Source organism: Mustela putorius, unplaced genomic scaffold (genome assembly GCF_011764305.1).
Source record: "Mustela putorius furo isolate JIRA1106 unplaced genomic scaffold, ASM1176430v1.1 tig00000551_pilon_pilon_pilon, whole genome shotgun sequence".
In the NCBI taxonomy this organism is placed as follows: domain Eukaryota; kingdom Metazoa; phylum Chordata; class Mammalia; order Carnivora; family Mustelidae; genus Mustela; species Mustela putorius.
Genome location: NW_025421412.1, coordinates 1,154,522 through 1,296,409, shown reverse-complemented (window position 1 = coordinate 1,296,409; position 141,888 = coordinate 1,154,522). Strand labels below are relative to the sequence as shown.

The window sequence follows — 141,888 nt, the reverse complement described above, 5'->3', positions numbered from 1 at the left end:
TTTCCGTGCTCTGACCTGACCACACAAAGACAGCAAAGAGCGGGAACTTTGGTCTCCACACGAGCCGCGGCGTCTCAGCAACAAGCAGCTCTCGGAGGCCCAGGAGCACGGCCAGCGCGGAGGCTCTCGTCCTTGGAGCCGCGGGGCCCTCAGGCTTTCAAGGTGACGCCCACGGCGGGGAGCCGGCCGTCTGAAAGGAAGCATCGATCTAGTGGCTTCACCCCCAAAACATCCATTGTTTTCAGCCACAGGATGACAGAGTCATTTCAGAGATCCGTATTGGCCTCCCCTCTCGGGGGTCCTGCCCCTCAGAACCTCCCGTGGTTTCCTCTCGCGCAGCCGCTCGCGAGGGGCCGGGGGACCCTGCCGGCCCCCAGGCTTTAACGGCACGATGAGGCGGCGCCTGGACCCGGTTGTCAGAAGAGGAGAAAATCTTAAAACGCTTTCAGAAGACAAATCAGTGGGTAGTTACGTAAAATAGGAGGAGAGGGAGAGAACAGGTTGAGCAGGTAGAGAGAGGTTCTCGGTCAGACTTGCGTGGGACGGAGCGGTCGCGGAGCAGGGGAAGCCGACGGGAAGGCCGCAGGGAGGGACGGCGCCTGGGCCAGACGCGGGCAGCACCGAACACCCCTCTCCTGCGGGAGTGGGCCTGCAGGCACCAGGTGTCCCACTCTACAGGGGGAAACCAAGGCACGAGGAACCCAAACTCTAGCTGAGCTCACAGACGATCTGACCCTGGCGGTCCGGCTCCTGACGTGGCCGCCCCGCCTCTTCCCACACCCGCAGAGGCCGTGAGCCGTGGGCAAGATGGGCACAGCGTGCAGGGGGCTGCGGGGCTGGAGCAGGAGGGGCGGGCGGGCCCAGGGGTGCAGGGTGCTGGGGTACAGAGGAGGAGGAGGAGGGCCCAGGGTCTGTAGGGAAATGAAGTGCACACAGAAGTGCGGCCTGGAGCGGTGCGGTCGGTCCGCGGGGTCCCGGAAGCAGACCGAGTTTCTGCTTCCGAGCACCTACGCAGCAGTGTGGTCCAGTTCATGTGCCGGGAGAGGGTCCTCAGGCAGGTGCAGGTGCGGAAACGGAGGGAAACTCTGGGGGGCGTCGCCGCCGCCGGGGGCTCTGCCGGCCTCTCCAGGGGCGTCGCCTGCTGGCTCCAGCCCACTCCTCGTCTCCTGCTGGCTCCAGCCCACTCCCCGTCTCCTGCTGGCTCCAGCCCACTCCCCGTCTCCTGCTGGCTCCAGCCCACTCCCCACCCCTTCACTCCCTGGCTCCCCCCCGCCGCGCTCTTCCTTTCTCCATCAGTGTCTGTTCTCAGCGTCAGACTTATATTATGGGTATTATTACGACCTCACATGCACTGAATTACGTGGGGCTCCTGGGGGGCTCAGCCGGTGAAGCCTCTGCCTTCGGCTCAGGTCATGATCTCAGGGTCCTGGGATGGAGCCCCGCGTCGGGCTCTCTGCTCCGTGGGGAGCCTGCTTCTCCCTCTGCTGCTCCCCCTGCATGTGCCCCCTCCCACTCGCTCGCTCTCCCCCATTTCAAATAAATAAACAAATAAATCTTTTAATAAATAAAATAAAACCCTAACAAGACCAGACTTGGATGAGGCTTCACTCCCTTCAAGTGAAATGAAATTCAGAAGCTTTCAAAGTAAAAAAAGTCATAAGGTAGTTCAGGTTTTTACTCACGTAGATATTGTTCATTTTGCTGAGTCAAGGTTTTCTGTCCTTTGGGGGGGCCGCTGAGGGCTCTAACCCGCCATTCGCGCGAGCAGCCCTAAGTGTGGCGGCTGTGGGGGGCGTCCTTTCCACAGCGTCCTTCCCCCGGGGACTCAGCAATGCCTCTGTGAGACGCAGAGTCTGTCGCTCTGCGGCCAGGCCACGGCGACTCCTCAGCTCAGGAAGTGGCGTTCAAACTTCACTTGGAAAACTGGACTCCATTATTTCAAACAAAAGTTACAAGAAACATGCAAATGGAACGGTGGGTTGTTGTCTTGCAGCAGACGAGGACAGTGTTTCGGGGCACCGTCGCCCGAACATGGCCCTCCACTGCGCACACGACGACGCGGCCCAGGCCGTGCAGCTGCTGCATGAGCAGAGGCTGGGGTACGTTCTCCTACACATGCCCGTGCTCCGGGGCTCCAGCCGCAGCCCTGCCCGTGACCCGCTCAGGGTTGGCACGACTTTGATCTCGGAATAGAATTAGCCCCGATCCCTCTGCCCAGTGGACACTGTATGACCCTCACTCCACTGTCTTAATGGTTCCTTCACTACAAAACCACAATCGAATGACCGTGTCAGCCATCTCCGAGGTTTGGAAGTAGATGTTCCTAACATAAATCGATAGAAAGGAAACCAAAATGGAAGGGCCCATTATTGTTGCAGATGTCTTTGTGCAACACAACTTTGCACCGAACTCCGGGCCACCCGGAGCCCCCAGCAGCCGTCCCCCGTCTCAGGCACTCACCTAACGAGGATGTTCACAAGCGGCTCTGCTGCGGGACCATCGGACGGACCTGCAAGGCTGGCCCGTCCACCCCCTAGAGCGGCTGGCTAGCAGAAGTGGAAAATTCAGACTTCTGAGTGTTCGATTCCAAACAGACACAGAGGGGTCCCGGCCACAGCCTGACCGTTCCCTGGACCACAGAACTGCGTGTTCCTGCGACTTTCCATTGCGTGACTTTTCAGTTAAACAGGCAGAGGCACAAGAAAGCCCCGCACGCACGTTTAGAATTGAGTGAAGAGCACCTTTAGGGAGCCAGTCCTTTCTGCCTCCAGACCAGCTCTCCAGGAACCCTGAGCCTCCTCGGCAGGACATGGCAGGCGGGCGCTGGTCTGCTCTGCTGCTGTCCTTCAGACTGACCATGCCTTACCGCACTCCCTGAAGCCGTTTCCTAAATTAATTAGCTCTTGGGTGTCTGTGGCTGCTGACTTATTAACATGTTATTCCTTCCAAAAGTATTTAATTCTTAAATGGTGCCCCCAATAACAGTATTTCAAGCAAAGGAAGAAGTCTCTAATGGTGAAAATTCAGCCACGGGAGCCAGTAAGGAAACCACCTGGGTCCCTGTGGGTTTAAGGAGCCGCGTACTGTGTCGACATCTACGGTCGGTTCTGGGAACTGCAGCCGCCCGCGGCACTTCCTCGGGGGGTCGCCGCAGCCCCCCAGCGTCGTGGAAATGCACTTCTCCTCTGAACACGTCAAAGTCCAAGGAGAACCGCTGCGCTTCCACCTGCGCCTCTGGCTCCAGGGCTGTTACCTGCGTTGTTAGAAGACGCATGAGCTCTTACTTACCAAGCACAGGCTTGGGCGAGTGGCTGCTACAAGACTGATTCCGGGGAGTCCAAGACGGACCCAGCCCCGGCCTCCAGGCTCCAGGGTCGTCTCTAAAAAAGCAGCCAATGAGCAAAAACATCTTTCGCTCATTTGCAAAAACACAGCAGCCGTGAGCGTGAACTGGTTTGCTAAGGTGTCTCCTCTCTGCAGCATTAGAGACCCAGAGAGCGCCCTTTGCGCTTTCCCGAGAGGACGGGTCCTGCCGCTCTCCGGACTCTCGTGAGTGAAGAGCAGAAAAGAGGGGCACAGGAGCCGAGCAAGTGCAGACGGAGGGAAAACGGCCGGAGGAGAACAGCGTGCGAGCGTGGAGACAGGACAGCGTGACCGGTGAGCCCGGGCCGGGTCCCCGTGCCGCCACCGAGAAGCCGGTAACTGTCCTCTCTGCGCCCAAAGAGCGCGACCCTTGCTATGCCTCCAGGAACAGTTTCCGGGGAAAGGTACGTCCCCCGTGGAGGCGAAGGTCTCACCAAACGCACGTGCGATGTTCCCGCAGTTCCCACGTTCAGCCAAAAAGTTCCTCAAGTTAATTACACATTCTCCGAGCGCGCGGCCTCGTCTCTTCATATCTGCACACGTTTCCTCGCACTTTTGTTCTGATTTTTAAAGAACCTTGACTAATTCACTTTAGTGCAGAGCTAATCCCACACCAGAGGGCTAAGTATAAAACAAGTGACATCCTCAAATGGGTGACAAAAACGAGCAGACTGGGGGTCATTAAGTGCTCATTAGCCGCGTGTTGTCACGTTAACTACGGGGTGTAGCGCCAATTTTCTCTTCTCTGTCAGGCGCTCACGCGCCCCGCTTTCAGGGAGCCGCTGGGTGGTGTGGTGCCCGGAGCACGGCCCGCTCAGCTCTGCTCCCTCAGGATCTCGAAGCGCCGCCGCCGTCACCACAACTTCCCAAGTTTGCCAGGAAGAAGCTGCTACGCGCGTCTGTCGGCCGCAGCGAGGGGCCGGCGCGATCGAGCCTCAGAAAGGAGTTCTGGGCACCCGCGCCCCACGCACAGACTGGCTTTGTTTGAAGTCGTGGTTTTAGAAGCTGAACAACGGTCACATGATCCGGACATTCGGGATTTCTGGTTTCAAGTCCCGGTCACACTTTGCTCCACGAGGAGCGCCCGAGACACGTCTCCAGTGCCTGCTCCCAGCCGTGACCGAGAAGGTCGGAGCTCACGCGAGCGCGGCTGGTGCCCCACTTCGCGGCCTCTCTACCCCGTCTCCCTGCTCGTCCCTCCGGGTGACGCTCTTTTAAGATGAGAGACTGAAACCCTGCATATCAGCCGGGCTTTGCGTCGCGGTCCGGCGCAGCCTTCCTAGCACGATCGAGGGATGAGGCCACCCCGTCCTCCAACAACACCGCCTTCTGTCCCGCATATTTGCTTTTGATAAAACAACGTCGCAAAGCACCATCGGGGCCCTCGTTTGAGTTCCAGAGACTGACTGAGTCCAACGGGACAGAGCCTGAAACCACCACGCTGGTCTCGGGAAACACCGGCTGGGCTTTTCTAGGTCAGCCCCCGCTCGCAGCATTTCCGCCGGGTGGCCAAAGCCGCGACGCACGGGACCCGCCCCGGAAACGCAGTCTCTGCGGGGAAACAAGGAGTGGTCCGGGGGGCTCTGAGCGACGCCCGGAGCTGGGCAGACCTGCCCTGTGGCGTCTAGCTTCCGTGGCCCACCCTTGGGACTCCCCGTCGAGGCACCCGAGACGCAGAGCTCTCGCCGCCTGTCGAGGTCCTGTGAGCGCCCCCGGGGCCCGAGCCTGTGTGGACAAGGCCTCAGCCTGGTCCGCCCAGGAGGAAGGGCCACTGGCACCCCCCCACAGTGGCCTCTGTGCACACGCCCCCCGGCAGATCTGCGGGGCCCCAGAGCCCTGCGCTTCTGACACAGCCCGTCATTCTATTTAAAGCGATCTGAAGACAAAAGTAAGAAGACAATCGCGCAGATTGCAGAGACCAAAGAGAGGAGCAGGGAAGGGAGGCGCCGAGAGCCGGCAACCACGCAGCACAAACAGCTCCGCAAATGACCGAGCCCCGTCCCAGCTAACAGCGCGCTTTAACACCTGAATACATTCACACGCCTGATTAAGCACTGACAGCATACGCCCGTGCAGGCAGATTACACGCTGTAATGTGTCTTTGCAAGAGGCAGCGTATTAATCACTGTTTGTATACTTCTCCAATTACGTTCCTTTAATTCCTTCATTGGGAGAACAGTTTACATTACAGCAGCAGCGTCACTTCTGGTTTCGAAACAATGGATTATACGTATATTGCCAAATTACGGGTCTCCGGGACATTTTCATAAGTGAAAACAACTGTAAAGGGGCTTCAAAAACTCGATTCAGTTGGGGCGCCTGGCGACGTGCAGACGGACTCACGGTCACCTCCTCCCGCTGCCCCCCGGGCCTCCCGGTGGACGCAGACATCCGACTCTCCCCCTACTCCACTTTTCTGGGGGCAGAGGTTGGAAACCAGTGCGGGCCACAGCTCCCTCCCTGGCCCCGGGGCTTTCTGTCCCCCCCACTGACCCCAGCGGCATTTGTTCCGTGCCCGAGGGTGCCTCTTCCCTCCCAGAACCCCCAAATCCTGCCAACCCCACCCGTCCAGGTCCGGCCAGCAGGGAGTCTGGCCTGTGACCATGTGACCGTGCAGAAGCCACGCAGCAGCAGCAAGCAGAGCTCCTGAGACAGGACGTCAGTGAGGGGGTCAGAGAGCCGCTGAAGGAGGGGCAGGGCCGGACACAGCCAGGTGCGGCAGAGAGGCCCCCGGGGACCGGACTCAGCCCAGTGAGCAGGGGCGAGGAGGCACCAGGAGGGGATAAAGGACTCAGACCATAGAGCGCCTGTCCTGGCGGGATTCTGTGGCAGCCGAGGAGGCTCCATCTAAGTGACTTGTCTGAGGTTGCCAGGCAGGAAGGGGTTAAGCTAGCAGGTGAGTTGGCCTATTAACCCCGTACACGCCATGTCTCCACAGCTTGGCCATGCTGGCTGTGGGCCCCAGTGTTCTCCAGGTGAGCCCCAGGGACGTCCAGTGGGGACTACTGGAGCAGACACCCCTCCCCTACTCTTCTCACGAAGCACAGTGAAACCCACTGACATCGTGCATCAAACAAATGCGAGAATTCTCCAGAAGACAGAGAGAAGGCAGAGGACAAGGGGCCTCAGGACCCAAGGAACAGCCTGGCAGTGAGGCCCCTGGCTCCTTGGGTTGTCTTGTGAACCCCAGAGGGTCCAGCTAGAGACGCCGGCACACAGAAATACCACAGACCCCGATGAGAATCCTCATTCCCTCTAACCAAATGACAGCAGCACGGGGTGGGCTCCTACTACAGGATTAACACTGTAGCGGCTCTAATCCAGCCAAACACCACAGGAAAAAATGTCACCCTGTCCCAGCCACCGGCCAAAGTTGAATGGGGAGCCTTGCCTTGCCCCCTCACTAGGCTACTCTACCACCGCCCAGCCCAGGCAATGGTGCAGGAGGCCGAGCAGGGAAGCCGGACTCCGCTCACCTCCCCCCTCCTCCCCCAAGCCCGTTGATGTGATGGTGACCCTGGAGCAGTGTCAGAGGCCAGCCGGCAAAGGACAAGGTCCAAATGAGACCCAGAGTCTTACACCACGAGGCACGCACTGACCAGGTGTCAGAGACCACAGGTCACATGGGAGCAGGGAGAGAACGTGCAGAACGAGAAGACGTGAGCACACCCAACACCGAAGTCACGCGGGTGTTAGAACGAGAAGACGTGAGCACACCCAACACCGAAGTCACGCGGGTGTTAGAACGAGAAGACGTGAGCACACCCAACACCGAAGTCACGCGGGTGTTAGAACGAGAAGACGTGAGCACACCCAACACCGAAGTCACGCGGGTGTTAGAACGAGAAGACGTGAGCACACCCAACACCGAAGTCACGCGGGTGTTAGAACGAGAAGACGTGAGCACACCCAACACCGAAGTCACGCGGGTGTTAGAACGAGAAGACGTGAGCACACCCAACACCGAAGTCATGCGGGTGTTAGAACTGTCTGGTGAGGGTTTCAAAGTGGTGAGATCACACGCATCCACAGGAATCAATACAAGTGAAAATAGGAAGTCTCCATGAAGATAGGGTTTCAGCAAATAAACAGAAAATAGGAAGAACCAAATGGCTATTTTAGAACTAAAAAATACAGTGTCTGAAGATTTTTTAAAAAACTCATAAGGTGGGGACACCTGGGTGGCTCAGTGGGTAAAGCCTCTGCCTTCAACTCAGTTCATGATCTCAGGGTCCTGGGATCGAGTCCCGCATCAGGCTCTCTGCTCAGCAGGGAGCCTGCTTCCTCCTCTCTCTCTGCCTGCCTCTCTGCTTGCTTGTGATCTCTCTCTGTCAAATAAATAAATAAAATCTTAAAAAAAAAAAAAAAAAAAAAAACCTTACAAGGTGGACTCTGTAGCAGAATGGAGTAAACAGAAAAGCACCGTGGAGGGGAAAAAACATAAGCCAGGAGACACTCCGCATTGTATTGACCACATCAGCACGCTAGTGGGGAAGGAGTCACATGATCACATCGATTCTCGCAGAAAACCGTTGGACAATGCCCCAGACTGACATACAGGTTTAACACAATTCCCATCAAAATCCCAGCAAAACTTTTCTTCAGATATAAAAAATATTATCCTAAAATCCATATGGATTACAGACAACAATTATAGGTTATAAACATAAAATTTTTAGAAGATAAGTGAAATCTTCAAGACCTGAGACTTGCTGAGGGGATATGACACCGAGAGCGTGGTCAGTGGGGGAAAACAGTGTGCTGTGGGGGGCGCCCGGCCAGCTGAGATCAGTGGGACTCACTCAGGGCAGGACAACGGAGCGGAAGCTTCTTGGGTGCACGGGAACAGAGTGGCGGGCAGGGCGGCGAGGGAGAGACCGTCTGCCACAGGCAGTTGACAGATGCTCCAGTTACAGGCTTACACGGCAGACTGAAGAAGTGTGGGATACTTGGCTCATCTTAGGAACTGTGGCTGGCTGTACATAGCCCATGGGTCAGCCAGGGCTGGTGGCTTTTTCCAGGTGGGTCACTTCATGGGCCTGTTGGTGTCAGCCCGGCGGGCACTCTGGTGCTTCACTCAGATTTCCACTGCTCAGGCCTGTCGCCTAGCAGCAGCCTCTACACGCTGGATTCAGCAAAATTACAAAGAAATGTTGCTCTACAAAAGACCTTGTAGGGAAGAGGAACGACGGGCTGCAGACCAGGAGGAATGTTTTACGCATCGAATATCGAACAAAGTACTCATATTTAGAATAAACATACAAAGAACTCTCAAAATTCGACAGTAAAAGAATAAGCAATCCAGTCAGAAATGTGCAAAAGACATTGTTTTCAGTGGAACAATGGTCCCACAGAGATGCGTCTGTGTGCCCGGCCCAGAACCTGCAGAACCTGTGAGCATGTGTTGGCTGGCGGAGGGCAGCTGTGGTTGTAGACGGAATTAAGCTTGCCAATCATCTGAATTTAGATGGAGAGATCGCCCTGGACTGCCCATGTGGTCCTGCATTCGGTTTCTCCAGAGAAACAGAGCCAATAAGTGGTGGATAGAGAGACAGATTTATCTCAAGAACTTGGCTCCCAGGATTGTGGCATGTCTCAGATCTGCAGAGCGGGGACAGGCTGGGGACCCAGGCAGGAGTGGTGTTGCCAGTCGCATCTGAAGGCCATCTCCTGGAAGAGGTCCCTCCCTCTTAAGGGAGAGCAGTGCCTTTGCTCTAATCAGGCCTTCCACTGATTGGATGAGGCCCACCCACATTACGGAGAACAATCTGCTTCACTCCAAGACCACCAATCTGAACATAAATCCCAACACACAGAAAAATCTAGGATAATGTTTGACCACATAACTAGGCAACATGGCCCAGCCAAGTTGACACATGAAATCAACAATCACAGAGGCCACAGCAAACCCATACAAAAGGGAGAACCAGAGACAGGACGAGCTTTGAGGACATGGGGGGCCTTCTGGAAGCTAGGAGAGTAAGGAAAGAGGTTCTAGAGCGCTCCCAGAAGGCACGCACTGCCGCCAGCCACCGCGGTTTTAGCCCAGTGAGACCGAGTGTAGACTTCCCACCTCCAGAACAGGTTAGATTATTAACCTATGAGGGTTTTTTTATTCTTAATTATCTACTTGTCAGAGAGAAGAGAGCACAAAATAGCAGAGGGAGAGGGAGAAGCAAACTCCCCGCTGGGCAGGGATCTGGACTTAGGACTCGATCCAAGGACTCTGAGATCGTGACCTGAGCCAAAGGCAGCTGCCTGACTGGCTGAGCCCCCCAGGCACCCCGGTAAGGGCACACTGTTATGAGTGAGTGCTCGGGTCTCCCCAGCTCGGCCTCCCACACCCTTCCAGGGAAATGCCGGGAGCTTCCTTCCACAGGTGCCACCTCGCTCTCTCGGTGGTCGTGTGGAGGAAGTTATGGAGCAGATCCAGGCCGTCCAGGGCCCGTGGTTGGAGGGGTTGTGTAACTACCTGGACGGCTCCCTGACGGCAAGCGAGAGTTTTCCGTCATTCCTGCTGCTGCTCTCCATCTGTGGTTCTCCCCACCGTGCCAAGGACCACGTCTGAATGGCCCAAGTCCACACCACGGTCCGTGTCCTCAGACCACACATCACCAATGAACTCGAGTGGGACATGAGGACCACCGGGCCACCTGCAAACGTAAGCCGAGCGCACGTGTGGGATGGGCACCGCAGATGTTCTCAGTGCCCGCCACGGTCCCTCCTCGAGGCCGATGGCTTCCTCGGCGTCCCTCAGGAGGAGAACAGCGAGGGCTGTGGTCGGGGCCTATTCCCGCGATGAGAACCCCGAGACACGCCCGGGGCACCTGTCATCCTTACGGTCAGTGCCAGGTTCGAGGAGGCATGGTTGTTGTCTCCTTGTATGACCACCCCCGGGACCTCACCCTGTCCACACCAGCGCACTGGCTGGGCAGACCAACGACCCTACTCTAAAGTGGGGATAGGCCTCAGTCCTACGTGGGACGGGCTTGAGGCCAGCCAACCGGGTGCTTCCTGGAGGAAGTACCAGAACCTCACTGGTACTGACGGAGGGAATGAGCTCCTGTCTCGTGATCAAAGTCCACCACGGCGAGAGAGCCGGTCTGAGTCTGAGAAGGAAGGAGGGGCAGCAGGGGTGCGGGGCGACAGCGGGGGTGTCTCACCTGCTCTTCCCAGACCCCTGGGACTGGGGGCTCCTGCACGTGCCGTGTAACCAACCAGCTCTCCTTCCAAGGAAACTCTTCACGTAAGCTGATTCCGGCGGGGTCGGCTGCTCGCCCTCGGAGTCTTGACGATTATCCCACCGCTCCGGGCTTCGGGATCCGCAGGTCGGGCAAGGTCCAGACCAGGCAGGGAGGGTACCAGGGGGCATGTCTGCTACCCTACTGCCGCAGCCAGATTCCTGGCCTCTTCTTAGTCACAGGTCCCCGGACTCCACCCCACAGAGGACAGGACCCGGGTCACTTCCTGCGATGACATCACAGGTCCCCAGACACGACCCTCCCCATACAGAGGACAGGACCCGGGTCACTTCCTGTGGTGATGTCACAGGTCCCCGGACATTCCACGGTCTCCCGGAGACCAAGCGGAGGGCCTTAGGGGAAGCTCGTCCTCCTTGGCTGGAGGGAACATGGCAGGGAGCAGAGGAGTGACCCTGTTTGTCCTGCTGCTGTCCTGCTGGCGAGAAGCCAGGCTCCAACCCATCAACATGACTTCAGGTTGGTCACAAGTGTATTGTCGCGGCGGTAGAAACGCTGGCTTCTGGGGGCAGGATCCGGCCACCACGGCTCGTCCCTCGGGTCCTTGGGATTCCTGGTCGACCTCCTCATCTGTTCTGGGGGAGGACGGAGCGTGTGGAACAGGTTTCCGTCCTGGAAGCCTTGTCGATCCAGAACTCCGTAGGAGGGGGTGTGCGCGACCGTTTTCATTACGGAAAATGTCTCACTTACCCAAAGCGCAGGAGGAGCCGAGAGAAGCCCAGCCCGGGCCCCGTGACACGCGGGGGGGGCGTCCCGCACTTGCCGCGCACATGCCTGCTGCTCCCGGGAGGGTGGAGGCCGCCGCGGGCCACGCACACCATTGCTGGCGCTATGAAGGCGGTTTTCCTGCACTTTCCAGCGTCCTTCACACGCGGACGAAACAGCAGCCACCTTCGCAGCCGCTGCCCTGGCCGGATTCAGTCCCCGCCACCCCAGAGGCCCTTGCTGGGGACGGTTCCAGTCCCCCCCCCGGGCAGGTCCCCACGCACCTCTGGCTCCGGTCCTTCCATCCTGGCCCCTTCTGCGTGGGGGTGACTGCGGCCCAGTAGGCCAGGACCGTGGGGCCACTGCGACTCGCAGGACGTGAGGACAAAGGACTGCAGGAAGGGGGTGCCCTGTGACCCCCCACTTCCCACCAGGAAGCTCCGTGCTCGGGCCACCTGCCTCCTCACCCACCTTCTTCGGAGGTCCCCAAAGACAGAAGGAAAGGGGACGGGACGGTCCCCAGCCCCAGCTCCTAGAGGTGGACACCCGGGCCCTGGAGCGTCCTGCGGGGGTCGGTGCTGCTCTCCTGGGAGCAGGAGCAGGGGTGCTGGCCCCGAGCCCCGCAGAGCACTCCCCCTCCCGCCCTCGCCCCGTCCACAGTGACCCGAGGGCTCGGGCCAGCAGGCCGGGCCGGGGTGAGAAGGCAGGCGGTCCGGGAAGAGGCGATCGCTCCCAGCTGCCATTCCTTACGGAAACGGAGTCTCGAGGCGTCTACAAAGGACAGTGTCCTTCGTGCGGCCGTGGGTGCGGAACGGTCTGTGACGGGGGTGGGGCCGAGCGTCCCACAACGGTCCCGAGCCCGCGTCCCCAGGAGCGGGCCCCAGTGCAGATGGACGGAGCGCCCACGGCAGCCGCAGCCGGCCTGTCCCCTCCCAGACCTGCCCCCTCCCCGTCGGGCCGGGGAGCCCCCAGGTGACCCCCGTCGCCTTCCCCCGCTCGGGAGAGCAGTGAGGGCCATCGTCTCTCCGTCGTCTATGATGGCCAGCCCTGGGCCTCCTCCTGGCTCGCAGCCGGGGCGCAGCGGCCCCACGCAGCGCAGACCAGCGGTGGCCCTCGCGCTGCCCAAGTCCGCAGGCAGGGACAGTGGTGGGGACGACCCTGGGGGGCGGCGGACCAGCCTCTCAGAGACCGGCTCCGACCGGCCGAAAGCGCTCGCAGTTTCTAGGAGGAAACGGGACCAGAGGCCGGTGCGGGCAGGTGGGCGGAAAGGTCAGGCGGGTCCCTGTCGCAGGGTCCGTCCTGGGCGGGGTCCGGCCGGCTCCGGGCAGGCCTCACCCTTGAGGAACCGGTGTCGGTGGCCCTGCTCTCCACCACGCTTGCCTGAGAGAGGAGATGAGCCGGAAAGAAGCTCTTCATCAGTTAGACGGTTTGAGGCCAAAACGGAGGTAGTTGTCGCCGCTCGTGCTTCTGGGGGTTATCGTGTCCGCAGACTCCGCTGCCGTGGGCCACGTGGCTCGGCCTGACCCCGGGGAGAGATGGGGGCGGCAGCCGCGGGCCGGGTTTGCCTGTTTGCCCCCAAAGAATTAACCGAGCACGACCGCGGAGGTCCACGGGGAGCCCTTCCCCGTTGGCCGGCATGGACACTGTGCAAACGGGGAGGAGGAGCGGTCAGCGGATCCTGGTAGCTCCGGCGCCGGGGGTTCGAAGCCCAGACACCGCCGGTCGGGTGACGACAGGCGAGCCACAGCCCAGCCGCCACCGTTGACAGCGCACTTCAGAAACCGTGCGGATATTACAAAACATAAATATTTTTCTGCACACGCTCACTGGCTGACGCGCACAAAGCCTCCCTTATAATTACGGGACAGACACAAAATGAAAAGAGTATTTTTAACAAAGTGCTTGCCGGCGCAGCTGGACCCATTCTTAATGACTCATTAATGCCTCATCCAAAGAGAACCGCACTGCTTTGCCGCGTTGCGGAAGGTCAGCACACTGCGAAGCGATTGTCATCTCCGCGCAGACCTTCTCACAGACATTTCCTGCATTGTTCCGAGCCCTCCGCGCGCAGATGAGTCCATTGGTATGCAGATTGTCCGTCATTAAACCCATTTGAAAATCAGCGTCGTCACTGGTTTGCTGTTGGAACCCGAGCGTCTCCAGACGCCGCGTGCACGCTCCGTCCGTGCAGCGGGCCTGCGGCGGTCCCCGGTCTGCCCTCTCCCCTCCGGAGGCGCCGCGACCTCGAGGCCTGATGGGAGGCTGGCCTTGACCTCAAGTGGAGGACAAGGACCCGGGCAGCCCTGCTCTGAGCCAGAAGAGTGGGAGGGAGCCCCTGGCTGGTGCCGCCACAGCGGGGAGACGAGCATCAGTCACCGCACACCGCCGGGTCCCCAGCGCAGCGGGTTCGGGCCCGTGAGGCCAGGAAGGCGGCAGGTCGGGGTCCAGGGATCCCATGGAAGCCGCAGCTGGCCCGGCCGCTCCCCCACGAGACCCCGCGTCTTCCCTGTAGGCAGACCCTCCAACTCGCTCTGCTGACGAAGGGAGAGCGCGGGTGGCCGGTGTGTCTGGGACCCCTCCCCACCAGGGAACCCCAGAGGGAACAGCAGTCCGCACTCCCAGTGCCCCAGATTCCTATCCCCGGGTCTCCCCAAGCACCTGCTGCTGGAGCCAGAGAGCAGGCAACGGTGTGCTTTTCACAAAAGGACACGCGTGTCCCTCCTGGTCGGCTGTCCTCGGAGCCCCGGCAAGGGCGACATCCTTAGAGCCAGGACGACGGTTCCCTTCTGAGCGACGGTGCCTGTGAGCACTGCCCGAGGGGGCAGGAGTCCCAGCTCAGGGCTCGTCCCTCCAAACACAGCCGCTTCGTTCACCGCTTTCCAGAGGAGAGCTCGGTCCTGGGAACCCCGGGCAGGGCTCTCCCCCAGCAGCAGGCTGGCAGGGACCCCAAGACTGAGACTACGGAGAGAGAAGTCCGTGCAGATTCAATGAATTGTGAAACTATCAGGGTATTTATTTCCCCCCCAGGTCCCATCACTGAAATGCCACCCCGTTCACAAAGTCAGGAGGATATACATCGAGTGTTTGGTAAGGAGTCTCCTCATATCAGCGTCTGGTCTGTATCGGAGGGGGGTGGGGGCTCCCCGCACAGGTGGAGGGTGCGTTTCGGTTTGGGGCCAGAATCACAGTCCCCGTGGCCCACAGACTTAAGCCTTGTATGTGAAGATTCAAACTCCCAGGAAGTTAAGAAAGAAATAGAATTTAAAGCCACTGGACCAAAGAATGACCTTGGGAAGTCACTGCGGCAAGTGAGGTCACCGGCCGGCAGGGCTGAACTGCCGGAGCTCGTTAGCAATGCCTGGATTTGAATCGAGCCCTGCCCAGAAGGCCTCCTGAGCTGGGGACCACGGGGCTCCCAGGGCTGCTCGAAAGAAGCTCGACGCAAGCCATAGAGGTCCCTGCGCATTTCCTAGTGGCCGTAAAGAAAGGAACAGGTGAAGCTAATTTAGCCACGTTACCTGATGTTAGCATTTCGACGCGTAACCAGCATGAAAGCACTCATGAGATCTGTTCAGCGTTTCATCACAGAGTCTTCAACGTCTGCTGTGCTCTTCACAGCCAGGGGACATCTCCGTCGGACCAGACGCAGCCGCGCGTGTGCACGCGGCCGGAGCCCCGGAGCCCCGGAGCCCGCTGTGCTGGTCTGATGCTCGTCTCACATTTCGTGAAAGTGAAGCCTAGAGAAGCTCTCTGCGCTGAGGGGGGCTGGGGGCTGGGGACGCCTCTGTCCACAGGGCTCGGGGCAGCAGACTGGGGAACCCCCTCTCTTGAGAAGGAGCCTGGGAGCCTGACGCTGGGCTGCCCTCTGGGCCTAGAAACTGAGACGCCCACCCACTGGGCGACATGGACACTTCCCAGCAGTGCCTCTGCCACGACCCTGGGCTTCGTCCCATTTCCAAGGCAGGTATAGCAGAGGCTCGGGAAATCCTGTCTGGCTGCCAGAGCGATGGTAGACACACAGACAGACAGACGGGCAGATTACGCGAGGGAATGAGTCAATGAATGAACGTCCTAGGTCACTGTGGAGGGGCCACCGGCTGCTCACCTAAGCAGTTCCGTCTCCCAATCGGAAGGTTCTGGGGGTTCTCATGCCCTCGGGAACCTTCCGGCCCCTGCTCTATGTGTGGTTCAGGGCGTGGAGAGAACCGGGGGCATGAAGGACCCCACCCCGCACAGGTGTGCATTAGACACCCTTCAAACATTACGTGCAGGTTAGGGAAACTGAGCCCTGAGCCGAAGCTGGGAGGTAACCCTGAGTCCCACGAACCAGCCCGGCAGGAGCGAAGCACCCCCAGGACCAGGAGGGGGGCTGGCCAGCACTCCTGAGTTTCCCGGCGGGTCTGGCCGTCTCGGTCCCTGCGGGACTAGGGTCACCAGTGCCCACTCCATCCTGGAGCCGGGGACCTTGGGGAAAAGATAGGACAGAGTCACTGGGATTTCTGACGACGCTGTGGGGCTCATCCACGGAAGCCTGGAAGGGGAAGCGAGGCTCCTGACCCCGCCTCCACCCCACACCTCTCCCGGGGGAGAGCGGGAAGCCGTGAGAGGCGGACATCCATGTCTCCTGAGGCTCGTGTGGTCCACCAGCGAGCGCCGCGGAGCCTCCTCGGGCAGGCCCCCGACCCGTGCATGGGGCAGAGACTCGGGGCGGTGGTGGGTGGAAGCTCGGGGTGTCACAGGGATGGCTGGTGGGGGGGGGGGGGCGAGACGTGGTTGCGGCTGGAGATGGCTTGGGGGGGGTCCTGATGGAGGCACAGGCCAGAGGCAGCTCGGGGGATGTCTGTCATGGGGAGGGGGTCCCGAACATAGGCGCTCGCCAGGGACAGCCTGGGGGGATCCCTGACATAGAGGGTGGCAGGGGACACCGGGACAGCTTACCAGAAGTGGTTCCCGTGGGAGGGCCAGAGAAGCACTTTGGGATTTGTCTGGTTGGTCCCTTGACACAGGACAAGAGTTGGGGAAGCGGCCATGACGGATCACATCCCAGCCAGCAGGGGCAGGTGGCCCTGGGATCGGGGGTGGGGGGTGCCTAACTTCCAAGATTGCTGCTGGAGACAGCGGTCACCTTCCCACAGCGGTGACTTCTCGACCTGGTGGGCTGGTATTACCTTTATGTAGATCTGGTCATTGTGCGTTTGTATATTCAGTATCTCATTTTCCAGCAAAGAAAATGGGACCCTAAGAAATTAGACATGGCCCGGAGACAGTTTTCTCACTTGTACAGCCTGTCCGGGGCTCCTAGAAGGTTTTTGCTACAATTAGATGTGGGGTTCCTGGGGGCTGTTGGAACCTTCCGCTGGGCTTGCCTCCCGCCCGCTCGGGGAGTGGTGTGAAGGCGGCTGCCCTCGGGCTCCTCTCGGCGCCGGGAACAGACACGGCCCGCACGTGGGGTTTGTCCTGTGGCCGCTCTGAGGACCTCCCGGGACGTCTGTGGCGGATGGTATTTCATGTCCCAGGGAGGCCACCGCAGCCTCCTTCCCAAGGTGGACTGGTTCCAGGAGCACTGCGTAGGACGTTCCGTCGCTTCCTGTCCCTGCCAGTGCCCCCTGCCTTGGGCCCCCTTGACCCCAGCCCCTGGTGGGTGCTCTGGAAGGTGCGGTGAATGGTCACACGTGTGGAGTCCTGCCCCTCACACAGGGCTGGTTTGCTCAGGACAGAGACCAGGGGCCAGGGCTGGGCCATCCCTGACTCCCGGGCACCTGGAAAGTTGCTGGTACACAGTAAGAGCTCAACAACAGTCCCGTGAATACCCACTCTTCTCTGCGACCCATAATCTAACTAGACACCATGATTCCAGGGACTTCACGTTGCTTCTCCTGCATAATAACTAGCCCAGAAGAGTGGCCAAGGTCGTCTCAAGGCCGAAGCAGGAGGAACCAGAGAGGGCACAGTGAAGAATGCCCCGGCCGTGCGAGGGGAGCCGAGCGGCACCTGCACCATGCAGGGGTGGCGCCCCTGTGTCCCCAGGAGCTCAGGGGCGTCAAGCTAGGTCCCCGTGGTCACCTTGGCCATCTCCCGAGCTCATGAGGTGCGGTCACAGACCGTGCCGGCAACTCCAGAATGGTAGCCACTCCCAGGGCAGGCAGGAGGAAGGCCGCAGGTAGAGGCACCCAGTGTCTTTGCCTGGAGAAGCCAAGTGCTGCTCAGAGCCCATCGCACGCCCTGCCCAGCTGCAGAGCCCACGTGGCCCTGCAGGGTCTGGGTTGGGGGGAGGAGGAGGAAGGTAAGGCTGTGGGGGAAGCAGCCCCAGAGCTACACGAGAGCATCGCCCCATGCCTGCCGTCAGAGGCTCTGTCTGCAGTGACACTTGAGGCCTTCTCGCCCCGGAAGTCATGTCTCCCCCATGACCCGGAGCCAGGGTGGACAGCCGAGTGCTTTGCCCTGACCTCAGGGCTCCCGGGATGTGGCAACTGCCCACTGAACCAGGGAAGTCTGGGCAAACCAGGGCAAGGTGGTCTCCCTGCCGGGGGGCGCGTCTCAGTGCGTGGACCAGCTGGCCAGGGCACCCACCAGCCTGCAGAGTTGGGGCGACTGGCCACTGCCCCCTTCTCCTTTGCATTTAGCTTCGATGGTCCCCGACGGTGCTAAATGCTTTCCGCGTACACTGCTTTATGTGAACCTCCTCGCCCAAGGAGATAAACACAGACCCATGCTGCAGACGAGAAAACAGGGTCCGGGAGGAAGCGGCCTGGAACACGGTCCAGTGAGAGCAGAGACAGGGCCCCTCTGTCGGACAAAGTCCGGTGCTCTTTTGTTAAAAGCTTCCTGGGAGAGGTCAGGAAGGCGCCAAGGGAGGAAGCAATGCTGCGTCCTTCAGAAATCAGGAAGGATGCCGTGCTCACACGGGAACGGCCGGGGAAAGTCTCAGAGGGGACACACTGTCCCGGAGGGAGCGAGCCGTAGGACTGCAGCCAGGGCCAGGCTTCTAGCATGGTGCGTTTGGGGGACCCTGTTTATTCATCCAGAGTATCTGGGGGGTCCTCGGGTTTCAGAAATGCTGGAGGAGGCAGTGGTCTCCCACCCAGACAAGGTTCTGCAGAAAGCCAAACCCCGTGTGCACGGCGCTGCTCGAGTCCCTGCTTCCAGTCCCGGCTTCACAGGCGGCCTTAGGTCCGCAGAGAGCCAAAGCGTATTGTCCTGTACCTCTGGCTTTAACATGACTTTGTGTGCTTTTCCCAAGATGAAATTCTAGTCCAAGAGATGCTGGACCCAAATAAATCATCAATGGCTGGAAAGCAGAGGACCCCATCAACATTACCAACAAAACCGTTCATGGAAAAAAGCAAGTATACATTTTTTTGAACCTAGAACTGCGTATATTCCTGGGCTCGTGGGGGTGAAGGCACAATCCCAACATTCCGCGTTCTTGAAGGCCAGCTACTTCTGGGGCAAAAACAAATGAAAACGAGAAAGACACAGTTGTCCCAAACCATTTCTAGAACCTTCCTGAGACTGGGAGGCCTGGTCCGGCAGAGACGGGCCCCTCGGTTGGGGTGGGCTCTGGGCTGCACACACAAGAAGGTCTGTGCTCGGGCTGCGAATGGGGTCTAGCCACCGCGGGCACCGGGGCGCACGGGACAGGAGCCCCACCTGCCGGCGCTCGGACGCGGACCTAAGCCTGCTGAGAGGGTGGGCGGCGAGCCTGACCCCGTTCCACGGGGGATGAATCTAGGGTCGGAAGCACCAGCCCAGGGCCACCCGGCGGGTAGTGAGCCAAGATAGGGCAGCTTCACGGTGTCCGGAAGGCACCTGGACCCGAGAACCGGCTCGCTGAGAACCAAGGCGAGTGTCGGGGCGACACCGGCCGGAACGGAGCCGGTATCCGAACCCACGCGCTGTGCACGAACGACATTCAGCAGCAGGAGAGGTCCGCCCTGCCTTGAAGTCGTGCCTCGATGTAAACCCCAGTTCCCAGCACGGCGTCGCCCGACACCGCCGAGGCCCCGCGGCTGAGGGCAAGGCGGTCAGACGAGGCCAGACTCCCTCACGCGCGAACTTGCCCCCGCACGTTTTCAGTAGAACCTGACCAGGCCTCCGGCAGTCCCTGCGCCTCAGTGTGGACCGGAAGGCCCGTAGACGCGCAAGCACAACTCGTCTCCTTCTTTCTTCGTGTTCTTCCTCGCAGATCCCATCCTGGACGAGAATTTCCAAGTTGGTGCGCCTCAGAGTTACCGCGGACTCTCCGATAACCCGCAGTTGTCTCTTGGCAGTGAAGACAAAATTTTCAATAATGGTAAATGCAACCCCGGAGCCCCTGCTTGCGTCGAGAACCCAGTGGGCGGAGCCAGGCAGAGGCCGATGGGGACAGCCCCGTCGTGGAGGGTGACAGTGTGGCCGGAGAGGGAGGCTGCTCTCCCCGCGGCGGGCAGAACTCCCTTCTCTGTCCAGCCCCCACCCCTGCCCGTGCCCCTGACCCTGGCAAAGCAGGGCCTGGAGAGGAAGACAGGAATGTCCCCGCAGGCAGGTGGCCGCCCGGAGGAAGGGCTGCCACACTTCCCACCCCTCCCATGTCAGCGAGGTCAGTGTCCCTCCTGGGCGCGGTGGGTGGAGAGAGCCAGTGCCTCCCCCCAGCCAGAGTCCCCCGGGAGTGGGGGAGAGCGTCCCTCCGACAGCCGAGGTGGCTGACATGACTTCCAGCCTACCGAGGCTCCGACGGGCGCCACGGGACGACAGATCTTTCCTTTACCCTAAAGATGGCGCAGAGGAAAGGTCCCCGGCGTAGGTCACGGGACACTGGCTCTGCGGGACGTGGTGCTGGCCCCGAGGCAGGACCTTGTCGAATGGCGTCTCTCAGCTCCTTTCACTCTGCCGGTGTTTATTTGTGGGGACTGCTGCCCCGGGGAACGGCGAGCCCCATATGTACTCACCCGTTCCTCATCCGCTCACCCGCACGGGCGCTGGGGGCTCTGCCCACTCGCCGCTTGTGTCCCGTGGCCGCGTCCTCCTCTGGAACACGTCGCTCCTTTCTGGCCCCTTGAGGCGCTCCCGGCCTCTAGCCCTCCCGCTGCCCCGGCTCCGGAGTCTGATCTCCTCTCCCAGCGAACAGAGCTCAGAAACGGAGACAGGCAGACGGGGAGATGGCCGTCGCTGCCAGGAAATTAGTGACCCCACGGAGACACGCGGCCACGCACACACGTGTGCACACACACAGAGGCACACGCACCAACACACACAGGCATGTGCACACGGAGACACACGTGTACACACGGGGACATGCGCACACACACACACACACACACACACACACAGGGACACGCACAGACACACACACACACACACGCACAGACACACACACGGGGACACACACAGACACACACACACACACGCACAGACAGACACACACACACACACACACACACACACGGGACATGCACAGGCACACACACACGCACACACGCACACACAGTTACACTGAACTGTCACCCTCCTCCTCTCTCGACGTAAAATCCGGGCCGCAAGCCGGTGCCCTGAGCCCACCAGGTATCACAGGGTTCCTCCAGGTCTTCCCTCCTACTCCTTTGTCACTTTCTGCTAAAAACACGGCTCCCGTTTCCCACAGTAACTGAAGCCCTGGCTTCGTCCTAGAGGCTCAGACTCTGCTACCCGCAGCCGGGAAGTCAGATCTGCCGACAGGAGAACCGTGCTTTGTCGCTAGCCGAATGCAGTTTCAAGGTCGCCTAGACTGGGTCTTTCCCCTGCCGGTTCTCTGTGCCTCGTCTTAGCTCGCTGCTACTATTGGCATCGTTTTCTGGTCTCCTCATGCTGTTGATTTTTGGTATTTGTATTTGAATATGTGAGCCTCAGCGTGGTTTTAAAAGTCATTGCAATAGAAAAAGGCACATCCCAGAAGCTACGAGTTGCCCACCACCGCGTGCATCCCCAGGAGACCAACCCCGCAAGTCCAAAGTCCCTTTGGTAGAAATGAGGAGCTAACCGTGCACTCCCGTCCTCACCCCTCCTTAGATGAAGGTCTCACCGCAAATCTCCAGCCTCTGCCCTGCTCCCTGCACGCTGCTCGCTGAGAGCCACTCCGCACCCGTCTCCGCGATGGTGTCCAGTCTTGTAGCCCCTTTGCACTCCCAGTGCATGTGGCTCCCGCCCTCATGCAGTCCTTCTACGTGCTTCCCTGTGTTGTTTCCACAGTTACACACGAAGTCGCCAGGAACGGCCTGGGGCACACGTGTTTGCATGTCGTTGGGGACATAAATTCTCGTAACTGGGAGGCTGGGGCAGCGAATGAGTGAATATGGCTTCCGAACAGATGACATCGGCCTCGACACCTGAGCGATAACCTTCCAGACCACATTTTTAGATTAAGCTTGAGAATGATATTGGCATTTCCACTTAAAGTATTAAAAGAAAGTATGGGTCCAAGTGTTCATAAGCGTGTAACCAAAACAATGTCCACCTGTTTTTTCCATGTTCGTCATCAAAGAACCCAGCATTGATGAGAGTTATCAGCTCGGCGGTCCTGAGGGGTTTGGCGAGTCCCAGTTTTCTGGCGGTAAGCACAGACTTTGCAAGGACAGTAACGGCGACTTGGGAACAAACCTGCCTGTGTGCCGGGGAGACTCAGGACAGGCCCGTCGTCTGCCTGGTGGGTGACGAGTGAGAAGGTCTCTGTCTCTGCATAGCTTTAACTCCTTCATTTGTGTGTGTGAATGCTGTTGATTTCTGTAGGTTGATGTTTTTGTTCTACCACCTTATTTAATTCTTTTATTGCCTCAGTTCAGTTAATCATTTTTTCTATAGAGTTTTCCAAATACACTGCATTATCATGTACAAATAGAATTTTCTTCTTCTTTACCAATGTTTAGGCATCTCATTGGTTTATCTATCTAATTGCATTGGCTTATAGTTCGAAGATAGTGGTCACAAGTATCAGAGTTAGTGCGTTTCCATGCCTTATTCACCATCTTAGCTAAAATAGCCCTAGTATTTAGCCAATAAATAAGTTTCTGGCCCTAGAACAAAGGCATGCATCTAAAGAACATCTAAAGAAAGTATCCATCCATTTTTTAATATTTTGTCACACTCTTTTTCATTCTTTGGTAATACTCAATGTTTTTTCTTGAGGCCTATTAACGTGAATGATGTATGAATGAATTTTCCAATATTGAACCAACCTTGCATTCATAGAATAAATCTCACTTGTTCATGTTGATTTTTTTGGATTCTGTTTGTCAGTGTTTTACTTAGTATTTTTGAGCCCAGATACAGTTCATCTGTAGTATTAGTCTGCAGTTGTTTGTGCTGTCTTTATCAGGTTGAAATGTCAATGTTACACCTGCTTCACAATAAAGAATTTAAGTGTTTTTCCTCCCTGTTGGAATCTCTTTGGAGATTTAGAGCATTGAAACCAGATGGTCTTTTCAGATTTTTTAGAAATGCCCTGTGAAACCATCTCGTTCTGGTGTTTTTTCTCAGGTAGTTTCTTAGTAACTTCTGTTTCTTCCAGGAGAAGCGATTTTAGCAAACTCTTATTTCCCCAGAGAACGATCCGTTTCTTCTCTGTTCCTCGAACGTATTTGGACATTTGGACATGGACATGTCTAAATCATCTCATCATCTTAAAGGCATCACTTTTTCCCACTGCGATTCCCCCTTGTCATCTCTAATTTTATAAATATACGCTCTTCTTTTCCTTCCTAATCGGTCAACGAGTAGCTTGTCTATTAATTTTTTCCCGAATTCTAGGGACTACGTCACTGTATTTCCAGTCCCTCTTCATTAGTTTCTGCCTTTGTCACCAACATGTCTTTCTTTAGGCTCTTGTCATCGCGCACTTTGTCGCCTCTCGTCCAGCCGTAGAGCTGCGTGGTCATTTATTTCATTTTACCAACAAGTGGTCGGTGCTCTGCCCCTTTAGACATAACCCACAGATTCTCATACACAGTGTTTTAATTATTATAATTTCCCAGAAGTTCTATACATTTTAGTTTTTACTTCCTTTTTACCCAAAAGTTGTCTAATGAAATGTTTTCCAATTTGCAGGTGGTTGGACCTTTTCTCTTTATTTCTGTTAAAAATTTCTGGTTTTTCTGATACTGTGACCAGAAAGTGTTTTTCGGAGTTCTGCTTTGTGTCTGACTTGTGTTTTCTTTGCAACCTGATGTAGTGTCAGTTTTTGCGAATGCTATGCAAACACTTGAGAAAGTGTGTGCTCCACGGCCGGGCTGGGAAGGGTGCTTGCTGTGTGTTTACACCGTCCGCTTATCAGCCATGCTCTTCGAGTCCCTCTCTGCATCCCCATGATTTTCTTCCCCGATTCTTCTCCCAGGATGGTGTGCAAATTCCCCCACTGTAAATGTGTCTGTGTGTGTGTCCTTGCGTTTCCTGTAGCTTTCGCCGCACACGCACAGTTCCTGTGTGACTTGTCAGGAGCCCCATCTCTCCCTTGTGAACCCCAGCGCTCCGGGTGGGAAAGAGCCCACCTTTGTCCTGTTTAATGCTTTGGGGCTTGCATTTTACTTTCTCTGCTATAAGGATCATCACGATCCACTTTCTTACTATTTCAGTTTACCTCCTGTGTCTTTGTTCATTTCTTCATTTTTAAACAACTAAGCCGTATCCCTGTAGGTCTACAATATAGAAGCAGATCTTTCGTGAGCCCTTTTAAGTCAAAGGAAGCCGCACTGTGAAGTCTGAAGCCTCCCTCCAGGGAAAGGGTCGAGAAAACAGTCTGAGCCTCCATCACCTCTCTGCTTCCCCTCACCTCCTGCTCCAGCCTGACATTCTGATGTTCTGAGCCAGACATTCTGTTATTTTAGTGAAAGTCTAACGGAAGGGTTAGGGCAGCTCCCAGTTCAGCTGGGCTCCTAGAAACCAAGGGGAAGTTGTAAGGCCGGCCTGGGAGCCCTGGATTCCTGGGGGAAGTGAGGCTGCTTTGCTTCCGTGCCTGCCCCCCCCCCCCGTCACAGGAGTCCTTTGGGCCCGCCCACCCGGGTGCACCGTGGCCTCCTGAGGGGGATGCTCTGTCCTCTGCGCGAGCCCACACTTTGTACGAAGCAGGTGTCTGTGTGTTCTGGGTGGATTAATGGAGCATCACAGCTGAAGGGGAACCCAAAACCTTGGGGTCCGTTTGAGCACAAGCCCAGCAAAGACGCCACCATGGAAATGTGTAGAGAAAATGTCGATTCGTGAACACCGAGAAAAGGCAAGATTCCATAATGTTCTGACAACTTTACAAGCAACTGAAAGGCAGTGCAACAGGTCACTGCGGGCTGCACGGGGTGCCCGGTTCTGGGGCCACAGACGAGCCTTCACGGACCCAACCTGAGGCGCTCCCGGGGTCGGCGGGGAAACAGGCCAGGAGGACGGCGTACCCGGGGGGTGCGGGTGACCTCGGGGAAGCCAGCTGGAAAAGCAGGGGAGCAAAAGAGAAGCTCGTGGAAGGCGAGCGACCGAGACAAGATCTGGCAGAGAGGAAAGACGAGACCAGGCAATGGGGACATCTGGAGAGAAACCGTCCCCTCGTGGGCGTCGGGGCCACCTTTCCCAACGAACAGGCGCCCTCCGGCAGGTGGTTTCCAAACTGCTGCCACCAACGGGACCACGAGATCGGCTCCCGGGCTCAGGGTCGGCACCAGCATTTAAAACACAAGGATAGGATGAAATCAGAGAGCCCATGCGGGTGACACTTCTGGTTCCCAAGACAGAGTCCTAGGTTTTCACACGATGCCCTCCCTGCCGCCGAGGGCAAGCCCCGGACACCCTCTGCAAACCTCAGGGGCCGGATGGTTCAGGCGCGTCCCCGACCCAGGCTCAGTGCTTGTGCGGAGCGGAGCACAGAACGCAGGAGCGGATTGTCCCTGCGCCCGGGGCGCGGGTCCCCGATGAAGGTCCGCGGCAGTTCCCTTCCGTGCCCTCCCAGCTCCTTGGGCTTCCCTCCTCCCTGATCTCTGCCTTGTTGTCACACGGCCTCCTCCCCGTGCACATGTCTCTGTGTCAGTAATGACACCTCATGTGGGATTAGGGCCACCCTGCTCCCAATGTGACGGCCTCCAACTGGTCACACCTGCAACAACCCTGTTTCCAAAGGAGACCAACACAAGGACTGCAGGGCGCCCCACGGCCTCACCCGGCAGCAGACGTGCTCAAGCCAGCGCCTGGGAACCAGGCCACAGGGCTTCCCAGCGAACCCGGATGGCATTAAAGAAGAAGCAAATACTTCGCCATTTTAACTTAACTAAGAAATAGTCTTCGCCACGCGGTTTCCCATCATGGTGGTCTAGGCCCCATCGCCCAGCACCGGCCGGGGACGGGAGGGGCACGGGGGTCCCACGGCAGCGGTGGAGGCGAGTCCCCAGAAGGTTGCTTCTGAGCCTTCGTGTCCTGAGCCCCTTAGAAGCTCAAACCCACCATGGGAGCTTCTCTGTGAAGAGACTGTGGTCCGGCAAGAAGGGACCTTCCAGACTCTTCCCACCCCTGAGCCAAGACTGCACGGCCTTCAGTTTTGTGCAGCGTCTGTAATGCGAAGAGCATTCGGTGTCTCACTCGGGAGCTGAACGCATGTCTTTGCCTCGAGCTTCGTTGTTCTGGACGGGAAATCACGAGGATGTTTGGCCAGCGCTGTGTTGCCTGTAACTGTAGCAACGCCACCTCCACGGCCCTTCAGCTCCTTGTCGTAGGAACGAGCGTCCCGCAAGCCCAGGGTCCCCGTGGCGTCTCCGTGGCTTCCCCCAGGCCACATGTGGGTATAGGCACCGAGGGGGACAGGTAGGTGACTTGTGGGCAGGCCTGACACCATCGTGTGTGGATCTTAAGCTCCTGGGCAGGCGGCGATACCCAGACTGCCAGCGTGGAAAGCCACGCTCACACCCTTCTCCGATGTGGAGAAGTGGATTTTGCAGCCAGTGAGAAAGTGGCCATCAGACAACAATTCCACCAGAACTCAGACCCTCCACCTGCAGCCTGCAACACCCATGCTGCCCCCCGAGGCCCAGAGCGTCTGGGAGGGCCCACAACAGGCAGGCCCCGGAAGGTGCCGCACAGGCCACGGCGGCTGCATCCAGCAGGCGTTCATCTGAGTCGCTGCTGAACACAGCAGCCAGCCAACTTACCTCCTCCCAGAAGCCACGAGAACCCAGGCCCCTCCACAGAGTGAGCTGGCGGGGGAAGACGCGGCCGTGGTCACTAGACGCCGGTGAGACAGGGGCGGGCGCCCAGATCCATGGGCAGACACGCGCCTCGTCTGGGAGGGAGAGCTTCCGGTCTCAGACAGCCTTCTGACCCGAAAAACTGCTTCTTCACATGAGTAACTTCGATTCTTCCTCAGGAGGACCCGGAGGGACCCACAGGACTTCCGCACGTCACCTCCTCGAGGCTGGCGTGCCCCGTCCCTGGGGCACTCACCCTTAATCCCCACCCACATGCGTCTGTGGAAGGGGACAGACCGTGGCCGCGCTGGATGTCGTGACATCCACTGCACCATGAGCCCCTCCAGGAAGCCTCGTTCCCGGTGCCCTCGTGGGCCTTGGATCCGGCTCATGAATTCTAACTGTTCGTCCCTGACCGTGATGAGCACTGCGGTGACGGTGATGCCCTCGCCACGGGCCCAGCCCTGTCCCGTCTCACGCCATCAGCCTCACAGCAGCCCCGCGTCAGGCCCATTTCACAGATGGGGGCTGTGAGGCCTGGAGACCGAGGCTCTCGCCTCAGTGGGCCCTGGGGTGTGGGCCGCGGGACTTGCTCCGGACCGCGGATGGGAGCGGCTCCTGTGTCCGGGACAGCTAGAGAAGCCTGGGTCTCCCACAGCCGCCCAGGCCGTCCAGACCAGCTCTGCTGACTAGGTCTTGCTTTTTCCAGCTCCGCGGGCGGCCCCGCACCCCCGCCTCCGCCCTCCTGTCTTTCCTGGCAGATCCCACCTGCTCTGTCAATGGCTGGAAACGCCGCCAGGGGAGCGATGAGGCGGTGATTTTCCTTTCAGGCGCCGCTGCAGGAAGTGGTTTCCAGCTAAGAAGCCGGCGGGGAACACTTCCTGCCTCCCGGGGGCCCGCGGTGGAGACCAGGAGCCCTGGAGCCCCCGCAGAGCTGGCCCCCCCCCCGCAGGCAAGGCCCTCCCCAGCCTTTGTGTGCCGATTTATCCAGAACTTTCTCCCGTCCTGTGGAAACCCATCTCCGCCCAAGAGCTGTCAGGTAGTCGGTTTTCCTGATGTTCTCTTCCTTCAGCACAGACTGCAGTACAAAGTGGGTTTTGCTCGTCCATCGTCGGAGACCCCCAGAGCTGGCAATGATTCATCTGAACCAGGCTAGAAGTCAACCCGTATTGTCTGTAGACAAATGGTCACCTTGGAAAACAGTCATCATCTTTGTCTCTGGCCAGCAGTGGTTTGGGGACCTGGGGGCTTCCAAATTAGACAGAAGGAGTAGTTGTAACACCTCCCTGAGGACTCATGGATTAGGCTGGGCCATTAGGACGGTGCAGGTCAAAAATGGTCGGACGCCGGTCCCTGGGGCACTTTTGGGGGCCCCTGGGGCTCAGCGCAGCTGGGACGCCCCTCAGGCTTCCCTCCTCTCCGTGCTCGGCCCTCAACCCAGGCTCCGCCGCTGGGAGCAAGGGCGCTTCCCACTCCTGTTGCCACAGGTGGGGGCTTCCCCCTCGGAGGGACTCCCTGAGCTCCAGCCTCGGCCCCAGACAGACACACGGACAGGCTCGCAGAGGGCTGGTCTTAGTGCCTTTGTTCCACACGCCGAGCGACCCACGCGTTTTGGAGTCCTTGTCCGTGGGGTACACTGAGCTCCACCACTGACCTCCCCAAAGACGTAAACGGATAGTCAACGTTACATCGTCCTCCGAGCCGTGCCTTGGGATTGTGAGACAAAGAGGGTTTAGAGTAGGCTCCGAGGAGTGAATCTCTAACGTAAAACTCTGGCCGCCAGAGCAGGCACCTCTCGGAAACTCACTGGCTCTCCTTCCCGGGCCGGAAGGGTTCTCTCGGGCTGCTGAGCGGCAGGAGGCCACCGATCCTGTAACAGGACCTTTCTTTGATACATGATCATTTTCAGCTTGGTCTTAACCCAGGTTCTTACCGGTATCTGTCACCTTCCACTGGGAATCCGGCTAACCTTCCTGGCGTCTTACTCCGCCGAACGGGGGTATGCGTGGACAAGTTTCTGTGAGGCATCAGAACGCAGGATACCATGCAGGGCAGAGACTAGGATCCCGTAAGACCCTGGCTCCCCCTCTTCTTGGCTGCACGATCTCGTATAGGTGACCTCCCCTCTCTGAACTTACAGCTCATCATCCGTGAGCCAGGGTCACAGCCCCTTAAGGGGCGGGACGAGTCCGTTGGGTGACAAAGGGAAGGACTTAGGGCAGATCCTGACTCGTAAGGCGGATTAGGCATTCCCACTCGACCTCCTGGGCTGTGGTAGGATACGGGCCCCTCCGTGAAACCATCCTCATACAGACTCACACAACCGTCACCACAAACATGACACAGAAGACACATCACCCCACGAGCCCATGCTCTCTACTCAGCGTCTCCCACCACCTCCAGCCGTAGCAAAGCCTCACTCGTGTCCTGTTCTGTCACTTTCCCTTTTGCGGAACGTTAAATACCACACACACTGTGTAGACTTTTGAGCCTGGTTTCCTCAGACTGCACAACACATTTGAGACTCGTGCACATCAGCCCATCCGTCGTCCGCTCCTTCCGTGGCTGAGCCGCGCTCCGCTGTGGTCGCTGCTGGTTTACTCCTCAAGCACCTGCCGAATGACACCGGGCTTGTCTCCAGGTTCAGGAATCACAGTAAAGCCCCTGGAAACATTTGCATACAAGGTTTGAGGTGACTGTAAGTGTTCCTTTCATTCGGGTAAAAGGCCAGAGGTGTGGCTGCCACGTTTTACTTCACAAGAAAGTGCCAACAGGGTCTCGAGCTCCCGAATCAGAGAGTTGCCCTGGGTCACCTGGGCACTGACAGTGGTAGTGATCTGCCCTTCCCCAGTGGTTCATACCGTCGAGCATATTTTCATGTGTTCATTTGCCATCTGAATACCTTTTTTGGTCCGGGGTCTTTTCAAAATATTTTGCCCATTTTCATGAGTTTGTTTTCTTACTATTGAGTTTGGAGAGGTATTTCCATATTCTGGATGCGAGTCCCTTGTCAGACGCGTGACTGGGAAGATGGTCCCCTGGGATGGGGCTGGCTCCCCATTGCAAGCAGTGTGCTTCAGAGATCAGGGGTTCCTAATACTAGTCCAACTCAACGGATCACTTTCCATTTTCTGAATCAAATATAAGAAATCTTTGCCTACTTCGAAGTCGCAAACATTTTCTATGTTCTTTTCTAGAAACTTGGGAGCTGTAGGGCTTACATTTCGGGCTGTGATCCATTTTGAGTTCATATATACGGTGTAAGGTCGGGATTATTTTGTTTGGTTCGATTTCTCACATGACCGAGGTCCAGCTGCTCTGTTGAACTGCCTTGGCACGGAGGTTGACAATACGTTGATCTTGTACCCGTGGGCCACTTTCTGGGGTCTGTTTGGTTCCACTGACCAGGGATCTGCTTTTCTTTAGACATCACATTGTCTCGGTCACTAGATGTTGATACCGAAATCTGGTATCAGGTACTGTGAATCCTTCCACTTTGTTCTGATTTTCAAAATCAAGTAGGTTCCTCTGGTTTCTTTGTCTTCTCATATAAGTTTTAAAGACAGTTCATTTCTGCAGAAAATTTTCTTGGGACTTTGGCTGGGATTGCCGCAGACGTTTAGATCAGTTTGACGGCACTGACTTTCTGACCGTATTCAGCCTTCCGCTCTATGAATAACGCCATTCAGGGCGCCTGGGCGGCTCAGTCGGTTAAGCATCTGACCTCAGCTCAGGTCACGATCTCACGGTCCTGGCACAGAGCCCTGCGGTCCCCCACTCGGTGGGGAGTCGGCTTGCCCCTCCTCCTGCCCCTCCTACTGCTAGTTCTCTCTCTCTCAAATAGACATGAATGATGCATTTACTTAGGTCCCCCTCAGTTTCTCTCACCGTGTTTTGTAGTGCACGCCATAAAGAACTTGCATATATTTTATTAGATTTATACATAAATATTTCATATTCTTGATGTTATCATAAATGACACTACTCTTTAAATTTTGACTTCCAGTTATTTATTTCTCGTGTATAGAAATGTGGGGGTTTTTTGGTGAAAGACTGCACCCTGACACTTTGCTCCCCTCACTCTTCAGTTCTGGAAGCTTCCCTGTAGATCCTCGGGGACTTACTACATAAGGAATCATATCATCTGCGAACAGATATTTCTTTCCTTTCCAATAGGTACACCTTTTATTCATTTTTCTTGTCTTACTCCACTAGCTGCAGTAAAATGTTGAAGGAGAAGTGCCAACGATAAGAATGGACATTCTTGCAAACTTAGGTGGTTCTATTGTGGGCATAGAGAAATTTTTTTGGTAAAAAGTTAGATAGTAAATATTTTAGTCTTTAATTTCCAGTTGCAAATACTTACCTCCGCCACTGTAGCCCAAAAGTAGCCAAAGACAATACATAAAAGAATGGGAGTGGCTCTATCCCAATAAAACTGGATTTCCTGAAGCCAGTGCTGATCCCTGTTTGGACTAAAAGCCATAGCTTGCCGACCCCTGATCTACTGAAATGGTCCATAGGTTCTCTCTCTTCTGTTCCTGTGGTGAATTACATGTCTTGACTCTCGAGTGCTGAACTAGACCTGTATTTTCAAGATAAACCCATGAGACATTTTCCTTTTTATGTATTTTGGATGCAATTTGCAAAAATTTAATTAAGAATTTTGGAGTCTCTGTTCATGAGTGATGTTGGGGTGCGGTTTTTTCTTCTCTAATGCTTTGGTCTAGTTTTGGTTTCAAGATAATAACGGCCTCACAGAAGGAGTTGGGAAGTGTTCCCTTTCCTTCAATTCTCTGGATATGTCTATATGAAATGGACATTACCTCTACATAAGATGTTGTTAGAATTTACCAATGAAGACATGAGGGCCTGTATTTTCTCTGTGGAAAGATTTTTTTAAGTACACATTTTATTTCTCCTACAGATAAAGGGCTGTTAGTGAGCTCTGGTAGTTGGCATCTTTAGAGGACTTTGCTCATTTCATCTGAATAACAGCACGACAGTCTCTTATTACCCTTTTTAATGTTTGCAGGAACTATAAGGATGTCAGTTCTCTTTCTTTATGTTAGTAATTTGTGCTCTTCTTTGTCCCTCGTAGTCTAATTAGTAGCTTATCAGTTTTATTGATCTGCTCAGAGAACCAGGCTTTTGGTTTCATTTTTCTGTATTGTTTTTCTATTTTATATGATTGTCATGTCCTCTCTTAAGTTTATTATTTTCTCTCTATTCATTTTGAATTTTTTTCTCTCCTTTTTTAAATGACTGGTTAATGTAAATACTTAGGTCATAGATTTGAGGCTTTTCTTCGTTTTTTATTATGAACATTTGGTTTCTCTTAGCTCTACTTTAATCTCATCTTACAAATTTCAATATGCTATGCTTTTATTTTCAGTCCATTCAAAATGCTTTATAACTCTCTTTTGAAATTTGTTCTTTGACCCACAGACCATTGAGAAATGTGCTGTTTCATTTTCAAATATTTGGAGTCTTTTCCAATACCTCTCTATTATTGATTTATGATTCAATCCCATTTTGGTCAGAAAACACATGCCTTGGATATTTCTAATGCATTTTTTAAAACTTTCAGTGTGGCCCAGAATATATTGTACTTTAGCAAGTACTCCCTGTGCACTTGAAAAGAATGTGTATACGTTGTTGATTTGTGGAGTGTTTTGTAAATGTCAATTAGATCAAGTTGGTGAACCACCATGTTCAAGCATTCTACATCTTTATTGAACTTCTGTCTCCTTGTTTACTCAACTATTAAGAAAGCAGAATTGAGCTCTCTTTGCCACATCTACTGTAAGGATAAAAACCATTCTCATCAATCAGACTGTCGACATTCCAGAAAATGTCGACATCACCCTGAAGGGACATACGTTATAGTGAAGGGCTGCAGAGGAACCCTGCGAAGGGACTTCAATCACATCAACTTAGAACTCAGTCTTCTTGGAAAGAAAAAGAAGAGGCTCCAAGTGGACAAATGGTGGGGAATAGAAAAGAACTGGCTATGGTTCGCACCATCTGTAGTCACGTGCAAAACATGATCAAGGGCGTCACACTGGGCTTCCAATACAAGGTGAGGTCTGTGTATGCTCACTTCCCCATCAGCGTTGTTACTCAGGAGAATGGTTCTCTTGCTGAAATTCGAAATTTCTTGGGTGAAAAATACATCCGCAGGGTTCAGATGAGGCTAGGTGTTGCTTGTTCTGTATCTCAAGCCCAAAAAGATGAGTTAATTCTTGAAGGAAATGACATTGAACTTGTATAGAACTCAGCTGCTTTGATTCAGCAAGCCACAACTGTTAAAAACAAGGATATCAGAAAATTTTTGGAAGGTATCTATGTTTCTGAAAAAGGAACAGTTCAGCAGGCTGATGAATAAGATCTGAGTTGTCCATCTGCAGAAACAGTGAGAAGCCGGATGATTTTTGAGACTTATTTGTGATATTTTAAAGAGGCAGTAAAAGCTATACTGATAAAAGAAAGAAAGAAAGAAAGAAAGAAAGAAAGAAAGAAAGAAAGAAAGAAAGAAAGAAAAGAAAAGAAAAAGAAAAGGAAAAAAAGAAAGCAGAATTGAAAACTCAGAATTTAAATTGTAATTGTGGATTTGTTCACCCTATCTTTTGGTTTTACCAATGTTCATTTCATGTACTTTGAATCTCTTTCATTGCATTTCATCTGCGTGCATAAAAATATGGAATTGTTCTATCTTCTTGATGAATTACTGCTTTAACGTTAAGAAATGATTTTTGTCTAAAATTTAAGTAGCCCCTCTTGCTTTCTTTTGATTAGTATTCACCTGGGTGATCTTTTCCATCATTTTATTTTTAACCTACTTGTGCTTTATATTTAAAGGGGAATTTTATAGGCCATGTATAGTTAGCTGTTGCTTTTTTGTGTAATCTGAAAATGTATGGTTCTTGACCATATGGGGTATGGTGTTAGGAGGAACTTTAATACCCTTGCCTTCTAAATCTACCATGTATGTCATCTCTACGTCAGTTTTGATTGAGTGATTCTTCTCGTTATAGGTCATTTTCTTATAGACCATACTTTATTGCTTGTTTTCATGCCTGCTCATTGTTGTTTGGATGCTATATACTATAAATTTCATTTTGTTGAGTGTTGCATATTATATTATTAAAATACTGGCAAGCTTTGCTCTTGAACCCAGTTAAATGGCTTTGAAAGGGTTGATCCTTTTGAGGTTCGCATTTAAGCTTTGTTAGGTAAGACCAGGCAGCACTCACTCCCAGGCTAACATTCCCTGATACTGAAGCCATAAAACTCAAGAGTTCCCTCCCCTGTGCCTTGTGTATAACGAGGCTTTTTATGTGTTCCAGTAGGGAAGCCGTCTGCTTCTGGCCTGTGTGAGCTCTGGAAATTATTCTTTCGCCCTTTTGGGGGGTTCTTTTCTCATGCCCAGCCTCCCATCGCTTCTCACTGACCCATACTCAGCTGGAGACTCAGGGCAACCTTCTGCAGTCTCCCAGTTCTCTGACCTCACTTGCTCTTTTGGCCTCTCCCAGTTTCATCTCCTGGCGAGGCCACAGGGCTCTGCCCATGTCCTCACTCATCATGCCAACAAAACTCTCCAGGCAGGAGCAGGAGCGATCGGGAGGAGCCCCGTGTCGATTTCCCTTCTCAGGGGTCACTGTCCCTTGCTGCCTGTTGTCTGATCTATGGGCAATCACTGTTTCATGTATTCTTTTCTGGTTTTCAAATTAAACTGGGAGGATGAATCTGGTCCTTGCTACTCTGTCTTTTCCGGGCACGAAAGTTCAAGTAGTGGACTTTCACCCATGGCTTCCACGGGGAACGCTGTAGCTGTGAAAGCCCGGGATTTCAACTCTCTCAGAAGCTTCAGGACAGCCTGGAAGGATTCTTTCCCAGCAGGGCCTCACACCATCTCAGTGACCTTACACAAAGCTCCTATGCCTCACTGGGGTTTCAACTGCAACTGGGAAGTGAACATTTCCCACAAGCCTCAGCGGATGCATGGATGTTCAAACGGAATCACACCCCCATAGGGACGGTATAGATGTTACCATTGCATGTGAAATCCTAAAGGCTATAGATTATACTCCACAAATAAGCAAAATTAAGATGCAAAATTTTTTTTGTTTATTGATGAATTACATGTTTCCATAAGTCAGTCAGCCCAAATTGTATGCCAAATTTTCCTAAGCAATTTCCTCTAAAAAAAAGGTAAACGTGGCCTGAAACATTCAGGGAGAGTATGATGTTGGCAACAATCTTCATGGTATGGATTTCCACTGGGATACACAGAAACAGGGCAACTGTGACCTCCAGGAGAAAGCTGGAAGTGCTGGGTCCACTGCTGGAAATGGCCTTCCTTTCTGCAGACGTGCTTCTTCACATTTTAAAGTTCTACCATGAGCTTATAATACTTATTACAAATATGAATTTGTTGCCTTAAAATACTTGAGAGTGCTATCTTAAAAGCCTAAAGCAGCTTGAAGCCTCTGCAGAGAGTTTCCCTCTGTTGTTGCTGGAATAACCAACCACCTGTGTGATTTCCAGAGGGTCTGAAAAGATTTCATGACCCAAAGCACCACTCCTGACATCTAGAGCGTGCCTGAACTTTGGGTTACCAGCTAAGTGTCCCATGTCATTCGGTGCCGTAATCATTAATTTCCTATTGGCATTAGCCTTGACAAAAGACTCACTCACTCACTCGGTGAATGCCTTCCGAGCCCCTGCTGGGTGCTTCCCGGTAAGTGAGGGGTGGCTCTTCTCTGAACACCCGCAGAGCAATGGGAGATGCGGAACAGCCAGAAACAACTCAGGACTCACGTGTGGGACCAATATAAACATGCTAAAGTTAAGGTTTTTCTTAAGCATCCTGGCTGTGTTCAATGGAGTTTTGGGAGAAGTCCAGGGGGGCGGATCTCCTGATACACCTTGAAAGTAGGGAAGGTCGGGAAGGAGAAGGGTGAGAGCACCCTGCGGGCCACAGCTGTGGTTACATCCCAAGAAAAGGAACCTTACACTCTGGGTGCTGCTTTGCATGCGCCCTCTCCCACCCTGCTCCATGGGGCCAGCGTCCACCCCGGACCCGCCCCATGGACCTCAAATCTGCCCCTCTCCCCAGCACTGAGACCCCACACAATGTTGTGAGACCCCACACAATATTCATGGGTAAAAAGGCCTGGACAGGGCAAGGGTAGGGGTTCATCCTTTTGAGGAGTGAAAGGTCTTCGAAAATATGTACCCAGATGCAAGGACATCATCCAAGGGACCAGAGGGAACCATGCAAGCTCATCCTCAGTGGAGAGGAGGAAACAGAGAAAGTTGACAACACGTGTCTCCACCAGTGCCCATGAGCCACACACACTAGCTTCTGGGCTCCCTGAAAACCTCTGAAGTTGAAAAGGAAAGTTTGGAATCATGCCTTCATGACTAACCAAATCTTGATCATTGTACTTCTTTTCTCCCCCAGGAAAGAAGAATTTACAAAACGAGCAATATAAAAAACTGTCAATTCTGGACAAAATCCTTCAAAACTTTGGGAAAACTTCAGGTAAACTGGAATAATAGATAAGTGGCTCCTTGCACTGGGACGTCCCCCGCTGTGAAGAGAAGTAAACCGTCTGCTCCAGGGAACCGCTCTCTGGAGGGGCAGGCGACTTGGTCCCTGGGCAGACCGGCAGGGAGCTCCCGATGGGTTTCCTGTGTTGTCACTGCAGGGCTCCTGGCCCCCCGAGTCCAAATCCGAGGAGTCAAGGGCCACATCCTGGGCGTGTGGGGCTGCCAACCTATACCCCACGGCCAGGCCTGGGAAGGTCCCCAAATCTCACTGCAGGCGGCGTCCCGTCTGGGGCTGAGCCCCACACCGCTGGGCATCTCCAACCCATTCCCTTTCAGACCACTTTCTAGCTGCTGGGGTTGGTCCACGAATTTCCCCTGGTGGCTTCTGCCCAAGCCCCATGCTTCTCCCGGAACTTTCCAGAACACCTCTGCGCCTCTTCTCCAGGCCAGTCCCCTCCTGTCTTCCCAGCCTCTCGCAGGTAGACTCTGTAGTCACACAGATGGTTCGAATCAACTCCTCCAGCCTTCTAACCACTGCACACCCGTGATGTACCCCAAGACTGGCTGGTAGGGACGCACCACACCCTAATTTCGAGCTAGTGTGGTTCGTAAATGTGGCTGCTAAGCCACACGCATCGGCTCCTCGTAGATCCAAACACAGGACCAAACGTTTAAGCCTGGCCAGCTTCGTGCACCTTCCCCTAGTGTTTGCTGAGCACCCGCCCCGGGCCGGGCACTGCTGGGGGGCTCTGGACTGCACAACGCAGACACGCGCAGCCCCGCCCTCGCGGGGCCCACATCAGGGACGGTTAGATGGCCTCTCCGCTCCAGCCCGGGACACTGCTGGGTCTCCCCGCTTCGTCGGCTCCTCCTCCAAGCCCCCGATCATGGTCGCTGTGGCCAGCCTGCCCTCTCGCCCTCCGTGTAGATGCCGGCCAGGACGGGGTCCCAGACGCATCCCTAGAGACCTCCTGGTTGTGCGAGTGGTCACTAAGCACTGCAGGAGCCACCCTGACGCTGCGGGGCCAGAGCCAGCCCTGGGGCCTCGCGACCCCAGGCCCCCAGTCTGCACCTCCCCGCGGCAGGTCCCCCAGTGCAATCAGAGGCAGAAAGGGAGGTTAGCGGTTGCTCCACTCCCGGCAGAGTCACCCACTGGGCCTGACGCCCAGCCAGTTTCTGCCGCGGGGACAGATTTCGCGAGAGACTTTGCCGAACTCGCAGTTCCTGGGGACTGGAGAGTTCTGCCGTGAGAACACGAAGTCTCCGAGGCCTCAGATGGCTCAGGCAGGGCCCTTCCACCTGACGAAGCCCCTGCAGGTCGGCCCCGTGCCTGGATGTCCGGGGGATGGGCAGCGGACGCTCCTCGAGGGCAGTGCGCGGACAGGAGGGACCAAGGTCCTTGGCCTCTGGGACCTGATGTCACAGGCGTGGGTCCACAGCGGGCTGCCCCCGAGGGGAGGAGGGCCCGGCCCCGCCCGGCCCAGCAGCAGAGCTCGGAGGAGCCCCCGCTGGCTTTGGGGGCAGAAGGCAGTGGCAGTGAGGCATTAAAGGGGGCAGTCTGGCCCCCCACCTTGTCCTCTCTCTGCGTTGCTCCCCCGTCGGGGTCACGGCCTCATGCTCCCCAAGATCCCGCCGATTCTCTCCCCCACCTGGCTCACGGCCAGCCTCACCCGAACCCACACCTCCCTGCTCCCTCTGGCCGCGTCAGCCCTGACCTCTCCAGCTCCGTCTTGTCCCCTACCATCTTCTGCGTGTCTGTAGGGTGCTGGCCGTCCCGCAAGCTCATCCTCCCCACCCCCCACCCGGACTCTCTCTACCTGTGGCTCCATCCAGCCCCCACAGCACCTACGACTGCGGTCCACAGGCCAGGGGCGCTGGAGGCCAGCGTCACGCTTCTCCAGTCCCTGCAGAGGCGGGAATCCCCAGGAGGGTCCGAAAGGCAGGCCCGTGGGGATGAGCAGGGCTCCTAGAGTTTCAAAAGGAAACCTCTTCTCTCCGAACAGGGAACTCTCTGCAGTGAGCGGACGAGGAGGGCGAGGCTCTGAAGGGCTGCAGAGGGCGGTCAGCGCGGCCATCTGCCCCGAGGGGCCCCTCCGCGGCGTATCCAGACTCCGTGAGACCCCACAGCCCCCAGGAATAAAGAGCATATATGTGCACATGTTGTTAACCACGTCGCGCATGGAACCGTGTTTTATTCACGCAACTCCAAGTAGGGCTCCGCTATTTGTTAAGTTAGAGGGGACATGGGTTTTTTTCTTTCCTTCTTTTTTTTTTTTAAGGAAACAAAAATTATCGAGCCTGAGAAAGAAGAGCTTCTCGAGGTTCTTCTTTTTGAACAGGACTGGGTTTCAGGACGCTTCTGAGAATTCTGTCCACCATGAGCCCGAGTCAGCCCCCCACACCTCCCTCCCGTGGCAGCACCCTGCAGACCGCACACGCACGCGCACGAGAGACACACACGAGGCCCGTGCGCCACAACGCATACCAGACACGGAAACACGGGCTGGGTCTCTGGGGTGTGGAAGGTGACCCACAGCAGTTCTGGGGGGACCAGAGCTGCTCTTGCAGCAAGCGCCCTTATGCAAGCCCCTCTGACTGTGGGCGGTTATACCTCTGCTGGACTCCTGAGGTGAGGCTGGGAAGAGCCATTCGGGGCAAATGTGGCCACCTCCTTTCCCCAGAAAGGCAGGTCTGTGGAGGCCACCAGGCATGTCTGAGATCAGGCCCGGGGAGAGAACTGCTCTCCCGAACTACAGCTTTAGCGATGGGTTGGTATTTGCTCTAGAACACAGATGGAAAGTGACTTAAATGGAGCCGTCTCGTGTGGGACTGCTGCACGCGCTTCTCGAGAGAAACCAAAGTCCTCCCTCCTCTTTGATGTCCTCAAGTCAGCGGCAGCCTGGAGGCCCGGGAGAGGCTGACCACAGGGTTGAGGCTTTCATAATCCTGGGATCCACTGAGGAAACGGAGGCAGAGAGCGGACACTCAGCTGCCTCGCAGCCCGGCCAGCGGCAGAGCAGGGCGCACGCACCCGGATTCTGGAGTGTCTCCCTCTGCACCAACCACTTTTCTGCCCCCAAAAGTAAACAGATAACTCAGTGGGGTTTTTTGGTTCATTTTGTTCATATAGTTTTAATTTTTCTGTTTTGTGCTTGAATCTCATGAAATATTCTTAGATTTCTTTGTGATTTATACGCCATTTCCACGCTGAAATGCCAGCGCACAGCCTCAGCACAGTGCGTGGGAGGGAAGCATCCCCTCCACGTGTCTCCACTCAGGTGTTGGGGGCTTCCATCGCACATGGTCACATGGACCCTGGTGGAGCCTGTCCCCAGAGGGATCTCCCTGCCCGGTGTGCTGAAGGCATCCTTGGTCCCAAGCAGGACTTCTCAGTGTTTGTCCCCAGGGGAGCTTTGACAAAACAAAACGTAAAAACATCATTGACCAGCCACCCCCCCCACCCTCTCCCTCATTCTCATGGGATCCCTGATTACAGTGATTTTCAAAAGCTGAAATTTTAGTGATTTAACAGTTAGAGCCCATCAGGACAGAACGTTTCCTCTCAGTGACAGCATCAAAGCCCCCCCAAGTCAGACACTGGCTTCCAATGTCCCTGAGAGCCATAGAGTGTCCAAGCCTGTATCTGAATGCCACAGGGGAGGACAGTGAACTTTCAGGAGCTTAAAATACAGCTGAGAACTAAATATGTGAACAAAACATAAATACCAGTATTACCAGCAAAAATCAAACGAGGAGTTGGTGAAAGGAACATCCCTGAGCTGGAGGCGAGCCTCCCTCTGAGTCCAGAGTCAAATCGGGCAAGTGCTTCACGGACAAGATGGCGCCTCTGGAGGTAAGAAGCCCGGGGGGGTGGGCACGGCCACTCTGGGCACGGTGACCCCCTGGTACATGTTATGGGTTGGAAAAGTTTTTAAAATACTGCTTTATCCTGTGCTTTCAATTTTGGAAACTTATTGAGGCGTGCTTTATGGCCAAGCATGGCCATTTTTGGTGACTCTTCCATTTCAGCCTTGGGAGAAGTGTGTGTCCTGCAGATGTCCGGTGCAGTTTCCTACGAAGTCATTGTATGGTTTGAATTTTCTCCTTACTGATTAATCTGCATTGATCGGGTCTGTCAGTGTCGGGGGGGGGTGTGCATTGAAGTCCCCTACTCTGACTGTTAAGGACTTAGTCTTTTGTAGCTCTGTCAGTTTTGCTTTATAGATTTCAAAGACTAAATTACTATATCTTTCTGTTGAAATGAAGCCCTCATTGGGTGACATGTCTCTATCTGTGTATTTCTTCTTGCCTATAAATCTCCTCTGTTTGATATTAATGACATGACTACACTAACTTTCTTCTGGTTAATGCTTGCATGGCATGATGTCTTCCAACCTGTAACCTCCAAATTTTCTGTGCATTGTATTTCATGAATAGCACTTTAGGCACTATATAGAGGGTGCATTTTTTAAAATTCCATCTATCTTTTTGCTTTTTAGTTTTTTAATCCATGTACGTTAAATGTGAGTAATGATACAGCTGGGTTTATATCTACTACCTTCCTATTTGTGTTCTATTTGACTCACATGCGGGAATTTTCTTCATTACCTTCTTTGAGTTAATGAAGTTTTCTTTCTCATTCTATTTTTTTCCTTTATTGGATTGTTAACTATACTTTTTAAAATATTCATTCAACAGCTTTGTTAGAAATTATAATATGCATCCTAGATGTACTATAATTGAAAATAAATTAGAACTTTTACAACTTCCTAGGAAACACGAGGACGGGAGAACTTTTAATCCCACTTACTAACCATCTTTTGTATTTGTTTCATTATGAGTCCGTTATGAATTTCATTATGAAATACCACAGACATTGTAGTTACAGTTTTATACAGATTTATACTTACCCTTCTTCATACTCTCTATTCTGTGGTGGATTTTTAATGCCTCCAACTAACAGGATATTCCTATGACTAGAGAATTCCTTTTAGAATTTTAGTGTGAGTCTTCTGGGTATATTACCAGGCCTTTATTTTTCTGAAAATAGCTTTATCTTCATTTTTGAGGAATATTTTTTACTGAATATAGAATTCTGGGTTCACAGCTATTGTCTTTCGGGGTTTCCATTATCTTGTGCCTTCCATAGTTTCTACTGAGAAGTCTGCTATCTCCATCCACACTCTTGATGCTCCTTTTCTCTTCTGGCATTTTAAATAATTTCTGTCTACTGATTTCAGATTTACAATGACTTTGTCAGGGTGAATTCCATTGCATTTGTTATGTCTGGGGTTTAGAGTGATATCTGAATCTATGGCTTGGTTTCTTTTGTAAGTTTTGCAAAATTCTAGTCTATTTTTTTTCCAATAATGATTCTAAGTGATTTCTTTCTCTTCCAATTCTACATGTTAAATCTTTTTACTGTGTTTCATATGTTTCCTATAATTCTTTTTATTTTCCATTCTTTGTTTTCTTTTATTCAGATATGTTCTACTGACCTACTTTCAGATAACTTACTCTCTTCAGCTGTGGCTAATCATCTACTTTTTACTAAATTTCAACCACTGTGTTTTTAATCCTAGAATTCCCATTTGATTCTGTTTTGTGGGTTCCACTTCTCTGCGAAGTTTGCCATCTTGTCTATTTTACTGAATTATATTAGTCATAGTTATTTTTTGTCTGTATTCAGTAACTCCAATATTGAAGTTGTTATCCAGAGTCTAATTCTGTTGCCTGGATTTTTGGTATGATTGGTGCTTTCTGACTGAAGGCTGGACATTGTGTTGTGAGATGCCACAAGGACTCAGGAGGGCCTTCAGATCTGGCATCTAGTTAGAATAAGACATGATCATCTTGAGTTGTTTTAACACTAGGTTTCAGTCTTCATAAGATATGGTCTAGTTCCAGTTTCTCTTATTTATTTCTACAAGGGTTCTAATTTAAATCAGAATTTGCAGGGCCTTGAATTTTATTTTTATTTTATTTTTATACTACAAAACTGCTTTTAAATACTCTCCTTAGCAACTTAACCTCTTGGCTACCACTCTCCACTCTCCTCATCTCTGCATGCGCAGCTGAGGACTTACAGAATGCTTTAGAGGGGCAAACAGATCAGATGTGTAGACTCACTACACTTCACATGCCTTCTCTCTGACCCACGTCCTGGATGCTTCAGAAGCCTTGAGCTCACATTTTGTATTCCTAGCCCTGGGGAATTCCCGAAAGCCATGTAGAGCCTGATTTCTGCTCTGCTTCTCAGCCTCTCTGTGACTGTGTAAGAATTAGCAAATGCCTCATGGGGAAGATGGGCTTATAACTTTTTTTAAAAAGATTTTATTTATTTATTATTTAAGAAAGAGAGAGTACAAATGGGGTGAGGGGGCAGAGGGAGAAGCAGGCTCTCCATTGAGCAGAAAGCCCGATGAGGGGCTCGATCCCAGGACCTTGAGATCATGACCTGAGCTGAAGGCAGAGGCTTAACTGACTGAGCCACTCAGGTGCCCTGGGGAAGATGGGTTTAGAATACAAAACTCACATCAGTAAATTGTTGTCCTCTCTGGAATCTTGACTCTTCAAGTTCTTAGTATGTTTCCAGTGTAAACACTTGTATTTTAAACAGGCTTTCCCATTGTTTTCGGTGGAATACCAGGTCCACCGTCAGCAGCTCACCTCCTCCAGAGGTGGACCTCTGAGAAACACTGACTGTCCTGGACAGTAAAGAGAGAAAATGAAAGAAAAGGTATTATAAGTAAAGATTTATAAGACTTATTTATTTTTATATTTAGAAAAACAGTACTCCCTCTTGTAACTTGTGGTCTTTCTGATGTGAAAATAGTGCTGCTGGCTATCATAAGGAAGCACTTTGAGTACCTTCCCAGAGGTGGGGGGTGGACATTCCCTTGAATCATTCACTGTCCCCCATTCATCACAGACCAGTCTACCCAGATTTGACATCATGCCTCCAGGGCCTTCAAGTTGTATAATTTTCAGACTCCCAGACAAATGTGTTTTAGTGCCTGCTCAGTATGTGTCTCCAAGAAAGAAGGAAAGGCAGACTCCTGCTTTGCTACTATGTGCCAACCTAAAGATGTGGAGAAAAAGGAGAGGAACAAAAAAATGAAAAAGAGAGTAAAAAATCTATTTAATTTGCCATGCAGGAAATTTGTTGTTTACCAGTGACAGCCACTTAGAAGTGTGGAAAGAACCCTGAGGAGGCAGGTGAGGACTTTTATCTCCTCTGGTACAAATATAAGTGGTTCCCCAGGTACATCAGACCAAAATGCAATCTCAAGGAATTTTGCCCTTATTTAGGTCTCTATTTTGCATAGCCTGGGAACGGATTCTAAATAAGGACGAAACAATTTGATTGAGAAACCCAAACTACAGAATGAACAATGTTAGTTTACCAATAGGTAACCCAACCTGTCAGCCTGGAAGAGAAATTCAAGACCATGGACAGGTGCGACTATCTGTGATTGTGGTGCTGAGTTGCAACCCCTCCTCCCTGGTTGAGCTCCCAGCCAGCAACCCTTCCAGGCACATGGTCAGGCTCCATGAGTTCACCAAGCAGCTTCCTTCTGCACAGAACCTTGCGTCTCACCCTGGTCCTGAGTCTGCTCCTTCGGTTCTTCCATCCCGTCTTGGGGTTCTGCTCCTGGAGCACGTGCCCTCACTATGGCCCATATTGGTGCAATGTCCAGAGAACCCTCAGTTTGTCTGTCAGCAGTGAATGAACACTTTAAACTACATAGAGTTCGGGGTACGGCTGATGGCCACTCTCGCTGTATTGGTTTGTGGTGGGTAGTGTCCAGATCCACGCAGTGCGGGGCTGTGGCCAGCCAGACACTGAGGTGTGACACCCTGCAGACGGACTGGAATGACTGCAGAAGACTTGGAGCCCCTGTGCTCATCCCGATGCTCCTGGGACACTCTCTGCAAAGGCAGTTCCCTTTGGGGCTGCTCTGCTGTGCTCCTCTCCAGCCGCAAGTGCAGCAAAGCCCTACCCTCCCTGCAGGTGCCAGGAGGCAGCTGCTTAACTCTGTGTCTCGGACTGGTTCCTCCAACGAGGCTCCTGCATGAGCAGCACCCACTCTCCTGGGTTCCTGTCAGAAGCAGAAGCATGGGAGCTTCAGTCTGAATTATCCCGGTGATCCCGGCCGCTGCCTCGGGCGCTTACACTTCCAACACATAAACCAAGACTAAATGCTGCATGTGGTCCGGGCACGAACTTGTGTCCGAGATCCCCGCTCCTCTCTCTCATTCAGGGAGGGTGTCAGCTGCCCAGGTCAAGGCTGGGCTTCGATGGACACATTCCAAACCTGCATCTTCCGAGAACCACACATCAGAGGCCAGGAGTCCACGGTGTCCTCTGGGCCCGCAACGGCGTTGGTGAGAGACCTAAGACTTTGGATGAGCAGAGGGGACACTTGGGAAGGAAGTAGCTGTGGTGGTCACTGGTCACTTGCAGAGCCCAGACGCTGCCCAGGTGCGTGGTCTCCCAGCCTCTTGACTCAACACCCCGGGGCACACCTCACTGGTTCACACAGCACCTGCTCGGCAGATGGACCCATTCTTCCGGAAGGTGCTGTTGCTGTGCCCAGGTGTCCCCTAGGGGCGCCACACCCTGGCTTTTGTACAGGAGAGTGATGGGGTGCAGGGTCCACCAGGTCTCCTCCGCCCGGCAGCTCTGTGACCCCACAGACAGGGCCCGCCCACAAGAGACCGAGCTAACGCTTCCCAGCCTGTGGGGACCATGAGCCCCGCAGATGTCGCTTGGGTCCGCGTCCCAGGACTTCACTGTCAGCACTGGCAGCAGCATTGCTTTGATCCCAAACAGGAGCCTCCCCGCCTCTGGAGCGTTTTCTAGAAGCAGCCCTGCAGGGACGGGTCTGCTCTCGGTGGCGAATAAAGCAAGGAAGCCAACCAGTCCCACTGTGTGGCCTCCTTGGGAAACAACCGGAGGCCTTTCCCCAGGGAAAAGGCCGTTTCTGCCCCTGGTGGTCCTTGCTCTCAGTCCACTTTGGAGAAAGAAGCAGCCCTGGGCAGCCCCGCCACTGCCCAGCCGCACAGGGAGCACACGCACACACAAGGGATGCCTGATGCACACGCGTGTGTGCATGTGGGAGGCGGCCTCTCCCCAGGGCCCATCCCGGTGCACTTTGGGACGTGAGCCTCAGTGACTCGCACGGAAATCCACTGGGTCCCCGCAATGGCCTGTCTCAGACCTGCCCGCTCAGTTGTCCCCCCCATGAGGCCAGCACTCGAGCACTGTGTGGCCGGCACGCAGTGCGACACTCGCCGACATGCCCGGCTCACGCGGACACCGAGTGCTAGAGCGAGTTCAGCAACCACTTTCTGTAAAAGGCTTTGCGGTTTCCACGGCTTCTCCTGCAGTCAACGCCGCGGCCATCACGGCCAGAGACAGTTCACAAACGGGAGACCGTGTCCGGCAGCGCCGTCTTTCAGAATAAAGTCGGGCTCGGCCCCCAGGCGCAGCTGTCCGGCAGAAGATCAGGACGAAGGATACCCCCTCTGTGGACATGCCCCGGGGCAGGGACCACCAGCCCGCCAGCCCGGCGCCCGTGAGTCACCTGCGTGACTGAACAATAATTTTACGTTTCACTTAAGTCACATTAGTTTAACAGTGAATGACCAACATGGCTGGTGGCTCCCAGACGGCGCAGCCACCCCAGGGAGACTCCTAGGACTCACTCACCGTGTCCCTGGGTGCCGGGGCCACTGTCCCCGCACCCCTGTGTCCGTCATGTCTCCCTAAGGCCAGAGACGGTGCGCCACTCGAGACAGCCGCAGCAGCTGCACGGTTCATGGGAGGAGCCCAGAATGCCGCGTGGGTGTGCAAGAGGCTGGAGTGGGGTGCGGGGAACCCTCTTAACTCCGTGGGCCGCCCAGGTGCTCCGGAAACCCTGTCTAAAGACGTTACTTTCAAGTGGCCAAATAGAGTTGAAAACGTTTGCCAGAAAATGTTCTCCAGTGAAGCAGGCGCGTGGTGTCTCCAGCTCAGAATGACGGCACGCGTGAGCCCCGCGTCTCACAGAGGCAGCTCCGAGCGCCCCGGGAGGCGGCCCCACAGGGACACGCACCCCCACGCGCACGACGGCGGAGGACAGGCCCCGGGTCCTTGGCCATGCTCCGTCGCGGTGTTTCCCACGCAGAATAGGAGACGAGCGCTCGCCACTCGCAGGTTCCGAGGACCAGCCGAGACCACAGTGAGAAACGGGAACACCCGGCTTGAGGGAACAGCCGTAACCAACTGAAACTGACGCCCCGTCCCACCGTCAAGGCCAACTACGTGCCCGACGCTGCCCAGGGGCTTCCGTGTGGCTGAGCACAGCCCACACAACAGACCTGTAGGGACATGCTACCCCTCCCACTGTCGTGCCCCACCCCACTGTCCCCCGACCTCACACACCCACAGTCACACACACACCCGCTGTCCCCCCACCCCCCACCCCGCCGTCACCATCGTCCTGCGAGGGACACGCACGACCGCACTTCGTTACCTGTAGGAGCCGGAGACCCCAGCAGAACAGAGCCCGCAGCGCGTGTGCCTTAGAGATGATTTCAGGAGACGGTCTCGCCCGCTCCAGTGGCCGGTGCCTCTGACATGTGCGGGGCGGCAGGCGGGAGGCCCGGAAGGGAACGGAGCATCCCATCCCGGAGGCCACCTGCTGGCAGGACCCCTCTTATTTAGGACCCTTGGTGTTCCTCTGAAGGGTTTGGTGGGACGGCGCAGCCCGCCCACACCATGCGGCCCCACCACCTACCCAGACCCTTCCGATTTACCTGTTCTTCTCCCGTAAGAAACTGTCTTCTCAGCCACCTTCCTACTGGTGTTGGGCCCAAAGTCTGTGTCCACGGCCCGGCCGTTGACCCATAGAATCAGCCAGCACCTGCCCTACTGCGGTCACCCAGAGCAAGCGGGGCCTGGAGGTGTGGAGAGGCGCTGGGGGGCAGGCTGAGCCTGAGGGACCAGGGGCAGCCCCCGGAGCTCGGCTCCGTCCAGGACCTCACTCTCTGTCCTGCGCTGCCTCTCTGTGGTTCGTCTAAGAATGACAGCCGCCCTGCCCTTCCGCAGTTCAGGAGTCAGCCCAGCTGAGGACGGCCACGTGACAGAACCTGGTGGCTGGCGACTCGTCCTGGACAGGCATCCTCCACTGCAAGGGACACATGTCCTCACCCCACGCCGCCCACCTCCAGTGATGGGCTCAGACCACAGAGACATCTGCCCCGGGAGCGGGCCCGGAGGAGCCAGCTTGTAGGTGGACACAGCCTGGACGGCACAGCCCCCGGTGCCAAGGCTCGCCCCAGAGGCTGAGCGGCAGGGACCCCGGGCAGAGCTAATGGGAGAGGGACCCTGCCTGCCCTCAGGGTCCTTGTGACTACACATAGGCCGGTTACCCTGTCTAGGCCTTGAGCTCGTCATCTGCAAACAGGGCCGACGGCCGTGAGCCTGTCACAGGAACACAGGGACAGCCCGAATCAGGACCATTCATGATTCTGGACCACACACAGTTGCGACGCACAGTGTCAAACCTCTGGTGACGTTCTGCACCCTCCTCCCTGTCTCCAAAAAGGCTGTCAGCTGGGCAGGGCCTCGGACAGTCCTGCGCACGGCCGGCCCACCCCTGGACGGCCCAGGGTGCAGTGTGGGGACGGCCACTCTGGCCAGCTGCACAGCATGCTCCCCGCCCGGGTCTCCCTCCACTGCGCCCCACAGGACAGCACAGAGCCAGACACTGACCACAAAACCCATGGGGGCCTGGGGGACAGACCTCTCCCGTGACCGCTACCTGCCCGTTTCCCTGTTTCCCTGCGAAGCTGCTTTCTCCGCATCCCGCCCCGACCCCAGCCCGACGGCTCCTCCCCCGAGCGGCTGCTCTGTCCCTGCTCACTCCCCTTCTCTCGGTCTCTCCACCGCACGTGGGGACAGGCGAGGGGAGGGCTGCGCACACCAGCCCCTGACAGACGAGCTGCTCTCTCTGGAATCGGGGACCCATCCTGGAGGCAGCTCACAGGTCATCTCGCCGCGCGGCCGGGTTGACTTGGGGGCTGACCCACGGTGTGGCCCTCTGTCGCTGGCAGCCAGCCACCCACCATCCTGTGGGACTTTCTGCTGGGACCAAACTGAACTGCCCTCCCATCCTCCCAGAGGTGTGGGACGTAAGGGGGCTGGCCGCTGGAGAGGTGATACGTCCCCTCAGGCTCTGCTGGTCGGCGCACCTGCACGAGGGGCGTGGCTCCGGGTCTCAGTTGGTCACACGTGGCGCCCCTGCTTGTCCGGATTCCAGCTGCCGCGCCAGCTCCAGCTGAAATACCCTCCAGAGCTCTACTTCCATACCTACCCACGCCGGCCGGGACTAGCGAAAAGCCAGGGGTTCATTAACTCGGGCTGACCTGTTCTTAGTCCTGTGTTGACATCCAGGTGCTACAGAAACATCTGTTTTGGGGGAAAGCAGGCATCTCGTCAACACAGTAGCAACCCAGGGTGATGGCCGCGTTCTGCACGACATTCAGTAGAGATGCACGGGGTCCTGCAAGGGGGGCTGGGGGCCCGGGGCAGCTCACGGGGGGCTGGGAGCACGGGGTGTCCCACGGTGGGGGGTGCTACAGAGCACAGAGTGTCCCACGGTGGGGGGTGCTGGAGAGCATGGGGGCTCCCACAGGGGGTTGGGAGCATCGGCCATCCCACCCCTGGGAAGTGTCCTCAGGACAAGGTTGCAGCCCTGGGCAGTCTGTCAGCAGGGGGCTCAGTGGTCAGCAGGGGTGGGCCGCCATCCACCTCATCCAGCCTCGGGTTCTGACCTGAAGATCAGAGTCCTGTCTGCACCCAGTGACCACCGCCTCCCGGGTGCACCTGCCGGAGCACATCTAGTCCAGAGTGACTGCCCAGAGCTGAGAGGACCCGGGAACACTTTAGGACGTGTGGGAAAAAGGGGACACAAGGAATCAAGGTCATGGCCATGCAGAAGCAGGGGGAGGGCTTGTGCTGTTTGGTCTGGACTGAGACCACACGGGACACAGCGCTGGGTTCAAGTGTCTTCACAGCTGACAGTGGGGTCCAGCTTGACTCGCTGGCCCAAGGGGTCCCACAGACACGGGCACAGACACCCCAGGCTGCTGGAGACAAGGTCTTCCCTAGGACAGCCTCTGAGCCCCACTGGACTCGGGGGGAGGGGAGACCCGTGCGTCCTCTACTCCTTCTGGCTCCTCCCTGGGGCATATGGAAAGTGGAGTCACCCCTGCACCGCTCAGTCACCAGCGGAGGACTCTGGCCCCTGAGCCATGCCAGAGAGCTCGGGGTGGGCCCTTCCTGCAGGCAGGACAGCAGCCCCTCCTCCTGAGGGGGAAGGGTCCTGGGGACGGCTGGGCCAGGCTCCACCGCCACCCTCCCACCTCCTCCCCGCCCGTGGGGCCTGGCCCAGCCGTCCCCAGGACCCTCTTCCACTTGGTGTCACAGGCTGTGCCCCCAGGCTCCTGGTTGCACCTGTTGGCCACACGCCGGCCTCGCCCGCCTGCAGAGGGACAGGGTCCCTCCCGGGGCCTGGGTCTCAGCCATCCTTGCTCCCCCTCAAGCCCAGTCCAGGAGCTGGGATTTGCATTTGGTATTTTTCTGACCTTTGGATCAGTTTTTCAGTGTCCGCAAACCTCTGTTTAACTTTTTTCGTCCGTAAACTAAGAATCCATTATGATCAGAACAGGCATTTGTTGCTTTGCTGGTTTCAGGTGCCCGGGGTGTGGATCTGCGCCAGTGTTCTCCTGGGGACAGACACCCACTGAGCGCTCCTTCAGGCACACTCGGCGTCCCCAGGCTCAGCAAAAGTGGATCACGGTGCCTGAGGCAGTGATGAGAGGTCTTCCACTGCTCCTTGGGCCTCCTGGACAGGGGCGTCACCCCGGATGCTCGGGCTCTGACGGGGGCCACGCCGCAGAGACCAGCACGTCCCCGTCCCTTGAGGGACAGAAGGACCGACAGCAGCAGAGCCCGGCCTCTGAACCAAGGGGCCTGTTTCCTGTCTTGTCTCCTTCCCGCGTTGGTGTCCCCAGACGCACGGGTGTCTTGCCCGGGGACCTGTGTGCGCTTCCATGAGCCCCGAGCTGTAAACACTGGGAAACGCTTTAAATGGACAAATTGAGTTTTACCAACAACATGTCTTTCTGGTCCCGTGACGGCTGACTAGTGCACTGACTAAGCTCCGCAATCCTTGGTCTATTTTTAGACTCTGATTGATGCCTTCCCGTTGGATCTGATTCAACCCAACATGTGCCGCTGCGTGCAGCTGAAAGTAAACATTTGCCCGGGCCCGGCTCCGTGTCTGCAGGGGCCTGACTACAGGAGGAACAGGGCAGAGTCCACGGTCTTCACGGAGCCGGCGAGAGGAGAACGGAAGCCTCTAAGGAAGGAGGCGCAGAAACCAGACCTGAAGACACCAGACACGATGGCTTGTTCACTGGCCAAATCGCATCTGCACCCCAGTTGTGGCGGGAACCTTGTGAACCAGGGTCGGAACTGGGTGGTAGAGACCAGAGCAGCCAGCAGACCACACCACGTGACACCTGACCACGGCGGGACATGGGCATTGGCTGCCCATGGCCCATGACAGGAAAGTCCAGAAGGTCTGAGCCGGGCTGACAGGGAGACCCCGTAATGCCCAATTATTCCAACGGAGCCCCTGGGCTCCCATGGCTTCCAGCTCCCAGAAAAGGTACAGACACCTTGGAGAGAAGGCGGGAGAAGCCTCAGCCGCAGGCTGGTCAGGACATGCCTCCCAAAGGGAGCATTTCACCAAGACCAGCCATGGGAAGAGGCCAAAGGCCCTGGCAGTGCAGCAGGCTGGTGGGCGTCCCGACGCGGGGACCAGGACGGAGAGGCACTACTCAGAGGGCACAGAGCGATGGCCCTGAGCCACCCTCAAGCACCCACTGACCCCAAACTGCCCCACGAAGGCCAGAAACATCATCATTGAGACGTGAAGAATGAATTGTTTGGGGACACGTGGATCCTGGCACAAAAGGCCACCCACGGGGTATGAGACGTGACACAAGGGCCCGCGTGACAGCGCCCCAGCCCCAGGAGGCCGGCGGCGACATCCTCTCGGACACAAGGCGAGCTTTCTCTTCCCTCTTCAGAGGAAATTAATAAAACTAGTTGCAGATTACGAAAAAATATATATTCGCTCCTGGAGTGAGAACTTAAAATCAGTTATTTGTGGGATGACACGGCACATGAAGAGGGAGCGGCCCACGTTGATGGGCTGTAGGCGAGGACAGTGGGGCTGGGGGTCCCCCGGGCCGTCAGCAGATGCCCCACACGGGGAAGCCAAGCGGCCAGCTTCCGCCGCTTCACCCAGGCAGACTGCGTCTGCGTGAGGCCGAGACCACACCTTTTAATTCCATAAAGACTAAAACACACAAACACTGCCCTCGGGGAGACAGAATGTCAGTCTACAGTCACCCACACGGTGGGGACCCACACTCTGTGAACGACAACCGGCAGGTCTGGGCTCCCCTCTGAGAACCCCCAAGAGCCAGCCAGTGCCACGCCGCTGTGCCCTCTGCTCATACCATGGACGCGAACACGGGCCACGGGCCACGGGCCGCAGACCACCCGGGCCTCGGGCCGCACCAGCCGACGGCCCTTCTTCCAGGTTGAGCCCCAGGAACGTACAAGATACACAAGTCGGTCCAGGCTCAGAGCAGAACCCGTACGCTGAGGGTAAGAAATGAAGACGGCTTCTCGCCCGGCCCCCCAGCCGGAGATCTGCGGCCAGCAGCCCGGGAGCCCGCTGCTGCACGGGCTGCTGGCACATGCACGGAGGCACAGAGACCTCACTCGGTTGCAGACCTCGCTCCTGGCTGCAAACTCGGGCCAGCAGGCCCAGCCACCAGATTCCACAGCCCTCCAGGGACGCGGCGGGAGGTCTGAGCTCCACAGCCCCGGGCGGTGGGATCTGCTTTCCCCGAAGCCGCGGGAGGAGGCCGCCCTCCCCGCCTTCCTCCCCGCAAGCAGCCCCCAGCGTACAAGCCGCCGCAGCGCCGCCACGGGGTAACTCCGCGTCTGTTCCGTTCACGTTCCAAAACGAGTCACGCGCTAGCTTAACAAATTATCTGCAACATCCCCCCGATCCGAACTCCCCTATTCTCCCAACAGTGCAATGAAGGGCTGACCTAAAATAGTGATCTCTGAACTTCTTACAATGACAGCTGGAATGTTCAAATTCAGGCATGAATCCCAACAAGCACGTGCATTTAGTTACAAAGTATAAGTAAGTGTTACAATATTATGCATGTTACAGAACAAAGAGGACATTCTAGAAGGACAGCTTAAGGATGAGGCAAATTATTTGAAAACAATTTTAAATGTATCAACTCTTGTTTGACTAAAATATGGTAAAGTCGGGTTTATGAGCCAGTGCCCTGCTTGCCGTTAGGTTTGAGCAAACACTGGGTTTGAGGCTTTTTGGCAGAAGCACTCTGATGTGTGTTGGTTTTTCTATCACGACCGAGAGAAGACTCCTCGCAGGACCCACAGGTCAAGCTCAGGGGCGCACCGCAGTATTTCTAAACCATATGCACATGATCACGCCACCGACCCGCGCGGCCAGTGAATTTCTACCCTCGGTCAGTCAGGCGCTGCGCCCAGGTCGTTAGAAGGTGCTGAACTTCAACGATTCTTATGAGTAAGCCCAATCAACAAACACCCTTTGTTTGAGATATTTTAAAACAAGTTTAAAAACTATATTTCCGAGTTTTTTTAAGTGTTAAGTTAAACTTAAAAAAAAAAAAAAAGTGACGGATGTTCTTCCCAGCAAACGCCCCCGACGACAACCTCACATCCTCTCCCGGCCCAGTGCGCTCGCCTCTCCTCTGAGAAGCAGCTGCTTCCAGAACGGGCCAAACATCCTTAGCGAGGTTCTGCCCTGCAGGGCCTGGGGTTTAAAACTGCAGAGAATGCGAGCTCCGGAGTGCAGGACCGCGGGCCGGTCCCCTCGGACACGACCCACCGCCAGCATCAACGACCCACTGCTTGCCCGAGACACCCGCCAGCTGCGGGCCACGGAACATTCAGGATCACTGGCCGCCTCCAGATGGGATACACCGAGGCTCCCAGACGGCCTCCACGCAGGACATGGGGCGCAGCAGGGGGCCGGCACACGCGACTGTCCCCCCAGCGATGGCAGCAGCCTCTGCAGAGATGGGGGAGCGGGGGCCAAGGCCGCCAGGCACACCCGGCAGGGACACACCCAGGTGGAATGGGCTCCGGGACCGCCCCCTCCCAGGGACCCTTGGTTGGGCGCGGTGGGAACAGGGGGCATGGTACGGGCTGAGAGGCCCCCGCAGGCCCCGGGGAAGCACGGCCACCAAGACGGAGGGAGCAGAGGAGCCCATGGGACCAGCTCTGGGCGGCCGGCTGCAGTCAGGCAGAAGAGCAGAGAAAGGCCAAAGCCCTGTGTGAAGAGGAGATGCTCCCCTTGGGGCAGGGCCGGGGTCTCCCCAGGGGCAGGTGCGGCATGACCCCTGAGGACAAGGCAGTGGGACGGAGATGAACCCATGGCCACTTGATGAGAGAGAGAGAGAGAGCGAGTGTGAGCCCTGACTGCCCTGAGCTTCTGAAGTCCCTGGGGGCGAGTCGACCTCCAGTGACCATGAAGCCCCCAGCCCTGGCACCGCTACAGAGACTTGATGCCCTGCTCCCTGGACTCCAAAGACGCCTGCGTGCAGCGTGAGTCACTTGCTTCCATGTCTGCTGCGCTTTCCCAGCTTTCCAGCAGGGCGACTACAGCCGGAAGGTATGCGAGAGCCGGGGTGCTGGTCTGCTGCCTGTGGACGTGGGGAGAAGACCCCCATCTAGCTCACGGGCACGCCCACAGCTCTGCACAGCCACCTGGCTTAGTCTCTGCTGTTCTCTTACACAAGTGGACTTCCGGTGTCGATTAAAAAATAATACAGGGGCAGGCGCCTGGGTGGCTCAGTGGGTTAAGCCGCTGCCTTCGGCTCAGGTCATGATCTCAGGGTCCTGGGATCGAGCCCCGCATTAGGCTCTCTGCTCAGCAGGGAGCCTGCTTCCCCCTCTCTCTCTCTGCCTGCTTCTCTGCCTGCTTGTCATCTCTGTGTGTCAATAAATAAATAAAATCTTAAAAAAAAAATACAAGGCACATCAAAGAAACACCCAGGAAATGTGCCCCAACAAGAAGTCGTCGGTAGGGGCTCCGCTGGCTCAGTCACTGGAGGCCTCTTGGTCACAGGGTCCTGAGTTCGAGCCCCATGTTAGGTGAGGAGATCATGTAAAAAAATAAATATTAAAAAGAAGTCATTGATAGAAGCAAACCTGGAAATGACTCAGACACTGGAGTTTCTAGAGAGAAACTACGACAAACGTGTTCGAGGACCTGGACCACAAGGAGGCCCACATCCGCGAGGACAGCAGGTGGGACTCGAGGAACGTGACCCACGCCGTCAAGGAGGTCACATCTGCCCGCGCGCGTCGGCACAGCAAGCAGTCCCGGGACGGCCCAGATGGAAGCAGAGGAGGCTGGGGCAGGACCAGGGCGCGGGGCCCACCCTCGCGGGCGACCACAAGCCCAGGGAGTCTGAGGCTCGACGACACCCAGGGAAGTCACAGACACGGAGGCTAAAGGGCACCAGAGAACCGGGAAGCCACGAAGGAGAAAGACAGAGGACACGGCCAGAGGCAGGGTGCGGCAAACAGCCACAACAGAGAAGGGGACCCCGTGAGCGAGGGGACAGGGGTTCAGATCCCTCCCTGCCCCAGCGCCGGCCCACGTTCCCCAGGATCCTCCAGCGCCCCCGGGGGGACTGCACACGGCCGCCCGGGGCCTTCTGTGGCTGAAGTGTTCACACTGTAAAGCGTTTGCCTCTTGTCTTCTTCGTAGCATGCCCTCCCCGGATCATCTCCGGGACACCCCAGGCAGCTGCACGGCTCTGGGGACCATCTGGCTGGGGGAGGTGGGGGCCCTCAGCTCTCTTCCCGGCCCCTTCCAGATGTGGCCTGTGGCAGCCTCGGTCACCAGGGTCCCTGTGGCTGGAGCACAGCACACGCCCCTTCTGGATTGGAGAGGCGGCGGCTCAGGGCTCCGGGGCCAGGGTTCCTATGCACGCGGCTCCCCCACCCGCCTGCAGCCCTGGCCCCGGAGGCCGGGCACCTTCTCCCAGCCGCACCCTTCCCAGCCTGTGCAACTGAGAAAAGGAACCAGACCCTCCGCAGCAAGGAGGGACGGGAAGCCAGCTTTCCAGCCAGCAGGACACCCGCAGTGGGAGTGGAGGCTGAGGCAAGCGAACCCTCCCTCCCCGTCCCCAGGGATGTCCCCGTGGGCAGGGAACCCAGACCCTGCCAGTGACACAGCTCCAGGCTTGGGACCAGGAGGACGAGCAGCAAGGGTGGCCCACACTCCCTGGGGTGGACGGGGTGGGGGGGGCTGCCGCGTTCTCCGGTGGCCCTTGAGGGTGGTGGGTGAGCCCGCGAGAGACAAGACGGTTTGAGGCTCTTGTCAGCGTCATGAATCTCAGCTCTAGATAAGCTGCTATGCAGAATTCCCTCGCTGCATTTTTATTAAAACCTTAAACCCAGAATAAAGGCAGAGAAACACAAATTTATCTCTCTTCTTGAAGAGACACCTGGCAACACGTCCACAGAACAATACCCATAATCACTTCGCCGAATTTCCATACCATTTGACTCAATTTTCTGGAAAGCGGAGGATATTTTCGGAGCCCAGAGATCTGTGTGTCATCTTCCCCCTCCTGCCTCCCACCCGGAGCCCCGCGGAGCCCTGGCGGCCCCCTCCCGGCAGGCGGCCCCCTCCCGGCAGGCGGCCAGGGCGCGTCCAGAGCGGCAGGGGTTGGGGGGGGCTGTGCTGGACGTGCTCCCCCCGACCCTGCGTCCCCGCCAGGCCCCGTGCGGCTCACAGCACCGCTGGACGGCCCCACATGCCGGAGGAAGGGCGTCGGCTCCAGCACCTGGCAGCCGGATTATGAGGCAGGAAAAGCCCCTCGGGGCACCGCACAGGGCACGTCTGTGACTACACATGCAGGACACCTTCCTCCTGCCGGGAGGCCATGCAGCCAAATGAGCGCAGGGTGAGAAGCCCCGTGTGCACTGGGGCCGCGGGCGGGACATCTCGGGTGAGGCGGGACATCTCACTAGGTGCCCACGACACACAGTCATCCCGCCGCTGACCCAATGGGTTCTTCGACCCCCAGGCCGCGCGAGAGCCCCTGCTGCTCGGAGAGGGCGAGAAGGCTCAGGGAGGAGCCCCCAGCCTCACCCGCAACCGGCCGCGGACGGCTCCCGGACAGGCTCTCCGGCCGTCACCCCGGGCTTCCCGGGCACTGAGCCGGCCGCAGGCGCAGGACACAAACTTGGACGAGCCTTGAGGGGTCTGCAGAGTGGGCGGGACAACAGGCTGGAAACACGCCCAGGAAAACATCGTACTTGTGCCTCGGTGCAGCTTGCGAGGACTCACCTGAACCGCAAGCACATGCCAGCACGCGGGCAGTCGAGGCCCCGCGAGTCAAAGCAGCCGCCAAGGGTCTTCTCCAGCCGTGCCCTTGGGAGGCAGTGACTCTGTCCTGCAAGGCTCGAGTTGCAGACACTCAGACCCCTCACCCGGAAGGAGCTTTGGGCCGTAGGGAAGACACCGACATCAGCAGGGTGACGCCTGGGCCTGCAAAATGGAAGGCCCGTCGTTGGCTGGCACACGGTGACAGGGTGAGCTCAGCCCATTCACCACCTCCCTTTGAGCCGCCCCCTGAGAGGTCTGAGCAGACGAATGTGTGGGCCGTGAGCATCTTAGATCTTCACATCTGGGGAGGCCACTGATCTGAAACCCCCAATGCCACACTCTGAAACCCATCACGGCCCTCACAGACCAGCAGGGTCACACGGCTCAGCCCCGGACACAGGAACCCTCCGGCCAGTAACCGTGGCTCAGGAACTCCCCAGTGCTTTGTCAAACTTCACCAGAACCGCGCCGCACTCTGGCGCTTCTGCCCGACCTTCCCTCCTCCCCTCAGGCCTCTTCCATGAGGATCTGACCTGAATCCTGCCCAGCTGGCCTGACCAGGCTCCAACAAATCCCTGCCACTATGGTCACTTTCTGGCATTTCTCCTAATAAAGCTCTCACATGACTAGCCCTGCTGTCTACTTCTGGGGGAACCAGCACAGGTACAGAGAAAATCCAGTGAAGCGACAGATAAGCTATTACACTTAGTGGACAACTGCCACCGTGGCTTAGCAAGACCTCTGGATACAAAATCAAATGAAACTTAAATGCATTTCTGTGTGTCAGTAGCAGGTAAAAACCCTATCTTAAATTTTAAAAAAAGAAAAGGAAAAGAAAATACAATACTATTGCATTTTTACAATGAGGCCCCTAGGACTAAATCTAACAAAAGTTGAGGTAACACATCACAGAGAAGTTTATAGGATGTCGAAAAGCATTAAGAAAGACAAAAGTAAGCATGGAGAGCTATACAATGTTCATGGACTGAAATAATCAATATTATAACTATGTGAACCTTTCTCCAAACTGATTTATAGACAGGACAAACCTAATTGAAAACTTATTCTTTTGGAGGGACTGGACCCTTAAATGTATATGAAAGGAAAAAGGTCAGAAAATGCGATTCTTAAAGAATAAAAGTTTGAAGCATTTTCCTCGAGATATCAAGGTCTATTACAAAACTATAGAAATTAAGACTGTCTTGTGTTGACTCAAGGAGGGACAATTGGACCAATGATTTTTGGCTTATGAAAGAATAACATTTTACACCACACTTCCCAACTGTTGGTGTCCTGAAACTGAATACATTTACGGAAAATAAATGAATTGGACTCCTACCATCTGTAAAAGCTCATTCTGGCTAAATTAAAAACAAAATGTGAAAGACACAACTATTACGTGTTTACCTTCCCCGATTCCAGGGTTAGGAAATGTTCTTAAACAAAATGCAGCATTTGCTAGTATAACATTTTTATAAAAGAAAGACTGATAAATGGGTCTACAGTGAAATTTAAAATAAGAAAAGACAACACTGAGAGAGCACACAAGAAGCTGAGAAAAGATTTGTACAGTATCTCGGACTGACAAAAGACTCGTTTTTAAAACATATGAGACCCCCATAAATCAGTAACAAAATGGTGAGAAACTCTCCGAAAATTACAAAAGACAGAAACAAGCAATTCACACATGAGAAATCTCAGCAGCGAGTCTACACAGGAAAACACTCCCACCTCACCAACGGCAGAAACAGAGTGAAAGCAGGAGACGCCAGCACACAGAGGACAGATGGGCACTGAAGTCCTGCCATGTCTGTTAACAGCTAAACACTGCAGACAACCCACTGACAAGCAATAAACTGTGGTGTGTCCAAAAATCAGAATAATACAAAGCAATACGTGATCTTCAGTTACAACTGGAGGTGTCCATTGTCAGTATGAGACTTACATCTTGGGTATCGATACGACCTCACATACAAAATGCTGAATTACATGGGGCGCCTGGGGGGGCTCAGTCAGTCAAACATCTGCCTTCGGCTCAGGTCATGGTCTCAGGGTCCTGGGATCGAGCCCCGCATCAGGCTCTCTGCTCAGCGGGGAGCCTGTTCACCCCCCGCCTGCCTCTCTGCCTACTCATGATCTCTGTCTGTCAAATGAAAGGATAAAATCTTAAAAAAAAAAAAAAAAAGAGTAAAATGCTGAATTACAGATTCCACTACCAATTCTTCACTGTTGGCAATGCAAACACAGGTGGCAAAATTAAAAATGAAAAGCAGCGCGTGACTGACCCGAGTCAGGATGATTTATCGACACAGAGAAAGCAGGAAACGGGAAGAGGCAAAGGAAGCTCCACAGTATTAGAAAAGCCCATATTTCAAAGTGGGAGGGAGGAACCTGGCTCCTGGATTCATAATTAATCTTTACACTTGATATGTACAGGGGCGCCTGCCTGGCTCAGTCGGTTGAATGTCTGCCTTGGCTCGGGTCATGGTCTCAGGGTCCTGGGATCGAGTCCCGCATCGGGCTCTCTGCTCAGCAGGGGGCTTGCTTCTCCTTCTCCCACTGCCCGCTGCTCCTCCTGCTTGTGCTCTTTCTCAAATAAACAAACAAAATATTTTGAGAAATAAAAAAATAAAAATAAACGATATGTAGATCCTAATTGTATAGGAAAAAACCTGTGTGACGAAAAGCTGCTTCTCTCAAAACAAAAACCAAAACCCAATAGGAGCACTCCAATGGAACAGCTCTCATCAAAGCATTGCCAAATGCAATGATCAATCCTCCATCAGAATCAAGTCTGCCTCCCAGCAGCGTTCAAAAGAGCTGACTGCCAATTTCCCGCAACACCGCTCCCCTGGCCTCCGCTCCCACGCTCCTGCTCCGCGCCTAAGTGTTGGCGTACTTCAGGCTGAGTCGTGGATCTTCTCAGTACCTTCTTCCTGGTAACCTCCATAAATCCCATGCCCTCAAATGCCCCTTATATGTTGATGACCCCAAATGTTCACCATTACCTCAGGGTTAGCCCTGACCTCTCCTGATTCCCAGACTTAAGTCCGGAGCTAACCTGACACCCTATCTTGAAAACGTTAGCTGCTCTGGCTTCCCAGGATGACTAACTGCATGCTAGTTAGAGAAACTTCCATGCTCTTCCCAGGTTCGCTCCCCTGCCCGGGAGACTGAGACTTCCTGTAGGGCTCACCTCGGCTGTTTGCTGAATCTCCGAGACACCCCAGTTCTCCAGTGGAGCTATACATTGTCTCCTCCAGGACACGGTGTCTAGCTTCTTTGGTTGCGTTCGCTTTGGTTTGATTGCCATCAGGCAGAATACGTTTGGTCTCTATGATTCCATCTTGGCCAGAAATGGAAGCCCTCTCCAATAACGCGGAGAGTACAAATTAATAATGCCACATCATAAATGCTTAGTAATTATTTGGTGAACGAAGTCCCTTACTGTAAACTACCAAGTACAGGAGAGGAGAGGCAAGATGGCAGAGGAGTAGGAGACCAAGATGACATCAGCTCGCAGCCGATCAGCTGGACAGTTATCAGACCATTCTGAACACCGACACACTCAACAGGAGATTGAAGAGAAGAAGAGCTGCGATTCTAGGAACAGAAAATCGACCACCTTCTATAAGGTAGGACGTGCGGAGACGTGAATCCAACGTGATGGGAAGCTAGACTGTGGGGGAGGGGCCAGCTCCCGGCAAGCGGCGGAGCAGCGGAGCACAAAATCTGAACTTCTAGAAGTCGTCTCCATGGAGGGACGTCACTCCAGAGGCTAAGAGGGGGGTGGAGCCCTCGCGGGGACAGCATGGTCTCAGGTCCCACAGGGTCACCAGAGGATCGGGGGTGCCTGAGTGAGGCAGAGCTCGCAGGTATCAGAGTAGGAAAGCCGGCTGCAGAGAGGGAGCCAAAGAGTCGGTTCTCAGGTCAGGGTCACCTTAAACCGTGACCCGAGGCACAGTCGGGCCACTGCCCTTCAAGCAGGGACCCCACAGGTGGCAGATCTCCCAGGAGGAGTGGCTCAGGAGCCTGCGGCAGGAATGTGCTGGGTTTGGAGACTCCAAACGGGACTGCGTGCCAGAGACAGAGACGCTCGGTCACAAACCAGGGTTCAGAGCGCCGCCAGAGACCAGGGAGACGGGAGGGACCGACGGCTTCTCTCAGCAGGGGCACAGAGGAGGGGGCCCCGGGCTCTCACCTCCTCCTGGCTGGAGATAGGGAGTCCACCATTTCCATTCCCAGAATGAAATTCTACGGAAATTGTTCAGGGAACAAAAGCTCCGAGAGCGAACCCGAGCAGATGGCTTAGCCCGACCCCTGGCAAGGGCAGTGCAATTCCGCCTCAGGCAAAGACACTTGAGAATCAGAGCAACGGGCCCCTCCCCCAGATCAGCAAGAACATCCAGCCACGGCCAAGCTCACCGATCAAGGAGAACTGCAAACTCCAGAGCTGGGGAAAGCAATGCAGAGAATTCATGGCTTTTCCCATGATCCATTAGTATTGCACAGTTAATTTTTTTTAATTTTATTGTTTTCCTTATTCTATTTTTTTTACTTTTCTCTTTCCTCTTTTAACATTTTTAACTAGTTTATCTTAACAATACCTTTCTTTAAAAAAATCTTTTTAAACCTTCATTGTTATAGTCGTATTTTATCCTTTCATTGTATTTAACCTTATTTTTTGAATACATACAGGTTTTTTCTTTTCTAAAAAATTTTGGAATACAATTTCTTCTAACACATCAAAATATACCCTAATCTTGCACAGGGCTTTGTTCTAGTCCCCAGCCTGAGCACATTCCTTTCTTTTCTTTTTTTTTTTTTTCTATTTCCAACCAAATTATCTTATCAATTACTTTTCTAGAATTTTTAAATTTTCATCTGTATAGTCATATTTCATAACTTAATCGTTTATATCCTTATTTTTCTTTATATATATGTTTTAATTTATTTAAAACTCAGGAGGTAGTTTCTCCTAAGAGACCAAAATTCACCCAAAATCAAGTAGGTGGCTCTGTTCTATTCAACAGTCTAACATGTATATATATACATTTTTTAAAATTTCTTTTTTCCCCCTTTCTTCTCCCCCCAATTTGGGGTCTTTTCTGATTTGGTTAGTGTACATTTTTCTGGGGTCTTTGCTATGCTTTTAGTACTTTATTCTCTCATTCATATATTCTTATCTGGATAAAATGACAAGGCGGAAAAACTCACCACAAAAAAATAAATAAAATAACAAGAGGCAGTACCGACAGCTAGGGACCTAATCAATATGGACATTAGTAAGATGTCAAACCTAGAGTTCAGAATGATGATTCTCAAGTGCTAGCTGGGCTTGAAAAAGTCATGGAAGATATTAGCCAAACCCTGTCTGGAGAAATAAAAGGACTAAAATCTAACCAAGCTGAATTCAAAAAAGCTATTAATGAGATGCAATAAAAAATGGAGGCTCTTACCACTAGGATAAATGAGGCAGAAGAGCGAATTAATGATATAGGAGACCAAATGACAGAGAATACAGAAGCTGAGCAAAAGAGAGACAAACTACTGGACCACAAGGGGAGAATTCGAGAGATAAGTGATACTGTAAGATGAAACAATATTAGAATAATTGGGATTCCAAGGAAGAAAGAGAGAGGGGAGCAGAAGGTACATTGGAGCAAACTATAGTAGAGAATTTCCCTAATATGGCAAAGGGAACAAGCATCAAAATCCATGAGACACAGAGAATTCCCCCTTAAAAATCAATAAAAATAGGTCCACACCCCATCATCTAATAGTAAAACTTACAAGTCCTAGTGACAAAGACAAAATCGTAAAAGTAGCTCAGTACAAGAAGTCTGTAACATACAATGGTAGAAAAATTAGATTGGCAGCAGACTTATCCACAGGGATCTAGCAGGCCAGAAAGAACTGGCATGGTATATTCAGAGCACTAAATGAGAAAAACTTGCAACCAAGAATACTATATCCAGCTAGGCTATCACTGAAAATAGAAGGAGAGATAAAAAGCTTCCAGGAAAAAAAAAAAAAAAAAAAAAAACTAAAAGAATTTGTAAACACCAAACAAGTCCTACAGAAAATATTGAAAAGTATCCTCTAAGCAAAGAAAGAGCCTAGAAGTAATAGACTAGAAAGAAACAGACACAATAAGCAGTAATAGTCACCTTACAAGCAATACAATGGCACTACATTCTCCGCAGGGGCACAGAGGAGGGGACCCCGAGCTTTCACCTCCTCCTGGCTGGAGATAGCGAGTCCACCATTTTCATTCCCGGAATGAAATTCTACGGAAATTGTTCAGGGAACAAAAGTTCCAAGAGTGAACCCAAACTATATCTTCAAAAGTTACCCTGAATGTAAATGGGCTAATGCCCCAATCAAAAGACGAAGAGTATCAGAATGGATAAGAAAATAAATCCCATCAATATGCTGACTACAAGAAACTCATTTTAGACGCAAAGACACTTCCAGATTTAAAGTGAGGGGGTGGGGGCACCTGGGTGATTCAGTGGGTTCAGCCTTTGCCTTCGGCTCAGGTCATGATCCCTGCATTGGGCTCTCTGCCCAATGGGGAGAGGAGCCTGCTTCCTCCTCTCTCTCTGCCTGCCTCTCTGCCATCTCTGTCAAATAAATAAATAAATAAACTGAGGGGGTGGAAAACAATTTACCATGCTAATGGACATCAAAAGAAAGCTGGGGTGGAAATCCTTATATCAGATACATTAGAGTTTAAGCCAAAGACTATAACAAAAGGTGAGGAAGGACATTATATCATACTCAAAAGGTCTGTCTAACAAGAAGATCTAACAATTTTAAATATCTATGCCCCTAACATGGGAGCAGCCAACTATATAAGTCAATTAATAACAAAATCAAAGAAACACACCAACAATAGTTCAATAACAGTAGGGGACATTTACACTCCCCCCATTGAATTGGACAGATCATCCAAGCAAAAGATCAATAAGGAATAAAGGCTTTAAATGACACACTGGACCAGATGGACATCACAGATATATTCAGAACATTCCCAAAAGAACATCCCAAAGCAAAAGAAAACACATTCTTCTCCAGTGCGCATGGAACATTCTCCAGAATAGATCACATCCTGGGTCACAAATCAGGTCTCAGCTGGTACCAAAAGATTGGGATCATTTCTTGCATATTTTCAGACCACAACACTCTGAGGCTAGAACTCAATTACAAGAGGAAAGTTGGAAAGAACCCAAATACATGGAAGCTAAAGAGCATCCTTCTAAAGAATGAATGGGTCAACCAGGAAATTAAAGAAGAATTGAGGGGAGCCTGGGTGGCTCAGTGGGTTAAGCCTCTGCCTTTGGCTCAGGTTATGGTCTCAGGGTCCTGAGATCAAGCCCCATGTTGGGCTCTGTGCTCAGCAGGAAACTGCTTCCTCCTCCCTCTACCTGCCTCTCTGCCTACTTGTGATCTCTGTCAAATAAATAAAAATTGAAAAAATTGAAAAAATTTTTGAAAAAATTCATGGAAACCAATGATAATGAAAACACAACTGTTCCAAATCTGTGGGACACAGCAAAGGCAGTCCTGAGAGAAAAGTATATAGTGATACAAGCCTTTCTCAAGAAACAAGAAAGGTCTCAAGTACAGAGCCTAACCCTACACCTAAAGGAGCTGGAGAAAGAACATCAAAGAAAGCCTAAACCCAGCAGGAGAAGAGAAATCATAAAGATCAGAGCAGAAATCAACAAAATCAAAAGCAAAAGAGCAGTAGAACAAATCAACAAAACTAGGAACTGGTTCTCTGAAAGAATTAATAAGATCGATAAACCCCTGGCCAGACTTACCAAAAAGAAAAAGAATGGACCCAAATAAATAAAATCATGAATGAAAGAGGAGAGATCACAACCAATACCGAAGAAATACAAACATTTATAAGAACGTGTTATGAGCAACTATACGCCAGCAAATTTGACAATCTGGAAGAAATGGATTCATTCCTAGAGACCTATAAACTACCACAACCGAACCAGGAAGAAATTAAAAATGTAAATAGACCCATAACCAGTAAGGAGATTGAAGCGTCATCAAAAATCTCCCAACAAACAAGAGCCCAGGGTCAGATGGCTTCCCAGGGGAATTCTACCAAACATTTAAAGAAGAATTAACAACTATTCTCCCGAAACTTCCAAAAAATAGAAATGGAAGGAAAACTACCAAACTCATTTTATAAAGCCAGCATCACCTTGATCCCAAAACCAGACCAAGATCCCTTCAAAAAAGAGAATTACAGACCAATATCCATTAACACATTTGCAAAAATTCTCACCAAAATACTGGCCAATAGGATCCATGAGTACATTAAAGGGATTATTCACCACATCCAAGTGGGATTTATTTCTGGGTTGCAAGGTTGGTTCAACATCTGCAAATCAGCCAATGTGATACAACACATCAATAAAAGGAAGAACAAGAACCACATGACACTCTCGATAGATGCTGAAAAAGCATCTGACAAAGTACAGCATCCCTTCCTGATCAAAACTCTTCATAGTGTAGGCATAGAAGGTACATACCTCAGTATCATCAAAGCCATCTATGAAAAACCCACAGCGAATATCATTCTCAATGGAGAAAAACTGAGAGCTTTTCCGCTAAGGTCAGGAACACGGCAGGGATGTCCATTATCACCACTGCTATTCAACATAGTACTAGAAGTCCTAGCCTCAGCAATCAGACAACAAAAAGAAATCAAAGGCATCCAAATCAGCAAAGAAGTCAAACTCTCACTCTTTGCAGATGATATGATACTTTATGTGGAAAACCCAAAACACCCCACTCCAAATCTGCTAGAACTTGTACAGGAATTCAGTCAAGTGTCAGGATAGAAAATCAAGGCACAGAAATCAGTTGCATTTCTTTACACTGACAACAAGACAGAAGAAAGAGAAACTATGGAGTCGATCCCACTTAAAATTGCACCCAAAACCATAAGATACCTAGGAATAAACCTAACCAAAGAGGCAAAGAATCTGTACTCGGAAAACTATAAAGTACCCCTGAAAGAAATTGAGGAAGACACAAAGAAATGCAAAAACTTTCCATGCTTATGGACTGGAAGAACAAACACTGTTAAAATGTCTACGCTATCTAAAGCAATCTACACATTTCATGCAATCCCTATCAATATACCATCAATTTTTTTCAACGAAATGGACCAAATAACCCTAAAATTTATATGGAACCAGAAAAGACCCCAAAGCCGGAGGAATGTTGAAAAAGCCAAAGTTGGTGGCATCACAATTCCGGACTTCAAGCTCTATTACAAAGCTGTCATCATCAAGACAGCATGGTACTGGCACAAAAGCAGACACATAGATCAATGGAACAGAATAGAGAACCAGAAATGGACCCTCAACTCTAGAATCAACTAATCTTCGACAAAGCAGTAAAGAATGTCCAATGGAAAAAAGACAGTCTCTTCAACAAATGGTGTTGGGAAAATTGAACAGCCACATACAGAAGAATGAAACTGGACCATTTCCTTACACCACACATGAAAACAGACTCAAAATGGGTGAAGGACCTCAACGTGCGACAGGAATCCATCCAAATCCTTGAGAAAAACACAGGCAGCACAGCAACCTCTTCGGCCTCAGCCACAGCCACTTCTTCCTAGAAATATTGCCAAAGGCAAGGGAAGCAAGAGCAAAAATGAACTATTGGGACTTCATCAAGATCAAAAGCTTCTGCACAGCAAAGGAAACAGTCAACAAAACCAAGACAACCGACAGAATGGGAGAAGATATTCACAAATAACACATCAGATAAAGGGCTAGTGTCCAAAATCTATAAAGAACTTATCAAACTCAACACCCAAAGAACAAATAATCCAATCAAGAAACAGGCAGAAGACATGAACAGACATTTCTGCAAAGAAGACATCCAGATGGCCAACAGACACATGAAAAAGTGCTCCACATCACTTGGCCATCAGGGAAATACAACTCCAAAGCACAGTGAGAACCTACCTCACACCAGTCAGAATGGCTAAAATTAACCAGTCAGGAAATGACAGATGCTGGCGAGGATGCGGGGAAAAGGGAACCCTCCTGCACTGTTGGTGGGAATGCAAGCTGGTGCAACCACTCTGGAAAACAGCATGGAGGTTCCTCAAAAAGTGAAAAATAGAGCTACCCTATGACCCAGCAATCACACTACTGGGTATTTACCCTAAAGATACAAACGTAGTGATCCAAAGGGGCACGTGCACCCAAATGTTTATAGCAGCAATGTCCACAACAGCCAAACTATGGAAAGAGCCTAGATGTCCATCAACAGATGAATGGATAAAGAAGATGTGGTACACACACACACACACACACACACACACACACACACACACACACATGGAATACTATGCAGCCATTAAAAGAAACGAAATCTTGCCATCTGTGATGATGTGGATGGAACTAGAGGGTATTATGCTGAGCAAAATAAGTCCATCAGAGAAAGACAATTATCATATGATGCCTCTGATTAAGAGACAGAATGGGTGGCTGTGGGGGGTAGGGAAGCAAAAAATTAAACAAGATGGGATCAGGAGGGAGAAAAATCATAAGAGACTCTTCATCTCACAAAACAGACTGACTGTTGCCAGTGGGAGGGGGGTAGGGAGAGGGTGGCTGGTGATGGACATTGGGGAGAGTATGTGCTATGGTGAGTTCTGTGAAATGTGTAAGCCTGACGATTCATAGACCGGTATCCCTTGGGCTAAAAATACATTATATGTTAATAAAAATAAGAAAAAAAACCCTACTTAGTACAAAGCAAGGTCTTGTCTCAGCAGTGAAGAAAAACAAAAAGCAAAATGGTAGACTTAAAGCCAACCACATAAGTAACCACATTAAAGGTAAATAGTCTAGAAATTCCTACTAAAAAACAGAGACTGTTCAAGTGTATTAAAAACAAAAAATACTGTTACCAACTGTGTGCTGTCCACAAGACGTCCACTTTAAATAGAGTCACAGGGGCACCTGGGTGGCTCGGTGGGTTAAGCCTCTGCCTTCAGCTCAGGTCATGATCTCAGGGTCCTGGGATCCAGCCCCATCAGGCTCTCTGTTCAGTGAGGAGCCTACGTTCCCCTCCCCCTCTGCCTGCCTCTCTGCCTGCTTGTCATTTCTCTCTCTGTGTCAAATAAATAAATAAAATCTTTAAAAATAAATAAATAGGCACAAACATGTTACATATAAAAGAAAGAAAAGGTATACCATGTTAACACAAATGAAAGGAAGCTGAGGGCGTCTGGGTGGCTCAGTCAGTTAAGCACTTGCCTTCGGTCCAGGTCATGATCCCGGGGCCCTGGCCAGCAAGGAGCCTGCATCTCTCTCCTCTGCTTCCCCCATCACCACACCCTGCTTGTGCTCAGCCATTTTCTCTCAAATAAATACAAGATAAAAGAAAGGAAAAGGAAAGGAATGAAAAGGAAAGAAAAGAAAAGAAAGCTAGAGGGACAGTAATATTGACAAAATAGATTTCGAGGCAATGAATATTACTAGAGATTGTGAGGGTCACTTTACAATTAAAAGGAGGTCCATTCATTTAGGAAATATAATAATCCTAAATACTTATGAGCCTAACAACAGAGCTTCGAAATATTTAAGGCAAAAATGGAGAGAAATTAAATAAAGAGAAAATTTCATAATTATACAAAAAGATTATAACCCTCTCTCAACAATCAATAGGAAAAGTAGAAAAAAATTAGTGAGACTGCAAAAGACTTAAATCTTATCTTAATGGACTCCACAGAACATCATGTAACAGTAGAATAAACACTTTTCTTTTTTTTTAAGATTTTATTTATTTATTTGACACAGAGAGAGAAAGATCACAAGTAGACAGACAGGCAGGCAGAGACAGATGGAGAAGCAGGGTCTCCACTGAGCAGAAAGCCTGACCCGGGGCTCCATCCCAGGATGCTGAGATCATGACCTGAACCGAAGGCAGAGGCTTAACCCACTGAGCCACCCAGGCGCCCCCATAATAAATACTCTTTTAATGTGTACCCAGAACATTTACCACCGTACACCCTACCTAGGGTCATAAAACAAATCTCAATAAATTTAAATATATTCACCTCATATGAAGTATGTTCTCTGACCACAGTGGGATTACAGTGTAAATCAGTAACAGAAAATTATCTGCAGAATCCATAATAATTTGGAAATCAGATGACAAGCTTCTAAACAACCCCTAGGTCAAAGTATTAACCAAAAAGAAAACTGGAAAGTATTCTGAAAAGAAAAAAATGAAAGAACATATTAAAATTGGTAAAATGTGGGGCGCCTGGGTGGCTCAGTAGGTTAAGCCTCTGCCTTCAGCTCAGGTCATGGTCTCAGGGTCCTGAGATCGAGTCCCGCATTGGGTTCTCTGCTCAGCGGGGAGCCTGCTTCCTCCTCTCTCTCTGCCTCTGCCTGCTTGTGATCTCTGTCGAATACATAAATTAAAATAAATAAATAAATACATACATACATAAAATTGGTAAAATGCAACAGAAAGATCTTTAATCAATCAACTTTGTCTCGAGAGAGAGAGAGAGAGAGAGAGAGAACTTCAGAGTGAGCAGAAAAAACGAAATAATAAAGATCAGAGTAAAAATCAATAAAAAATAAAGCAGAAAACAATAGAGAAAATCAATGTCAACAACAGCTTCTCGTTGGAGAAGGTAAGACTGACTAACGTCTGGCCAGAATTAGGAGACAAACCTCCCATGCAGAAGAACTTCCCATGACTGATGTAGCTACCCCCCCCTCGAGGAGATGGGGGCGGCCCCTCTCTCCTAAATACGGGCTGCACAAGGGGGCCACTTCCTCCGAGCACAGGATGAGAACCCACCCCGCCAGGTGACCTGCGTCGGCGCCCACCGCGAGCGGCCGCGCCGGCAGTGCGCTCCCCGGGCTTCACGTGATGAGAAAGTCACTTTACATCCGTGGTCTTCCTCCCCAAAGCTCCAAATCCCAATCTAATCACGAGAAAAACAGACAAAACCCAACTGAGGGGCATTCTATGGAACATCCGACTAGTACTCCTCCAAACTGTCCAGATCATAGAAAAAAGCCTGAGAAACTGTCACGGCCAGAAGGAGCCTGAGGAGACAGGAACGAGCAAATGCCCCGTGGTGTCCTGAGTGGAGTCCTGGAACGGAAACAGAAATACACAGGAGACATACAGGTAATCTGTAATTTTCCAGAAGAAATACTAAAAAGTCAAAACAACACTCGCAAAATTAAATTTTAATATATTTTATTTACGCAAACACACAAAGTATCACTTCAACATGTAACAGTATGAAAAAATATTTAGTTATTTTACGTTTCTTTTTTCGTCCTAAGAATCTGGAATTTGCGTTGTGTTGCCCTTTACAGCACATCTCAATTCATCGGAGGCACAAGTGTCTCAAGTGTCCCAGCCACGTGTGACCCACAGGCAGCTCCAAACAAACAGCTGTGGCTCCCAGGCGACCAATGAAAACTACCACAATCGCGGCGACAATCGCAGCGAAGACGCTTGTTCACTGCAGGCGAGTCCGGAGACAACCGCTTCCTCGGACGCGTTTCGGTTTGTGGTGAAATGACAAGAAAGGAGCCGCAGCTTCGCTCTGACTCTCTGCGGGTACTCGTGTGCCTGGAGCCCTGTCCCCGCGAGCTGCACCTCCAGGACACTCTGTCCATGCCACGGCCTGAAATAAAATCCCCACACTCTCGAGCAGAGCCTGATGGAGGCTCGAGGTGTTTAAAAAGACTTAAACTGGGAGAAAACATTTGCAAATCACCTCTCTGATTAAAGACTTCTACCCGGATATATAAGGAATTCTCAAAACTGTAAGAAAACAACCCAAAAACCATAGGCAAATATTTTAACAGACACAGTGTCACAGCAGATAAGCCGAGGAAAACTTGCTCGATGTCAGAGATGACGCCACCGCGGCCCCGCCGGCTCCCCCTGCCCCAGGACGAGCTCCGGAGTGAGCGGGCCCTCGGGGACTCACGGGCAGGGGGACGTGCGCTGAGCACCGCAGCCTGCTCCGGAGACGTCTGTCGTGAGCCTACCGTGGACGCTGCAGCGGTCTCCTCTCCTGGCCCCAGGGGACATGAAGGCATTTCCCGCCGACTCCCCGCACCCGCTCCCGCGCTCCTTCTGCACACACACTAGAGACGGCGCGCACGGCCGCCCGCAAGGAAACGTGCTTCTCGTGTGGTAGGAGCCAAAGCTCTCAACTTTCTTTCCGAACGGTTTGCCCAAAGCAGCCGCCGAGTCATCAGCTAACGTACCTCTGAGGACCCACAGCCGCGGCGCTGGGCACTTGGTTCTGAGGCTTCCTGCGCTCTCGTGTCCTGCTCTCCGCATGCGCTGCTGCTCTGTTTTTCGATACCTGGTTTGACACATTTCTGTGTGTTTTTCTATTACTCCTCTTTTTCAGAAAAAAAAAAATTGAGAGTAAAAAGAAAGCCAACTTCCTAGACACTTTGCGCTGTGACCGCATCCACGGTCAGGAGACGGTAAGAGCCACGGAGGACTAGGAATTACCGACGCAAGGACGCGGCCCGCCAACCTGCGGTGTAACCCCAGCTAAAGCAGAGAGCGGGTCCGTCCGAAACACAGCGAGAAAGAGAAGCTCCGGAAGCAAGCAGTTTGGGAGCAGTAAACCGAGGGAAGCGGAAGGCATTGAGCACAGAACAGGGGTTTGCGGAGGAAGAACGGCGACGGCGCACGGTGAAATGAGGCCGTGGACAGTGACGCCGGACAGGACGCCGGACAGTGACGCCGGACAGGACGCCGGACAGGACGCCGGACAGGACGCCGGACAGTGACGCCGGACAGGATGCCGGACAGGGCCAGAACTCAGACACGCGCGTTTCAGTAACTGCAGGGCATCGGTATAAAAATGCCAACAAATTTAAAGCACTAAAAGAAAACACGATTTTCTAGAAACAAACTGAGCTCGGGACTCCGAAATCGGCGTCTCCCATCCGCAGCGCAGGGAAGGACAGTTTATGACCTGCCCGGCTGCCAGCGTCCGGAGAGCAGACGTGGTTGAAACGGAGCAGGGTCACGGAAGGACCATCGCTCCTTCCAGACGGTGTCACAGCCGCACAGACCCGAGGGACTCCGCCCGAGTCACCAACACAGAACTGAGCGGCTCTGCCTCTCCCGTGCGAGCTGCGCGCACCGGATCGTTCCACACACCTGCGAATCCGCGGATCCTGATGCCCAGGGCCGCCGTGCGAACACACACGAGCAGGGTGCGCGCGCTCTTGCCCCCGGAGGCCCCGCCGGCTACGCTGAGCTCTACTCAAGTCTCCGGGATGACGGCGGCAGGAGGCCTGTCCTCTCTGCGGGTGGCCACAGCATTCGCACCAGCGTTGCCAGCCACGAGCCACGCTCGCCCTGGGCCACCAGCTCGCTCACCAGCTGTGGTCCAAACCTCCACTGCTAACACTCAACACTTCACACAGACTTTGTGCCTCGGACCCACCTTGAGCACAACCGTGGTGGTTTGATCAAAGTGCTTTCCTCCTGGGAAGTGGGAGGCTCGCACTGGCCATACGTCCTGTCCTACCAAGCCAGGACACGTTCCCCATAGGGCTGGGAGGATCACACCACCGCGAATTCTGCTGGTGACACACACGTACGCAGGAGCGAGAGGTGCCCTCCCCTCCCCGCTTCAGTCCAGTCTGCCACCCCAGCAGGACATGAGGGAGATCGGTCCTGACCAGGGGTGATCTGTGGCTGCAGCCACAGTCCCAGACCTTCCTGGGCAGCGAGAGGCGTCTTGATGGCAGGAACACGGAGCTGGGCAGGCGGGCCGTGCCCCGTCCACCAGAAACTCAAGAGCTCCGCTTAGAAAGAGCTGCTCAGGGGCGCCTGGGTGGCTCAGTGGGTTAAAGCCTCTGCCTTCGGCTCAGGTCATGATCCCAGGGTCCTGGGATCGAACCCCACATCGGGCTCTCCGCTCAGTGGGGAGCCTGCTTCCTCCTCTCTCTGCCTGCCTCTGCCTGCTTGTGATCTCTCTCTTTCTGTCAAATAAATAAATAAAATATTTAAAAAAAAAAAAAAAAGAAAGAGCTGCTCAGAGCCGGACCCGGTGCGTACTGGTCTCTAACCTTCAGGACGACCGGAAAAGCTAGCACAACCCTTTCCCCAAAGCCACAACAGAGCGTTGCCTCCAGAGAGGACTCACCCCTGCAACAGGCTCTCCCACCTCAACCACCAAGTGGGGAGCCCCGACTCCTCACCGCAGAGACCCCGCTCCCGTGACAGCCCTGCCCGTTCACGGGGCATCTCCGGTGGGGTCTCAAATGAGCTCTGCCAAGGCCTCGTCCACAAACACACCACCCTCTGGTTGCCGGGGCCCTTCTGTGGCCCTGTCTCCGTCGGCCAGACCTGCAACTCTGTCCCGAGACCCGCCAGGGCTGTCCTGGCCCCACTGGGAGGCCCCTCAGAGAGCACCTCCAAAACCCACACAAATCATTCCCACTTATGTGACGGCTCCTCAGCTCAAATGGCGTTTTAGTCCCAAATTAGCATTTTCCAGAGTGGTTTCTACGGAGGACTAAAGGGGAAGTGCTTTAAAGAAAATAAAAACAGGCTCCGAGGTCAAAAACCCTTGGGCGCCTAGGTGGCTCAGTGGGTTAAGCCGCTGCCTTCCGCTCGGGTCATGATCTCGGGGTCCTGGGATCGAGTCCCGCATCGGGCTCTCTGCTCAGCAGGAGCCTGCTTCCTCCTCTCTCTCTGCCTGCCTCTCTGCCTACTTGTGATTTCTCTCTGTCAAATAAATAAATAAAATCTTTAAAAAAAAAAAAAAACCCTTGGGAGACAGAAGCGACCCCTGCTCTTCCGAAGTCCATATCATGCCGCTGTGCCGTCACGGAAGAGCCCCTCAGCCCCTGCCCCGAGGGGGCCCGCGCTGCTGAAGACTCAGTGCTGGTTCTGTGCCCGGCCACCACGCCCGCTGGCCCCTGTCCTGTCTGGCAGATGTGCCCTAAGAAAAGCCCAAGACGGGTCACTTCGGGGTCGGGGAGTGTGCAAACCGCCCCCCACCCCTCAAAAGAAGTTAATGGTGGTCGCTGCTTTGCTCTCTTGGCTTTGGACTGGCTGGAGTCCGCACAGGTGCACCGGCTTGCGGCAGGCAGGGGAAACCCGTGTGCAACACCCCGTCCCTTCTGGGAAACGGTCCCATAGAGATACATGCATCCAATTTCCAATCTTACAGATTTCTAAACTAAGACTAAGCTGGTATCCCGCGAAGTTCTAGCCTTTACCACAGGTTCGTCTCTGCAGAGCCAGACTCCTAACCGCCCCTTCGGTCGGAAAGGGACCCGGGCGGGAATCGCCAACAGCTGACGGCAGGTGCCCCCCACCCTCTGCTCCGCCCCAAGGCTGCACGCGGGGCATTTCCCAGGTCTCATCCCCGGCACAGTTCACGCCTGGACGCGCCTCCCCACCCGCAAACCTGACAGGCGACCTCGGTGTCTGCAGAGCATTCATTCCAGGAAGAACGGATACGTCGGAAAGATAACTGCTTTTAATTCTTTAAGTTTCACTTATGCAACATCATAAAGGCAGATTTATGTGACTTGATATGACGTTTTTACAAAAAACAGTTTCCCCCACATCTGGTCAGTAGTATATAAATATTTACAATGAAAAAATAGGCAAGGAGAAAGGAAATCTTCATTATTCAAGTCCGTCTCTTCCCAATGCTTATCAGAATCTGAAAATAAAATAGTTGGTTAACTTTCTAGTCATCCGTATCCACATCCCACCTCGGCGACAGACGGGGAAATGGAGGCTCGCGGCGTCCGGTTCACGCCCCCCACTAAACCAGGTCTACACTAGTTTAGAAGTTATCTGAAGGAGTAAATTAAATATAAAAATGTAAACTTTGAAAGAAGATAGACTTGGAAAGAAGGATAAGCGTTCTTACAGAGGTTAATATTTTACACACTACAAACCAAAATAAAATGCTCTATATATTTTCTTAGTAGGGACATTCTGTTTCAATTTAATTAGATTATGTAACAAAAACTCCCTCTAAAGAGGAGGTTAAAAAAATAGCAATGACATCACCGTCTTAACTGATGAACATCCATTCGCTCTAATTTTCTCTAAAAGCAACTGTGAGTTTTTAGAAAGTGACAAATATAAATTATATCGCGAAGAGCTTCAGAAGCCTCAACCAAGTGCGGTGTCTCTCTACTATGACGACTTCAAAAAATAAACCTGAATAGTGCAAACCAGCCTCGTAGCTGGTGAGGTTACAAGTATATTCGCCTCGGCTGTAGGAAAACAGGATTTGACTCTACAGACGCCATCGAAAATACTGAAGGACACGTGGGCAGGAAAGCGGACATGCCAGTGGCCTTGAGGGTCTGAATGTGTCGGTCTCGGAATGCAGTGCCCAGCGCGTGCGGCTCCCTGTGAGGACAGGGAAGGGTTCACGTGTGGGAGCCGCGCCGCCCTCGGGAACCCAGAGACACCCGGAGTCTCGGCTCTCGGGCTTCATAGTGCTCGTTGAAGTCCAGCCTGAAGCTAAGAAACCGAAGGCTTTCATCGGAGCTGGTCGTCAGCAACACCAGAAACTGCTGCACGATGCCCTGAGGAGAAAGAGAAGAGCCGTTTCAGGGGGGCCTCCACAGCACATGCCGCCGCAGCCTCGTCTGGGCTGGTTTCTCCCTCCAGACCGACGGACTCGCATAAACACGCCCCGCGGCAGGTGTCCCAAAGGGAAGACGGCTGCCCCAGGAACCCAGGCTCATCCAGCCACCGGCAGCCGCGTCCACAGACGCGAATGCACGATCCGTACGTTTTACCTAAAAGAAAGTCCTTTTTGCCCTAAGTTCTATAAAAACAAGCAAAACAGCAAAGCTGCTGACGTTAAAAAAAAAGAAGAAAAAAAAAAGGCCTGTTCTTTTTTTCAACGTAAAACCAGGGCTACGCTTTTCATCCTTCCTTTGAGCTGAAGAGCACCGGGTCCCAGGGCCCTGCCGGAAGCAAAAGCGAGAACAAGAGAAGCGATGCCCCTCTAACCCGTAACCACAGGGTCCCCGTTCCTTGCGGATGTGGGCTGAGTCACTGTCCCGAAGACCAGGCAGAGTGTGGCTAAGCCACCTCCTCCTCAGGGGGCTTGTAGAGACGCGGGGACATGACAGCAGTTCCCTCCAGCTTGCACACGACAAACACCGGCTGCTTCTCTGCAGGGCCGAGGCACATCTGGGCACAAACCCCATCGCTGCCGGGCTCCTGAGTCACAGCCAGGGGGTGTGTGGCTGTCCAAAGTAGGGGGAAGCTTGTCTCCCTGCCTGCACACCTGGAAAAGGTCCCGTCTGCAGAGACGCTGCCACTGAAACACCACGACCCACGAGTCCTTCCAAACCCTAACGGCACCTCAGTCCCTCTCCGAGCTCCGGGGACACGGGTACGTGGCACTAGAGAACTCGCACCTGAGTGAGCACAGAGTGGGGTGCCATGGACACCCCCTTTGTCCTTCCGGGAAACTGACGGCTTCGGGACAGGCCCTAAGGAATGTGAGTGCTGAGCGTACAGGCAGTGGCTTCCTGTCAGGTGAAGATGCGTGATGCTCGCTACGAGAAACTGGGGGGGACGCGTCTGTGCTCAGGCCACGGCCTCTGCGTGGGACTGCCCGGGAGCCATGCGTGGCGGCAGCTGCTGATCCCAGGCTGTTCCAGCCACGGAGAAGTCAGAGAACAGAGAAGGACTTCATTTCTATTAAGGAAAAGATAGCTCAATGGCCATGACTGAGAAAGATAAAGACCGTAATTTGAGTAAAACTGGGATTATACAGATTAAGATTACTTTTCAAAAATGTATTAAGTTGCAGGGTGCATGGGGGGCTCAGTCGTTAAGCCTCTGCCTTCGGCTCGGGTTCTGATCTCAGGGTCCTGGGATCGAGCCCCGCATCGGGCTCCCTGCTCAGCGGGGAGTCTGCTGCCCCGTCTCCCTCTGCCCCTCCCCAGCACTCGTGTGCTCTCTGTCTCTCTCTCTCAAATAAATAAATTGAATCTTTAAAACAAATGTGTTGGGGCACCTGGGTGGCTCAGTGGGTTAAGCCTCTGCCTTCAGCTCGGGTCATGATCTCAGGGTCCTGGGATCGAGCCCTGCATCGGGCTCTCTGCTTGGGCTTTCGGCAGGGAGCTGCTTCCCCCTCTCTCTCTGCCTGCCTCCTCTGCCTACTTCTGATCTCTGTCAAATACATAAATAAAATCTTCTAAAAAAAAAAAAAGCTTATAAAACAAAAGTGTCAAGTCTCTCAGGAGAATGTGTAACCACCCCCACCTCCGTCCGAAGTGAGCACAGGGACACACATTCTGGGCTGCAGATCACCCCTGCGGACGCACTACCACCTTCGCCAAAAGCGTGGAACTCACCGTCGCGCTCCCGCTCTAAGAAACGGGGACCCAGGTGGTGTCTACGACAGGGGGTCTGGCAGCTCTTCCGTTACTGAAACACCCGTCCGGTGCTTCTGCCCTGAACAGAATCCCGTCGTTGCCACCACTCAGGAAGCATTTTGACAAAGGTGCTGTGGTAGCTAACGCCAGAGGAAGGGCACCCGCGACAGGGAGCGCGCCCGCCCACGCGCTGTGACGCTGCAGACGGCCGCGGCAAGCGTGAGCACCCAGGAAGCAAACCGTATGCCGTGGAACAGGGACGCGGCTTCGTTCTAAATCCCGACCCACGTGGAGACATCAGTGCCCAGAAACGTCATTTCTAAAGGTTTCAAGGTCGATGCTTGTCTAATTAGTTACCAACAACCGAACATAAAAATTCTTCGTAAGACCTTCTCACCTGTATGTCCATCACCAAATCACGCCGGAAACAGAATCAGACCAAACCCACAACACAGAAACCCAGAGTAGCGTGCGCTCTACCTGCTGCTCCCCCAGCCTCCGGGGTCATGGGCCATGTTAAACCCCCGCCGCCTCGCACGCTCGGCGACCCCGCAGCCGCTCCCGCACACCTGCGCGCCCTCCGGCCTCACCCCGGGCTCCCACGGGGCCCTGCGGCCGCACGGCTCTGCCCGGCCCTGCAGGGCTGCCCCCCACCGCGGACACCACCAGACCCGGCCCGGGACAGCCCAGGATCCCTGGGAAGGTCACCGCCGAGCCCGAGCCCCGCTGTGGGTGGGGGCTGCGCGGACAGGACTCCTTTCTTCGTCCTGAGAGCGAGGCTGAGCGGGAGAAAAACGGCGTGAGGCGGGCTCCGTGCTGTCGCCGACACGCACCTGGTAGAAGTGGGTCAAAATCCGCAGCTGCGAGCACATCTTCGGGATCGATTCTCGGAATTCCTGAACCCTCTTGTTCTCCTCCTCCTCCTCCGCTGCGGTCACTCCCCACCGGCCCTGAAAGATTGGAAGGACCAGACGACATTACAATCTGGGCACAAGAAGCTGCCGGGGTAGGACTGGGCTGGAGGGAGGGAGCGCGCGGGGAGGCGGCCGCCGTCCACGCCCTCCGGGCCGCTCCGCCCTCTCCCGAGAGTCTGCCGGCGCCGAACTGTGCTCTCGCGCACTCTTTCCGGTTAGTAAGACCCCAGAGATCCTCCGTATCGACACGCAGGAGCACAGAGAACCCCGGCCTGGAGTACCACACTGCACAACACGGAACACTTTCCATCCTTCGTCGCAAGCTAACCAGGCTTTCGTTAGTGAAAGCGACGCCTGTGTCTCCCCCTCATCGCCGACGGTTTCCAACACACCTGCCGCGTGAAAGCGGAACCAGACGGTTCCACGAACCGGAACCCCTTCACCCTTGACTTCGGTGGGAAAGCTCTTGCCACTTCTCCAGGCACGGCTGATCTTCCTGTACTGGAGAGACGTCTACTTTGATTTTTAGGATGGTTCTTAACGAATGCGGAGTCTAAATGCCTTCTCGGCCTATACAGGAATCAGCACGGGATTCTTGTCTTTTTATCAGCAGAGTTATCTCGTCGTTGACACAAGGATAAAACTTTTACTTCTTTTACAGCTATTCCTTCTGGCACCCTCTGGAAGCTGAAGCCTTTCATCCTTCATGTGCAGATTCACAGCCCACCTCACGGTGCTCGCGCGTGTGCAAGGCAGGGTCGAGATGGCCGCCTAACACCACTTGCCACTGCTCCATTCCCCGCTGTTCTCAGCCGAGAACGAATGATCCAGAATGTGAAGGGCTCTTTCTGGATGTTACTCTGCTCCGGACTGTCCTTGCTTGAGCTCACTGTTCTCACTGCTCTAATTTTGGAAATCTTGAGGGTGTATGTACACTCCACCACAAATGCATACCATCTCGTCTATGCTTGTCCAAAATCCGCCCCCTTCGAGCCGCGCCCTGGTATCTGCACATAGATTTCAGAATCACCATTTTCTACCCCTCCCCCCAAAACTTACACCCTCAAAAAAACCCGAAACTGTTGGGGATTAGAATTGGGACTGCACTGAATCTGAGTTCCTGTGAACACAGTCTACGCTTCTGCCTCCCGAGGGGCCCTCTGGAACCCCTGCGATGCGGCGTGAGGGGCCGGGAGCACGCGTTTCGGGCTCTGTGTGCCACGTGATCTACGCCGCTACTCAGCGCTCCCTCACAGCACACGCGCCGCCACAGACCGCGTGGAAATCACGAGCACGGCTACTCCCGTCACACCCCACCTCCGGGGAGACACGGGAGGCCAGGCCCGGCCCAAGGACCGTCGGCCGCCAAGTCTGTTTCACAGTTTCCTTAACTGCGGCCTTACCCATACTTCGGTAGACGTTAATGCTCTTTTAAAGGCATATTTTAAAATTTTATTTTGTTTGTGGCTGATAAAAATAAAAGTGATTTCTGCATAATGACCTTCTTTTAAGCCACCTTGATAAAGTCACTTATTCTATTAATTCACCTAAAGATTATCTTAGATTTTCTATGTCCACAACCATGACTTTTGCCCCCACATCCCCAAAAAGAAAAAGAACGAAACTGCTCGCTCGTGTGTGTGCACCTGCATTTCCTTGTCTCAGCTGCTAGCACGGGCGGGCCTCCACGGCCACGGCCACGGCCACCGCTGTGCTGAACGGGGAGACACGGGCCTGGGTCTCGTCCCAGGACAGCACCATTAGCATGAGGTTTTGACTTGGGCCTTTTAAAGAAACCTTCCAGCAGACTCTCCTCAGTGTCCAACGAGCTCATCCATCGAGAGACTGCATGATTTTCTCCGGTGGTTTGTAAACGTGGGGACTTACAACATTTTCATCAGAACGATACATGAACTCTGCAATTATGGAATGAGCCAAAGCGTATCTGTAATGTCCCATCCTTTGATACACCCCAACTCGGTGACATGGTCTTTGGGCTGCAAGACACAGACGGTGCAGAGCAGGAAGCAGCAAAGATCTGTGTCATAGATTTGACTGCAGAACCAGGTAAGTACTTCACAAGATTAAATTCAATTTTGTTTTATGAGTTAAAAGCAAAACTAAAACCATTTGCCTACTGAGCAGGGGCGTACCGTCCAGGGAGTCATAACCACGTCAAGTGCGCTAGACCCCGGATTCCGAGGTGCACAACTGTGCGCCCCACTGCCAGCCTGCTGGGGTCTGCCCGTGGGGACAGCTGTGCGCACGTCCGTGTGCCCTGGGGGAGGGGTTGTCAGACAGCAAGTGGTCACCTGCTAACATTCAAAACCAGGATTTCCAGTGTAGAAGATAAGGAAAATGAAGTCCGTTTAAGCCTAAACTTGAATTGGAAACATCATTATGAACCTAAGAGGAAAGAGAAAAGGAAGCAGAGAACCATGGGGACACCTTCAACAGCCCAAGGTCTCGGATTCCACAAGGTCACTGACAGCAGCCACAATGCGAAGCTTTGGCTGCCATGTGTCCGTGTGTGTCCGCCGGCCAGGTGGTGCAGAGCCAGGGCTGGTCTGCAGAGCCACCAGCGCCCGTGGACGGCAGCAGCCACAGGCTTACTCACGGGATGCCGGGGCACGCTGCCGTCAGGTCACACAGGGTGACAGCGAGGGTGACCGCCACGCCTCAACAGTCACAGCCTCTCAGGACTCCAAACGCAGGCAGGCACACCATCTCCAGGACCATTTCAGCAGGGAAACTACCTGTGCTCGTGAGGACGCTGGCGACAAGCTCGTTATTGAAACGGAGAAGCCCCTGGTGGAAAAGCCGTACCTCGACCTCCCGCTGCTTCCTCTTCTCTTCGAACTGCAGTCGTCTCTGCAGCTCCCCCAGCGCTGCTCTGTATATGGTGTCCTGCGCGTTCTGGAGCTCGATGATCTGGTCAAACACGGCTCTGAGCTGGTTTAAAAGTGCCTGAGGACAGGAGATGGAGAGAGACTATAAACAAGCTGTCAGATCGCGTTCTCCCAGTGCTCTCTGCGGCCCAGCGCTGCGCACTGAACACCCTGCCAGCGGCCCCCCAAACCGCAGCGCGGCCCCAGACCGCGGCGCCGTCAGCGTCAGAAAGGACGTCCGCTGCATTCACTGGCGCCACACACACCAAGACCAGCCACGGAGGATATGAAAAAGGGGATCCATAATATGATAAAGGACACATTCAGCACCAAGTTTAAAATCCAGCGTCCAGCAGGTACGTGAGGACGGTGTGACACTGAAACACATCACTGACACCGGCCACCCGCGCTGTGCAGCGCCCCTCCCGGGCAGCTACCGTATGTCAGTCTTGCTTCCCCCGGTGCGGCACGGAAGAGGGCGAGAGAAAGGGCCCTGGAGCAGAGCTCACTGCGGTGAGTCAGCGCACATCCAGGCACAACACCAGACGCGCACCAGCTGGAATGGCAAAATCCAAGACAGTTATGAGCCGGCGGGGCTGGGGTCCCACGATGCGCAGCAAACACGCAGAGACGTCCGGGGACGGACGAGGGCGCCCCACAGCCAACTGCAGGCTCGGCTCCACCCTCTGCCGGCTGCGACTTAAAAACCCACTAACAATTTGAGGAGAAAAGATAATTTCGAAATCATAGGAGAAAAAGTCACGTGTTAAAGCGTAGCAGCCACTCACGACTGACACAAACATCCAGGCGCGCCCGGACGACAAGGCCCCTCCTTGATCTAAGTCCTACGAGATCTCCCGGCAAACGCCAGAGCAAGCGGTGAAAGGGTGAACGTCCCTTTAATGTCGGGCATGAGCCAGGGGCCCTACCGTGCTGCCGGGGGACCCCGCTAGCACCCCGAGGCAAGGAAAGGCAGGAAACAGACCCCCCGGAAAGAAACAAAACAGGCTTTCCTTGTAAAAACAGGATCTAGAAACAGATCTAGAAACCCCTGGGATGAAAAATATTGGATAAAAAAAATCAAAGTCATGAAATGAGTAACATTCCCCCAAACCAGCCACATGCCACAACTACGGTGCTAAGCACCTAAAAAAGACCTGCACGAGGTTATGGCAGAACGAGGACACGACCTTGCCGAGAGGCGTAGAGCGCCGGGGAAACGGGAGGGCTCTGTGCTCACGGACGGGGGCAGCGCGGAAGCCGGGGCGGCGAGAACAGGCAGCACGGCTCGCAGCGGGGGGACGGCACTACGGCCAGTGAGGACACGTGCAACACCCCCCGCAGCCCCGTCCGGGGGACGCGCTCCACCGGGCCCAAACATGTCCCCTTGAAGGGTTGGCCACACACGGCCACAAACGTCAGTAACTTGCAGCCGCTGAGGCTGGGGTGGGGCGGCCCAGGACTCAGGAGAACACCGGGCTCGCCGCAAGGCTGCTGCTTCTTTTGAAGGGCCTGACCCGACAAGCAAAAGGCAAAACCAAAGACGGGGGTGCTCGAATATTTTGGTTTTTAATGAAGCCTTATTTCTTCCAATGTGCTTGTTTATCGTAATCCAGGAGGAATGAGCATTTCTGGAGGAGTCGGCTCATCCACAAGCTGACTGCCTGGGCTCTGTCCGCCGTGGCTCGGGCGGGAGGACTGGAACGCGCGTTCGGGGCAGGAGCGGCGGACGGCGGGACGCGGCCTCCATGGCAAGGCACAGGCGGGACTCCCACCCGTGCGCGCCGCACCTGCCCGCTGCCGCCGCCGCACGCCTGTCACGCAGCCTTGTGCTCCCAGGAAGGGAGACCCCAAACATACTTCGCTTCTGTCCAGAACGGCGGTCTGAGGGGTGGCTTCGGGAGTGATGATCCAGCCCTCAGTGCCGTGACACCCTCCGCGCTCACGGGGACTCGGGGCGCCCCAGGACGCCCCGCACGTAAGCATCCACGACCACCAGACAACAGTGCCACAGGTGAATATGCTTCTCCCTGGATTCTGTTCCCAGCACTGGAAATCTTCCAGAGGCAAGAGGTGCGGCTGTTCCGTCCAGAACGGTCACACGCGCACGTGGCGGAACGCCGGCGTGGCCAGCCGCTGACACCCCTCACGGCCCACACGCAGGCCCACGTCGGTGCGGCCATGATCCTCGCACATGGCCTGGTCCCCCGAAAAGCTTAGACTCTAACGACACTCATCTCTGTAAAACGCGACCCGTGGCTCCGAAGCTTCTAGGAACAGAGGTAGCGACTGCTTCCACGTCCCTCACTACAATGACAGGCTTCTGTGAATCACAGCATTTACCTCTCACAGCTGTCACACCTCTTCCCACGTGACAGCGCTGTGCCGTCCCTCTGTTCTCTGTGAGCGCCTCCAGCGCGGGCGCCACCCGCCGGACGGCTCACCGAGACTGCGGCTCAGCGGACACAGACGAGGCTCGCTCCCTGCGGCCAAGCTCAAAGGCCGTGGGGACGCATTTCTTGAATTATTAGTTACATCCAAAGTGTTTCAAATTACTTGTGTGCCACTGTTTCCATACATTTCTGAAAGCTTTCTACATTGAAGCACCTTTGAGCAACTGTTTTGCACAGATGAGCGACAGGTGCGGCAGTAAAATCGAGCAACGGAGACAGCGCTTCCCAGCCGCGGCTGCAGAGACAGCGCGTTTCCCTCCAGGAGGGCGCAGGGAGAAGCAAAGGCAGCCCTCCGCGAGCTGGAAATCTCTGTGAAGTCACACATTTCATCTCTAAAATGCACACAAAATTTTGGCTCTTACATCACAGTATCTTCGTTTCAACAGAAAACAATGTGCTCGCTGCTTCCCCAGACATGGGAATGAAGTCAGAACTCACGAGGCTCGGCCGCACGAAGCAGCAACATCCGGAACAGGGGTCTACGGGGTAGCGACGCTAGAGCCCAAGCTGGGACCGAGGACCCTACAGTTTTTTAGACAAACAGCCGATCCTGTGACCCGTGCAGCCAGACACACCCTTAACGGAGGCAAACACAGAGAAGACCCTGGTCCCTGGAGAAGACAGCAAAGGGACAGTCCGGAGCGCTCTGTGCGTGCTCACGCCGTCTGCCTCCTGAACTCACAGACGGGCGCTGTGTGCTGTGGCCTCGCACCGGCCGCCAGGCTCGCTCCATGCACGACACGACACCAGCCAGGGGGTCGTCTCTGTCCTCTGAGCCCCACAGATAACACCACTGTCACACTGAGCGAACGGACAGATGCGGTTACCTGCTCCGCCCTCCTAGACCCACTTCAGAGCATGTTCTGGCTCTAATTCCGCTCGGAAACAGCCCACCCAGAATGTCAAGCGATTACTAAAACAGCGCTAGTTACTACTAACGTGGGCTTTGGGCGATTTCTAAGATGTCCCGGGGGACAGGAGCCCAAGAGGAGAAGACTCTCACTGCTCCCGCTTCCCAGCAGTCCCCAGGGCTTACTCTGGAGTCGGCGTCCAGCAGACAGCGGGAGATGATGGTGTCCAGGAAGCCCTCGTGCGCCGCAATGATGTGGTCCAAGTCTTGGGCCTGCTGCACTTTTTTCCAGAGCTCATCCCAGGAACATTCCAGCACCTAGGAGACACAACCGCGACACTCAGGGATAAGGTGTGTCTTCCCCGTCCTGCACCCCCGACAACGTACGCCACACAAAGACACGACGTGTTTCAACTGGCCGGAGGGGCGCGCCGGGTACCTCGAACGTGATGTAGTACTGCATCTGGTGGATGAAATGGACCATCTCGGACGCCAGAATGTGGCAGTGGTGCAGCACCCCGGAGAACTCTGCAAGCAGGCCGAAGAGCCGTGTCAGACGCCGCAGGCACACGTCAGCCGCCACAGGCTGCCCCCCAGCCCTGCATGGCTGTGCGCGCCCTCTCGAAACCACCGCCTCCAGCCTCCATGGTCAGCGCCTCCGCACAGGGAGCGGTCCTTCCATGGCCGGTCTCGGGCCCTCTGAGCTACGCAAGGGCTTAGCTGTCTCGTCAGATGTGCTACTTCACATAACGGAAGGACCCGATAAGGGACGGCATAAAATACAGTAACTGAAAGGCTCAGAGGTCACCACAGATAGCCATTCTCTGTTCATACTTTTAATTTTTTGATCAAAGACTCTGCCAGAGTGCAAGGGGACGACACCATGCCGAGGAGGGCTCACGCAGATGGGCCCACCAAAGGGACGGTCACAGGCACATTTCAGTGTGGGTCAGACTGGGCATATGTTTGTTTCCAGCCCAAATGCCTTTAACTAGCTCCGCGGGCAAATGACTGCCGCATGCATTTCTCCGAGAGCCGCCCTCGGCCCCCTAAGTGTGACGAGGAAGTGAAACAAGCACGGGACAGAGAGAGCTGCGGGACAGAGACTTGAAAAACGTCTGCAGTGCCCCGTGGGGCCCCTGCTGGCTGGGCCGGCGTTGGGCCGTCGCAGCTGCAGCAGGCTACCTCAGGGGACGAGCGTGCGCTCCAAACCCCCCGACGTCCCCACCGTCGGGAACCCCGGTGTCCCTGGGCGGCGTCAATACTCCCAGGAAGGACAGTCATCTGCGCGCCCAGAACGAAGGGTGCGTGCGCTCTTCCTGTGGGCACTGCCCGAGCGGCCGACGGGGCTCCCTGACACCCAAGCCCACTCACCCAAACTGCTTTCGGCATAAAAGAGCATCACAAAATGCTATTTTACGTGGAAGTCGCCTGCGCCATGGCATCAGGAAGCTTCTAAAAGCAAACGAGTGCCACGTACAACACCACTTGGGGCTTCACCCCAGAGCCGGAGCGGCAGGGACAGCGCCACCTCTCCCCGGAAGGCCGGGCAATGGCACCTGGAGAGGCCGCGTGTACTTACCAGCACACGCAGTGGCCTGTACAAGCCACACCCGTGAGGACCCCGGGTCCTACAGAAACCCAACGCCCCGCCGCTGGGCTGGCTTCAGGGCAGACTGCCGCACACAAACCAGAACAGTCAGGGCGGGCGTGAGGTCCATCTGCAACTCCGTGCTGCCCTCTACGGGCTGCTGCGAGAACGTCGCAGCCGACGGAGACCCCGCAGGCTCCGGGGAGACCGGACGGCGCTGCACCTCACGGGGAGGCACCCGCGCGTCTGGAGATGCACCTTCAACAGCGCCGGCTTTGTTAAAAGTTGTAAAAAGCTTGTGTTTTTTTTGTTTTTTGTTTTTGTTTTAAGTACCCTAAAGCAGTTTCTTCACAATTCAAGCTGTATGTGTAACTGAGGCTACAATACTTAAAACCGACTCGACCGAGTCACCCGTCTGATTTACTTCTCAAGGTGAAGGGCTGGAAGAAGTTGCCAAGAAGCAGGATTTCTTGGACCCCCGTATGCGGAACCGCTCGTCACCACGAGGGCCCCGCAAACGCCACCCGCTGTCCTCTGCACAACCAGGCAGCCAGCAGGGATGCCAGCGAGGCGCCTCCCACCCCCACCCCAGGCCACACTGGTCAGAGCCCTACACAGACCCAGCATCCAAGACCCCAGGAAGTGAGCGCTGCGGCCACGACCCTGCCCCCAGATGAGGGAACCGGGGCAGAAGACAAGGAAATGGGCTCCTGGCCACAGCATGGTGCTGGCGGACGGCGGGCCTGCCTAGGCAGTGCCACTCAGCGTCTGCGCTGACCACGAACCAGACGGTTCACAGTCCGGCACAGGGAACTCCTTATAAAGGTCTAATCACCGAGGAGCCTCCTCCATATATGCAAACTTGATACACACAGGGAGATACTTTAAAGAGAAAAATGTCTACTCATTTTTTAAGTTATCATTTCTGCAATCCAGAACACTGTCCATCGTACGATGAACATTATTATTATATTAATCAAGAAAGAAAAACAGCTGCCAATTACACAGGCAGAACGCGGCAGCATCCCCGTGGCCGTGAGTCCCCTACAAGGGCCTGACCACCCCTCCCACCGCCACCATGCTCACTTTTATTCCGAATAGGACCGGAAAAGAGATCATTGTCATAGCACTTCTCTGGAGGGGCCTCCGTTCACTCCCCTGCCCGCCGCCCCGCACACAGAGGAGGAGAAAGAACACAAGCTCAGTGAACCGTGTTTGTCTACTTCATTCTGTTAGCCGTCGGGTGAAATACAAATTTAGCTGCCACTAACTGCGATACTTTTTAGATTAACCGAATCCAACAACAAAAACAACAAAACTCCATACCACTGGAACCCAAATCTTTAAGTGATTTTTCTAACAACCTTTTCTGTCTAGCTGAAAGACAGATCTACAGAAACGGGCATCAGCATCGTGGTAGACAGCGATCAGAAACTCCTGTACCAAACACATCATTTTCCAGTAAAACTACTTATTCCAAAAAAGTTATTTTGACAAACATTACTGCAATGATACCTGGGTACTAATGACACCGTGCGTGGGCACGCCAGCTATCCACCCCGTACAGGAGGGAAGAACTCCAGAAGTGGTTTCCAGAAGCACTTTATATGATCGCTCTGTTTTTGCTTCAGACTTACGCTTGGCAGATGTTTCTCAATTTTCTGTATTAACAAGACCTAACGAAGTAGCTGATTGATTTCAGCTCATTAAGTAGCCTGGACACTAACAACTTCGAAATACTCCTTATAAGTGGAAGAATGAACATCACACCCCAACAGAAACAGGAGCAAGAAACCAGTTTCCTGAAAAATAAGACACAAATGACAAAAGAAAGCATTTACACTCAACATTTAAAATGCATTAAAAACATTAAAACATAGGGACAATCTGCTTGAAGGCAGCACCCAGCTTTCAGCTTCCGCTGATCAATAGCAACACAGCCACCTGCCAGGCAGAGGGCTGGGCCCGGGGGGCCGCGCCCTGAACCAGCACCTCGTCCCTGAAGTCATCTGTCCCCGAAGTCATCTGTCCCCGAAGTCATCTGACGACGCACACTTGGAGCTGAAATCCCAGCACCAGCTTCACAAACATAAAGTAAAATGAGAATCCCTCCCCGCCGGCCCAGCTGTCCCATCCCTAACCATCTAGGAACCATTCAGATGCAAACAGATGGATCCTTACAAAAAACGCTTACCCGGTTAGCTACATTCACGGGAAAAAAGAAAACCCACGCAACCGAAGAGACAGGACAGGACGGTACAAACACCCAGGCAGGAGCCAACACTCTGCTGCTGCAGATTCCAGGGGAGGTCTCAGCGACAAGGAAAGGGTCCGTGACAGAAGCTACCACAGAGCTCTCCCTGGCGGCACAATGTTCCACTGGCGTGATTAACGCCACGCGGGGCCAAGTCCACTTCTCCCACACGCAGAAAACCGATCAGACGTCTGTGACCCTCGCGTCGAAAGCAGAGCTTGCCGAGTCCTCAGTGCAAGAGTGAGGTCCCGCAGACCCGGGTGAGGGGACGGTGAGATCAGACGCGGGTCACTGCCAGCTAACAGCAGGACCTGCTACGGAGCCCGGGCTGCCCAGACGCCTCCTGCGAAGGCACAGCAGCACGGGGACAGAGCGGATGCACTGCTGGAGCCCGTCCGCATTTAGGCAGGAAGGGGACACAGGCACCACTCACGCCGCAGCACCGACGCCCTCCAGGGAGACTGCAAGGCCAGCCACAATGGCCACCCAGCAGACACAGCAAGTGACCCTGAGCATAACGTGGCAAAGGGGGACAGTCGCAGGGCCAGGAGACCGCAAGGCCCTCTGAGCGACAGATGCCCCTCCTAACCTTCCCACACAGAGCAGCCCCTCCGCCAGGAAGCCCACATGCACTAGAGACACTCAAAGGCAGTAGCTCCTCGCCACGAGCATTATGGTAGTTAAAAAAAAACGTTCCCTCTCACTTTCTTTACAGCCGTGTCAGAGGGTCCTTATTACCAGTTTTCTAAGAAGTGAGTCCAGAGGAAGCCAGGCCGGGAGCCTAAGGGCATCCTGATCCCCAGGAAAAGACCAGCTGTGAACACAGAAGGCGTGGGACGGCCAACACAAACTGCCGGTCGGGTCGACACACCGGCCCCCCTGGCTTCTGGGGTGTCATTATTCTGGAACTCTGGGAGCTGCTCAAGGATCAGCCTTGACCTAGTACACGTGGAGGGATCGCACCTGCCTGTTGTCCAACAATGGCTCCTTTCTCAGTAATCACTTTCCCCAAAGGATTAAGAATCTATCACTGCTGTTTCTCTTGAAAGACACACTGCTGAAACACCTTCTCAAAGGTTTTAGACAGATAATTGAACGTATTCAGTACTTACACCGTAAAATAAGCCTGGCTACCTGACATGAGAATGTTCCTAACAGCTTGTAATTATAAAACAGTATGACCAAATGCTTCCGTGTCCTGGTTTACGAACCAAAACAAACATTCAGGCAATTTCCAAACAGACTAATCAACACACTAAGTGAATTTTAAATGAACCATTCATTCATTAAACAGCTTTCTCTCCTTAAAAATCAATTAATAAATCCCTACGTGAACACTAGAGTGCAAACGCACGGAGCTCTTAGAGAGACCTCGTGGTCTGGAACAACCTAACGGGACGCAGTTTTCTTCCCGATCTGCACGGAAACCCAGGTCCGCGGTGTTACAGCCTTCCCACAGACAGCACGCCCGCAAGCACGCAGGCGCCACTTCTCAGCCAGGGGACGGCACTGGCTGTCCCTGCGGGTGCGGCGGCCGCCCGGGGCGGGCTTACCGGGCATGTTTCTCAGGAGCTTGGCGTTGCACATGTGGCCCTTCCGAATGTCGGTCAGGATGTACTCCATCCGCTTGGCCCTCCACAGGAAGTTAAACACCCGCAGGTAGTGGCTCATACACTCGCGCGTAAACACCTGGAAAGAAGAGCACGACACAGGCGGGTAGTCCTCTGCGATGGGAGAGCCTCCCAGGACAGCGCTCGAGCTTTCTTCATCTTTTTTTTTAACGCAAAAAAAGCCAAGGAACACACAATCAAGTCTCACAAATGCTAAGTAGCACGTGAGCAACTAACACGTCCTAGGAAGTCCCGTGACACTGAACCGCAGCGATCGGGGACACGCTGAGCAGCGCGTCACTCTCACATCGATGCCACAAACTGAGCAACAGAGGCCTGGGCTTACGCGGCTGGTGACCGGTATGTTGAGACCTTTACACCCAGCCTAACCCTTAGTCGAACACGCAGACTCTTACTCTGGCTCCGGCTCCAGCTCTGCAGCAGCTTCCCGGGCCCAACCTCCCGAGGGAGATGTGAGGGGGATGAATCTGGGGGAGGCAGGGCCGGGAAGGACCCCCAGGCCGGGAAGGGGCTGCGGGTGGTCTTCCAGGAGGTCCAGCTTGCTCTTGAAGCCACTTCACCGCAACTGGCCCGCTGGGTCCCACCCTGGGAAGATGCGCCCTGGGGGCAGGGGTGGGGGGAGGCCTTCCTTCCACACTCACCTCCCCCCATGGGGGCCGGTTAAATACGCATGACCCACAAAGAATCTTCTACAGTCGGTCTGTCCATGCAAACGCGGCTCCGACACTACTGTGTATGTGTGCACACAGATGGGGCGTGTGTTCGCCCTTTCCTGGATGCCTCTTGTGTGTCCCCAGCGCTCCCCCCGGCAGCACAAACCGGAAACAGGCCATCTAAGCGGGACCTCTGCCACCAGCAGTGCTGGGTTGGGGGCGTTCCCCCACATCACCCTCTTGCAGCCCCTATGCCCCAGCAAACCCACACTCTCCTCCAGCCCAGACCCCGCCTGCCCCTCAAGGACGAAGGCCACACGCCCTTCCTGGCCCCTTCTCGAGACAGGACACTTCTCACTGACCCCTGCAATCGGAGCACTTCGCCCTACACTGCTGGACTGGCTTCCCACCGGGAGTGTTCTCGGCACTGCCCACATGTAGTCCTTATAAGGACTGCCTGCCTGTCTCCTGCAGCGCCTTCTGTGCCAGCATTCGGCAGGTGCGCGTCTAAAGGGGAGTGGTTAGGGACTGCTTTGCAGGACTCTGAAATCAGCCCTGAAGGGAGGGGCACCATCTATTCTGCGGTGCTGCCCGCACCACCGCTCACGCCATCACAGAGGTAACGGTGATGGCATCAAACAACTTTACTACTGCATTAAAGAAATGTGGGGGCGCCTGGGGGGCTCAGTGCATTAAAGCCTCTGCCTTCGGCTCAGGTCATGATCTCCGGGTCCTGGGATTGAGCCCCGCATCGGGCTCTCTGCTCAGCAGGGAGCCTGTTTCCCTTCCTCTCTCTCTCTGCCTGCCTCTCTGCCTGCTTGTGAAATAAATAAATAAATAAATAAAATCTTAAAAAAAAAAAAAGATTTTAAAAAATAAAAATCGAAATGTGCCATAGAGACGCCATCTGGAGGCTCCTGTAAGCGCCGGCTCCAGAGCACACACCACGGGACCCGCTTCACAAACACCCAGTCTCATCACGATCCTTTAAACTCGGCAGCTGTTCCAGGGAGAACAGTCGGTCTCCACTGCATGGACACTGGGGAACACCCTTCACCTTTAGTTTGACTGCACACCTGGGCTTTCAGTTCACTGTCTGTGTAGAATAAAGTTCAGAAAAATATTAAATAAGCTTCTGACACCTTACCTCAATGCCCCGGAGATCCATGACCAACCCATGGATTCTATCCTACTCCGCACCCGAGCGAGATCAGAGATAACCCCTCCCCGTCCTTCACAGAGTTAGCAAGAAGCTACGATCACACTGAGCTACAGCAGGTAAAATTAGGTGACTAATGTAGGAGACGTTCTCATCGTAATTAAATGCTCTACAAAAATGCTAATCTCAGTTAATGAGAACGTAAAAGGAATAGAGATAATACAATAAATTTAACATGGAAAAAGCAGACAATCCATTTTCTTCCAAAATTTGACTTTAAAAAGTGTACCTTTCAGTAAAATATTCCAAGTAGTGGAAAATATAACAAGCCAAGACACAGTTAACCCAGGACGGGAACAGCGAAGGCAGGAGGTGCAAGACGTCCCGCCCCGCAATGTCCCCGGCACACCCTGCTGATGCGTCCCAAGGCCCTGCTCCCCCTCTCCAAGGAGCCTCCCAGGCGTGCCCTCCCCACGCTGGCGCTGGCATGGAAGTCAACACCTGTTAGCCACAGCTAGAGAGCCATTCCAAATGTGTTCTTTAAACAAATCTGAGATACAAACTTCTTGACTGTTTTGACTAGAGCTTTCAAAAACCTAGACTTTAAAAAACAGACCGCATAAGCGAGTGTTCGCACAAGCTGTGCCGCACCTAACTATGCACCCTCCGTGAAGCCTGCGGTTACGCCCGGAACCCAACAGCTGTGTCTGTGGGCCGCGCTCAATTCACCACGACTCGAGGCACTCGTCCTTCGAAATAAGATACGGTGTCTTTACTGCGGCGTCTTTCACACAAGAAACAGTACATAAACGTACTCACAAACTAGGCAATATGAAAGTTTCTGACTTCAATGATAACGCACAGAACAGACTTTTTTAAGTAGGCCCCATGCCTAGCGGGGAGCCTAATGGAGAGCTGGGCCTCGGGACCCGGAGAGCACAACCCGAGTGGGACACTAACAGACTGAGCCAGCCAGGAGCCCTAGAACAGAGCATTTTAAGGAATAAGAATTTAAAACCATTTAGGATGGAAGTCAAAGGAATTTGACTAAGACAAAAAAATTAAACCTGACAGCAGTTACGCGTTTACGATACAGAGGCTTCAACCTAGTAACGTTTCAACCCTGGGGAGGCGCGTGAGCAACCGGTGCTCCCGGCCCGCGGCAGCCGCGCCAGCACCCCGCAGGGCGCACCCGGAGCGCCGGGACAGGACAGCCCTGGGGGAGCCCGGCGGGGCTGGCACTCACTCCTGGAGAAATTTTAAAGCCAAATTATACTACTTCTTAGTGGAGTATTTTCCCCGGTAAGTAAAAGAAACGCTGGTCCTCCTCCGACACTTCCGCTGTGGAAGGACTGGAGTGGGTGCAGAGAAGCGTCCCGGGGAAGGAGGCTTCGCTTGGGTCCGAATAGAAGCGCGAGCGCTGAGGGGCCCGGCTCGCCGCGGACACACGCTGATGGTCGGTCTCCCCACGCCCCGCGACAGCGCTTCTGTTAAGTGCGGCAAACGCACTCCATACAACGGTACCACGATTTCCTGTTGGTTTAAGCGACGTTTTATCCCAGAGTACAACCGGGACTCCCCTGAAACACCTACTGGCCTCTGAATGACTCGCTACCGTCCACGAGCAGCGGAGCATCACCGGCGATGCACTTACTAAGTCCTCGCTAAAACCTAAGATGCTAAAAATGGTATTTTTAAGAATTCTTAAAATTACAGATCATTTCAGCGCTCACTAATGACCAGCTAAAAGACACACACGAGTCTCGCTTGTTTTCACTCAGTGAGTCTATCCCAGAGGTCAGTGCCGACTTTCTCTAGAAGCTCCCGGAGAGGACAGCTGGTCGCAAACAAGCGATGGCCAGCAGTGGGAGGGGCTATGGCCGCTGTCCCGTCACTCAGCACAGTCTTACCGTTGCGATGGGCCCATCGACATGGTAGTCCAGGCTGAACACGTCCCATCCGGTGTCACCTGGCGAGACCTGAGGACAAACACAAACGTTGCAGGCTTTCCCGCCAGCACTCCACCTACTGCCAGGGGACAGGTCCGGGCATCAGAGAAACGACAGTAAAATCAAGCCCAATTTTTTGCAAAAGGCCCCGCAGTCGAGTGTCAGCAACATGAGAACTGCACCCTTCTGTGCACTCCTGAGCCTTCAGTACTGGAACCCCAGCCACCCAGGAGACACTCCGCAGACACCGCGCAACGAAGGGCGTGGTTCTGCAGAAGCACCATAAGATCCGTTTAGAATTACTCACCACACTCTGGTGACAGAATCTCACTGCCTTCTATGTCCCAAATCCTTTAAAAGTCCACATTTTAAAAACCCAGTAGTCCCTGCTAGTGGTCCTTCATCAGAGCCAACAGAGTATGATGCTTCTCAGACTCATTCCCTAAAGACAAGGCATCCTCGGGCAAACTGAAATTCAACACACCGAGGTCCGCTGTGTTACTACTTTGCTCCTAAGCGTCATCATCACGTCTCATTCCTGTGGCTCCTGCCACGTTACCAGAGACAGGAGTTACTCCACCACGAGGGGACAGGCGTCCTGGGAGCACTGCAGGCTCTGGGCCCGTCCCGCTCGCCCGTCTGAGCACAGGCCAAGCAGGCAGCACCCCCCGCCCACAGGCTAGACCACCAGCCCTAGAGCAGGGCACTCCCTGCCACGCAGGCCTGAAGCCACGGTACCTCGAGCAGCCTCACGTCCAGCCTCTTGAGGATCTCGGGGCTGTCAAACTGGGCGTTGGTGGCTCTGACGGCTGTTTCAAGAATTCCAGTCAAGTTGTGTTGATACAAAGTTGTAGCTGGACGGACAAGTTCCGGTCTAACAGATTTTTTAAAAATAAAAGAAAATGTTACTTGAATCCTTAATGAGCTTCATAAAAACTCAAAATCAATAAAAGAGTTCAAAATTATAAAAACTAAAAAGACAAAAGAAACCACTACAACATGGGAACAAAAGTTTCACAGAATTAGGGACACCTGGAGTCAGTCGGCTAAGCTCCTGCCTTCAGCTCGGGTCATGATCTCAGGGTCCTGGGATCGAGTCCCGCATCGGGCTCTCTACTCAGCGGGAAGCCTGCTTCCCCCTCTCTCTCTCTGCTGCCTCTCTGCCTACTTGTGACCTCTGTCAAATAAAGAAACAAAATCTTTAAAAAAAAAAAAAAGAAACAGTATGTTTTTTGGACTCATTTCAAACAAGAGCCAACTGTGACCCCGCTGCATGCCCTGTGGACACTGGACAGTTGGCGCCACAGCACGCCCCAGGCCCGCGGGCTCCTCCGTGAACGAGGCACAGAATGAGCACAAAGAAAGGGACTTCAGCGTGACAGTCTCTTCGATGGCACCTCACCAGTACGCTCTACAAGAATTCAGCAAGTCTCCCTGTGACGCCCTCTGCTCTTCCCGACCGCGCCCCTGCTGGCGGGCCGAGACGCTTACTTGAGAAGGTCCATCAGGTGTCGTATGAAGTCGCCCTGTCCAAGCAGCAGGTACCGCCTCACGGCCTGCATGTGGTCCAGCAGGCTGTACCTCTTGTTCAGGACATCCAACAGGTACTTGCTGGTCTCAAAGTAGGCCGCGTCGATTTTCCCCCGAAACGCATTCTCCAAGTCTGTGAACAAATCTGTAGCTATAAAGAACGAGAGGAGAAGTACACAGACGTACGTGATTTGTATTTCAATAAACATAAAACGAAAGGCCCCCACCTACAGAAGCCATTGCCAAAACCCCCAAATGGCCTTGAGGGCAGACCCGGCAGGATGTGTGCCCAGGAAGGCGAGCGAGCCCGCAGCCCCAGGCCGTGACCTGGGAAGGGGCCCTCATAGCAGGCTGGCGCGTGCGGACCTCCGGGGCAAGTCAGGGTAACAAACCCGAAACTGCCCCCACCTCAGCAGTGAGCCATGCGGTGCAGGGCAGGCACGACCCAAGGGTCCACACGTGCCCACGGGATGCCCTGGGAAGTGGTCACGGGACGGCCCGTGTGAGGACGGGCCATGCGAACGGCGAGCCTGGCTATCGGGGCAGGGTCGCCACGGCAGCCGCGTCGGCAGATTTCTGGGGGGACGCGGAGTAAGAGCAGACTGTCACCAGCAAGGAGACCTAACTCTCAGCAGTAGCATAACAAACAAACGTTTCCAGTTTTACTCTGAGCAGAAACGGCACAGGGAGAAGACACATGTGCGGAGCGGCTTGCTCGGGGTCAGACAAGACGAAAGGCCTCAGCAGCGCACGGTCTTCCGCTCGAGCCGCTCCCAAGCCTCAGGAGCCTTCGGGACTGTTTTCTGTTTGCTGCTCAGAGTAACAGTCCAGTAAGAAAGACCTGCTTTGATCACTGCTGTTCAGACCACACGTCACTGTGGGGTGGCGTCCAATGACACAGTAACGTGTAGACACGACTCGTGAGCGGAATCGCGGCCACGTTTTAAGGGGTGGTGGGGAGTGGGCTGTGTACTTCTGCTCGTCTGTATCGTTTAAAAATGTCAACGTTACCCCAGAAATGCTTTCAGGGTTAGGGTTAGGGCTGGAGGGGACAGCGGCACAGCAGCATCCCTGCGGCCCAGTGGCACCCAATCCCCTGCGGCCTCCGCACATGAGCACAGCCCCACGCCCCGTGCCCAGCCAGCCGTCTTCTCTAGGCACTAGAGCACTCGACACCTGTCCGTACCATTCTCCTGGCTCTTCCTCCCTGTTCTACCTCTCAAACACGGTATCTCCGGAATGTCTGTACTCGGACCACAGCTCTCTCTGTTCTAAGAACTAAACCAGGGTCCACGAGTCGCTGAACCGTGTGCTAAATGCACTGAGGGCGGGAGAAGACGCGTCTGACCCCAACAGCCGGAGTACCCGCGACACCACGGAGCCCTGTCCCAAGCAGCATGGTGACACGGGCACCTCCCAGAGCCCAGCAGCTGTGGCCTCCGTCTGGATTCCCGGCACAGCGCTTCCAGCACACTCCGGAGACCTCCTCCTGCGAGTCCTCTCAGACACGGAAACCAAACTGGGCCGAGAGGCACGTAAAGAGATGCTTGCCACTGCTCACCCTCGGGGAAACACAAATCAGACCAGAGAGGCACCACCTCACCCCTGCCAGAATGGCCAGAAGCCGAAACACACCCATAGGCACTGGCGAGGCTGCGGACGAAGGGGAGCCCACGGGCACAGCCGGCAGAAGCGCAAGCCAGAGCAGCCACTGTGGCAAGTGCACGGAGGGTCAAGACATGGCAAGGACAGCGGCCATAAGCTCCTGGACATCCGCAACCAGGCATCCACCCAAAAAGGTGGAAACGCTAATCTGCAAAGACACGCACACCCCACTTCAGGGCAGCGTCCCCTCAACACGAGATCCGGAAGCAGCCCAAGTGTCCCTGACAGACGTGCGGTCACAGCAAACGCGGGGTCTGCACACAACGGAACGGGACGCAGCCTTACAAGGAGGCAATCCCGCTGTGGCCACACGGACGGACCCCCAGAACGCGGCGCCAAGAGAAGTGAGGCGGCTCAGAAACACTGTATGCAGCCTGCAGCCGTCCGACCCAGGAGCCGCGAGCCGAGTGGAGGCTGCAGGGCTGCGGGCAGGCGGGACGGTCACAGGGCACAGTCCTGGTGATGCCAGGCGAGAAAGGTCTGGGGTCTAGCCCACACCCAGGGCCTACAGCCAGCCCTGCAGGGTCGTACACTTGCAGCACTTCCCGCCTGTTACTGCTGGTGATCGTGATTTCCCCTGCACGTTTCTCTCACAGCCATCACCACGAACAAGAACTCGTACCGTCTTGCCTACACCTGCCACGCTGTCCCATGCACAGTGGGAGGGAGCCCGTGAGCAGGAAACGCAGCTTCGGCCAGAGAGCGGTACGCGCCCGCCACCGTGGACTCACAGGGCCGAGGGGCAGCGATGGGGAAAGCGGAGGACAGCTGCGAAGGGAGCCAGACGCCGCTCAGAGCAGGTGGCCATGCCACGCGGCACCCGCGGCACTCGGAACGCGAGACACGTGTAAGCCCTGCCGAGCCCTGACTAAGCCTCCAGGTCGGCTGCGGCCACCATCAGCAGCAGCTGCCCTTCCTTATCCCGGCAAAGCACTGCTACAGCAGCTAAAGAAAACGGGAATATAAATTACTACGGGGGGTTAGTTAAACACCCAGACCTCATCTAAAACTTATTGTTTGACCCCACATAAAAAAATGGAATTGAGGGGCACCTGGGGGGCTCAGTGGGTAAAGCCGCTGCCTTCAGCTCAGGTCATGACTCAGGGTCCTGGGATCGAGCCCCACATCAGGCTCTCTGCTCAGCGGGGAGCCTGCTTCCCCCGCACCCGTGCCTGCCTCTCTGCCTGCTTGAGATGTCTCTCTGTCAAATAAATACATAAAATCTTTAAAAAGGGGGGGGGGGATTGGAAATTTGCATAGTGGTATTTCATACACATCACACTACGTACGAAGGTATTTTGGACAACAATTCAGAGCATCCGTCCGTCCCCCTGGAAGAAGGCGGCTCTGGGCAGTACATACACACACAGCCCCTCCACCGCCCACGCCCGCGTACCATCCTGGGGGGAGTCTGCACACTTGGTCACTGCTATCATCTTGGCGGTGGGCGTCTGGTCATGACAGACCTGGTGCAGGAAATTTATTGACTTTCCTATCAAAAGGACCTAAAACGGAAAATAGCCTGGAGTTACCTTTACATACAAATGATTAATCGTGCAACTACTACAGAGATTTGTAAGAACAACCTACGAACTGGAAACTAAAGAACGAGACGCCAGGGGCAGCATCGAGTGAATTCCAGACACTGGAAAGATCTCACTAGCTGACATGCATAAATAGATAACGGATTCAATTCCTACGCGCTTCTAACAGTAAAATGCAGTAAAACCGCGTTAAGAAGATTCCTCCTGTCACATGGTGGGCAGATACGAAGCCCGAGCGTGTCTCCCGGCCTTACCTTTCTGGACTGGTCCATCGTGATGAAGGAGGGAATCATGGATTTCCGCAAGGTGTACTTGTCCTGCCACAGGCGGTCTGTCTTCACTGCTGGGTCGGAGGCTACAAAAAACTGAGAGCAGAGACAGCCGCGTCAGACAGTGACCCTCACAGCGAACGACCCACTAACAGCAACGCCAAAGGAGCCCTGAGAGCCCGGCCCTCTAGACACAGGAGACTCGCCCGTTACAAGCAAATCTCGTCTTAGAAAGCACTTTGGACACCTCACTCTCTACGCGGAAATCGCATTATGTCCCAGACTCCCTAAACGCAGTGTAACGGAGCAGGCTCTGTCCCAAAGGCGCCTGATGTCCGCGGCCAGCGTCGGCGGCGGACCCCCGCGGGCAACCTCGCGGTCGGGTGGGAGGACGGCGCTCTCCCTCCGTCCAAACGTGCGGCCCCTCCCGCCGTGCGCAGCCCCCGCAGGCTCTCCCTCGCAGAGCCCCCCGAGCCCGGAACGCAGGGGCTGAAGCGGACATGCTCCACGGGGACCGAGGGCTCCGGGCAGACCTGGACACGCGGGCGGGCGGCACCCGTCGGCCCAGCAGCGCTGTCAGACACGACCTTCCGAGAACCAGCCTCGCTCAGAAGCTTCTTCCCGGTCCGCTGGGCTCTTCCCCTCGCGACCCCCGCACAGTCTGCCGTCTGACCACACAAAGGGCAAGGGTGGTCGGAGCTAACTGGGTCCGACTCCCCCCTTGGCCACCGCCACCAGGCCGCTCTCGTCCCGGCGCTCGTCCCGGCGCTCGTCACGTTCCAAGGGAGCAGCGGAGCCGCGCCCAGCCTTACCTGCGGGGGACCAGCCGACTGCAGAGAGCCGCGCCCACGGCACTCCCAGGAGCAGGACGCGCCACCTCCCTGCAGGTCTGGCCGGTCGGCGGGCGGAAGCCGGGCTGCCTGCACCGTTGCTGTCCTGACAACGGACCCTGGGCCCGCTCTCCTGTGCGAATGGCCATCTGCTCTTATTCGCCCGTGACCTGTCTTTCCATCCCCTCAACCCACCTTTCTCTGGGACTCTGTCCTCTTCTCATCAACATACGAAACTGTTGTATTTGGGATAATGACCATTTGTGGGTCCGGATTGTAAATGTTCGCACGCGAATCCTTTACCACTATTTACAATACACTCCGGTTTTGCTTTGTTCCTGTTCCGTCGTGCAGGTAGATGACTTCCTAACGGCTTCTGCGTTTCCTGTCTTCCTAAGAGCTTCCGGTTTCCTGGTCACACTAGTATCCCGCCCGGTTTTCTCCCGGCAGTCCTGCCGTGCTGTTTCTAGGACTCCGGTCCTTCATCCCTCTGGAAAGTCTCCTGGATGGAATGCAGGGGTCTGGCTTTCCTTCCGCACAGCATCCGCCGCCTAGTGGCCGAGTCACCCAGCGCCTTCTCAATGTGCCATTTCTTCCTCTGGACTAGGACACCTCATCAGCAACCCTCGCTGTCCTTAACTGTATCAACAGGTCAGAACGGCGGAAAGTTGACGAGACCGAGAGGCTGAGGCGGCACCGGACAGCATCCTCCTCTCCCGGCCTCCAAGGGGGACCCGTGGGCTTCGGGTTTCATCCTCACGGACCGGACGTAAGCACACCTGGGTTCCAAGCCGTACACGGACTACCCTTCCCGGAACTCGGGGTTCCCATTCTGGGAGGACAGGAGCCTCTTCAAGCCAGCTGTGAAGTCCTTCAGACTTGAGCCGCACTGTCTCCCTTGCTTCTGGTCTGGAAGAAGCTCGAGGCTCATCTTCCTCTCTCCCCCAGACCTAGACTCAGCCCCGCCTCGGAGCCCTGGTTCCTCTCAAAGGACACTTGCGCCACAACGTCGGTACCTGGTAGTGTCTCCTGTTAGAAACGGGGCACTGGCCATGTCACGCGTGGCACCCTGGCTCCCTAGCAGGACTGTCAAATCCACTTAAGTCACAACATACCTGAAGGGCCTCTTCCCGTGATTCTGACACAAGTTCCAAATCACCCGGTGAACCAGACACAGCCCTCCCCAAGGAAAGTCTATCCACAGAGACAAAATGTATTTAAAGAATTTTAAAAATATTTTTAGTCATCATACAGCAATACAAAAGTAATGGTTTCTTAGCAGAACATAAAGAACCCAAATTAACCCCAGTCGAGAGAAGCTGAACGGTCACTAAGGCACACAGTCCACTTAACTTAAAAAAAAGACATTTTTATGTTGAAGGATTCTAGATCACAGAAAAATATACAGAATGCTTCAGCTTATTTTATGAGTCCCGTATAACACTAGCAAAGCCTGATAAAAATAATACCTAAAATGGGTACCTGGGTGGCTCAGTCGATTAAGTGGCCGACTTGGTTTCAGCTCAGGTCATGACCTCGGGGTCCTGAGAGCGAGCCCCGCGTGGGGCTCCCTGCTCAGCACAGAGTCTGCTGAGGATTCTCTCCCTCTGCCTCTGCCTTTTCTCTCTCTCCCATAAATAAATCTGAAAAATCATAATACCCCAAATGGAAGGACAGGTCAGTTTCACTGTGAATACATATGGAAAAGTCAGGAATAAAGTAGTGCCCCTGCGGGACTAGAGTAGGACCGTTTCGCTCAGGGTACGTCACGCTTCCATACATTACAGGGTGCGTTAAGTTACTGTCTAAAGACAAGGAAAGAGACAACGAATCATAAAACAGTATCATGTCGTCATTAAAACTACAGGTTTTTCTGAACTATCCTAAACCCTTCCAAGAACCGAGTGGAAAAACGCGCAGCTCTTCTTGCCGGGGAGAAAACAGCGCGCATATCCACAAAACCACTTCCATGTGCCTCTCAGGACCTGCAGGAATCACGCTCTACCAAGCCTTGGTACAGGATAATAAAATTCAATGGCATGAAATTTTCATTATTTAAAAAAAAAAATGCTATTTGGTAAAGCAGGAATGCAAAATAGTAGGTTTCAGAAATATATTCGATGAAAGCTGAAAAGTTTTTTTCTTATTCACTTCAAATTAAAATGAAGTAAAAAGGGTTACAAAATACCATGCATGCGCCGTATCTGACACACAGAGAAATATACAATAAATATTAACAGGTTATCTGTTCAAGATGGATCACTAATAAACTTTCTCTGTTAATATGCTCAAAATTTTTAGTTAATAAACATTTTTAAATCAGAAAAAATAGTGTCCAAAAGAATGGAGTAAGTACTTCAAGCCAGTGAGTGAGCATAGGTGCCAGTAAACACTCAGTGACATCGCTTTTCCAAGGCACTCAAAGAAAAGGGTATTTTTTTTTCGGTTCAAGGAAATCTACTCCCAAGGATGAATATTTACGGAAACACAATTTTTAGGGGCATTAAGTCAGGCCTAGGTGGTATCCATTACACGCAGCCAATCTCCTTCGTAAGCAGGTATCTGAATAAATGCCAATATTTTTATGACCAAGACGATAAGATCACTATATTTATTTTCAACTCAAATTTCTTATCTTTAGGTACAAATTGAAATTACCAAGGTATTTATTGATCTTTACATTTTAGGTTTTTCTGATTTATATTCCTTTTCTAATCTTAAACACGCACTAGTGAAGGCTGGCGGCACAATCAGTACTGCGATGGCTAACCTACCGTCCCTTTAAGATACACGCCAACTACCCCTCACAGAAATATTTTTAAAATGTCATCAGCCCACCATGAGTAATCCAAAAGGTCACCGATCACCGCGCTCGCTGTGGCCCACCGCTCAGCAGACTAGACGGGCTGCGCGTAAACGGTCTTGATCAGTCACTCACTTAACAAAAAAAGCTCATTTCTCCAAACACCACACGAACTCGCCTGATAGCTGGAGTGTATCCGGGTTTTTATCAGTAAGAGCAATAAGACAATTTATTTTAGGAGATAAAAAACTCAGACAATTCAGTTATCTTTAGAAATGATGAAAGCATCACTACAGCTGGGGGCAGAGAGGCGTGCAGCCCGTCTGCCCGCAAACACGCAGAGGACTAGGTACATCCCCGCATTTAATTAATCCTCTGAAAAACACCCCGTTACAGAGGGAAAAAACCAAGGCCAGAACATAATTGCTTTTATTTCATTGATGCATTTTCCACTCAAGGTTCTTTAATTTTCACAGTGTCAAATGCAGAAAGAACTGAGAAAAAAATATGACATAATTGTACCATGATTTCTCATTAACTGTTGGACAGATGCCAAGGCCTCCCACACTCAAAACAGAAACGAAGAGGGTAATTTTCTTAGCAAGCAGCATAGCTTCTAAGAAACAGATCTGTTATTACACACAGACCCCCACCCCGACTGTCCACAGACAGGCAACTCCCACAAGCCCCACCCCGAGAGCCACCGGAGAGCAGTGACAGAGGCTCTGGGCCCAAGCGGTCCTGGCAGGACCTGGACCCGGGCACGATAATGGGCGAGGTAAACGGGGCGTCCCAGCGGGCCGGTGGCGGGGCACAGCAGCGCCAGGACGGCAAGACCGCATACGTGGTAGACGTCTACGTTCCGTCATCCCGAGCAAGAGTGTGAACGAAACAAGGGTGCTCGGTGCCTCCGCAGACACCCCGAAAGCAGCCGCCGCGCTCCCTCTGGCTCCGTCACTGACCTTCCGGCACAGGGTGTGGATCTGCAGCTTCACAGCGCGTAAGCAAACATCTGAAGCTCGTTTGAAAATGCTCGAATTCTGAAAGCCTTGGCCCTTCTTTTCTGGCTCCACGTTGAAGCCCTCACCCTTCGACAAGGGTTATCCAGAAGGCAAAAAATAAGAATAAATGAACATGGAACCATCTTGGGGCGCCTGGGTGGCTCAAGGGAAGCGTCGGCCTTCAGCTCCGGTCACGATCTCTGGGTCCTGGGATCGAGCCCGGCGTCCGGCTCCCTGCTTGGCGGGGTCTGCTTCTCCCTCTGCCCACCTGCCTCTCGTGCTCACTCTTCTGACTCGCTCGCTCTAATAAATTCTTAAAAGAAAAGAAAAAACAAAAAAGGAAAGGAAAGGAAAGAAAAGAAAAAAACTGGAACTATCTTGTTCTTGCCTTAAACAGGCGAAACTTGCTCACCGCACACGCCGGGAGGCCCAACAGACCAGCTTCTCCAGGCAGCACCAGCAGCAAAGCGAAAACCAAATGCTTTCATTTGCACACCTCGTAACACCAAAAACAATCAGAAACTTCTTCCAAATGTTGAACGTACTTGCTTGTCGCTCACCGTACCCATCACCTCAGAGAGCTCTCCCTGGTCCGCCTCTGCACTTCCTGACAGAAGATGAACAAAACGAAAGCTGGATAGCGGTTCCTGCTGGCTGGGCTACAGGCGCCTATTGTTCGGTAACAACTCACAGTAAAGCCCCAACTGGCGGAGCCAGAGGCAGTCTGACAATTCCCTATCAGAAACAGCAAAGCTCGGAGGCCACCTGGAATTTTGGGGAAAAGGAAAAGAAACTCACTTCCAGGTTGCAAAATAGCCAGCGCCAGAGCCACGAAGGCAGGACGCCGAGCCCTGAGCGGCAGGAGAGAAACCTTTCCAGGGAGCGCGGTTCAGTCCCGGCAGGTGACGGAGCCCCCGCAAGAACAGAACTAGACAGGACACAACGCGAGCACTCTAGAGCCGGACAGATGTCCTGCTCCAGCAGGAGCCTCGGGCGATGAAGTGCCCGAGCAGTGGACGGCCGGGTCAGAGACGGAAGGTCCAAAAGCTCCACAGGGACAGGCAAGGGCAGAGAAGGTTCTGGGTCCCCCACGTGACCTGCACCCCAGCCCACCCCCGCCCCAAGGCAGGAGAACGGCGAGCCGTACGAGCTCCGGCCGGGGCTAACCTGCAGGAAGCCAGCTCCCACCCGCGACTTTTCTTGAGCCGAGGTCCGTGGGCACCGGCTGCAGAAAGGCGTGGGCACATGTGCGAGGGCCGGGGACGGCACTTGGGCACGAACTTCTGAAATTCGGCTCTCCCTTGCACCGTAAATGTGAAGGACGAATCCGGTCCCCGTGCCTCTGTCCCGGAAATCAGACGTGCTCACATCACCTGTGAAAAGCTCGGGCACAGATGTCCAAGTCGCTAGTCGCTTCTCACTGAACATGTGGATAAAAACAGATGCTCCGGGACGCCTGGGTGGCTCAGTGGGTTGGACGACTGCCTTCGGCTCAGGTCATGATCCCGGAGTCCCGGGATCGAGTCCCGCATCGGGCTCCCAGCTGCATGGGGAGTCTGCTTCTCTCTCTGCCCTTCTCCTCGCTCATGCTCTGTTTCTCTCTCTCAAATAAATAAATAAATTCTTTAAAAAAAAAAAAAAGCAGATGCTCCTGTATAGCCCATTTAGTATTAAATCTGGAAACACACGTAGGTTAAACAGAGCCCGTACCTCGTAATCTCACTCGTATGCAGTGGTTCCCATTCTTCCTGCACGGTTACAGTGCCCCAGGACAAACTCCCAGACACTGTCCTCCAAGCGGGAGTGGGCGTGTGCTGCGGAGGCCCTCGGGACTCGCCCCCTCCTCACCCCACCCTTGACCGCACGCTCGGCACACTTCCCACTCGAGTCCGGCCAGGGCTGCACAGGCTCGGGCTCCATCGTGCTCCAAAACCTTCCCGTGCCCACGTCACCGTCCACGTCAAACCTCCCTACGAGGTGCCCAAGGCCCGCCAAAGGGACCCGAGACACAACGGCCGGGCTCTCCCCCGATACGGAGGACACCCCCAAACCAGCAGAGGCAGAAGGAGAGTTGAATCGTAGGAGCCGGCCTCACGCAATACAGTCAGCACTTTAAAGTGGGATTCAGTGATTTTCCTAGTATTTTCCATAACAAGGTGTGGAACCAGCACCGCTACTGAATTCTAGAACATCTTTTCCACCTGCAGACAGACTGCATACCCGTCAGGCAATGACCTCCCCGGCCCCTCTCTCCCCTGCCCAACAACACGAATCTTCTAAGAACTCGCCTATCCTGCATGTTCCACGTAAGCGAAAGCATCCAATGTGTGTGTGACCTTCTGTGTCTGGCTTGTTTCACTCAGCCTCATGTTTTCAAGGTTCGCCCATGTCACGGCATCATCCCAGTCTCACTCCTTCTACGGCTGACAACCCGTTCCAGGACACGGACAGACGGCGTTCCGCCGGCCCACGCATGAGCTCCCGGACGCTGGCCCTACTTCCGCTCTGGACTCCACGGTAACGAGTAGCACTTCTGTGATATCCCCGTACGGGTTTTCAGTGACTGTGTGTGCCGGCTTCTCTTGAGCACTGGGGACAGCCGGGTCCGCGTGGGACCTCCGCAGCACCGGGAGCTCCGTGCCCAGCGGCCGCAGCACTCCGTTCCCACCAGCACTGCGTTAGGCTCCAACTTCTCCGAGTCCTCACCGACACTTGTCACGCTCTGGCTTTTCTTTCTTCTAACACCATCCCAGTGAGCGCGCGCGCCGGTACCCAACCGTGGTTCCCCGTTCACACTCCGTGACGAGCACGCTTCCGTCTTCTCCTGTGCTTCCTTAAGGCCGCCTGCGGATCTTCGGGAAGATCTCTGGCCTTGGCCCATTTCTCTACTGGGCTGTTCATCTTTGTGCTCGAGTCGGGACAGTTCTTTACACACGGGTGCTAGACCTTTACCACACAGATGACCTGGAACATCTTCTCCCAGTCTGTGGGTTATTTTTTCACTTTCTCAATGTCTTTTGAAGTATGTAAGTTTTTAATTCTGAGGAAATCAATTTATCTCTTTTCTTTTGTTGCTTAAGCTTTTGGTGACGCATCTAAGACACCATTGCCTAATCCAGAGTCACGATTTATACCTGTGTTAACCTCTAAGAGCTCACAGCTGTCCGTGGGAGATGGACTTTGAGTTACTTCTTATGTATGGTACACATCTGAGGTCCAACTCGCTCTCTCGCGTGTGGATGTCTGGCCGTCTCTGCACCACTGCCAAAAAGACTCGTCTTTCTTCATGAGTGGTCTTGGGGCTCTTGTTAAAAACCAACTGAACAAAAATAAATGTGTTCATTTCTGGAATCTCAATCCTACCCTCTCCACCTACCCGTCTATGCTCAGGCCAGGACCACAACTCTGCCTGCCGTGCCTTGTCTTATGTTATGCAATCAGGACGTGTGAATCTCCCAACTTTGGTGGTGGTGTTTTCCAGAGTGTGTGGCTCTCCAGGTGCCACGGACTTCGTTCCACAGGAAGGACCAGCCTTCCTATTTCTGCAAAAAGGCCACTGAAACTCTGATAGAAATGACGCTCGATCTGCAATCATTAGGGGAAGCACTGCCGGCTTCACCGTACGCCCGCTCCCGACCCGGGAACACGCGCTGCCCGCGCTCACGGTCTGCGTTCACGTCTCCCCGCAGCTCTGCGGCTTCCGGTGTGCCCTGCTTCCAGCTCCTCGCTCGAGTTTCTCCCCACGCGCTGCTCAGTCCAGACACGATCACACAGGGATTACTTTCTTCATTTTATTTTCGGTGTTTATTTCAAACATATAACAAAGTGACCGATTTTCGTGTGGATACTGCACCCCGCTCACACGGAAAACGTGTTTATCAGATACATGTCATGAACACTTCAGTTTTCTACACATAAAATTTTGTCATCTACGACAGATATTATTTTATTTCATTTCCAATCTGAGAGTCTTTGTTTTTTAACGGTTATTCCCCTGTCTAACTGCCCTGCCTAGAGCCCCCGGTGCAATGTTAAGTAGAAGTGGGGAAACCGGAGCCCCTGTCCTGATCTTGGGGCTGGAGTGCACACCCTTTCACCGCTATGGTGTTACCGTCAGTGTTTTACAGATGCCCTTGATGAGGTGAGAAGCTCCTTTCTATTCCTACTCTGTGATGAACTTCATCAAATGCATCTTCTGCATCGACTGGGCTGTGTGTTTTTCCTTCACTTTTATCAGGATGACGTGTCAGATTACGTTGATTTTAATTATGCTGAACTACCCCTGCGTTTCTGGGAGAAGTCTCACGTGCGTAGGGTGAACCATCCCCCGCTCCAGCCCATTTTAGTGCTCTGTGAGGACTCCTGCAACTATACCCACGAAGGACACTGGTCTGCAGTCTTCCTGGGTTGTATTTCTCGGGCGTTGGGCTCACAGTAATAGTAGCTTCACAAAATGAGTTAAGAAGTGTTCTTTCCTCGATTTTCTGGAAGACTTCGAGAAAAATTAATGCTAACTTTTTACTTATCTGGTAGAATTCGCCAGTGAAGTCATCCAGCCCTGGCTTTCCTTTACTGGAAAGTGCCCGAGACTTTGCACTCAATCTCCTTACTTGTCGTAAATCTGTTCAGATTCTGTTTCTGCAGGACTTGGTGCCGATGGTTTGTGTTTCTAGGAACTCTCAGGTTTTATTAACTGCAAATGACTCCGTTTCTCCACTTTTGGAGGTGGCATTTACAGGATACAGAATTCCTGAATGGCAGTTTTTCCTTTCGGCGTTTTGAACGTGTCCCCTCCCACCCGCTGGCTCTCATGCTTTCCGGGGAGAGATCAGCTACTGACCTACTCAAGGACCTTCTCCGTGAGGACACGTGTGACGCTTCTAAGGTTCTCTGTCTTTCCACGGCTTGATTACAGAGTGGACTCTTGTGGGCCCTGGTGAGTCTTCCTACTTCAAGTTCCTCAGACCAGATTACCCGTTAGCCTACCAGCAGGCACCTTTCTTCTTCTTCTTACTCAAATCTGTTGTTGAGCCACTAGCGATGTTTTTTTCATTTCAGTTACTGTACTTTTCAACACCAAAATTTCTCCTCTGGGTCCTTTTTACAATTTCTGTTTACCTACATTTTGTGCTTTCTTTGATTACAGAACGGAGCATTTCCATATACAGGTACTTAATACACTACTTCCGGAAGAGCGGTCGTAAGACTCCCTTAGAGCTACTTACATTAACCGTACACTTGAAGAAATCGGATTATAAAACTAAGTTGTAACTCCTTACACAGATGAGGGAAAATGAAACGACCCAGGAACTGAAAGACAAAAATACTCAAATTTTAATCATCTAAGGATCAAACACACAACGCAACTGTCTAAATAACCAAATTCTGATGGTAAACATATTATTTTAAGCAGAGAAAACCTTCCCAAAATTAATCGAAGACTTGAACGAACATTTACAAACGTGTGGTTCGACAGGAAGCAGAGAAGCCAGAGATGACCACGAGCCACAGAAAGGCCACAGACATCCGAGGGCCAGCGGGTCCTGACTCGACCTGGTGCCCTCTCTCTGTTAATTACAAGCGAACGACGTAAGGACGCGTATGATGCGCCTAACTCGCCCTCCCACATCGGCACAACCCACGGGCCGGCACCACCACCGCATGCGCACGGGAAGGCTCGGAAGCGCAGGCCGAGCCGCCTGCCGGGACAGAGCGCCTTGAGAGGCTGATGCGGAGCCACGGAACTCCAGGACCGATCCCTGAGGCTCTGCCCAACAGTGGTGAAGCAGCTGAGTTGCAACAAGACCCACTGCTAGGCGGTGGGAGCCCACCGGCGTCAGAGTACCAACCACGGCAGGCCCAGAGCCGGGAACGTCACACACTTTACGTCCAGAAGGATTCATTTTAGCTCTGTCAGTCACGATGCACTTTGAGAAATCCCAGCGGCACAACCGTGAAGCAAACAAGCTCCTCTGGGGCGTGACGGACAGGCTGGGCAAAGTCACCAGCGAACGAAACCCTTGCCGATCCTCAAGAGCCCAAGCCCTTCCTTCTCTCAACTCAGACCCCAAATGAGAATACCAGGAAATACAAAACCTTTAAAAAAAAAAAGGTAAATCTACTTAGTACAAGGTCAGTACTCAGTCTAAGGAGCATTTTGTACAGTCCTTCCGACGTTTCTAGAAGTGTGAAATTATACAAACAGAAAAGGATGTAAGAAACATTTTACCCATGAGGCCAGAACTGAGCAGTTGAAGTGATCGTTTTGCTAATCCTAATACCGAATTCGACAGGGATGCTTACTCTTTAAATAAATAAAACCCACCGTTTACCTTCTATATATTCTGTGCAACAAGAGTTCTCCAAAATGAGTGACCCCACGTAAGCTACCCCAGTCTTAAAGCATTTGCTTCTGTCTCACCCCAGTGAGTCCTTGTTCAAAGACAGCAGAGAAAACGTCGAGAGGAAAGTACGAAGTCGGCCTGACTCCATCTCATTTGCCGTCAGTCCTCCAGTGCCACAATGAGTACCAACAAAATAAACAAGTAAACAAGCCCAAATCACACCAAAGGCAGACAATTGATAAGGAACCGGCGGTACTTCAGAGCCTATTTTAAAAACACAGATGTATACGATGAATCAGTGGTATAATTAAGGACACCTTGAAAACCTCACTGCTACAAAACGCAAACTAAATTATTCTCAAGAAAGACAAAAGTATTACAATTAGAAATGAGGTACTAAATTTAAAGAAGATAATTAGCCAGTCTGTGGCTCTGACTTTAATGGGTGGCAATACGTATGTGCCAGTAGGATCCAGACGATACCCACCCCAACCTCCGAGAAAATCAAGTTCATTAAGTCATCTGGCAGCTACTAAGAAAATGAGAATCACCCAAATTCATATGGTTTATGTATTGATTACTAAGTGGAGAAGATGTGGAATATAAATTCTTTATTAATAAAAAGGGACAATTTTTCATCTTTTTATAATCTTAATTTTTCTCCCTATATAAATTTTTTATTTCTGTATGTCATTACAAGAAAATCTTGACTCTGTTTTATCAGAGAGTGAGATTAAGTCCAATTTCAGTAAGAATTTGGGAACACCTCTCTTTCCTGTTAGGTGCTGTGCGCTGGAATGTGCTATATACGGCAGATGTGGCAAAAGGAACATTGGGGGAGGGTCAGCAGTTGAATCTGTGACTCTCACAACTTTTAAGTCTGAATAACAGTCTTAACAAAACCGTTTAAAAAAATAATTTTAAAAATGTAATCACATGGGGTGCCTGGGTGGCTCAGTGGGTTAAAGCCATTGCCTTCGGCTCAGGTCATGATCCCAGGGTCCTGGGACTGAGTCCCGCATCGGGCTCTCTGCTCAGCGGGGAGCCTGCTTCCTCCTCTCTCTCTGCTGCCTGCCTCTCTGCCTAGTTGTGATCTCTGTCAAATAAATAAATGAAATCTTAAAAAAACAAAATGCAATCACAGACCTAAGATATCCAAATACATAAAACCATCCTAAGATTCAAGTCTAGAAAAACAGACAAATCTGCTAGGAAAATGGGAAACAGTAAGACACTAGAATAAGAACAACTCATGATCATGAACACTGGACCATCTCACTAGGAACCAGTAAAACGCATCATAGGAGAGGCCGCGCATCACGCCCTGGAGCAAAAGCCGTTCCAAGACGCGAGTGGGAGAGCTGAGCGGGGCGGTGGGGAGCAGCAGGAACCACAGAGGGCCGGGGCGGGGGGACGGGCAGCACCACCCCAGAGCTGGAAAGATGAGAACCAAGACTGAAAGGATGTCCTCCCCAACAGTGGGCAACGCCCCCTCCCAGGGCCGACCATAGAGAACCGGCCAACACCCCTCCCAGGGCCGACCGTAGAGAACCGGCCAACACAGAGAGAGGCACAGGAAAGGATGTTCTTTCCAAGGCTGTTTAAAAGGTTGGCAACAGCGAACACCAGCAGCCGCACAGAGGAGCCACTACACACAAGCGGGAAGTCCACGTTCAGTGTGCGCAGCAGTACGGCACGCCGGCAGCGCCGCCATGGAAGGGGCCGCGGGACACGATGAGCCGCCCACGCCGGCACCTGCGGACGTCACCCTTCGTGGGCTCCGCAGCCAGGCCTGTCTGCAAAGGCCCGTCTCCAGCACGACTATCAGGAAACAAGGCGCATGATGAGAAGCTCATGACCGCTCCCACCAAGTTCATCCATAAGACGCTAGGTGAGCCCACGAACCCAGGACCAGGGGGCACAAATCGCAGGCACCCCCACACTCCCCAGCACTCCCTCCACCCCACGCACCCGCTGCCACGACCCCTTCTGCCCGTGATCCTCCCCCACCGCGGTCATGAGCCCCAGCGGCGTATCTGCAGGGAAACCGCCCGATTCTCTCCGGAACCCAAGGAAGGCTGAACCGCTTCACGCATGTCAACGGTGCCACGATCCTTGCGAGGCTGCTGGCCCGTCGGAAGGGAGCGGCACTGACGAGGGCTGGGAGTGGGCCGTGCCCCTCCTCCTCCAGGTCAGAGGAGGATCTTACCACGCGGTCCCGCGGGGCGCACGGTCCTCGGGAGCACACGTGCAGCCTCCCCGCAGAATGGACCGGGCCTACACCACGCAGCAGGAACGCAGATTCCGTCACCAGCACTGCGGGCACTGCGGGGCCCCAGAACCCATGATGCTGCCCGCGAGGACGAGGGAAGGGCATGGGAGACCCGGTCCCAGTCCCGTGCAGGGGACGGACCTCCCGAGCTTCCCACCGTTAAAAACCGGGCGCTAGTTCTCCGCAGAGCTCCTGCAGCGCTGCATGGAGGGAACCGGGGTTCCAAGCTCCGTGGACACGATGCGCGGCGCTCAAAGAAGCAGCCTGGCCTCCTGGGGAGGGGAAGGCCACAGCCACAGGGAGCAGCCCAGGAGGGCGCGGGCACCACTGCCTCTGGGAACCGCCCCGAGGCCAGAAGGGGTTCCTTACTTCGTGGTACGTGTCCTCGAGCTCCCCGTCGTAGATCCAACGGTACAGGAAACTCAGCACGGGGTGGGACACCAGGCTGAGGATGTGCTGCACCAGCGACCTCACGTACGGGTCTCCTGTCTTCGTGTACGCGTGCACGGCGGAGGCCAGCTCACCCCCTTTCCTTCCTGCGGAACACATGGAGGACACCCAAGTTGCGCTCCCTGCACACCCCACGAGCGCACCCTTGCCGGCACACGCTTCCTCACGTGCCTCACTCAGCCCTCCCGACCCTGGAGACGGGGACTCTCTGCGCCCGCGCATGACAGCCTGAGAGAAAAGACAGAGAGCTCTTGGCCAAGGTAGCAAAGTGAGGAAACGTGTTGAGAAGACAAGCAGAGATGCAGACCAAGAGCCCAGGAGAGGCCTCGGCCAGACGTGCACGCTTGAGAGTGTGGGACACACAGTGGGAGAGCCCAGAAGTGAGCCAGAACCTCAGGGGGAAGAGACCCCGGGAAAGGCTGCCAGGTCGGAGGCAAGCAAGAGAGGCACAAACATGCATAGTTCCAGCCCGAGGACCACGAAAGCCTGAAAGACAAGCCCTCCTCCTTCCTTCACGTCGACGAAATACTAAGCTTCCACAGATGCAAAGACCGGGCCGTGTTCGCAGCTGGTCATCCCCCTGCAAGTTATCTACGAGCCTGGACGTGACCGGCGTACGGAAGGACACACACGAGCAGGCACTAGACAAACGTAGATGACGTTCCCCAAAACCCTCTTTGACGTAACAGAGGTCCAGGAGACGCAGAACAACCTTGGCAATGGTCCACCAGGGCCGCCAGAGTCTTCAGTCTTATCTTGGGGTCGTACGTCCACACCAGCAGGCGCCGGAGGGTCAGGCTACTCTCAAGGCCCAAATTCACACCCTGGTCGTCCTCCAACTGCAGCTGAGAAACCGCAAAGACGAAACGTGTAAGTACGAGCCGCCAAATGCGTCCATCGGTTCTCAATCCACGTACAGGGAGCGCGAAGCCAACGTTCCTCTGCGAGAAGACCAGCCCCTTCAGGCTCCTAGAGATGCGTTTACGCGGGAGCCGGAACCCTGACAGCGAGAGCATTGGCCTCCAGAAGACACTGGAACTTCATGGACAGCCACCCCTTACGAATATCAGTTTTATCTTTTAAAAGTAATTATGAAAGGGCGCCTGGGTGGCTCAGCGGGTTAAGCCTCTGCCTTCGGCTCAGGTCATGATCCCAGGGTCCTGGGATCGAGGCCTGCATTGGGCTCTCTGCTCAGCGGGGAGCCAGCTTCCCTCTCTCTCTCTGCCCGCCTCTCTGCGTACTTGGGATCTGTCCGTCAAATAAATAAATAAAATCTTTTTATAAATAAATAAATAATAAAAATAATTATGAAGAAACTTAAAAATTCTATGGAGTTGCAAGTGTGTAACACTGCAAATCACAAAGACATGAAAAAGCACAGCTTACCTGGGAATGGAGAACAGAGAGCAGCCGGTAGTACTCCTTCAGCTCCTGATGCAAGGCAGCACAGAAACTCTGCGGGAAAAAGCAGGTACCATGAAGCACGACCCCGTCCTCACGTGCCACACAGCCTCCCACGCCAGCAGGTGTGGAGTGTGCAGCCGCCGGGGCTTCCACCGTTCAGGTGCGCTGCAGGGTGAAAATGTTGTCGATGGGCCTCCGCAGCTAATGTCAGGGACGTGTCCCGCCTCAGCACAAACTTTGCAGAATAGAGATGTAAAACACAGATGACAGCTAAAAGTATATTCACTTTAGACAATAATCCCTCAGGATTATATTCCTGCCAAATCTTCAGTTAAAATCTGTTTCTCCAATGTTTTTAATTAGCAATATTGGAAAACTGGCAACTCCACGTTCCTCCCAATTTTTCACTGTTGCTGTTTTGACACTCATCTTCCACACCTGCATTATTAAAATCTTCGTTGTACATCTGCTATCTCAAACACTGCAAAGGTGACAAGTCAGAAGCTGTAAGAAAGACCTTCCCTTAGTCCTGAGACAAGAACTTTCTGGAACGAACTCTAGGATATAAACCGAGGCATACTCAGTGGAACGAACCTGCAAAGGGTAAAACCTGTTTCTTTAAACATCAGCCTCCACACCTGTGTGCATTTTTGAAAGTGGCCCGCAAGCCGTCACGTGGGGTTTACTTTAACGCGTTCACGCACTCTCCTGCGTTCACACTCCACCAACAGCGACCGCGAACGACACGCAGCGCTTGCTGATCTCTGTCCACACACACTGTGGTCTCCGTTGTCCAGAGTGGACCGTGACAGCTACAATGCTCTACTATCAAAACTTCTCTATTTGAAAAGAAACGTCTTTCTAAGAATTACTTTCACAACCAGATTTTAAGTACACTAAGTACTCCCCAAAATGAACGGTGTCCTAAATGTTCTGGCAACGATGAACATACCTGACCCACAAGTCCGAATGAGCGGTCCAGACTCCTCTGGTCGGTGTATTTTCTGATTTTATTGTGTAACCATCCCAATTCCGCAAGTCTCACTGCCGTATCCCTCAAAGATCTACTCAGGTTTGCCTAAAAGGTAAATATATCAAGAGTTGAAAGTTAACACTAGAATTTCAATTATTATTGTTCTCAATCATTTGTACTTTCAGTTAATTCTTAGGTTCCAACACACGGAACTTAAAAGTGACTAATACACCATCAATAAAGACAAAAAGAAATTGTGGGACACAAAGGCACCAGGTGCCGGCAGGGAGATAAAACCTCTCTGTGGAAGTGTGAGGCTCGAGGGGCACCTCCGTGAGGGGTGACTGGAGCCCCCAGAGCGGCCTGTGCCCTCAGCCACCTCTTCCAACAGCCGGAAGCTGTAGAAGGCTGTGGGACAGCAGGTTCTGGAAGGTGAATGCAGGTCAGAAGAGGCACCTTATCGGGAACCATCTGTCTACAGCTGAGATGCCAAGCCGTACCAGCCCTTGAGGGCCTCTCGGACACCAGCACACAGGACGCAGGGGGCAGATGAGGAAGAAGGTCCCAAACACAAGCCCGCGAGCCCACGAGCACACAGGGAACCGGAAACTGGGCCCTGACCACGCAGCCGACCGGCAAACCGAGCTCCGGCCCAGTCACCCTACCCCACCCCGTCACAGCTCCCGCCAGCCTGGCGGGCTTCAGCCTCCGCTGCTCGCGCGGGGCCGGCGGGGGCCGCTTCCTGCACCTTGGCCTCCACCGTGTAGCGGTTCTCCGCGCTGCTCATCTTGATGTTCTTGCCGTCTATGCCCTGGAAGACGTACAGGATGTCTCTCACGAGCGCTGCCTCGGTCACTTCCGCAGCACCTGAAAGACGGTTTTCGTAAGAAAGTAATTAGCAAACAACACATTTTAAGTTGGAATAAATTTTAGGACGCGATTAGTTTTACATTATGCATGTGCAACCACACCAAAATTTTAAAACCAAAAAAAAAAAAAAAAAAATGAGCCAACGATGGAAAAAGTATGAAGTTCTAAGAAACAAGAATTCTCTGAAAAGGATATGGAGAGAAAGTCTTAAAAAAAAAAACACAAAGGCAGTGGGGCACACGGCTGGCTCGGTCGGTGGAGCATCCTCTCTTGATCTCGGGGGCGTGTGTTTGAGCCCCACACTGTATACAGAGATGACGTAAAAATACAGTCTTCAATAAAGAAAGAAATGAACACACAGCAGCATGTGGGGACCTAATACACAATCCAGGAGCGACACGCACAAGAAGGAGCAGCGCAAGTCCATCAGGGAGACGGGTGACGCTTTCCTAAGACGGGCGTGCAGAGCTGGGGGCTACCCAGCGCGCAGACAGACACAGGTCGGTCCTCAACCACATGAAGAGGAGTGGAGAGAGCAGCGAAGTTAGGATTTCCATGAACCCTGAACAAAACTAAGTCAGAGTTCAGATGTCACCCAATGGCTAGGAGGCAATGCCCAGAAATTCAAGTCATCAGTGGGAGGAAAAATGCAGCATGTATACAGTCCAGGTCAGCCCTCCCAGAACCAGGGCAGAGAATCACAAGGTGAGGACAGGTCCGTATCTCAGTCGTGGAGAAAATACTCCGTGAGCATCGGCGACCTCAAACTGCTGGTAGTACTGTACAAGTGTCACCCACCTGTCATTACGGACCACTCTGTCTACTTCTTTCCATCGATTACCATGAGAGAAGTAGACACACCCAGCTGTAACCGCGGGTGTCTGCGCCCTGTAGGGCGCCTAGTTTTCCTTGGTGTATCAGACCAGGCGCACACACACTCGGCAGCATTATTTCTTCCCGAAGAACGGGCCTTTCGTTGTTACGAACGTCCCTCTGGCCCTGGCGACACTCCTGCCACGGCCTCCTGCCACGTGATGTGCCGACGAGGCCACCTGTCTTCCCGCGGTCAGCGTCTACGAGATGCATTTCTTCCAACGACCTGCGTCCTTACATTTAGAACACATCTCTTCTGAGAGTACGTAACTGTCTCCACAGAGTTTCACGTCCTTTAAAGGAAGCGTCTAGTCCGTCCACACTGCGTGAGGCCCCGGACGCGTCCGGCTGCACCTGCCGCCGCAGCTGCCTGCCCCTCGCACGTCCCTCCTGCTCCTCCGGACTGACCGGCAACACCGTGACACCTTGTCATGTCAGCTTTCACATTACACAGGCCTGAAGAGATCGGAAGCCACGGCCAGTGAGCATCGGAGAAGGGCACTCTTCCCGTCTGGGCACCAGCCGCCCAGCCAAAGCCTCCCAAGCCGTCCCGTGTTACAGGACGGACAGAGGCGGGAAGTGCGGCTGCACAGGCCGGGCTCCACGCTCTGGGCCGTGTTCCCAGGTGCACACAAGACACCCCTGGCCCTCGCCTTCTCCGTAAGCAAAGACAGCAGCCAGAGGGACTTCCGAAGCTGCCGGGGACAAGCGGACAACGCAGCCCATCCTCTGTTCCCAGACACTCATGTTCTGAACGCTGCTACTCACACGGCTCTCTGGAGAGAAACTCATTTCTTTCGGGATCTAGTGGCGTTTTAAGACCCTCCATATAGCCACTTAACCACCAAATAAATCTTCAAGAGGTTTCTCCAATGTCCCAGGCACTGCCAAACCTCCCAAGGCACGTGAGACGATACTTTGACTCCGAGCCTCTCATCATGAGAACCCCCACCACTCGACAATTGTAAGCAAGGACTCCTCATCAGTAGTTTAAGATGAGGGAAGCATAAATTCTAAATATGCAAAGAAAATCTACATTAAAGTCTATCCTTACTCACCACCTGCGTCCCCTTCCCTCCTCGGTCTTGTCATGTTGCGAGAAACCGCGTTCGGGAGACCTTTTGAGGTAGTGGTTTGTGAAGAAGGCTGGTTTGCAGTCAGAGTCCACGCGAGACGTGACCCCAACTGCTGCCGCAGACCGTCCCCTACTCCGGGCGCATGATGAGGCTGTCTGAAAGAAGAAAGAGCATTTCCTATCTCCAAACACCGGGGCTGCTCACTCGAGAGACAAACCACTCCTAGAAATTCTGCTTGTATTACTATATCGGATTCTGTAATGTTAGAAATCTGGGCTGGGCGAGTCCATCAGCTGATCAGTCCGGGGGCTCTTTGGGGCCTTTAGGCTGGCATTCAGGCTCTTACTGGCACCTCCCACATACTTCTTAGCGTAAAAATCAAAATCTATTTGGCTTTTCTTTACAAACACGTAACATACATTACTGAAACCACTTTGAAATTCGCACCTAATTTTGACTTCAAACTTAACCAGCAATGGGCAGACCCCAGGAGTTAAGCGTCGGGAGCGCTGCCCTCTCTCTGCATGAGCACTCATCTCCCAGCATTTGCAGTGTTCAACACAAAACAAAATATCGCAATTTGCAATTAATTCCAAAAATGTACAAATGTAAAGTCAAAGACAAAAGCAAAAAGGTCAGGACAGCTTTTGATGATTTGGAGAACAAAGCTGTTCTGTGAGGGGGCGCCTGGGGGGGCTCAGCCGATGAAGCATCTGCTCCAGCTCAGGTCATGATCCTGGGGGCCTGGGATCGAGCCCCGCATCGGGTTCCCTACAGTGGAGAGTCTGCTTCTCCCTCTGACTCTGCTGCTTCCCCTGATTGTGCTCGCTCCCTCTCACTCTCTCAAGTAAGTAAAATCTAAAAAAAATAAAATAAAAGCTGCACTTTGAAATTCTAAAAACCCAACAGCTGATTTCTGAGGACGTATGTTTTGACACTTGCAACGAAAATACCACTTCTCAGGACTGCAGCACACAAACGAGCCTCCACAAGGCAGACTGATTCACTCGGTGCCACGCGGACAGCCCCATCTGTCCCCACTGACACTGCGAGCAGTGAACAGCCCTGTCTCTTTTCTAGCTTCAGTGGGAGAAGTCCTCCATAGTACTTGTCCAACTACGACCTTTAATGCAGTTCCAGATTTAAGAAAAAAATTCTGAAGGACCATTTCAGTTCACAGTTCTCTACACAGTTTTTTTAGTATCAGGACAATTATTTCAAATTCTAAAGCAAAAGTGACAAAGTCTGTTGACTCTTTTAGCCAGAATACACGTCAGAGAGTACATCTCCAGAACCTCTTCTGCTATCTTTCTGGAAACCAGACGGCATGTGTAATCCACGTGTGGTGCGCACGTTCGAGGTTCTAGGGCCGTGAACCTAACCATATTTCCATCACACATGAACTTCCCAGGAGGCCACGGTCATGCGGAACACACGCAACCCCGACTCTCTAGTCACTGGTCTGGAAAAATACCCACTTTATGACAGTCAGCTTTAATGTGGTTGCCAGGAAGGAACCATGCACAGAAACACGTAAAAAGACAAGAAGAGCAAAGTTTTGAGTTTACTACTCTATGAGCAGCGGTTCCACTCCCAAGCACAAACTGTGTCCCCAAAAAACATGGTGAGATGTGACAGCACGCCGGCCGCGCGCTCCTGGAGCTCCCCCTCAGCCCCGTACAGCACCGGGCGCCGTGACACCCGGTCCGCAGGAGAGCCCAGCACTTGAGGACAAGACAGCTTTATTTTAGCATAACTTGTCTCTTCAGTAATTCAGCAAAGAGAACAGCACGCCTCAGTGAAGGGGCCGATACCCACGGAGAGGTAAGTGCGGGAACACAGCAAGGAAATGTCTGCGAGTCACCGCACAACGACAGGCCCGTCCTGTCACTCTTCTGCCCGGCCTCTGCTACCACGTACTTGCGTTAACAGGGTGAGAGCAGACCAGACATCGTCACGGTCAACCACGACTAGAAGTGCAAAGAATTCCCACTGAAAACAGTTTTTGGAAAGAATAAAATCCTAGGAGGAAGCACATCAGAGACAGTGCCTAGAACATTCACGGAACACACGAGGCTCTACAGAGTTTCAGTGAACACACAAAACGCCTGATCAAAGTCTGAGGATTCTTCCGTCTCTACTGGTTAAGCGATGTGCGTGTGCAAGCTGGATTTACCCTGGAAGGAGACACTGTGGCGTTGGGGTCGGGCCATTTAAGGCGTACACACTTATGCTGCTGACGCCACTGCTTCCCAGGCTGCCGGCGCTCTGGGCCGACTGGGTGCTGCGGTCCTGGTAGTTCAGCGGCAGAGTCTGAGGCCTGGCGTAGTAGTAGGGAGTCGAGTGAGCATCTCTTGGTAACGCTTGTGCAAATAACGCGGCATAGGCGGAAACCTGGAAAGGAAATCCATTAAGAAGAGAGACACAGGGGGGCACCTGGGTGGCTCCGTGGGTTAAGCCGCTGCCTTCGGCTCAGGTCATGATCTCAGGGTCCTGGGATCAAGTCCCGCATCGGGCTCTCTGCTCAGCGGGGGCCCTGTGCTTCCCTTCCTCCCTCTCTGCCTGCCTCTCTGCCTACTTGTGATCTCTGTCTGTCAAATAAATAAATAAAATCTTAAAAAAAAAAAGAATAGAGACACAGGGCCGCCTGGGTGGATCAGTTAGTTCAGCATCCGACTCTTGGTTTCAGTTCTGGTCGTGACCTCAGGGCTGTGGGATCAAGCCCTACATTGGGCTCCACGCTCGGTGTGAAGTCTGTCTGTCTCTCTCTCCCTCCCCTCGCTTCTGTGCTCTCTCTCTACCCCTAAAATAATTAAATAAAATCTTAAAAAAATACAAAAATTACAGAACACTTCCCAAATCCATAAAGATAACATATATTCAGATGTTGGTTCTGTAATCAAGTTGGTACTCAGTAGCAATAATTTGTTATACTCTGAAACATGGCAGAACCGACTCACTGCAGAATGTTTTCTAAACTCCAAAACTGCCACATGGTCTGACAACTGAACACATTCTACAGAATCCAAGCACACTAAAACCCAAATGATTACTCAAATGTGTCTGCAGGGGTGGCACTACTCTAAAATCAAAACGCGCTCGTTACTCACACGGAGGCTTTCGACACAGAGAGCCCCCCCGGGAGGCACGCGGGTCCTGCAGTAGAGCAGCCCTCGCAGCGGACACCGTGGGCAGCCCGACAGCTCTTCTGGACGCCGCACAGGCCACAGACTGAGCCCGCGTGACAACACAGTTCACACGGGCAGGACAGTTATCAATGCTCGTGATGATATGTGAAGACCCAAGAAAACCTGAAAGGCCTCTAACCCACACAAAACTGCGGCATGCTCCTGTCGGTAACCTGTGAAAACCGTTTTCCCGCTCTCGTCCACGGACACGGTCACATCTGAGGAAACGACCCAAGTGCGGAAAAGTGAGTACCCGCTCTAAAGAACGAGGGGCACCTGGGGACTCAGGGGGTGAAGCCTCTGCTTCAGCTCAGGTCATGACCCCAGGGTCCTGGGATCGAGCCCCGCGTCGGGCTCCTCTTCGCCCAGTGAGGAGCCTGCTGTCCCTCTGCCTGCCACTCCCTCAGCTTGTCCTCACTGGCTCTCTGACAAATAAATAAAATCTTTTAGGAAAAAAAAGAGAAGAAAATCTCTTGGCCTGCCATGAATGCCAAGAAAACTGGACAAGTTGTTTATTCTCTTATCATTTCCTTAAGCACAGAAGCCAATTCCTGTCAAAACTTGGTATCGCTGTCCCACAAGACCCTGGGATCTCGGCCTGCCTCGGCCCCTCCCGCCCCCGCGCAGGCTCCGCTCCGACACTGAGCGGGTCCGAGGAAGACAAGGCACGAGCTGCGGAAACAGAGCCTCTCACCTTGTTCGGCTGCTTGCGCGGATCTTCACTAAGGCTTAGCAAGAGGTAGAGAATTGACCATTTATTTTTCAAAACTCCCTGTTTAAAAAGAAAACATTACAAGAACAAGTTAGCACTACTTTCCAGTTTTACCTACCGCTCTCCTAAATTACATTTCCGAACAGGAAACGCGTTCTTTTAATTCGCATGATCCCGAATCTAAGGGCGCTCATTTTTCAGGGATCGCCGACAGCACTGCCCACTAAGTAGGGCTGGAAATAGCGCTCTCGAGGGGTCCTCCCCCGCTGAAAACGATTCCGTAGTCCCTAATGAGAACGTTTGTGAACCACCCTATTCCGGATTCCAGATTAACTGCAGTTCCCCCTTAGAATAATTTTTAGAATAACCAACTTCCTAAACATAGCAAGTATTAAAAAAATGCCATCAAAGAACAGGTGACTGCTTCCCACCCCACCCCCACGAAGAGCCACTGGCCATAAAAGAGCATTGCAGGAAGAAAGAAAAAGCACCTGTAACGCACACACTGTAAGCCTCAGCATCACGCACACCTACACCCAAGGTCCTGAAGGAGGAGCTGCCAGGACAAGCTCAACGCCAGGTTTCTGCGGGAGGCCGCCTTCGGGAGCTCATTCGCTCCCAACAGTCTCTGGCCGCACCCGGACGCCCCCGTCAGCAGCAGCCCACCCTCCTTGTGTTTCTTCCCGGATTTACAGAGTGCTTCTCCTCTATTCATACGGCCTTACCTTTGGATGCACAAGCTGGAATACGTAAACACCTTTTCTTTACAGAACTGCAATGGCTATGTTCACTTTACACAAGTTCTTCATTATAGAAAATACGCCTTGGAAGTTTCGTAAAAGAAAAGGCTCATCTCAGGTATTTAACTTATGATCTAACTTAAAAAACTGATTTACTGGGCTGCCTGGGGGGCTCAGTGGGTTAAGCCCCTGCCTTCGGCTCAGGTCGTGATCTCAGGGTCCTGGGATCGAGGCCTGCATCAGGCTCTCTGCTCAGCGGGAAGCCTGCTTCTCCCCACCTCTCTTACTGCCTGCCTCTCTGCCTACTTGTCATCCATCTGTCAAATAAATAAAACTCTTAAAAAAAAAAAAAACTGATTTACACATAATTTTCCAGAAATAATAAGCTCACCAGCCCCAACAGTCCTCACTCTGGTGGCAAAGAGACAAACCAGCAGAGGCCCCCTGGTGGGACACAGAACATCTCGGACCTGGGGTGGGGGTCACAAGTGGCCCAACGCTTACAAAAGGACCCCAGAGAGGACAGGGTCTCCTACAGAAATGGGCGACGCATGCAGAGGAGGGAGCAGGACGGCCTTTTCAGGGAAGCGGACACAGATGAACCCGGCTAACGCCAGGCAGGAGCATGGACACTGGGAATGGAATGAAGCCTCAGACAAAGGGGTCTCCTGTGTGGGACCAAAACGTGGGACAGCAGGAAGCCCGCAACGGCCTGACTGCACCTGCCGACAGTCCCTGGAGGCTGGACTGCGGAGACAAGACGAGATGCACAGGAAACTACAGTCATTCGGGAGGACAATGACAAGGACAAGTCATTCGGCCAAGGGCAAGGCGAGCACACGGTGACCCAGCATCTACCCAGACAACCTTCACAGCCCCGTGCGCAGGCCCCGGGTTCGGGGACCCCACGGACACAGGAGCAAGGCCTGAAGCCCATCTGCCCGCGTCCGAGGGGCCGCTCCTCACCGGATCCCATCTCCTTCAAGGGGGCGGGCAGTCAGCTAAGGGCGCTGCCGCTGCAGGAAGCCCACGGGGGACGTCCTCCACTCATGGCCTCCTGCTGTCGGCACACCCACGTGGGGACACGGGCTTCACTCTTCGCCCCACAAACCACAGAGCCAGAGGTGAAAAGCTAAGCGACCTCCATCCCCGAAAGCTGGGCTGCAAACCGAGGCCTGCCTGACTCCCGGGGGAACGCGGAGAGGCCCGCCTGCGCGGAAGCGCGAACGAGCCCTGGGAGGCCGCGGAAGGGGAGAGAAGCGGCGTCAACGTGACACTCAGCTTCTGGCTGCGCCTTAACAAACCAGGTCAAACAAAGGTCCAAAAAAGGAAAATGCAGAGGAAAGAGCAGGGTGAGCCTGGACAGCAGCGAACGGCCCCGGGGCTGTGAAACAAGAAATACAGAAGGGCCCTTCGGTGCGGGGGAGGGGCCCCCCCAGCGGCGGGGGCTTTGGGAAGGCAGCACAGGCTGTCCTGGTGCAGCACGTGTCCCAGGGTGGACCCACCGCCCTGGCCTGGAGAAACCCAGACGACACACAGGGCACAGCAGAGGAAGCTGCAGAAGCGTATGGAGCTGGGCACCAACACCCCAGCAAGTGGCGCCTGTGCAGGAGGCGCCCCTGTCAGCAGAACAGCCTGAGGGGCGAGCGAGGCAGGGCCCTGCAGAGGGGCGCGCACCGCAGGGAACGCGGGACCCCCACCCGCAGGCAGGCCCGAGGGGCTGGAGGACGCCGCTCCCCAGAGCCAGGGAGCAGGGCATGGCGGTGCCGGGGCTGTTGAGCCAGCGCCAAGCTGCCGCCTGGCAGGCGTGGAGAGCAGCGGGGCTCACCGCCCGGAGCCCCATCAGCCCCAGGGGGCCCCACGCAGAGGCCCTCAGGCCCCCAGAGCCCAAAGCAGCGCACAGAAGGGGGGGCGATCCGCGGGCACAGCCTCAGACGTCTTAGATGCTTCTGACCCGCTTCAGGCCCTGCTACCTAGCGTCTGACATCGCAGGACCCCGACTCCGGCGTGAACCTCAGATGCACAGCCTGAGCCCAACGGCAAGAGGATGCACGAGGCCCGGAAGACCCGGAGGGACTTCAGAACCAGCGGCTGTGTGAAGCGGCTACTACCCGACGTGCAGCGTCAGGCGGCACTCATCCCTCCCGACCAACGTCACCCCTGCACGGCTGGCCACCGGCCAGCCCTGACCCTCCACCTGCCCTGTGCCACCCCTACCCCGTGCCCCTTTCTCCCGGCAGGCACCACGGCACACTCGCTGCGCCTCTAGCCAGCTCGGCGACATCGAGACTGCCACCGGGGAATTCCGGGTCCCCGTCCCCAACCTCACTCCTGCCACGCCCCGAGTCCTGCCCGCGCCTCACAGGACGCACAGCCGAGAAGGGCCCTCAGTGGGACGACGGAGGAAACATCGACGGCAGACAGGACGGCTGCTTCTCTGCGGTGTCCTCCTGACCAGCCTGGTTACGAGCGGTCCTGCCGCGACCCCGGCACCGCCCGTCTCCTTTCAGCCGCGCAATGAGCCCCGCTGCCTGGCTGTCAGCCCCAGGGAGCCGGCTGTCTCAACACTGTCTAAGAATGAGCAGTCAGCGTTCCAAACACAATTTTGGAAAACCACCATTTTAAATTAGAAATAAAGAGAGGGGTGCCTGGGGGGCTCAGTGGGTTAAAGCCTCTGCCTTCGGCGCAGGTCATGATCGCAGGGTCCTGGGATCGAGCCCCCATCGGGCTCTCTGCTCAGCGGGGAGCCTGCTTCCTCCTCTCTGTCTGTCTGCCTCTCTGCCTACTTGAGAGCTCTGTCAAATTTTTTTTTTAAATCTTTAAAAAAAAAAGAAAAGAAAACAAATAGAGAAACTTGAAAGACGAGTTCAATCTCTAAGAGGCTTAGGCACAACTCAGTAAAAATCACTGTACTCAAAGAGCCAAGCAGGAAGCTTCTGTGGCCTCTCTTCTCCATGACGGGGGAGGGGAGAGCTACATGAGCTACACTTCCGTCCCGGCAGAACACAGGACTCTCACCCCCGGTTAATCTCTGCGTGTACAGGAGAGCAGAGGCTTCTGTTTAGGGGAAGAAAAGGTTTAAAAAAAAAACACAAATCACTTGTGGGCAAGTTATCAACATCCAATCACAAAATGTTCAAAATCAAAATTTTTTTCAGTTATTCACTCGAACAGCCCCGATCGGGGCCTGATCCCAGAACAGGAGCGCGGATCTAGAGGACCGGCATTCGGTGTGATGTGTGGTGAAGACTCGCTCCAGTGTGCTCCCTCCCCACGAGGGAACGGAGCCCTCTGCCCCGGGAGCTCAGCCGTCCCTAATCCCCATGACTCTCCCCACACGGCTTCCATCGACTTCATTAGCAATGTGCCATTAAATCCATCTAAACCTTACTTTTAATGTTGGAAAGCTCTTAAGAAGCAAACGCAATCTACTGTTAGAAGCCACCACTCAACGCAGACAAGTGGAAGGCGGCGCCCAGCCCCCAGAGCGGCCCGCCGGCCGCGGCCCCGCAGGACATGCTGTACCTGTGAGTGTAACTTCCTGTGCAGCTCCGAGAACAAGGCAGCGTCCGCCTCCCGTCTTTGCCGGATAACTGGAAAGTGGGCACAGAAAAGGAGAAGGTTAAGCGCGTACAGCGGAACCCGCCTACGGTCGTCTCGCCCACGGAAACAGGTAACTGACGTCTGCAAGGAGTCCCGAGCTTAAGAGTCGAAATCACTCGCCAACAGGTGACGTTCCAGCTCTGCAGACTCAGTCCGTGCCTTTAATCTCTCTGACATTTGTAAATCTGGACAACACGAGGCTGCAATCAGAGTTTACGAGAAAGTTGGCCGAAGTAACAGAATGATGGGACCTTTGGGTTCTATCTGCAAACATCAACAAGCGGTCCGGTGAGGCCGAGGACAACCAGTTTGACTCCTCAGCGACTCCCTGGAGCGAGACGTAGGTGAGAACGCCGTGGCAGTGCTGAATCCAGACGGCAATGAGTGAAGCCTTCACAATGGCCTGACTCAGGACCGCACGCCGCCACTGTTTCTGCGGACACGGAGCAGACACCAGTAAATGTCTTCAGACGCCTGCGCTACACTCACTGGCTTCCTGGAAGCCAAAAACAAGCCAGGTGCCCGTGCTCTGATCCGTTCCACAAAGGATGAGGCCACAGGCTGGGCCCGGGCCCCGAGGGAGGAGACCCCACGCACCCACACCTGCCACGCCGCACACAGCAGCTGTGCGCGCGCCCGCCCCGGAAGAAGAGGTGCCACCTTCACCACCAAGCGAACAGCAGCAGGACTGCTGTCTGGAGATCTCATCAGCCAAGTTCACGGAGCTCTAAACGCTCCAACCGGTTTGCAGAAAGACAGTAACTGGCTTGCCGGCCGATCCTTTCTCATGCACACCAGCTGGGAATGGTTCTTGGTATCACGTTCTGACCTCACGAACCAGAGACCAGAGGTTTTGTCACCCCTGTCCCACCTGCTCTACCAAGTTGTCCTAAGAGCAAAACTGCCTTTAAAGGGTATTGCTACAAAATGCTTTCAACTAAGATAATGCAATTAAAATTCAACTAATTTCCTTTTCAAATATACAAAAATACTCCAAATAAATACAGTCATTAAGTTAAGCAAGAGATGTTCTTTCTATAGAATGAGACCGACACTAATTCACACATGCAAACAATCACAGAACAACAAAACTGTACATAACACAAATAAAAATAAACAGAACATTCACCAGAAAATGTTTTATCTGTCAGACTGCAAAATGAATCTTTACTTACAATGTACCCCACTCACTAATGTGAGAAATTCAGAAATCATTAGGTGTTAAATTTTGTCACACATGATCAGTTTTGCAACAGTATAAAATGTGCTACTGTTTTGTATTTTAAGTCCACCATATAAAATGGAAAATGACTTTTGTATTATTCCAAAGGACAGAACTACCTTAATTCAATCTACTGAAGACTGTACTCAAGTATCAAAAAGCTTCTATGTAAGATTTAATGAAACCGGGAAGTCCGTGGTGACCATGACACGAGAGAAACATCAGTAATACTGCACCGCCGGCAGCTGGGCCGCCTCAGACCCCGAGAGGGTGCTGACAGCGTGGGGTGCCCAACAGAGCAACGGCCACCTGGTGGGAAGAGGCAGAAAAGGCGTGCTGCGTCGACACACCGGTCTGCAAAACCGCAGAAGGTACACACACCCCAACTATGCACGACCACAGCTTTCTTCTTAAAGGAGATCCCAAGACTTCTTTGCAACATCCACTCCAGCAATGTCACTGCCTGTCCTGTGACTCTGAGTTCAAACTTTTTCTACTCAATGAGCCAGCAAGTAGGACACTAGTTTCAGACGTAGCACTCAACAACTCGTGGGCTGCGTACCACGCCCAGTGTTCATCACACCATGGGCCCTCCTCACTGCCCGTGATAAACTGGATTACGCGTTCGCACACATGCGCCCCAGGAGGCCTTGAGATGCGAATCTGCAAAGGGAACGGTCTGTTAACACAGTTCCTGATGGCCAGAGATGTCACTAATCATCCAAAATGGAAAATAATCAGGGACGCCTGGGTGGCTCAGTTGGTTGGACGACTGTCTTCAGCTCAGGTCATGATCCTGGAGTCCCGGGATCGAGTCCTGCATCGGACTCCCAGCTCCACGGGGAGTCTGCTTCTCCCTCTGACCTTCTCCTCATTCATGCTCTCTCTCACTGTCTCTCTCTCAAGTAAATAAATAAAATCTTTAAAAAAAAAAAAAAAAAAACCAAAATGGAAAATAATCTAAAGTCCGAAATACTAAAATCATCCGAGATGTGATAGTGTTACAGCTCCAGGAGAGCGGGGCTCTTATGTTCAGCTTTACAGACAAGAAATGTAAATAAAAATAAGATGTTAGGGGCGCCTGGGTGGCTCAGCTGGTTGGGCGCCTGCCTTTGGCTCGGGTCATGATCCCAGAGTCCGGGGCTCAAGTCCCGAATCAGGCTCCCTGCTCAGCACGGACTCTGCTTCTTGCTCTGACCTTCCCCCTCTCATTCCCTCTCTCTCAAATAAAATTTTTTTTAAAAAATAAGATTTTAGAGGTTAACAGCAGGATCAATCCTCCATTTGTGTCCCTCCCCTAAATAATACATTTCGCTCAGTAACACCAACGGAAGGGTCACTTCAGGGCTGTGCCGAGGAGAGGACGGCCAAGCCAAGGTACCCGAGTGGCACCACCTCGCCAGCAGGGCTGCCCCCCCGAGCTGGGCTCCACAGCAGGGCGTGCAGACCACGGGTCAAACGCAGTAAAGGACGCACCAGCTCGGGTGACTAATCGACAAAGAAGGGAAATCCTAGAAGGCATCATTACGGGTTTGCCAACGCTGAAGTCAGTCCGAAGCCCATTTCGTCCAGGCAGTTCAGAGCCAGGCCAGGCCTCAGCAGGGAGAACACGGTGACCTTCACGGCAAGGCCTGCTTTCTGGCAGCCGAAGCTGGGCTCGGACAGCCCGGAGAACCGCGAGGAGCCGGCCTCCAGAGAAAAGCCACCCTCCAACGGGCACGAGAGAAATCTTCCTATGTGGACCGCTCTGTGCAAAGCGCCATCCCTCACACAGTGCCGGGGCCCCACCTCGCACAGAGAACAAACACGTCAGCAACCCAGAGCTAATAAAGGAAGAGCTTTCTTCTCGAAGGTAATGATGTCTACGAGAGCCTTCAGTACAGCTCAGAATGAAGATGCTCACAACTTCTACAGTACCAGAAGTCTGGATGCGGACAGCAGCAGAGGCTACTGTGCCGCTCCATGGCCCCTGGTCAGAGGGGGCGGAGGGGGCGCGTTAGCCCCACAAGCAGCAGGATGGCCCGGAGCTCGCAGCCAGCTTCATCGCCCGCACCCGCACATTCTGCTGGCGCGCCTGGGGCCACCTGGGGGCTCCCTCTAAGAGGCGTCTGACTCTTGATTTGGCTCAGGCCATGACCCCAGGGTTCTGGGATTGAGCTCCAGGTCGGGCTCTGAGCTCAGCCGGCAGCCTGCTCCTCTCCCTCTCCCTCTGCACCTCCCCTAATGCTCGCTACTTCAATTAAATAAATAAATCTTTGAAAAAATAAAAAAAAAAAAAATTAAAAACTCTCTTGCACTATGTTCTAATAAAAGACACAATTAAGTTGTCCATATTTTTCTTTAAAGATTTTATTTATTTATTGGACACACCGAGATCACAAGCAGGCAGAGAGAGAGGAGGAAGCAGGCTCCTGGTTGAGCAGAGAGCCCGATGCGGGACTCGATCCCAGGACCCTGGGATCATGACCTGAGCCGAAGGCAGCGGCTTAACCCATGGCGCCACCCAGGCACCCCTTGTCGATGTTTTTAATACATGTTTTATATACACACTAACAGCACCTGTAATTACACCATGCCTGGAACCACACGTCTGCACACGTGTGTATGTATACGCACGCACACAAGTTCAAAAATCCTACACACTGTGACACCGAAAAAAATACGTACGTTCTTTCTTGATTTTTTCCGCTACAAGAAATTCGTCTCTCTCGACCGTCGGGGCGAAGTTGCTGCCGATGACGCGCACGGCGTACTGGAACTGCTGGGCCACGTCAGCTGCAAGGGAACAGGAGATCGCAGGTCACTGGCGCTCAGGGAATGCGCTCGCCGCCTGGCGTCAGGTGTGGACCGCGGACCTCCATGGAGCTCCCACCTCCCTCAGGTCTTCCCTGAGCGGACAGAGGAGCTCATAAGAGACCAAAGCACATGAATGAATAAAATACGGTCCCCGAAACCACGGAAAGGAGACGGCAGCAGGACCACAGTGTGAAGAATCCTAGGAGACAGACGGTGACCAGGGCCGGTCACCACAAAAAAGGAGCAGGTGGAGTTGCAGACCGAACGCGGCCCGTGAGAGGCAGGCGTGTCCCGGAGAACCCCAAGACATTCCAAGATTGACTGGATCCACAGACGTGGAGCACCGAAGGGGATCTTGAGAATCAAAGCACACTGGCACCCCGGATCGGGACGGCGGCTTAACCACAGACGTCTGCCTCCACTCCCGCCGAAAACCCCACTGAGCATCAAGAATTCTGTTTGTTTGTACAAAAGCAGAAACCCACGGGGCAAAGGAAACAAGGCGGAAACCACAGCGAAGAGAAGTCAACCAGTGTGAGGAGCGGGAGGCTCCAGGTCCAGTGTCCGCTGGAGGGGGGCAGGGCACACGACACGAGTGCCAACAGGAAACCAGGGAGGCTCCAGAGAGGGGGACCTGCAGCCTCCCCCGCGCGGAAGGTGTGAGTGACCTGGGGCAGACGAGGTCGGGCGGGAAGTCCGGCTGGAGAACAGAGTCCCGGGGCCTCTGCCGCTTCCCGCTCACCCAGACGAGCAGGGAGGACCTCGCCCAGACAAACCATAGAGGATCTGGCTGGACACGAGGACAGCAAAGGACATGAAGTAGAAGCAGCAGACTGAACGACAGACCCCAGCCTCATTCCCAGGCCCCGGAGTCAACATCCTCACAGGGTAACAGCAGCAACAGCCCTACCTTTCCCTGAAGCACAACCACCCCGCAGGGCGCACCCCAACCTACATCCCCCAAACCACGAACACAACGAAACCCCAGACAGTCCAACAGGCACCATGGGCAACAATGCCTTTCCTCCATCATCAGAAAGATCAGAGGACGAGCAAGGATGCAGACCTGAGCAGCCCGGAACCAGGCAGGCCTTGCCAAGCCCCGGTGGCACTTACGGAGGTTTCAAACACACGGGGAACACTCACCAGGACAGACTAAGCTGGGGGTCACAGAACAAACCTTATCAAATACAAAATAACCAAAATTACTGTAGTGTGTTCTCCACGAGGAACAGAATTAAGAATTACACTTGAGATCGGTAACAGAAAAATCCTCCCCCGCCTGCAAGACAATCAACATGGCCCTACATAGCACGACAGCCAGAGAAAGTCTCAAAGAAAATCAGAAAACATCTTGAACTGAATGAAAATGGAAACACAACACATTAAAATATGTGGGGTTCAGCTGAAACAGTGTTTGGGGGGAAAATGTCGAGTATAAAACGCTTTGATTAAAAAGGAAGATAGGTCTCTCGGGGCGCCTGGGGGCTCCGTGGGGTGGGCCGCTGCCTTCGGCTCGGGTCATGGTCTCGGGGTCCTGGGATCGAGCCCGCATCGCGCGCCCTGCTCAGCGGGGAGCCTGCTTCCCCCTCTCTCTGCCTGCCTCTCTGCCGACTTGCGCAGTCTGTCATATAAATACATAAAATCTTAAAAAAAAAAAAAAAGGAAGACAGGTTTCAAGTCAATAGTCTCGGCTTACAGAATAAAATCTAGAAAAAGAAAAGCAAACTAAACTCAGACCATTAAGAAATAATAAAGATAAAAGCAAAAATCAATGAAATTTACAGAAAAAATAAGAAAAACAAAATCAGTGAAACCAAAAGCTGGTTCTTAAAAACTGGAATTGAGAAACAAATTTGTGATCAAGAAAAGACAAACATAAATTCAGGGATCAAAGTGGCAATACTGTCACTGATCCCACAGAAACTTCTGAAAACGAAGGTCAGGTCCCTTCTGCAGCCGCCGGCCTCAAGGGGCAGGAGCACCATGACGCCCAGCAGGTAAGCATGGGCCGCGTGGCGTCTGCCCAGCCAAGAGGGGAGCCTGGGAGTGGGGAAGAGCTCCGGGCAGAGGAGACAACTGACAGACATACCTCAGCCAGGCAATCCAGGTCAAGACCGCAGTGACCACGTGACGGGCGCCCTGACACCATACACCCCAGATATAAGGCGATGAGAAGGGCACTCCGGACTCCGGGGCCTTCTGCCCAACAGACAGAATCACAGTCTAGTTTCGAGCGAAAAAAACACCAGCTAAATTCCAACTAAGATGTTCTGTAAAGTAACTTTCAATCCTCAAAACTGTCAAGGTCATCAAAAAAATAGTGATTTTTAAAGTCTGAGAAACTATCAGAGCCAACAGGAGCCCAAGGAGACAGGACAGCTCAAGGTCACACGGTGCCTTGCAGGAACCCTATAGGAGCAAAGCGACATCAGGCAGTAGTGAGGAAATCTATGGGAAGCACGCAGTGACTGCGTTGAGAGAGTCCCTCACTGCACGACCTACCATCCTAATGTAAGCCGCCAGTAACGGGGGAGGTCGCAGCACAAGGGGACGCTCTATGGCAGTCCCCATGTCTCTGTAAATTGAAACTCATTCTAAAATTGAAGTTTACTCTTAAAAACATACTGATTCTAAAGATTTTTTTTTTTAAGATGTTATTTATTTATTTGACAGACACAGATCACAAGCAGGCAGAGAGGCAGGCAGAGAGAGAGGAGGAAGCACGTTCCCTGCTGAGCAGGGAACCCAATGCGGGGCTCGATCCTGGGACCCTGAGATCATGACCTGAGCCGAAGGCAGCGGCTTAACCCACTGAGCCACCCAGGCGCCCTAAAAACATACTGATTCTAAACCCCATCTTTCACCAATCAGGATGTATTGATCTGGAATGGGGCCATGGTATCACCATGTTTTCAGGGGCGCCTGGGTGACTCGACTCTTGACTTCAGCTCAGTCATGAACTCGGGGTCCTGCGAGCAAGCCCCGAGCTGGGCTCACGTTCAGCTTCAGATTCTGTCCTCCTCCTCGGTCCCACCACCTCCCCTCGCCCTGCTCACCCTTAACAAGTAAAATCTTTTCTTAAAAAACAGGTTTTTAAAGCTGTTTTAAAAACCTTAAAGAATAAAGCAAATTAAATGAGGGGGTGATGGGTTTCTTTTCCGAACTCAGAAAAGAATGTCGGCACACAGCATACAACATATACAAGAATCAATGCAAGCTGTGTCATATAAGCATAAAACATGAGCCCACAACACTCTGAGAGGGAAAAAATCCAACAGAAGACATCTTTGTGACTTGGAGTTAGACAAAGATTCTACATAAAATACCAAAATCCTAAACCATAACAAAATGTGATTACTGGAGTCCATCCACGATTAAACTCTTGCTGTGCAAAGGACAATGTTAAGAGAATGAAAATACTCAGAAAACATTTGCAAAACACAGAAAAGGACTTGAATCCAGATGCACAGAGAGAGAGAACTCTCAAAATGCAGGAAAGGGGGGGGAAGAAAACAGTAAAAAAAAAAGCAAAAGTTCCCAACGGACAATTCACCAAGAAGATGAACAGCAAGGACACACAAGACAAGAGGGTCGAAGACATTGACCGTCAGGTGTCGGAGGCAGGCCCCTGGCCAGAGCGGCCTCCGCCAGTAAAAGATGGCGCCTAGCTAGTTGCCAGGTGAGGATGGCCGCGTGAGACTCAGCGGAACGCCCAAAGAGGACGGAAACAGCATTGGTTGCCAGCGAAGTTGTTCGTTTAGGTGCACGGCCTGATGCGCTCCCTCCTGTACCCTGCTCGCTGATTGCTCCTGTAAGCGGATATAAGTGTGTCGACTTGCGGAAATAGAGAGAGAAGATGCATCCGAACCAGGGTTCTTGTCGACCTTGCGGGCCAAGGGCGATAGTCAGGGAAACACAATTTTTTTTTTTTAAAGATTTTATTTATTTATTTATTTATTTGTCAGAGAGAGAGAGAGAGAGCGCGAGCGGGAGAACACAAGCAGGCAGAGAAGCAGGCTCCCTGCTGAGCAAGGAGCCTGATGCGGGACTCGATCCCAGGACCCTGGGATCATGACCTGAGCTGAAGGCAGAGCCTTAACAAACTGAGCCACCCAGGCGTCCCAGGGAAACACAATTTAAAGCCACAAAGAGCCACCATTATTCGTCTGTTAGAACCGCAGCAATAAAAACCACCCGGCAGGGAGCCCTCCCAGGACTCGGTGAGCACAGAGCTGGCACCGATGCTGATGCTGATGCTGATGCTGATGCTCCGCAAAACATCCCGGCAGGGTCTCTAAAAGCTACGCATGCATTCTCCGTGAGCCAAACAGCCCCACGCGGGGGATTTACTCCACAGCCGCCGTTCACCTGAAGGGGTCCCCTCGGTAGCTCGGTCACCACATCCCACTCTTGCGCCCTGAAATTACCCAATTCAGAGTGATCTTTGTAAAACGTAAGTAGTACCATCGCTCTGCCTGAACCCTCCCAACACACCCAGAATAAAACCCAAACTCACCAGGACGGCCCGCCCAACCCGGCTCTTGCCCCTTCACCGAGGCCCTCCCGCCCCCTCCGACCTGCAGCTCTGCCCGCGCCCGGCCACACTTCCCCACCTTGCCCACGCTGGGGCACAGGGCGCCTGCGTCCCACGCAGACCTGGGCCGTCTTCCCCCACACCTTCCTGGGGCTCCTTCCGCACGTCACTTGGTTCTCTACTAAATGCCACCTGACCCTCCCGGGCCTTCCCGTCCCAAGCACACCCCGAACACGCACGCACGCGGGGCAAGCACAGAGCACACACTGTGTTCGGGACTCGGGGAGTACGGGGAGAGGAGGCAAAGGAAACAGACTGTTTCGGCGGAAACCTAACATGAGCGAGTGCTTTTGATTTTCTCCCTCCTACTTTCCCACACTTTTAAAGTTTTCTAAGTAGTAAATGTTAATTTTATATCTATTAAAAGTGGCACTGGGGTGCTTCGGTGGCTCAGTTGGTTATGCATCCAACTCTTGATCTCAGCTCAGGTCTTGATCTCGGGGTTGAGTTCGAGCCCCCCAGCACTGCTCAGAGAGAAACAAAATGTGGCACTGGAAACTACGTGCTTACAAAGGGGTGCCTGTGCGGCTATTCTACTCAAAGACTACTTCAGATTCCCATGATCCTGAGTTCCACAAAAACACAGTTTACTAACAACCTATTCAAGTACATCAGACTAACATCGCTACTCCAAAAGTCTCATTAAGTTTTGCTTTTTCTAACAAACACTCAAACCTCCTCCACACCAGAGGCGCGCCCCTGCCAGCGCCCCACCCCCGCCCGTGTCTCTGCACACGGCACTGGTCCCCTGCAGCATCTCACCCTGCCTCCTTGCCGACCAAGTTTGTTGTCTATCTTTCTTGCTGACATCAAACATTTGCAAACCTATCTTACTGTTTTTGAGTAAAACCTACCTGGCTTCCCAGGGCAGCTGCACGGAACACGGACTATTGGCAATTAGCTGTTTAGCCAGCCTAACCATCGAAGATGAAATTGCGAAGTAGCAGACAACGTTCACCACAGATCTCTAGGCTAACACTCCCCAAATCCTACTCGGTTTCTAGAGCAGCGCTAGGCTCAGTCGGGAACTGGAAGAGTATTCCCAAGCGGCCGCTCCACGCCCCACACCAGCAGCGGAACAGAGCAGCGGCTAACGAGGCCGTCTCGGCGAGAATCCGAGAAACGAGGCACGGACCTACCCAGCGGATCAGCCTGTGGTCAGGGCTGCTCAGAAAACGGGCAGGATCCCACAACGACAAATGAAAGGGGGACCCCATAAAGTGGGCCACTTGGAGAAGGCCTCTCTGAGGAAGCAGCTCTCTGCCAGGAGGAGCCACTCGGCGCTACCGCGAGCCACGGTGCGCGACCATGCACCTGATTTCCCAGAGGATGCCGGCGCCGGTGGGTTCGAAAATCCCAATCAGACAAGCTGAAGTCAGTCCGTCGAGACCCAGGTCAGGAGGCCCGGCTGTAGCTCTCTGATGACTGGCTCTGCCCAAGATTAAAAGAGTATTTAACTTTTTTTATTTTTTTAAGCCACAACACACCTCAGGAATGTCTTCTGTTCCCACCTCCGAACCGCTCTGGGCGCCGGCAGCCTGGAAGGGAGGCCAGGGCTACTCCGCCCCGCCTCCGAGAAGAGCTGTTTAAGAAGACCCGGTACCAGTGAACTCCGGGACACGGCGTCCGACAAGTCCCAGAGAGCGGACACTGCGCTGACCCCACACGCCCTCCCTAGAACTAGCAGGTGAAGCCAGAGGCAAGAGGCCGTGCCACAGGCAGGGCCAGCACTATCCTGCCTCCACTCAGCTCACAGACAGGGAAGCTGTCAAGTGCGACACCGAAGAACAGGAGGGAAGGACTTCAAGACATCAGGTGCTGGAACCAGAGACGTGGGTCTCCCCAGCTCCCAGAGGAGGGTACTAAGTACCCCAACCCCAGCGCCACTGGGAGCTGAACACACGAGCTCACGGTGCACACGCTCTTCAGCGCAGACTAAGTACTTGAGAAGCATTAGCTATTTTTATGGCTGTTATTAATCTGAAAATGTCATTTCAAGGTATGTCATGTCTACTACCACCATCATAACCACAACTCAACAAAGCACCCAGATCTAACCTCTCAGCAAGGTAATCTGCTCTTCATCCTGTAGATTACACAGAGGAAACAAATTCTCCTCCCCCATGTGATGAGGCTTCTTCTCCAGAAAGAACCCAGAAGGACTCCACGCACACTCAGATCAAAGAAAACTGCACGCAGAGACGCAGGGAGAGGCGCGCGCCGCTCAGGCGAGCGCCAACACCGCCGCTGGGTGCCCACGAGGGCTTCCCAAGGTGACCAGGGCAGACTGAGCTGACCGGTAAGGCTGGACTCTGTGCCTCAGTGCTCCTCCTGCCTGCAGACGACGCTGCTGTCCTACAGGACTGGCGGACAAGGCACCAGCTGAACCACAGCTGCTTCGGGGCTCGGGAGTCAGCCGCGCCGCGTCCCTCCAGCTCATGCGCTCCCACAGAATCAGCACCCGGAGCCAGGGCCCAAGATTAATTCCAGATAAGCATCCCATGTGGACAATTCAAAGGGACAAGCCACGAAGACTCAGATGCAGTAAGACACTGTCGACACAAACAACAAACAACACAACAACAAACGCACCGCCGGGCAGCGGGGGCCCGTGACCCAGCGGTCCGGCTGACACAGATCACAGGTGATCCCATGCACAGTTCGCACCGAATGAAGCACGGTGCTCCCACACGAGAACTAAAACACAAACACATTGTTCTGGATCTTTGGTTCTCAGACTGTTCGGTCTCAGGCCCCCTTTCCACTCCGAGGATTAAGGATCCCCAAAAGGGTCTGGTTATTTAGACAGGTTAAACCTAACAGCACTTTCTGTATTAGAAATCTAAATCAGGATTTCTGCATATTAACTCGTTTTAAAATGGTAAGACTACTAAGCACGACTTTAAAATGAAGCCTAAAACTCTGGAATTTCAGTATGTTAATGGACATTGGTGCACATTTCAACATACATTTATTGTAAGTGTCATTATTTTTATAATTTTTATTTATTTAAGAGACAGTGAGCTGGCCCGTGAGTGGGGCAGAGAGAGAAGGAGCAGCAGACTCCCTGCAGAGCAAGAAGCCTCACCACGCGGGACCTGACCCGAGCCGCAGGCAGACACTGCACTGAGAGCCGACCAGGCACTCCTGATGTAGGCTGTAATGTCTAGTTAACACACACCAATTTCCCCAAGTATATGTAATCAGGGAAGACCATAACTTACCGGGAACTCCATCAAGAGCTGCACACCGTTTCTGGAAAATCATGACACCAACAACAATACCACCTGAGGCACAAGACCCAGGAAGACAAGACTCCTTCCTCGGCCTGCCCCGTGGCTCAGGACGCACGCCCAGCGCCGCTATGCGGCAGGGGGTCCCCTTAAGGCACAGGGTACGGTCATCACACCTGAGCATCTGGGTGGAAATACTCACCAAACAGAAATTCCTGTATTTGTGATCTCTTGTGAAACAGTGAATCACAAAGTATGAAAAGGAAAGTTGTCCCCGACAGAGGTGCGACACCGTAACATCAAGAACACTGTTTCCACAGACAACGGACTCTCCACAGACATAATACGGGAAACGTGCTCTGGGAGAGGACCAGGAATGCAGGGGGAGCTTTCCCGTCACTGCCCGCAGTACGCACTTCTAGCAGATTCTCAGGCTGGGAAAGGTGAGAAATAATGGTCATACTAAATTTATAAAAATGTCAAATACTATCACACTTTGGTGCTTTGTTTCTGAGGGTCCCTTGAAGCCCACTAGAAAAAAATTTTTAGTACTCTATGAAAACCTGATTCATATGAAACTCGTATTAAAAGTGACGGGGGGGTGGGGCACCTGGGTGGCTCAGTGGGTTGAACCCGCTGCCTTCGGCTCAGGTCATGATCCCGGGGTCCTGGGATCGAGCCCCGCATCGGGCTCTCTGCTCAGCGGGGAGCCTGCTTCCCCCTCCCGCGCCAACTCTCTCTCTGCCTGCTTGTCATCTAGGTCTGTCAAATAAATAAATAGATAAAAGTGACACGGAGCACCTGGAAGCTCAGTTAACTACGCCTCCAACTCTTGACTTCAGCTCAGGGCCCGGGTCGTGACCGCAGGCCCCTGGGATGGAGCCCCGCATCGGGCTCCCGGCTGGGCTTGGAGTGGCTCCGGACTGTCGCATCCTCCGTCTGTCTGTCTCGCCCCCTCCCCAGCTCCCCCTAGCTCGGTGGGTCGTGGAGTGCGCAAGCTCATGAGCTCAAGCCCCACTTCGGCGTAGGGCTTACTTTAGGGGAATCAGTGAGTCAACCCGGCGTCAGTTACCGGTCAGCACGGCCGCACTGGAAAAGCAGCCCAGTGTGTGCGACGGGACAGCAGGAACCCCAAGCCTCCGCGTGTCGGGGAACCGGCACGACTGAGAACGTGCTCTCAGGGCACCGGCGGCCCGGTCCTGGGCCGCGCCCCGGGGCTGCCCGCGCTCCCGCCCGCGCCCCGTCTCCGGCTGCCCGCGCTCCCGCCGCCCGCCGTCGAGGGATCACTGAGTAAATAAGCTCTTCCGAAGCAGAGAGAGACGCCGGCGCCGTCCGCACTGCCAAGTCCGCGGTCCGCCCGGCGCCGGCGCTCACGGAGGCAGGCGGGTCAGCCGGAGGCGCCTCGGTGCGCCGCGTCCCGCGCTCGGAGCGGCCACGGGGAGGCTGCGGGTCCCGGAGACGCCGCGGCCTCGCAGCTCCGACCCGGCTCCGCGCAGACGGCGGGCGGGCGTCCGCGCCGGGGCTGTCCGACCTCTGGGAGCCTCCACCGGCCGCGGCCCGCAGCCCCCAGTCCTAGAGACGCCGGTGTCTCGGCGACCCGCGGCCACGAGCGGGCAGCGGCCTTCGGCGTCCAGCCGCGAGGCGCAGGCGGGAGCGCGGCCCGGCCCCGAGGAAACCGCGGACCCGCGGGGCCCGAGACGCGCCGCACCCACCCCGGCCTCCCCGCGGCTCGCTCGGGCCCCGCCACCGCCGCCGCGGTTTCCCGCGCCCCCGCGCTTTCCGCGGTCGCGCCCCGCCCAGCGCGCAGCGCCCCGGACCCGCGCCCCGCGCCCCGCGCCCCGCCCGGCGGCGTGGAGCCCACCACCCGCGGCCCAGTCCGGCCCCGCGCCAAACCGCGTAAAGCGCAGCGAGGACGGCGCGAAGTCGGTGTCCGCGGCGGGGCCAGCGCGTCCGTCCCCGCCCGCAGCGACTTCGCGGACCGACGGGGCCGGCGTCCGCGACCCCCCAGGACGCCCCCGGTGTCCCCGCGCGTCCCGCAGGACAGGCCGAGCGGCGCCGGGTCCCGAGGCCCCGCGCCCGCCGCGCCCCCGCCCCGCCCCGCCCCGGCCTCCCGGACGCGCCCCGGCCGCGAGCGCCCGCCCGCCGCGCTACCTTCGCTCCTGCCCAGGATCCGGCAGCACAGGCTCTGCAGCAGCACGTTCGGGGACTTCTGGTCCGGGGCCGCCATGCTCGCCCTGCGGAGCCCCGCCCGCGCCCGCCGCCGCACGCCTCGCGGGCTCCCGACCCGGCGACCGGCTACGGCCCCGCGGGCAGCGCCGCCGACGAGGCCGCCATCGCAGCGGAAGCCGCCGCCGCCGCGCGCCCTTCCCACAAGGCTCCGCTTCTTCCGGCGCCCGGGACGCGGGTGCGCCGGCCTCAGCGTCCCCCGGTCCGCCCGCGCGCGGTCCCCCGACCACAGCCGCCGGGCCTGGAGGGTTCCGGCCCCGGCCGCCCCGGCCGCCCCGGCCCCCGTGGCCGTCGGAGCGCGGAGCCGCCGCCCACGTCGGCGCCAGAGGGTCAGCACCGCCCGCCCCGCCCACGTCCGCCCGGACGGTCCCCACGGCCCCGCCCACGTCCGCCCGGGGGGTCCCCACGGCCCCGCCCACGTCCGCCCGGAGGGTCCCCACGGCCCCGCCCACGTCCGCCCGGGGGGTCCCCACGGCCCCGCCCACGTCCGCCCGGAGGGTCCCCACGGCCCCGCCCACGTCCGCCCGGAGGGTCCCCACGGCCCCGCCCACGTCCGCCCGGGGGACCCCACGGCCCGGCCCACGTCCGCCCGGAGGGTCCCCACGGCCCCGCCCACGTCCGCCCGGGGGGTCCCCACGGCCCCGCCCACGTCCGCCCGGACGGTCCCCACGGCCCCGCCCACGTCCGCCCGGACGGTCCCCACGGCCCCGCCCACGTCCGCCCCGGGAGGTCCCCACGACCCCGCCCACGTCCGCCCGGGGGGTCCCCACGGCCCCGCCCACGTCCGCCCGGACGGTCCCCACGGCCCCGCCCACGTCCGCCCGGACGGTCCCCACGGCCCCGCCCACGTCCGCCCGGGGGTCCCCACGGCCCCGCCCACGTCCGCCCGGGGGGTCCCCACGGCCCCGCCCACGTCCGCCCGGGGGTCCCCACGGCCCCGCCCACGTCCGCCCGGGGGGTCCCCACGGCCCCGCCCACGTCCGCCCGGAAGGTCCCCACGGCCCCGCCCACGTCCGCCCGGCGGGTCCCCACGGCCCCGCCCACGTCCGCCCGGAAGGTCCCCACGGCCCCGCCCACGTCCGCCCGGAGGGTCCCCACGGCCCCGCCCACGTCCGCCCGGAGGGTCCCCACGGCCCCGCCCCTGCACACACGACGGCCCCGCCCGGCGGTCGGTGGCCCGGGTCTCCGGGAGGGGTCAGGGGGCGGCGCCCGCCGGGATCCGGGCCGCAGGGCCCCGACGGCCGGGCTCGGACGGAAGGACGCGAGAGCCGCTGGCCCGGCAGAGCAGACGCGGGGGCGTCGGACACGGAGCCCCGCGGAGGACGAGGCCGCCGCCGAGCCGAGCCGACCCTGCCCACCCCAGCGCCGTCGGCCCGTCCCGAAGCCCATCCCCGGCTGCGCAGGGGACCGCGGAGAAGGACGGGGTCCCGGACGCCCTGAGACGATTGCGGGGCATCGGGACCTGCCCTGCCGGCGACTGCGGCGGCCGGACCCCCGCGGGAGCTCAGCACCGTCGCGGGTGTCCCCGGAGGCCTGGGTCGGACGCCCCCGCAGAGAGGGCGCAGGTGGCCGTCGGCGGCCCGCGGGGATGCCCTGACAGAGGCGCGGCCGCGTGCGGATGCGGCCCGAGGACGTCTGACCTCTGTCCTGACCCCGTCCGGACTCCCCGTCACGGAGGCACAGGAAGAGAGAGGACAGACGTCACCGTGTCGCGTCGTCGGGCGCTTAGGGGCTGGGGGGGTCCGGCTGCACAGGGTGGGGAACAGCCAGGAGCTGGAGGACAGAAAGACCCTGGGTGCCTCCAGTGTCACTAAGGACAGGACCGGGCGGCCTGGAGGGCTGGAGGGTGGCTGTGCACAGGTCGGCCGGCTGCCCCGAGCGCTCTCAGGGCCACCCACTGCCCTTCCCTGATCTGCCCCACATTCCCGAGAGCGCTGCCCTGCAAGCTCCGGGCACTGCTGGCCTTCTGGCAGGCTCAGCCAGACCAGTCCCTGCCGGGGAAGTGGAGGGCAGAGGGAGACCACTGAGGCTCTCGGCCTAGAGCCTCTGCCCTCGCTGGTCCAGGCCAGCAGCCGGAGGTCCTCTGTGGCAGCGCCTGCGACCAGCCCGCCCCTCCCGTCACGGTCCAGCCCCTCACAGATCTCACTCCCGCCGGAAGATTCCAGACGCGGGACACAGGGACATCAGCTCTTCTGACGGTCTCTTCAGCCCTAGGCGAAGTAGCCGCTTCCTGCCCCGCTCCTCCGAGTGCCTCCCCGCCTCCTTCGACCCCCGTAACCAAGTCCTGTGCCG

General features: G+C 54.2%; 2 protein-coding genes, 1 long non-coding RNA gene and 1 pseudogene across 7 annotated transcripts in view; 2 read left to right on the top strand and 2 right to left on the bottom strand.

Annotated features, from left to right (window-relative positions):
* Positions 1–10,840, bottom strand: part of LOC106005223 — a 15,582-nt gene extending 4,742 nt beyond the window's left edge. For all 3 annotated transcript variants that reach the window (XR_001178441.2, XR_001178443.2, XR_006607115.1), the window contains exon 1: positions 10,527–10,840. This is a non-coding gene — a long non-coding RNA (uncharacterized LOC106005223). The remainder of the gene's footprint in view (positions 1–10,526) is intronic.
* Positions 10,841–25,944: 15,104 nt separating this feature from the next.
* LOC106005212 lies at positions 25,945–32,952 on the top strand (annotated as a pseudogene).
* Positions 32,953–74,127: 41,175 nt separating this feature from the next.
* Positions 74,128–139,749, bottom strand: TUBGCP3 (tubulin gamma complex associated protein 3). Of its 3 annotated transcripts, none has more exons than XM_045081285.1 (22): positions 139,522–139,749; positions 129,412–129,519; positions 125,445–125,512; positions 121,162–121,239; positions 119,456–119,673; positions 117,262–117,434; positions 115,209–115,327; positions 114,440–114,565; positions 113,470–113,538; positions 112,796–112,928; positions 112,003–112,169; positions 98,369–98,479; positions 97,967–98,075; positions 94,867–95,056; positions 94,114–94,249; positions 93,337–93,405; positions 89,537–89,672; positions 84,578–84,666; positions 84,325–84,456; positions 80,774–80,914; positions 77,867–77,983; positions 74,128–75,221 (listed from the first exon to the last, which is right to left on the bottom strand). In XM_045081285.1, exons 1-22 carry the CDS (start codon positions 139,595–139,597, stop codon positions 75,063–75,065), a joined length of 2,724 nt encoding a protein of 907 aa, XP_044937220.1. In that variant the 5' UTR covers positions 139,598–139,749; the 3' UTR covers positions 74,128–75,062. The 3 variants fall into 3 exon arrangements, with proteins under 3 accessions (XP_044937220.1, XP_044937219.1, XP_044937218.1); XM_045081284.1 differs by lacking the exon at positions 139,522–139,749 and adding an exon at positions 137,362–137,503 and having other exon boundaries at positions 94,867–95,038; XM_045081283.1 differs by lacking the exon at positions 139,522–139,749 and adding an exon at positions 137,362–137,501.
* LOC123392398 (proline-rich protein 2-like) lies at positions 139,596–141,193 on the top strand. Its single transcript, XM_045081398.1, has 2 exons — positions 139,596–140,489; positions 140,588–141,193. Exons 1-2 carry the CDS (start codon positions 139,596–139,598, stop codon positions 141,191–141,193), a joined length of 1,500 nt encoding a protein of 499 aa, XP_044937333.1.
* The last annotated feature ends 695 nt before the right edge of the window (positions 141,194–141,888 follow it).

Bases quoted from the DNA above. Each gene is read 5' to 3' on its own strand.
- LOC123392398 (XM_045081398.1), top strand. From the start codon at position 139,596: ATGCTCGCCCTGCGGAGCCCCGCCCGCGCCCGCCGCCGCACGCCTCGC. The intron at 140,490-140,587 runs GTCCCCACGGCC...TCCGCCCGGAAG, and splicing joins CGCCCACGTCCGCCCGGGGG to GTCCCCACGGCCCCGCCCAC.
- TUBGCP3 (XM_045081285.1), bottom strand. From the start codon at position 139,597: ATGGCGGCCCCGGACCAGAAGTCCCCGAACGTGCTGCTGCAGAGCCTG. The intron at 121,240-125,444 runs GTACAGCATGTC...CTTTTTAAACAG, and splicing joins ACAGGAAGTTACACTCACAG to GGAGTTTTGAAAAATAAATG. The intron at 119,674-121,161 runs GTGAGAGGCTCT...TTTCCTTTCCAG, and splicing joins CGCGCAAGCAGCCGAACAAG to GTTTCCGCCTATGCCGCGTT.